The sequence below is a fragment of the Peromyscus leucopus genome, chromosome 7 (genome assembly GCF_004664715.2).
Source record: "Peromyscus leucopus breed LL Stock chromosome 7, UCI_PerLeu_2.1, whole genome shotgun sequence".
Taxonomy (NCBI): domain Eukaryota; kingdom Metazoa; phylum Chordata; class Mammalia; order Rodentia; family Cricetidae; genus Peromyscus; species Peromyscus leucopus.
In genome coordinates, this window is record NC_051069.1 from 2625577 (window position 1) to 2769755 (window position 144179).

At 43.3% G+C, this 144179-nt stretch overlaps 3 protein-coding genes, 2 non-coding genes and 1 pseudogene across 11 annotated transcripts; 2 read left to right on the forward strand and 4 right to left on the reverse strand.

Annotated features, from left to right (window-relative positions):
• Positions 1–9057: 9057 nt before the first annotated feature.
• Positions 9058–9129, forward strand: Trnaq-cug. Its single transcript has one exon. It is a non-coding gene; the product is annotated as a tRNA-Gln (tRNA).
• An 8659-nt stretch (positions 9130–17788) lies between these two features.
• On the forward strand, positions 17789–21804 carry Gcnt3 (glucosaminyl (N-acetyl) transferase 3, mucin type). The gene is made up of 2 exons (XM_028865866.2): positions 17789–18710; positions 20010–21804. Exon 2 carries the CDS (start codon positions 20064–20066, stop codon positions 21375–21377), a length of 1314 nt encoding a protein of 437 aa, XP_028721699.1. The 5' UTR covers positions 17789–18710; positions 20010–20063; the 3' UTR covers positions 21378–21804.
• Positions 21805–32677: 10873 nt separating this feature from the next.
• On the reverse strand, positions 32678–45404 carry Gtf2a2 (general transcription factor IIA subunit 2). 4 transcript variants are annotated; one of them, XM_028865882.2, is made up of 5 exons: positions 45284–45401; positions 41173–41291; positions 40210–40314; positions 36167–36293; positions 32678–32977 (listed from the first exon to the last, which is right to left on the reverse strand). In XM_028865882.2, the coding sequence occupies exons 2-5, from the start codon at positions 41242–41244 to the stop codon at positions 32952–32954; spliced, it is 330 nt and encodes a 109-aa protein (XP_028721715.1). In that variant the 5' UTR covers positions 41245–41291; positions 45284–45401; the 3' UTR covers positions 32678–32951. The 4 variants fall into 4 exon arrangements, with proteins under 4 accessions (XP_028721715.1, XP_028721722.1, XP_028721731.1 ...); XM_028865889.2 differs by having other exon boundaries at positions 41173–41317; XM_028865898.2 differs by lacking the exon at positions 45284–45401 and adding an exon at positions 44822–44912.
• Positions 45405–46151: 747 nt separating this feature from the next.
• Positions 46152–68296, reverse strand: Bnip2 (BCL2 interacting protein 2). Of its 4 annotated transcripts, none has more exons than XM_028865936.2 (10): positions 68116–68296; positions 63358–63464; positions 62722–62789; positions 61591–61767; positions 59596–59772; positions 57294–57396; positions 56198–56329; positions 54829–54915; positions 54635–54733; positions 46152–51178 (listed from the first exon to the last, which is right to left on the reverse strand). In XM_028865936.2, exons 2-10 carry the CDS (start codon positions 63405–63407, stop codon positions 51127–51129), a joined length of 945 nt encoding a protein of 314 aa, XP_028721769.1. In that variant the 5' UTR covers positions 63408–63464; positions 68116–68296; the 3' UTR covers positions 46152–51126. The 4 variants fall into 4 exon arrangements, with proteins under 4 accessions (XP_028721769.1, XP_028721755.1, XP_028721748.1 ...); XM_028865922.2 differs by lacking the exon at positions 68116–68296 and adding an exon at positions 53939–53972 and having other exon boundaries at positions 63358–64283; XM_028865915.2 differs by lacking the exon at positions 68116–68296 and having other exon boundaries at positions 63358–64282.
• A 33427-nt stretch (positions 68297–101723) lies between these two features.
• Positions 101724–101904, reverse strand: LOC114692033 (annotated as a pseudogene).
• An 8729-nt stretch (positions 101905–110633) lies between these two features.
• Positions 110634–110758, reverse strand: LOC114692173. Its single transcript, XR_003734360.1, has one exon. It is a non-coding gene; the product is annotated as a U6atac minor spliceosomal RNA (small nuclear RNA).
• Positions 110759–144179: the final 33421 nt, after the last annotated feature.

Below are 144179 nucleotides of genomic sequence, written 5' to 3' on the forward strand. Positions count from 1 at the left end.
ACTCCCTGTTGTAGGAATTTAGCAGGATCACTGTATGGGGTAGATAGTAGAACGGACAGCTGCTTTTTAGAAGTACTTTGACCTTGAAGAATCCTTGTGGAAAACAGTGATTATTTTGTTGAAGGGACATTGCAGCCATCCCATCACCTTTGTCACAAGACGCCTCAGGCACACCTGAAGCTCTTGTCTTATTGTGTGTTGCACACATACATAATAAAGGACTGGAGTCATGGAGGCATGTGATGCTCTTCTTCAGTAAGACATGTAAATTAGATTAGGGACCCTGGTATGAAGAGATATTCTGTGTAACAATTAATAAATACCCCTTTGTACTGGCTGCTCAGGGTTCAGTCCATCAGAAGAGGCTGGACCTTCCTGCTGCTACATAGGCCTTACAATCTCATCTTGGGAGTGCCTTGTATTTGAACTGACCCGCGACCCCGACAACTCCCATCCTTAATCCTGTTTGCTGTTGTTAGGTGTTCCTGCTTCCCTTCAGCCTCTGACCTGCTGGTCCCACTCTGTCTTTCTTTGCTAACAGTTCTGTCTTTCTTCTTCTTCTTCTTCTTCTTCTTCTTCTTCTTCTTCTTCTTCTTCTTCTTCTTCTTCTTCTTCTTCTTCTTCTTCCTCTTCTTCCTTCTCCTCCTCCTTCTCTTCCCTCCTCCTCTTCCCCCTTCCTTTATTATTCTCTCCCAGAGAACAAGCAAGTTAATCCTTAATTAAAATATTCCATCCGGCTTGTGTCATAACAGCTCAGTGCTTGCTTTGCACCATTCATTTCTTGAGCTATTGCGAAGTTCACAATAAGTTTTGTGTCAGCCTCACTGAAAGCAGGAACTTATTTAGAGCCCAAAGAGTATCTTGCTTAAATAACACACAAGGTGCTGTTTAGTTTGGTCAAGATAAACTAGTTCCTAATGGAGGAAATACAATCTTTTATGGCAATTAAGATTGATTTGTTTGCTTTCTTTGCTATGGGCAGGATTATACTCCCGCCCCAAGATCACTGGTGGCGTGTGTTTTTTCTCTCCTTCCACCAGGTTGGTCCTGGGTATTAAACTCAGGTCATCCACTTTGGGGTCAAGCTCCCTTACTCACCTAGCCATCTTGCCAGTCCTTGTTCATTCTCATTTGAGATAGGGTCTCAAACTATAGTCCTATTGTACCCAGAGTCCCCCAAAGACCACCAAGAGACCAAAACTGATGCAAAAGCAAAGACTTTTTATTTACAAGTTAACCCAGGTCTCTCCTTCTATCTGATGCAGCAGCTGAGCAGGAAAGACCCCGAGTAGCAATCAAGCAGGGTTTTTATGATGGTTAGGGTAGGGGATCTGGGGGAATTCCAACTCTATATAGTCACAAGCTCAGGATTGGTGCTTACTTCAGGCTAGAGGCGCTTGGTTTGAACTGACTGGAGAGTTGCAGCTGCAAGGCAATGGCCACCTCCTCTAGCAGTTTATGTCATCACATCTATATCATCAGCAGACCCATCTTCTCTGATAGTAAGACGTCCCATTTCTCATCTGCAGGAAACTTGCTCCCTCTGACACTATGGTATATAATCCATCATGTCCTTTAGGTTATGGCAGGAAGTGTCTGGAACTGTTTCTTATGTGGCTCTTAATTGTCTGGGCCTAGGGGCAGCACATCCTCTGGTGGGTTTCCCAGGGCCTGCTGCCCCCAGTTTGACCTCTCTCTAGGATGGCTGCAACCCTGTCATCCTCTCAGTCCAGATGCACCTGGAACTTGCTGTCTAGCCCAGGCTGGCCTCAAAATCACAGCAATCCTTCTGATTCAGCCTCCCAAGACTGAAATACATTTCCATCTTCATCTTTCTTCCTACAGAACCAAGCAGGGCACATTCTTCCAACCACTTAGACATCTCACCCAAGGCAATGGGGGAGTGGGGAGCTAATGAGACTACCTCCAAGCTGATCTGTAGGCTTGGGGTGGAGTTTAGGGACAGAGCACTTGGAGGCCCTGGATTGCCTGAGGTGAACCCACCACACGGAGCTCTGTCGTCTTAGACAAGTCACTTTCTTACCTTCCCTTCCACAATTCACCTTGGTAGATAGAGTCAGGAGCCCCGGAAAGAGACTGTCTACAGCCTAGGTGCCAAGGGAAGGGCCACCAGAGGAAGTACAACCTACCCTGAGGCTCAGAGGAGGCAGATGGAGAGAGAATAGCCCAAAGTGAGGTTCAGCATTGGGAAAGAGCCTGGTCATTTCTAGAAACTGTCAAAAGGCAATAGTACCTATGGAGGCAAAGAAAACGAAAATGTGGCTTTGAAGGTGAGGGAGTGTGGCTAGGCCGGCAGTCTGGCAGTCCTCCCCCACCCCCAGCTCCACCATTTGCCTGGCTGCCATCTGCTTCCCCATCAGGGATGGACCTCAGTGCTACTTCTGCCTAGATGCCTTCCAGGATCTCTAGTCTCCCATGGAGGTCACCTGGTCCTTTTGGTACTTGCCACACTATTCTGGCTAAGCACAGCCATCCATAGAAACCCCTTTCTTCCAATAAGGCAGACAAGATCTAGCATGCACACACACACACACACACACACACACACACACACACACACACACACACTGCCCCGGAGAGATAATAAACACTTGTTAGGTTTGCGCAGTTAAGGGAAATACTCTTTTGGTTTATATTTCCTAAGGTGAGTTCAAAATGACTTTTAGAAATTGGTGGATAATCAGGACTACACACAGAGAAACCCTGTATTGAAAAAAAATAGAAAGGAAGGAAGAGAGGGAGGGAGGGAGGGAGGCAGGGAGAGAGGAAAAGAGGGAGGGAGGAAGGAAGGAAGAAGTCCATGCATAAAACCATACGAAGAAGCAGAAAAGCCGCCGCCGCCGAGCTCACCACAGCGTTGTGGTGATGTTTAGGCACCACCACACTCACACACTGCCTCCCCAACACATGTTTGTATAGAAGAGACAAAGGTGGACCCATGCTGGGGCTAGAGGAGGTGGTGGCAGAGCGAAGGGAGGGCCTGCCTCTGGCCTGGACTTTCACTCGGAACTAGGTTCTTGTGAGTTTGAAGGTCCCTTCATTAGAAAATGACTCTGTATGAACTAGGAATTTGTGAATGTACCTGAAAAGTAATGGTGGGGACCACTTCCCCCTCACACAAATGAAGCCCAGAGGTCTGCAGCCCAGGACTTGAGACATTTGTGACAATGCCTCCACTGTGTTACTGTCTTTGATGTTCTGTGTCCCCACTGTTGCCTTTATTTGATTGATTGATTGATTGATTGTGTGTGTGTGTGTGTGTGTGTGTGTGTGTATACACACGCTTCTGCCACGGTGCCTGTGTGGAGGGCAGAGGACAGCTCTCAGGGGTCAGTTCTCTGCTTCTGCCATGGGTGTCCCAGGGGTCAAGTTCGGGTTGTCAGGCAAGCGTCTTTACCACTGAGCCATCTTGTCAACCCTGCACTTACATTTTCATAGTACCTCTGGGCTTCCATTGTATCCCGTGCATATCTCTTTATACTTACACAGGGAGTGGTAATGATCTGTTCTCAAGTGTTCTTACTGTACAAGAAAGACTTGAGCTCTTTTTGAACAAGGACTGTCTTCATCAGTCTTTCAGCTCTACAACAACTCAGCAGCTTCTTCCCTAAGCAGCACCGCAGGCCATGGGAGTGGAGGAAAAGGATGGATCAGGTCTCCATATCCCACATCACCTGCTGTTGGCTCTATTCAGAAGGTTGCTTCCCAAGAAGAGTCAGCTTAATGTCAGTATTAACACAGCTTCAAACCCCATCTTAGGAGACTTCCAAGAACATTGGTAAAGAACCAGCACTCAGAAGTAAAGCAGGAGGATGGAACACTCTAGGGTAGCCTAGGCTACAAAGTGAGAGAGACCCTGTCTTTTAAAACAGTCTGTTAAATTGAAAGGTGGAGAGTGATGGTGGCGCATGCCTTTAATCCCAGCACTCAGGAGGCAGAGGTAGATGGATCTCAGTGAGTTCGAGGCTATCCTGGGCTACAGAGTGACTTCCAGGACAGCCAGGATTACACAGAGAAACCCTGTCTTGAAAAACAAAACAAAACAAAAGTCTGTTAAGCAAAGCAGATGCCTTTAATGTCAAGTTAGTTACCATTAGTTTAGCTCAAAGGTTTTGAGGTATGGCTGGCTTCAGGGAGCCTCTGTCTATGAATTCCTAGAGTTACCAATAAGCCACAGTTCTAGGACTTCAAAGGTTGCTCATTCTCTCAGCGTACTGAGGTAGCTGCTCCAACAGTCAAGGCAAATCCACCACCACCAAGTTCATGGTCTCTTGTGGGGAAGGTAGACCAGGGCTGCACAGTCACTGCCCTTGGGAAGCTCCTGACAGTTCAGGGAGCGGGAAGAGCTGGCATGAGAGGACAGGAAAACTGTGGTGGTATTGTGTTCCCCAAAATATCGGGTACCGTAATAAACTTATCTGGGGTCAGAAACAGAACAGCCACTAGTTAGGCAGTGATAGCACACGCCTTTAATCCTAGCATTCCAGAGACAGAAATCCCTCTGGATCTCTGTGAGTTCAAGGCCACATTGGAAACAGCCAAGCATGGTGACACACGCCTTTAATCCCAGAAAGCCAGCCTTTAATCCCAGAGAGTGGTGGTAGAAAGCAGAAAGATATATAAGGCGTGAGGACCAGAAACTAGCAGCATTTGGCTGGTTAAGCTTTCAGGCTTTGGAGCAACACAGTTCAGCTGAGATTCATTCTGGATGAGGACTCAGAAGCTTCCAGTCTGAGGAAACAGGACCAGCTGAGGAACTGGCGAGGTGAGATAGCTGTGGCTTGTTCTGTCTCTCTGATCTTCCAGGGTTCACCCCAATAACTGGCCTCAGGTTTGATTTTATTATTAAGGACTTTTAAGAGTCCTGCTACAGAAAACAGCATGATCACAGCTGCCATCGGGGTACGGGGTATGGAGGCAACAAGGACACTGAGAAGTGTGCAGTCCAGCCTTGGCGGGAAGCTGGAGAGAGAAGAAACAAGTGACCTGGCCAAGTGCATGGCAAGAAGGAGTTGAGTGGATCGTGCCACCCCAAATCACTCTCTTGTAGCAGTAACGCCCGCGCTACACCCCCATTCACATGTCCAAGTGAGGGGCTGTGGATCAAAAAAACAGAGACAAAGACAGCGGGTCACTCGTCTCAGCAGAATGCCGAATGCGGTTTATTGAAAGAGGGAGGAAACCTTAAATACAGTCTTACAGCACAATGGGAGAACCCCAGAGGGCAGAAGTTCGCTACTGATGTTTACAATCTTGCATCTAAGCTGTTAACGCCCAATATGCAGGATACACAGACAAGGAACTTCCCTTAAGCATTCAGGAGGGTAGAAACTGGCAGGAATTAGCATAGGAAGGACATCTAGTCAAGGTTGACAAGCAGGTAACAGCTTACTTAAAATGGGAAGGCCAGGACCTTACAGGTCCCCCCTTTTTACTAAAAAATGAGCTTCTGACTTAGGTTGCCTGGGACGTCAGCAGGTCACCTTACCTGTCATGGAGATGCCTGCCCAGGCCACACAACTGCTCTGTCTTAGGTTGGTGAGCGCCCCCCAAGCATTACCCGTCTCTGAATACTCATTATCATACAGGCTCAACCACATGAGCTATAGAGTTAACTGTTGCCAAAGATCTCAAAGTGGCGCTGGGCTTGCAATCTGTGCGACACAGAAAAGACCAACAGAAGTCCTAACCCACCCATAGCCAGGAGGCTGAAGGCAACTGAGCCATTCCTTTCCTTCGAGCCTTATGCAAATTGGAGTCCTTGAAAGATGGTATCCCAAAAGCAAATGAAACTTGAGTTTTATAAATTTCAAAGCCAATCGAAATGTAAAATTTATCATGCCCGATAGAATGAAAGAGTAACTGCGGTAGCTACTTTTGCTTCCAGGGTCTCCACTGTGCTAGCTGTAGTAACCAATTAAGAAATGGCAATCCCAGAAACAGTAGCAGCAGTGGCCACCACGGCTATAACAGCAACAAGGCAGCAGCATGTCAGATTGTCTTCTGGAGCATGTGAGCATCATCTGTGTCTAACTGCCACTGGCATGGACACAGCTCCAGGAACACGAACCGCCAAGGCCCATTTTTCTTGACCCCAGCATGACTTAAGCTGGCAGCTCTGCAAAAGAACAACTAAGAATCATAAAGAAAAAAACAGACAGCAAACAAGGAGCAGAACTAATGGTCTCAATAATGGCTACATTCAGGCTCACAAATTTTAAGGTATCTTCAAAAAGGCTAGATGAATTTCAGGAGGCCAATAAATGTTGCACAGAGCCACTCCTGAAAAGTAGGTACTACACCAACTTGAAGAGGGTTGCAAAATGTGAAAAGGCTTAGCTGGCATGCTACTGTTAACAAATAGAGGTCAGTGAACTTCATGGTTATCCTTAAACTCCAAGGTGTCTGGGTGACACGTTCTCAAATATACTTGAAAGAGCAGTTACCATACATTACCTTCTGAAGAATCCAACCGCATGGCTACAGTTCCTAGACTTACATTAATGTTTGCCAAGGCTAGCGGTATTGGGCTCTCAATCCCCATTGGCATCAGAAGGGGAGAGTTCTTCACGAAGGTCCAATAGGTCTCTGCCATGTTGGTATTCAGCAGCAGCCACAGGGCACACACAGCACTCAGGAACCCAAAGAGGAACCTCATTGTCCTGTGGAAAGACACAAACAGAACCCCAGGCCCACACCAACACCGGATCGGGCCCCCTTCAAGTGCCAGTAGAAAGATCCTTCCATTGCACCAGAGGATGATTTGCAACAGGAGCCCTCCAGTGCTTATCTGCAGCAGATACTCCCGCAGAATCCACCGATAAAAAATTTTAAATATGTAAAACAAGGGAAAGAATAGAATGTGGAAAGGAGAGATGAGCCCCTAGCTCCCCCCTTTTTACTTTAGCAAAATATGTTTATAAGGTATGGTGGCAGTGTTCTACTATGGCCTGTCCTTGAGGATTATAAGGAATACCAGTCTTATTAATGATAAAAAAAAAATCTCGGCGGAATTTTGAAAATCCCATACTGCTGTAGGCAGGACCATTATCAGTTTTTATGCATTTTGGCACTCCCATGTAAGCAAAAGCATGAAGACAATGATTCTTTACATCTTTAACCTTTTTACCTGAATGGGCAGAAGCAAAAATTAGAGAGGAATATGTATCAATAGACACATGGACATACTGTAATTTTGTAAATGAAGGCACGTGTGTGATGTCCATTTGCCACACATGATTAGGTAAAAGTCCTCAGGTAATAACTCCCAACTGAGGAACAGGTAAAAATTCAGCACAAATAGGACATGATTTAACTATCTGGATGGCTTGTTCCCAGGTTATGCCCGTATGATGATGAAGAGATCCAGCATTAAGATGATAATATTGATGCAACTGAGTAGCCTTTTCAAAGGCAGAACAAACTAATGTGACAGCCATATGAGTAATGTGTCAACCCTCTGATTACCTTTGCTTAGAGGTCCAGGCAATTGAGTATGAGCTCTAATATGGCCCACATAAAGGTTATGTGAGCAGAACCATATAAGTCCTTGCACTTGCAATAAATATTCATGAAAGGGAGAAATGGATGGTATGTAGGCTGCTGTCTTCAAAGGCATAACTGCATGTGCCACATATTGGCTATCAGTATAAATGTTTAGAAGCTCATCAGAAAACATATGTAAAGCAAGCAACAGCGCCTGTACCTCTGCCATCTGGGCAGAAGTGCCTTGGACTTCCATTCTCTTCACTATGTTACCAGAACTACTACAGCAAAACCACGTGAAGTGCTATCAGTAAATACCACATGGGCCTGAGGAATAGGAGTCATCTGTACTATCTTGGGAAATATAACAGGATGCAATTTAAAAAATTGACACCCATCATTGGAGGGCTAGTGAGTATCAAATCGACTCTGCATGGAGCATGTCAATATGGCCCAGTCATTATCATTAGCTTGCAACCATGCTGTTTGAGATTGGGTGTATGGGGTCACCACAATATCTGGCTCCTTACCAAAAGTTTGAACACTGATCTTGATTCCCTTAAATATAATCTGAGCAACAGCCTGAGGATAAAGAGTAATGGTTTTTGCTGGAGAAGCTGGGGAATGTACCCATAGAATGGGACCTGTTTGCCAAAACACTCCAGTAGGTAAATGAGAAAAACAAAATATCAAATACAATAAGGAAGAAGAGAATGCCTGTACGTAACAATTCATGATCTAAAGAATGATAGGTCAAGGATACCTGTACCTTTTCTAGGGCTATTTGTAAATTAGCCAGGCTAAGAGCCTCTTGTAATTTAGAAAAGGCATCAAAAACAAGTTTTTTATCTTTAGTAGCCAATAAAATGTCATCCATAAGTCAATCACAATTAAATGCCAGTGTTTAGGAATTGCCACAGGGGCAGGCACACCAGGCTGTGTTGCTCCCATGAGAAGCATGATTTTATTTACAGCTCTAAGATCCTGTAATAACCACCATTTTCCTGACTTCTTGTAGAGGCTAGTTGGGATCTCAGGATTCTTATGAAATTATAGATATGTCCAGCACCGGAATCCAGTAATCTTTCAATCTCAATCCCATATAATTTTATTTTTAATTTAGGCTGTTTATCATTGATAACTGTTTGTCAAAACACCTTTTCTCCTGTACTTCCAAAGCCTCCAGTTCTATATATAGGTGCCATTTTGCATTTAAAATATGAAAGCAATAATAATTGAGCAATTCTATCACCAGCATCTATTTCCATGGTCCTTTTTACATATGCCAATTATAAAAGAATTAAATACAATCTATATAAGATTTGAAGAGGTAATTTTTGGCAATACTCTGGAAATTTTTATAAAATCTTAAAAAGAGGATCCTTTATTATAGATTTCAAATAACACGTTAATGCAAATAGCCAATTATTAACAATGTGGACCAAACAATTTACCTGTATTTTATTTACTGGAAAAATAATTTTGTAACCTCTTTATCAGCAAGAGATTATTTTTTATGGGTTTATCTTAGCAACAACATCAGTAAGAGATGGTTCCATGGTGTAATGGTTAGCACTCTGGACTCTGAGTCCAGCGATCCGAGTTCAAATCTCGGTGGGACCTCCATTTGTAGCGATAACACCTGCTCCCACCACCTGTTCACCATGAGTGGATCATGCCACCCAAAATCACTCTCTTGTAGCAATAACACCCGCGCATTATTGCTACTTAAAATGCGAAGGCCAGGACCTTACACTTCCTTCCTTGGCTCCTCTGCTTGCAAACAAATACTCTTTGAGAGGAGTACTCTCTTCCTGATTCACTCTAGGCCATGTGGAGTGTGTCTAGGAGTGGAGAGATCTGAGTTTATATAGAGGGTGGAGGGCAGAGGAGGAGACAGGTGCCCTTAATGCTGGGTAAAGGGCAACTGAGCATGCTCTTTCTAAAATTTTTTCCTTTATTTTTAAAAAAATTTTATGTGTATGGGTATTTTGCCTGAATATGTCTGTGCACCACTTGTGTGCGGTGCCCACAGAGGCCAGAAGAGGGCGTCGGACTCCCACAACTGGAGTCATGTGGTTGCTGGGATTCAAACCTAGGTCCCCTGAAAGATCTCAACCACTGAGCTACCATACCATTCCAGCCCAAGCTTGCACTTTTATATCTTATTACTCTGCCAAAACCAGGTAGATCTCACTGGGTCTGTTACCTACTTCTCTGGCTAGGGACTCTGTCCTGAGATATTATGATCAGAGTTGAAAACATCCTCCCCACCATCTTCTGCCTCATCCCTTCCCTCTTGAAAACTCCAGCTTTGGTGTGATCAGCAACACACAAACTTGGTTTCTCTGCTTATCTGGCTTTGAGATACTGCCTCTCTGAGTCACAGTCTCCTCTGTAAAGACAACTGGGACTGCCCATGCTACCCATAACCCTTGACACCCATGACCCTTGGCACCCATGACCCACCCTGCAAACAACTGTTTTGCTCTGAAAAGCCTCAGAATTCCATTGCCTATGACTAAATTCTGAGAGGGAGCAGAAACAAAGACCATGACCATAAAACTTACATCTGGCCCAGGTAAATGCTGCCATAGCAAAATAAATATAAAATGATTGCCGATCTATAAATCCAGGGCCAACTGGTTAGGTTCTGATGCCTGGGCCCTTCTTGGCTGCTGTTCTTATGGGTCTGCAGTATCTCTTGAATTCCCACGGAGCTTAACACTAAACCTCACTGTCTGTCTGGATGCCCCAGGATGATCCTGGCTCATTGCCTCTGCTTCTTACATCTGGAACTCCAACTCTCCTAGAAACACACTGATTTTTAATTCGAAGCCATTTCCCTGACACACAGACTGAATTTAGGATGGAGAGGTAAGCGTTTGGATCTGACTAGGAAGAGTCTCAAACACAGCACCAGGCCGGCCGATGGTGGCACACGCCTTTAATCCCAGCACTTGGGAGGCAGAAGCTGGCAGATCTCTGTGAGTTCAAGGCCAGCCTGACCTACAAAGTGAGTTCCAAGATAGCCAGGGCTACACAGAAAAATCCTGTCTCAAAAAACCAAACCAAACCAACCGAACAACAACAACCACCAGCCCCAGAGTGGTCATCTTGGAGAACCCCTGCTCTCATACTTAGCGTGTGTAGCTTTTATTTCAGACACTCTAGGGTGGTGAACACCATGATGTTTTTTAAAAAGTTTCTAAGTACCTTCATGTCATCCTGGACCCTGGAAGGCTCCCTCCAGGCTCATTTAGCTTTACTGTCAGTCCTCAGGGAGGTAAAGGAGGCCAGTGACAGGTCCGTCTTTAAGGTCTGGTTTTGCCCTGAGATGTGCCTGGGATTCCAGCTGGGGACTGGCCCTTCTGCCTTCCTGCCAGAGTCACGTGTATCTCCGCATCAGAGCCAACATGAATTCAAAAGTGGGTCTCACTGAGCAGCTTTCCTCCTGTCGTCCAATCCCCGCAGCTGTCCGGGCTCTCATCTGTCCCTCTGCACACATTCTGTCCCCTGTGCACACATTCTGTCTCCTCTGCACACATTCTGTCCCCTGTGCACACATTCTGTCCCTGTGCACACATTCTGTCCCTGTGCACACATTCTGTCCCTGTGCACACATTCTGTCCCTGTGCACACATTCTGTCCCTGTATACACATTGTCCCCTGTGCACACATTCTGTCCCCTCTGCACACATTCTGTCCCTGTGCACACATTCTGTCCCTGTGCACACATTCTGTCCCTGTGCACACATTCTGTCCCTATGCACACATTCTGTCCCTGTGCACACATTCTGTCCCTCTGCACACATTCTGTCCTGTCCCTGTGCACACATTCTGTCCCTGTGCACACATTCTGTCCCTATGCACACATTCTGTCCCTGTGCACACATTCTGTCCCCTCTGCACACATTCTGTTCCCTGTGCACACATTCTGTCCCTGTGCACACATTCTGTCCCTGTGCACACATTCTGTCCCTGTGCACACATTCTGTCTGCTCTGCACACATTCTGTCCCTGTGCACACATTCTGTCCCCTCTGCACACATTCTGTCCCTGTGCACACATTCTGTCCCTGTGCACACATTCTGTCCCTGTATACACATTGTCCCCTGTGCACACATTCTGTCCCCTCTGCACACATTCTGTCCCTGTGCACACATTCTATCCCTGTGCACACATTCTGTCCCTGTGCACACATTCTGTCCTTGTGCACACATTCTGTCCCCTGTGCACACATTCTGTCCCTGTGCACACATTCTGTCCCTGTGCACACATTCTGTCCCTGTGCACACATTCTGTCCCTGTGCACACATTCTGTCCCTGTGCACACATTCTGTCCCCTGTGCACACATTCTGTCCCCTGTGCACACATTCTCTCCCTGTGCACACATTCTGTCCCTGTGCACACATTCTGTCCCTGTGCACACATTCTGTCCCCTCTGCACACATTCTGTCCCTCTCCTCACCTGCCACAGTCAGATGCAGCTAGTCCTTGATTGCATTCTCTCTGGGGGTGGGAAATCTTACACCTGGCAGCTTACACCGGGTTCCTTTCCAGTGTATCGTGGGTGAATTCTGGGTCTTTTCCGTCACCACATCACATCTCCCAATACTATAGCTTGGTCTATAGCAGGGGTTCTCAACCTTCCTAACCCTGCAACCCTTTCATACAGTTCCTCGTGCTGTGGTGAACCCCAGCCATAAAACTTCTTTCATTGCCACATCATAACTGTAATTTTGCTACTGTTATGAATCATAATGTAAATATCTGATATGCAGGTTATCTGACATTCAACCCCTGTGAAAGGGTTGGTTAAACCTCAGAGGGGTTTTGTCCCATAGTTTGAGAACCACTGGTCTTGACTCACAAATGCTATTTGTACCCTTCTTGAGTTAGTCTGTGAGTAAATTTGGTCTTTGTGGGCTGACACTGATAATTTACTGATTATCTTCATTGAGGGATTGCCAGTGTCAGGCTGCATCTGCCCAGCTCTTCATGTGTTATTGTTACAACAGGGGCTGGAGCAACAGCTCAGTGATGAAGAGCATATCCTTATAGAGGACCCAAGTTCAGTCCCAGCACCCATGTCAGGTACCTTGGACCCACCTGTAACTCCAACTCCAGAGGAGTTACTCTAACACCCTCTTCTGGCTTCTAAGGGCACTTGCACGCACGCACGCGCACACACACACATACACACACACACACAGACTCGAACACACACACTAAATTAAAAACATCTTCAGGGGCTGCAGAGATGGCTCAGCAGTTAAAAGCCGACACTGCTCTGGCAGAGGCTCTGAGTTCAGCTCCCAACGCCCATGCAGGGAAGCTCACAGCTGCCTGTAACTCAGCTCCAGGGCAGGACTGTGACACCTCCTTTCTGCTTTTCTGAGTACTTACAACTATACATCGTGTGTGTGTGTGTGTGTGTGTGTGTGTGTAAGAAAATCCTTAAAAAAAAAAAAAAAGAGGTCATTACAAAAAGCCTCTAATTCAGGTTTCAGTACCTACTGTACGGGAGACATCACCAGGGTACAGACTGCTGGAAGCATTTGCTCCAGGCAGAAGCCAGTATAACGAAGATTCAGACCCGGCCTCTTCAGCCAAGTCCCACACTTGTTTTTAACTGCTCTGCATGCAGTGTCATTAACATGCAGATTATTTCAACAAAAGAGTTCCATAGCTGGCTAACGTAATTCTTACATACATTTTTCAAGCACCTTTTTGGGTCATCTTAAGAATAAAATATGTTCTCTTTATTGACTCTATAATGTAGGTTTTTATGGGAGGAAGGGACTAGAGGACGCTATCAGAGAAAAACCATCTAAAAGGATATTGGAGAGAGTTTTTCTAGACTTGGATATTATGCTTTAATATTTTTGCCTCAGAGATTTCTACAGGCCAACAATGGAACGTCATAGGAATAAAGAGCCCGGATACTGACAGAAGACAGAATCCAGAGAGCCGGGCCAATGAAAGTAGGGGCGCAGGGCACCCTACGCATCTCTATTGCTTTCTATCTCTGTTCAGAAAGTGCAAGGAGGACAAGAAAAAGCAAACATACAAGCCGAGCGGTGGTGGCGCACGCCTTTAATCCCAGCATTCGGGAAGCAGAGGCAGGCGGATCGCTGTGAGTTCGAGGTCGGCCTAGTCTACAGAGCGAGATCCAGGAAAGGCACAAAGCTACACAGAAAAACCCTGTCTCGAAAAACAAAGAAAAAAAGCAAACATACAAACAAACAACAAACAAAGAAGACATATTCCCTACTTCTAAAGTAGTGAAAATGTACATTTACTGTCTCAGACGAGACCCGTCTCTCCACACCTTACTTTGCAATGTTGGCAACAGGTCTGAGACCAGTCTGGTTTGCCAGCAGTGCCTTGCTAGGCTCTGCCAGTAGGGGGCGCTGGTAAACTAGCCGGACTGGAGGAGGGACTTCCGGTTCTCTTCCTATTTCCTGTTTCTGTGAGCATCACCATGTCAACGCCTACTGACCTCTTAGAGGCCGTTCATTTTATTTTTGTAGCTGCGCTGTGGCCAGTTTACAGGAAGGAGCCCTGCTGCCTTTGAGAGGTCTGGACCTCAGCCTAGGGCCCCTGAGCTTAGAGACCTCGCTCTAGTTGAGCAGTGACCCCTTCCTCAGAGGTCGGAGGTTAAGCTGCTAGGGGCTCTCTATCCAAATTTCAATTTTGACAATTCTCCATGTCTTGATTTCTCCAGCCAAAGAGTGGTAGAGTAGTAGCTTCTTCCAATGGCTTCTACCTGAATGTCCCCCCCATATCAGTTATTACTTCATACCTTGATCCTTTGGGTTTGGGGGTGCTGGTGATCGAACCCAGAACTTCACATATGCCACACAAGCACTCTACCGCAGATCTGCACTCCCAACCTCCTAGATAAGTCCCCTATATTGTTTTCTTCAGAATTTTGCCAGGGAATGGTGCCCTTTGTTAGAGGTAGCTGGGGCGGGAACAGACACCAGCAGCTTTGAAAAAGACACCTCCCACATTTCATTGCAAAGACCACATCTGATGTGTTCAGTGAAGCCCGCCATCCCAAAGTGTAATTCATTCTCCAGACTGTCAGCAACACTCCTGTCAGATCTCACAGTGAGTTAGTTCTACCCTGGATGGCTGTGGGTAGTTCTGTGACCTACAGGTTACTATAGCCACCACAGACAGACATAAGGGACTCCTGATGTCTTATTTTGAACAAATAAGTTTTTCAAATTAGTGAGCATTGTGCAAGGTAAAGAGTTTTATTATGATAGCTCATGTACACAATGTGCTTTGATCATATTCGTCTTCCCCCCACATTCTCTTTTCCCTTCCCTATCCTTAATGGCCCCTTGTTACTTTCATAAACGCCCGTGTCAGGTCCCCTCCCCATGCCAGGGTCCACAGGAGAGTAAACGTGCTGTACCCGATTTTCTGAACCTGCTTTTTCTGTTCATCTATTGACATGTATCTAGGTGGATTTCTTAACTTGGCTGTTGTAAATTGTGATATAATAAACATGAGTCTGCAAGCATCTCCATGGTAAGCTGACTTTGGTACCTTAAGGTAGATACTGAGAAATGGTATAGCTGGGTCACAGAGAGGTTCCATTTTCGTTTTTTCTTTTGATAAATCTGAATACTGATTTCCATAGTGGCTGGACTAATTTACATTCCCACTATAAATGTACAAGGGTTCACTAACCCTATCAACATTTGCTTTTTTTTAAAAAATAGCTATGCTGACTGCAGTAAGATTGAATCTCAATGATTTGCATCTCCCTGATATGAATGGGTACATTTTCTCATGTACTTATTGGTTATTTGTGTTTCTTGATTGGAAAATTGTTAAGTTCATTTTCCCATTTGTTGGCTGGATTATTTATTGTTGAATTTATTTTTAAAGATTTTTAAAGAGGCCGGGCGGTGGTGGCACACGCCTTTAATCCCAGCACTTGGGAGGCAGAGCCAGGCGGATCTCTGTGAGTTCGAGGCTAGCCTGGGGTACCAAGTGAGTTCCAGGAAAGGCACAAAGCTACACAAAGAAACCCTGTCTCGAGAAAAAAAAAAATTTTTTTTTTTAAAGATCTATGTTATTTATTATGTATAGTGTTCTGCCTGCACACCAGAAGAGGGCACCAGATTTCATTATAAATGGTTGTGAACTGTGATGTGGTGGCTAGGAGTTGAACTCAGGACCTCTGGGAGAGCAGCCAATGCTCTTAACCTCTTAAAGATTTATTTTTATCATGTGTATATGTGTGTGTTTGTGTGAGTGTAAGCCATGTATGTGCAGGTACCTGCAGAGGCCAGAAGAGGGCACTGGATCCTCTGGAGCTGGAGTTACGGGCAGCCCTGGGTTCTGGGAACCAAACGAACTGTGGTCCTCTTGAAGAGTAGGAAGTGGTCTTAACCACTGAGCCATCTTTGCAGCCACTATGCAGAAGCTTTTTAATGTAATCCTGTTTGTCAATTCTTGGTCTTATTTCCAAAACCTTGAAGCTTTGTCCTTTTGTTTTCCTCTACCAGTTTCAAAGTTTCAGGTCTTACATGAAGGTTTCTGACCTGTTTTGATTGTTTTTTGTACGGGGGTAGTTTTTGCATAGCATCATTTGAGAAAGAGGTTGTCTGTTCTTCAGTGCATTTTTTTTTTTTTTTTGGCCCTTTTATCAAGAACTAGATGTCAGTTTCTTGTTTTGTTTTGTTTTGTTTTGAGACAGGGTCTCTCTATCTAGCCCTGGCTGTACTGGGACTTACTATGTAGATCAAGCTGGTCCACTTGCCTCTTCCTCCCATGTGCTGGGATTAAAGGCATGTCCACCACACCCAGCTCAATGTAGACTTATTTTGAAGTCTTTTGTTTTCTCATTCCATGTGTCTGTTTTTATGCTAGGAGCATGCTATTTTTTTTCACAATGGCTCTGTAATATTCTTTGAAGTCAAGCACTTGATATGTCTAGTACTGCTTTTTATTCCTCACTTTGGGATTGCTTTGGCTATTTGGAGTCTTTGGTATTTCCATATAAATTTTAGAGCCCCTCCTGTTTCTCTTTAGAATTGCATTCAGATGTAGATGAAGACTGCAAAGAATTTGTAGATCACTTTTCTAAATGGCCATTTTCTCAATATTCTGCCAAACATGTGAAGTATTTCTATTTTCAAGTGTCTCTCTTTAGAGTTAGGTCTCAGGCAGTCCATATTTAGGGGTCAGGCTGTCCATGTGTCTAGAAAGGAGCTCAAGCTGGACTACAGGAGAATTTCTGGTGGTTAGGTAAAAGCCAGCAGTACTCAGGAACTCGTGAAGGTGGTTTGGATCTGCCAAATAAGTAATTTCCCTGATTTCTGGCAGAAGGGGCATATGGGTCCATACCTTGGTTGCATATCAAAGACCATGCTGGCATCCAGGCTCTAAGTCCCTTTTTACAGTTCTACTCACTCCCATATTCTACTTGTTATATATTTCAAACTAGCACCCTAGCTCTCCTCAGGTTTCCCTCCTCTGTAAGGGACAAGGTTTTTTCCTCTGCCCTGCTATTCACCTTTTTCTACATATAGTCCTAGTCATGTCCAGTCTGTTCCTTTCTCTTTGCTTTGAATTCTTCCAAATGCATCTGGATATTTTCTCTTTCATGGCCATGTCCGGTCTGCTTTCTTTTCTCTCTGCTCTGGACTCTGAATATTTCTCTCTCTCTCTCTCTCTCTCTCTCTCTCTCTCTCTCTCTCTCTCTCTCTCTCTCTCATGCTAATAAAAAATTTCCCCTTAACTATACCATGGGGCTGTCATGTCAGCAGTTTCTTTCTTTCCTCCTTTTTTTAAAAGTAATTCTAGTTTAAAAAACTATTCATTTATTTCTATTTGTATGTGCATTGGTGTTTTGCCTGCATGTATGTCTGTGTAAGGGTGTTGGACCCTGGAGTTACAGTTGAGAGCTGCCCTGTGGGTGCTGGGAACTGAGCCTGGTCGCTGGAAGAGCACTCAGTGCCATCTCCAGCCCATTAGCACTTTCTTACTGTGCCCCCTGGCATTCATCTGGTGTTGAAACCCTAGTATACATTTAGTGCTTCATAATTTCTTTCTCTTTCTCTTCCTTCCCTTCCCTCCCCCTCCCTTCTTTCTTTCCTTCCTTCCTTTCTTTCTTTTTCTTTTTCTTTTTCTTTTTTTTTTTTTGAGACAAGGTCTCACTATATACCCTTGGCTACCTGGAACTCACTATGTAGCCCATGCTGGCCTTGAACTCATAGAGATCCACCAGCCTCTGCCTCCTGAAGCATCACCATGCCCAGCAGATTCATCACTTTCCTTGTCCAGATTTTACCGTCTTTGGCTAAGCTTTAGTCCTAATTGGTTTTGTTTGTTTTTGAGGCTATTATGATTGGTACTGGCTTCCTGACTTTTTTCACAGTGAGCTGCTGGTACATAGAAAAGCCACTGACTTGCTGTTGATTTGTATCTTCCTCCTCTGCAAGCTTCAGGTCTTGAATGCGTCGGGTCCTATCACTTGAAAACAGGCAATTCGCTTTCTTTTTTAATTTGCATCTTTTTATTCCTTCCTCTTGACTCAGCAGTAGTTGCTTTCAAGGATGAACTTGAACTGGTTTTCGTGTGTGTGTGTGTGTGTGTGTGTGTGTGTGTGTGTACAAAATCCTTGGGTATTTTTAGTGTCTCTGCCTCCTGAGATGTTCCAGGAACACAAGGAGTGACATTTTTACTTCCACACAAAAGGAGACTGGGTATACCTGTGTATTGGGTGGGAGAGGAAAGGCTGGTAAGTTCTTGCGTGAGCACTGGTGAACGGTGTCAGGGCGGGAGATCACAGCAGAAACTGGGCTCTTCTGGTTGAAATACTTTCTTGCTTTCTCAGATGCAGCCAGCTTTTTCCTGCCTTCTTCACCTCCCGGGATGACTGGTGCTTGAGAACACAGTCCTGAATGGTTTACCTAAGTGCACTCCCTTTTCTGAGAACAGGAAGTCAAAAGGTGAGTGCCAGAGCCACCTGCTGCTTCTCCTTTGCATAGGTTCAAGAAGAGCCTGGACGTGCTCTTTGGCCGCCTTGTGAACATCCGCAAATACACTCTGGAAGGTAAGAAGGCAAGGACTGTGGTGTTAATTTTTATCTACATAGAACCAAACCAGCCTTCAGTCCACAGACTCGTAAGGTTGGAGAAATCTCCCCCAAGCAGCCAAGAAGTTAGGAAAGGTGAGTTTCCTTTTTTTTTTCTTAAATCTTACTCCAAAAGTTAATACTGAAAAGGATACAACCTTATGTTTACAAAGAGATGAACCGAGGAAAAGAACCTGCCTGAAGGATGCGTTATACTTTTAATTTTTTTTTTTTTTTGAGATTTTCTTCCCTTGTAAGTCTGTTTTTCTTTGTGGTATTCAATACCTTATGTTGGATTTAAAAGGCAGGCACGGTTTGTGTAATGAGCATTAGACCCACAGATATAAAGGCAGTGGTATTTGCTAGTTCACTCAGTTTCTGTTTTTCTGTCGTAAAACGAGTTTAGTGCTAACTAGTTGGTTATAAAGATTAAATGGGAGAGTAAAGGAATAGTCTTCATTCACAACAATAGTAAATGTTCTGTGCACATGAGCATGCTCACTCCTGTGTAGAGATACATTTTAAACTAGATGTAGTATTTGACTGACTGCTGTTAATTTTTGGAGAATATTGAGTTGCTTTATATTTATTTATTTAGTTAGCTATTTACTTATTTTTCTTTTTTCTCTTTCTTTCTTTCTTTCTTTCTTTCTTTCTTTCTTTCTTTCTTTCTTTCTTTCTTTCTTTTCTTTCTTTCTTTTTTTAGATAGAGTCTCTCTATGTAGCCCAGGCTGACCTGAAACTCACTATGTCGATAGGTTGGCCTCAAACTCAGAAATCTGCCTGCCTCCACCTCCTGGGTTCTAGGATTAAAGATGTGTGCTACCATGTCCAGCTAATTACTATTTCTTTATGGGCATTTTAAAATGAAAGGTTAGCCAGATACAAGATCTGAGTGTTGAGTGACATGGGCTGAGAAGAGTCTTACTATGGAGGTTAACCAAGAGAAGCAAGGGTCTCCTTTTGAAGGGACTTGGTTCTAGAACTGATTGATGCTAGAGCCAATTGTATGAATTTTGTTTCCAGACCTAGAAATTCTAAACCCCAGATCAAATTTCTGTCTAGGGCTCCCAGGGGTGGGAAGAAGGGAACGGGATGAAGGGCGGGGACTTCCTCCAGCTAATTGCACCTTTAACTCAGAGAGCCCAGCTCTATGCTTCTCTCTCCGCAGAGGTAAGGGTGGAAGCTGGTCCCGGTGGCAGTCTGGCCAACTGCTTTGGTAGGGCTGTTTTAAGTCTCCCTCGGCAAACCTGGTGGATGGGCGCCTTGCCTGATCTTTCCTAAGCTATTTCTCCAGAGAAGAAATCTCTTCTGCCTCCAGTTTGGAGTTGAACTTTGACATTCCCGGGAACATGCTGAGTTAGTTTTTAACCAGAAGTTCTTTGTTCTGTTCAGCGAGCCCACCCACCTCCTCTGCTGGGCAAGGCTGGATGGTCCCCACCTGTGAAGATGATTTCATGGAGGAAGCTCTGTTGGCGTTATCATGTGTGGACCCTGGGCTGCTACATGCTGCTGGCTGTCATTGCCCTGAAACTGTCCCTCAGACTGAGATGTGACTTCGATGTCATGGATCTAGACTCGAAGGAATTTCGAAGCCGGTACTGCAGGGATTTCCTGTACAAGACCCTGAGGCTGCCAGCAAACAGGTCCGTCAACTGTTCCGGGGTCACTCGAGGGGAACATAAAGCAGTGATCCAGGCGCTGCTGAATAACCTGGAGAGTAAGAAGAATCGACAACCCCTCACAGAGGCCGACTACCTTAGTATGACAGCAGACTGTGAACAATTCAAGACTAAAAGGAAATTCATACAGTTCCCGCTGAGCAAAGAAGAGGTCGACTTCCCCATTGCGTATTCCATGGTGGTTCATGAGAAGATTGAGAACTTTGAAAGGCTGCTTCGAGCTGTGTACACCCCTCAGAACGTATACTGTGTCCATGTGGATCAGAAGTCCCCAGATACTTTCAAGCAGGCAGTCAGGGCCATTGCATCATGCTTCCCAAATGTCTTCATAGCTAGTAAGCTGGTGTCAGTGGTCTACGCTTCCTGGTCCAGGGTGCAGGCTGACCTGAACTGCATGGAAGACTTGCTCCAGAGCTCCGTGCCATGGAAATACCTCCTGAACACCTGTGGGACAGACTTTCCCATCAAGACCAATGCTGAGATGGTCCAGGCCCTCAAGCTATTGAATGGGCAGAACAGCATGGAGTCAGAGGTACCTCCTGCACACAAAACGTCCCGCTGGAGATATCATTATGAGGTGAGAGACACATTGCACATAACCAGCAAGAAGAAGACCCCTCCACCTAATAACATAACCATGTTCACGGGGAATGCCTACATGGTGGCCTCTCGAAACTTCATTGAACATGTATTAAACAACTCCAAAGCCCAACAACTAATCGAATGGGTAAAAGACACCTATAGTCCTGATGAGCACCTTTGGGCCACCCTCCAGCGTGCCTCATGGATGCCTGGATCGGCTCCCTTGCACCCCAAATTTGACCTCTCAGACATGAGATCTATTGCAAGGCTAACCAAGTGGCAGGGCCATGAGGGAGACATTGAGCGTGGGGCGCCTTACACCCCTTGCTCAGGAATCCACCAGCGGGCTGTCTGTATCTATGGGTCTGGGGACCTGCACTGGATCCTTCAGAACCATCACCTCTTGGCCAACAAGTTTGACCCAAAGGTGGATGATAATGTTCTTCAGTGTTTAGAAGAATATTTACGTCACAAAGCCATCTACGGGACTGAACTGTGAGACACACTGCAAGACAATTGCTACTTGCATGGCAGGAAAATGCCAGGACTTACTGGGGCCATGTGGGGTGGGCCTGGGGCTCTGGACTCCATGTGTCCCTAAGATGAGGGGGCTGCTACTGGAGCATGGGTAAGTAGATCTCTGCTCCCCGTGAGCTACTGCTGGTGAATGTGGCTATTCCCCAGTTCTCTCCCCAAGAGCCCCTCTTTGGCTTCCTCATAGAGCCAGAGCAAGAACTGTTACTTAGGAGAATAAGGTAAAAACACGTGACCAGGGACTCTAGAGTTTGGCTGAAGGTTTTCTTACGGGTTCTCTACAGAGACTCTGTTTTAAATATTCCTGGGGTTGATCACAGGAGGGGAACTTGAGTGGAAAGAACCCTCCCCTTTTGTACTGTTAATTTAAAATAAATAGCTTCCAAACCAAAGTCCTATCCCTACAGTGTTGTCTATGAACCCAGAGATAATCTAAACAGATAAAATGTGTGAGACTTTTCTCATATGCTGAGGACAGTCTCTAGTGGCTGGCAGGAAAGTCTTCTACATCCTGTGTAGATGGCAAACTGAATCACAGAGCCAATTCTCTCATTACAGAAAGCCTTCCTAATTTTGTTTACACTGGCAGATTCTGACTTTTCCATAAGGGGAAGGACAGAGTGATTTAACTAGCTTGAACACTATGTGTTCAGGAGGAGTGCATGGAAGCTTCCTGGCCAAAGCTTGCCATCCTGTAGCAGCAGCCATTTCACTGGAGCTCATTTACTTAGGGGGAGAGGTTGCGCTGTTAATAATTAGGCTGGAAAGGGAAAGTAACTCTGTCTTGCTAAACCAAGATGCCTAAGTATTCTGTGTTTAAACCTCTTGAATCAAAGCTGCTCTGTTTCATCACGTGAGTATCAGGCACACCATTTGCCATTCTGTAGATCATGCATTTCCTTGTGGGGACACAGTAATGTGTGAACATACATATGTATACATGCTAAAATATGGACATTTACAGGTATACATTCCCCTGTGAAATCTCTTCTCTCTGAAGACCCAGAGCTAATTGTTGGCCAGTATGCATTCTATTCTGTAATGAACAAGGGACACTAAAAACTATAGGCAGAACCTTTGAATATGGTATAGCCGACTTCCTGTGTATGTGTCCCAGAAGAGGGATTTATGTACAAATTAACTTGTGTAATTTGAATGGAGTTCCCATCAATATGTTCTGTTAACATGTCTCTTCATCTCAAATCTTGACCCAGTTAAGGCTTTCTCTCTATAGCCAACTTTTACTGTGCCTGTGTCCCCTAATGGCGTGTGATTGGAATTTTTTTTCTTTCGGTTTTGAGACAGGGTTTCTTCATATAGCCCTGGCTGTCCTGGAACTTGCTCTGTAGACCAGGTGGGCCTTGAGCTCAGAGATCCACTTGCCTCTGCCTCCCCAGTGCTGGATTAAATGGGTGCATCACCATGCCTGGTGGAATTTTCTATTTCTTTTATTTCTTTTTCTTTTTCTTTTTCTTTTTCTTTTTTTTTTTTTTTTTTTTTTTTTTTTTTTTTTTGGTTTTTCGAGACAGGGTTTCTCTGTGTAGCTTTGGAGCCTGTCCTGGAACTCACTTTGTAGACCAGTCTGGCCTTGAACTCACAGAGATTTGCCTGGCTCTGCCTCCTGAGTGCTGGGATTAAAGATGTGCGCCACCACTGCCCAGCAGAATATTCTATTTCAAAGTCAGCAATTCCGTTTTTTTAAATATTGGCCACCCTGGGTAATGGGCATTATCACTACAGACTTACCCAACACTGTAACATTGAGTTCTTTGCTCCTAGCCTTACCTCAGAGGTGACTAGTGGGCAGTGACAGGCTTGGTGACAGTGTCGTGAAATCTGTTGCCAGCAGCAGTGACTATTCCTGGCCCTTCCCGGAGGAGGAAGGAGGAGGGGATGTTGCCCTGTGGGATGTGTGTAGGGAGACCTCCCAGAAGTTACGTCTTCACGGCTTCATGGTCAAGGTCCCCTGAAAGCGTTGTTCATATGACTGAGCTGTAGCTTTTCATATAAATACATTCAAGCTATTGGTCTGTGGACTTGTCATTTTCTAGGAAACAAGTTTCTGGAATTTTCCAAGATTAAAAGTTTCTTTTGAAAACGAGGCAGGTGGATGAAAGTCGGGTTTTTGTTTGTTTGAACAGCATGAGCTCGTCTAATCAGAAGGAGCAAACTTCACCTTGTTGGGTGTACTTTCAAGGTCACATGGGGAAGCCAGCACATCTGTTGAGTTTTCCTTCCCGGGTCTTACCTGTTTCTGTAACCTTTCTCTGGGAAGGAAAAGCCTCATAACTGAATCGAGCTATTATACTTGTATCACACTCCAAGGCTTCATTTCCTCCTCTCTGAGGTCTGGCCATCACTGGGCTGTACTTTAATAACTGTGTCTTTGTCGCACGTGCTGCTCATTATATTTGTTCTTGGTTTGGTGGCAGTCGTCTCTTGAGAGAAGAAAAGCAGCTGCTAACTTTGGGACATATAGTTTAGTTGGAGAGGTCAGGTAAGCTGTTTAAAAATGGAGATTAATATCTTCTCTTGCCTATTTAAAGTGCCTTCACTGACCAAACCAAAGATCTATGTATTCCACTTAGTCATTATTTATTGCAAAGGTGAATAAGTTATAATTCTCACTTTTATAAATCTTGATGTACTGACAACCAATAAAATCATTCCTTCCACACATATGAACTGAGTTCTTGTTATTTATCACACATTGTTATTGAATTCTTTGTTACATTTATGTATGGGGGTGGGTAACAGGACACACACATGCCATGGCGTGGGTGAGGTGGTCAGGAAACAGTTTTGGGGAATAAGGTTCTCTCCTTCCACCATGGGGTCCCAGGACTGAACTCAGCTTACTAGGCTTTGTGGCAAGACCTGCTTAGCCACCTTGCTGGCCTCACATACTGTTATTGACACTGGGAATAGGTCAGTAAAATGTCAGCAAAATATGAAAATTCCCACACTCACATTATTCATTATCAAAAGTGCCAAGTGCCAGAGAAAAACCAAGGGAAGTGATGGAGACCTTGGGATAGTAGGGTGCAGAGGTGTGAGGCTGTTTTACATTTTTAAGGTAGTCAAGGAGGCCCCCCAGTGAAAACAGCACTTTCTAGAAGAGGTATAAAGGAGGCAGGGGAATGATTCATGGGGATCAATGAAAGAAGAACATTCTAGGCCAAGAGACCTGCAAGGCCTTGCAGCAGGAACACACATGCCAAGTTTCAGAACATCAAGGAAGCTAATTCGCATGGACTGGAGAGGAAGACCAGTTGGATACCTTATAAAGAAAAGGGGTTGGGCCGGGCGGTGGTGGCACACGCCTTCAATCCCAGCACTCGGGAGGCAGAGGCAGGCGGATCTTTGTGAGTTTGAGGCCAGCCTGGTCTACAGAGGGAGTTCCAGGAAAGGCATAAAGCTACAAAGAGAAACCCTGTTTTGAAAAACCAAGAGAAAAAGAAAAAAAGAAAAGAAAAGAAAAGGGGGTCATTCATTTAGTGATTGGGCAGTCCCATCAATTTGGTCTCTGGTGAGGGTCTTCCTGGCTGCATCAGATCATGGTGGACAGCATCATGGTGGGAATACAGGGGGAAAGAGCAGATGATGAGACAGGAAGCCAAAGCAAGGGGCATGGGCCAATCTTGTTCCTTTCTAAGAAGCCTTTTGCCAGGCTTAACAGAGGCCTCATAAAATGATATCACTTTCTCCTAACGGCAGCCACTGTGCCCTCTCACAAGGCTCCACCTCTCACAGCATCTACCACCCTTTTTATCCCCACATGGGGGACCAGTTTTGCAACACATGAACAAATGAGTGACACACTCAAACCATGGCAAGACCACAAAGGAGAAAACACAGAAGTGACCCCCAGAGACATTTTGCTAGGCTGGCTGGCCAGCAGTCCCCAGGGATCCTCTTGTCTCCGCTTCCTCAGTGCCAGGATTATAGGTGCATGCCACAGTAGCTGGCTTTATTTTTTTTTTAATGTGTATTGGGGAGCAACTCAGGTTTTCATGCTTGCCAGGTAGGCACTTACTGACCTGAACCCTCTCCTAGCCTCCCTCTCATTAACATATTTTGAGGTATACGTGTAGAAAAGTACAAAATGTCCATAGAAGACGTCTTACAAAGTAAACACACCTGTATAAGTAGAACCCGGATCACAGAACATAACATGACCAGCATTCCAGGGTGCCTCTGTGCCCTTTCTGTAGTGACATTACCACACACTGTTCTACTTTCCCATCAACAGGGACCAGGGGTACTAATTGTTTCACCAACATGTCCAATATTCTGCCTGCCAGTGCTCAAAGAGATCAGAAGAGCGTATGAGATACCTTGAATCGGGTAAAGGTGGTTGTGCGTCACCTGGTATGGTGCTGGGAACCAAATTCAGGTCTCCGTAGGAGCAGGACATTCTCTTAACCACTGAGCAACCTCTTCAGCTCAAAAGCACAGTTTTAAAGGCAATTTCTCCTGGACTTGAATTTCAGGAGCTTCACAGACTTAAGAGTTGGAGAATAGTCGGTAGAGAGTGCACAGTGATCCAGAGAGCTAAGGCCACCTGATTCTTTCAACATGTTGCAATCTCTTGAACCTTTTTTTTTTTTTTTTTTTTTAAAAAAAAAAAAACACCTTGCTTACTCTTAATCCCAGGCAGATTTCATTCACGTATGTACTCAGAAAAATAAACCATTTTATTACATTGTGCAAAAAAAAAAAAAAAAAAAAATTAGACATAGGAGTTTTTAACCAAAGTAGAGGGCATTTTTAGAATGGATTAACAAAATCAATGTATCCTGGAGCCCCCTGGAATATAACAGCAGATAGCTGGGCTGGAGAGATGGCTCAGCCGTTAAAGGCTAGTAGGCTCACAACCAAAAAATAACAGCAGATAGCAAGCAGTTATGTAGAGTAGCTTTATACACGTTGTGATATTATTATAACATGGTCAGGGAATAAGCAAGCCCTAAGCATTTTAGGCTAAATGCTGTAGATTGCACTTACTGGTTTTTTAAGTCTTTTGAGACCCTCTGAAACAGAGCCGGGCATATAGCTCAGTGAGTAGAGCACTCCCTCAGCATGCATGAAACCTTGTGCTGGATCCCCAGGATCACATAAACCAGGTGTAGCGGTGCACACGTGTCACTTGGGAGGCGAAGGAAGGAGGATCAGTTCAAGGTCATTTTCTGTTACATGTCTGGTTTGAGGCCAGCCTGAGCTGCAAGAGAGTCTGTCAAAAAAAAAAAAAAGTGCTGAAAGAGCTCAATGAGTATTGTGAATTCCATTTACTTACTACTCTTTCAACAACTATCAACTATGGTCAGTTTTAATATCCACTCCTCACCCTTCATGCTTTTCGAAATGGTAGACACCACGTCTTAAAAATTTTTTTTTAGTAGTAAGAGCCTGTTAATCCAGTGGATTCTCACTTCATTCTATATAATATGTCCCATAGCAGCAGGGTTTTAAAATGCTTCCATAATTAGCAAGGTCACAAAGGACAGCTGGGATATTTTCATGCATTCATTTTTAGCTATTGAAGTTTCACGGCCAGTTTCCCCCCAATTGAATTTTTGATAGAAGTAGACTTCTATTAGAGTTTCACTGTTTTCAGGCACTTGAATGAGGAGTTTGGATCCACCTTTGAGTGCCATCAGCTTCTAATATTGCTGATCTGTGGACCTCATCCGTGACCATGAGCTGACATCTTGGCCAGTAGGTCTTGATTAATTAATGGTGGCATGTTTGTTAACAATCTGAACTTCTGGCTCTGTTGATTTTTCATGGAAGATTCCCTGATCTGGGATTCTTTCATTCCTATAATTAATCTCCTAAACTTAATGTAAGATCTTGTCTGAAGGCTTAAAAATTTTTCTTTCATATTTCCAATCTGTTCTTTGTAATTCTTAGCCACAAAGACCATTATTAAATGGCTCCATGATGAATTGGGTGTGCAAGGGCTAAGGAGATGGGGCTCAGAGGACCAGGTTTTGGATGGAGACACACAGATCTGGGGAATCTGGGCAAAACGGAGGCTTAAGGTTCATTGAGAGACTCTATCTCAAGGGAACAAAGTGGAGAGTGCTAGGGTAGGCCATCTGAACTCCTCTGGCCTCTTTATGAACATGCACTGGGGTACATACACAGCACACACACACACACACACACACACACACACACACACACACACACACACACAAAACAAACACCTCTGTATGAACATGCACTGGGATATGTATACACACGTGCATGCGGACCAAATGTGTGATGATGCACAACTGTAAATCCCAACACTTATGTGGCAGAGGCAGGAGGACTTCTGTGAGTTCAAGGCCAGCCTGGTCTACATAGCAAGTTTCAGGGCAGCCAGAGATTTAGGGAAAGTAAAGGAAAGGAAAGGAAAGAGGAAAGGAAAGAGGAAAGGAAAGGAAAGGAAAGGAAAGAAAAGAGGAAAGGAAAGGAAAGAGGAAAGGAAAGGAAAGAGGAAAGGAAAGGAAGGAAGGAAGGAAGAAGAAAGAAAGAAAGAAAGAAGGAAAGAAAGAAAAGAAAGGAAAGAGGAAAGGAAAGGAAAGAGGAAAGAAAAGAGGAAAGGAAAGAGGAAAGGAGAAAGGAAAGGAAAGAGGAAAGGAATGAAAGAGGAAAGGAAAGAGGAAAGGAAAGGAAAGAGGAAAGGAAAGGAAAGAGGAAAGGAAAGGAAAGGAAAGAGGAGAGGAAAGGAAAGGAAAGAGGAAAGGAAAGGAAAGGAAAAAGGAAAGGAAAGGAAAAAGGAAAGGAAAGGAAAAAGGAAAGGAAAGGAAAAGAAAGGAAAGGAAAGGAAAGGAAAAAGGAAAGGAAAGGAAAAAGGAAAGGAAAGGAAAGGAAGGAAGGAAGAAAGAAAGGAAGAAGGAAGGAAGGAAGGAAAGAAAGAAAGGAAGGAAGGAAGGAAGAAAGGAAGAAGGAAGGAAGGAAGGAAAGAAAGAAAGAAAGGAAGGAAGGAAGGAAGGAAGAAAGAAAGAAAGAATGAAAGAAAGAAAGAAAGAAAGAAAGAAAGAAAGAAAGAAAGAAAGAAAGAAAGAAAGAAAGAAAGAGAAAGAAAGAAAGGAGCCAGTGAAGTGCTTAAGAATTTCCATGCCCAGATATAAAGGCCTCCTGTAACCTACCCTGATTCTTCTGGGCATACAAAAATGAAGTGCTTTCTATTCCCCTTTGCCATGTATTCTGATCTCACCAAATCCACACTTCTTCACTACGCTGCAAATGTTTCACTTAGTTGAGATACATATTTGTTTAGGCACACACACGTGTATGTATATGTCTGTGTACATTTAGTTTCTCATATACCTATTCATTTATGATTTCAGAATTTTAGTGTTAATGACAAACTGTGAACTGTGATTAAGGACTATTAAGAGATGAACTATTTACTGTGGTGGTTTGAGAGAGAATGGCCCCCATAGGCTCATATGCTTAGTCCCCTTAGTGGAACTGTTTGGGAAAAATTAGGAGGTGTGGCCTTGTTGAAGGAGGTGTGCCACTGGGGGCGGGCTTTGAGGTTTCAAAGGCTCACAGCCAGGTCCATTCTCTCCTCTCTGCCTGCAGGTTAGGAGGTAAAGGTCTCAGCTATTGCTCCGTGTCACGCCTATTTGTTCCCTGCCATGGTGGTCATGGACTCACCTTCTAAGACTGTCAGCAAGCCCCCAAGAGTTGCCTTGGCCATGATGTTTCCTCACAGCAACTGAATAGCAACTGAGACGCCTCAAACTGACTCACGGTAGATGACCACAAATATCAGCCAATCGCTCATCTATTATTAAATCTACGGAAGAGACAATTCTTTGTCTATTGTTTGGATCTCAAAACACAGCTTTATCTTTAGTTTGTTTCTAAACTAGATGAGCTAGTTTTTCCTCTTGTGCACTGATGGATAACTGAACTTCAATCCTGGAGCCTGGTCTTGTGGGGTAAGTTCTTGTGTGACCCTTTCCTCCCATTTCAGGAGAGCCCCTGTTAAAACCTATGGGAAGATTCAACACCACAGGGATGGTAAGATGGCTCAGCAGCTAAAAGCACTTGCTGCCAAGACCAACAGCATGTGTTTGATCCCTTGAACCTACATTGTGGAAGAGAGAACAGCTTTCCACAAATTGTCCTCTGACCTCCACACCAAATAAATAGAAGTGTAATAACAAAAGACACACTACAGAGCAAGTGTTGGTCATATGATGTATAGTGTATGGAAACAATTGTAACTAATTATAACATGCGCCTGGCAAAAGCAGGTGTGCATTGTGGCTAAGAAGAATTCCATCAACTGATGGAATGTAGAACTTAGGTTAGACATCGTATTCCAGTTAGCTGCCCACTTACTCTAGGGACCTGAAATAAAAACGTATTCCAACAAAGGCCACTCATTCAGCTTCTGAGCAAACCCTAAGTACAGATCATGTCATAGTACAAAGTTGGATTTGGAAGAGAAATGGGTTGAATCACACAATTTTTCACCCTTTTCTCCCCCGCAGCCTGAGTGCTGCCTTACAAGAAGCTACTAAACAATTAGTAGGGCTCAGTTGGTAAAGTGCTGGTTGCCTAAGTATGAGGACCTGTCTGACCCCAAAACCTACTTAAAAAGCCAGATGTGGGGAAGTACACCTGTAATCTCAGCACAGGAGGAGTAGGGACAGGAGGATCCTCCAGACTTGCTGGCCACCCATTCTACCCTACATGGTAAATCTCAGCTCCCAGTGAGAGCCTTGTTAATTAATTTATTTTTTCCAATGTGGGTGTTGTGGATGGAACTCAGGTCCTCAGGGAAGGATATTTTAATACATTTATGAAAAGCTATTTTGCTGAACATTTTTACCAACTTATTATCTCCTAGCAGAGGGAAAATACTGACCCCCTTTGCTATGGAGGCATTCTCTCAAAGAAAGGAATTCAATTCAGACTAAGTTTTTTTTCTTTTCTTTGTGTGCAATGTGTGGGTGTGTGCATCCATGTGGAGGCCAAAGGCTGACATCAAGATGTCTTCCTCAGTTCTTTGAGATGAGCCTGGATCTCGACACTCTGGCTAGTCTGGCTGGTCAGCAAGTCCCAGGAATCTGTCTCTGCCTCCCCAGGGCTGGGATTCCAGGTGCTCACTGAGGGGCTTTTGTGGGGGTTCTGAGGATTCAAACTCTTGGTCTTCATGGTTGAGCAGAATCAATTTGACTTAATGAGCCATCTCCCCAGTTTGAGTTGCACAAGTTTAAACTGAAGTTTAACTCCCCACCCCGATCCCCTAGGAGACAGGGTTTCTTGGTTTAACAGTCCTGGCTGTCTTGGAACTTGCTTTTTAGACAGTCTATCCTCCAACTCAGAGTTCCGCCTGCCTCTGCCTCCCAAGTGCTGGGATTAAAGGTTTGTGCCACCACTGCAGGCTAAACTGAGGTTTATTGAATAAAGCAAGCACTCCAAAAAATTGGGGTGGGCTGTCCAAAGGGGAACAGCAGGTTCGGCATTATGGATTTTAAAGTTGTATGAAATACTTAAGTGAGAGGCATATTCACGAATATGCCCAAATCATGGTGGGCCACATTTCCCTTTTAGGGTGTATTTTCCCATGATCCTCCAGAAAAACCCACAAAAGGGATGTGTCAAAACCATGACATAGGGGGCAGGCAAGATGGCTCAGACACAAGCCTAACCACCCAAATTCAATCTCCAGAACCCACGTGAAGACGGACGAAGAAAACAGACATCCTAAGTTTGTCCTCTGGCTCCTGAATGCATGCTATGGCACACATCTGCCCTTGACTCCCAATTATACACACAATTAAAGTCTTTAGAAAAATGCACAATGTAAATTACAGTGAAGGTTTTTCAGGATAAGATTTCTTTGTTAGGTCACATGTGATACCTTAGTTTTGGTGAAGCAGGAATCACCTATCTGTGGCCTTAAGAATGCTTAACAAGACAGTGTCAGGAATTTAGCTACCAGAGACACAGTTGCAGCTCTCTTGGTGACTTATCTGCTTTCTGAGACCATGTCTGATCTCTGGACAAGCTGTCAGTCTTGGCTATTGTCTCAGTCAAAACAATAGTATTTAAAAACAACAACAACAACAACAAACAGATGCCTTATGAAAGTTGGGGCCAGGGTTTTACATTAGCTTGTTAGGCTGTACAAACAGGACCAGGCTTAGGCTGTCTTCTAGGTCTCTTTCCCCAGCTCTGATTCTAATTATCATCCTAATGTGTTAGCCCAAGTGCTGAAATAGATGAAATGGAGTTGGCCACAACATGGGGATGCCAGATGTTTACTTCTACTAAGTGATAAGAAAGGGCCAAGTCTTGGGGTGGTGGTGGTGCATGCCCTTAATCCCAGCACTCAGAGGCAGAGGCAGGCAGATCTCTGAGTTCCAGGCCAGCCTGGTCTACAGAGCAAGTTCCAGGACAGCCAAGGCTACACAGGGAAACCGCATCAAGAAAAACCAAAAGGGCCAAGTCTATAGAAGGTCTGGATAAGTCAGCACTAAATCCACACCTCAACTACCTAGTATCTGATCTCTCAACAGTGTCTATAAATAGCTATGTTCTTCATAGTATTTCTCTAGTCTGACAACAGACACCTTTCCTTCAAGTACAGAGATGTAGAAACAGATGTAATATACTTGTGGTAAGACTTCAAAGATTTATCTTGTTTTGCCTTCATGTATGTATGTTAACCACATGTATGCCTAGAGTGCTCAGAAGCCAAAAGAATGTTGGATCCCTGGAATTGGAGTTAGAGAAACTGTGAGCTACCATGTGGGTGCTGGGAGGCAATCTCAGGCCCCTGTAAGAACAAATGCTCTTAACTGCTGAGCCATCTCTCCAGCCCCAGGATTTTGGATAAAAATTAGAATTCCAGTAATTGGTAAGATATAGCTCATTTAAAAGTATATGAACACTAGTAAGGGCCAGGTCAAAAAGAACTGGCATGCCACACAGGAATGCTGTTTGGAGCAGGGCCTTGGTTCTGCTATAGCAGCTATCTAAAGTTCACCTCACGGCCCCAGCTCAGCTTGCTCACATTGATAATAATCTTTGAGTTTGTCTTTTGGTAAAAAAGGGGTGTGTGTGAGATTTTCTTAGTAAAATTCGATCCACATTTGGGTCTGCCCCTGGTGTTTTCAACGGATAAAATTACAATTGACAAAGTGAACATGATTTCATCGGAAGGACACCTTTTCCAAGTCTCTCTTAAGTTTACCTGGTATTCTGACAACTCCTTGCTAACGAGCTATATCAATTATTACTCACAACAAGTTTTAAAACAAGTTTATTGAAGAATATTCTTAGGAAGGCAACCACTTTTGATTTGTCATAAAAAAAAGTTACATTTCTTTCTGTTGTGTACTAAAGGTCATGAAAGAGAACAGAGTCACATGCTTTTCCTCTGTGGAACCCTTGGGTAGTATAGCACAGTGTTGTCATTTCTGCACCGTGAGAATAAATTAAAAAAAAGTCTCTTCTATGTTTTTCTTCAACAATCGATGAAAATAACAGAAGGTGGCATAAACAAGCTGCATTTCTCTACTCATTCCGTAGTATTGGAGCCAGTATCTAGAAACAGGAAAGAGATCAATTCAAGGAGCAAGTCCTAAGTATCAGTATTTAGGAACATCTAGGAAAAGGACACAGCGGTGTGTGGGAGGAGGAGGAGGAAGCAGGTAGAGAGGGGCACTCTGGAAAGGCCCTGCCAAGGTCAAGGTAGAGGTAAGATCCAGCCTAAGACTCCAGGTGTCTGCTCTGGGCTAGTGTAAACAGCTTTTTCAGGCCACATCCTGCTGGGAACTACAGCAGTCTTCTGGTTCTGGCTATTGCTGTCTTTTCTTCTGCTACTCTATTGAGAACACAGTTTAATTTTAGGATGCTAATTTTAGAAGAATGAAATTTTACAGCAGCACCTGATTTATTCAAAATCACCGAAGAATGGAATTTTCCTCATTAACTGAACTTAATCTTTAAATGCTAAACTATATTTTAACCATGTCTAAGATTTCAACTTTTCCGATGGAAACAGAAAAAAACAGAATCCACCACAACCATTTCTTTCTTTCTTTTTTTTTCCTTTTGCTTTTTGAGACAGGGTTTCTTTGTGTAGCCCTGGCTGTCCTGGAACTCATTTTGTAGACCAGGCTGGCCTCGGACTCAAGAGATCTGCCTGCCTCTGCCTCCCATTTCTTAAGTTTTCAAATCTTTGCTGAAGATCAATTATTATGGTTTGTTTTATATGAGGGCAACTCTGCAGTGACCACCTAACTGAAGCAGATAAGGGTAATTTGCTACTTTTTATTGTCTGTGGTTGGGAAAACAATCTGTATTTTTCAAAAAGAACAGCACCAAGGATCACCAGGCAGAAGCTCCTGGAAATAAAAACGCCTACTCCACAGGGGGGTCTCTGCTATTAAGGTTGCTCCGAGACTTTTGGTTCAAATGACTGAAACTGATCCTCTACTAATCACATCTATCCTGCTCAATACAGTAGTTGACTGGTTAGCAACATGCAGCTGTTTAAAATTTAAATTAATCCAAGTTATCTAATGAAATAAGATGAAAAAGTTTGTAGTTGCCCTAGTCACATTGTAAGTGCTCTAGGGCCAAGCATGACTACTATGGACTGCAGACTCTACAGCACATTTTCATCATACACAAACTCTTCTCAACAGAACTGGTGCTCATCACTCTGCTCCTCCACCAGGGCTAAGGATTGAACCTAAGGTCTCATACAAGCTGAGCCTTCTATCAATGTGCTCCATCTCCAGCCCCCTTTTTACTTTTTTAGGCAGGGTTTAAGTTGCTCAGCCTGGCCTTGAGCTCATTCCATCATGGAGGCAGGCTTTGAAGTTATCTCTCTTCTAGCTTCCCAAGTATCAAAGATTACAGGTCTGTATCAACTGGCCCATTTATATCAATTAATTTACAAATATCTAGGAACTATAAAATAATGCACAAATTTTATGGTCCAACAAACACTTAAAAACCTAAGAGTTATAAGGATGCTATTAGCTTAAATTACATGGGGAAAAAAACCCATGAAAGTATAACTTATTTTGAATATAGAAATTTATCTTATGGTACAGCAAATAGTACCACCTTTGTAGAAATGGAAATTAAAACAAAAAGGCTCAAATGTCCATTATCCCTAGCAAAAAATAAAAGATTTTAAGTATCTGCTGGTCATACTAAAAAGTCTCTAGAACTACTTTGGAGGAGTTAGCTCTGATGATAAGTCAATGTAATGGCGTTAATTTCCTAGACGTTTTGACATATGGAAGACTTGCTAGCCTTTAATCCCAGCACTCCGGAGGCAGAGACAGGTGGATGTTTGAGTTCGGCCAGCCTGGTCTACATAGCGAGTTCTAGAACAGACAGGACTCCACAGAGAAACCCTGTCTTGAAAAATCAAAATCAAAATCAATAAAGGGCTGAAAATTTTATGTAGCCACCAGAAATCAGATTAAAAAGAATAATGTATATGAAAAAATAATTTATGTGTAAACATGTCTCTGTGCACAGATATGTTACTATAAAAATACAACCTTAAGACTTGAAAGTCTTTACTTTCGAAGGTGAAGAATTATCTGTACAGGTTTACATATGGAGCTTTTCTGTATTCTGTACATTTCTTTAGTGATCAGATATTCTTTGAAAATCCAAACTGTAGCCAGGCATGGTGGCACATGCCTTTAATCCCAGCATTTAGGAAGCAGAGGTACACTCTGAAACTGAGGACAGCCTGGCTTACATAGTGAATACCAGGCCAGTCAAGGCTACAGAGACCCTGTCTCAAAAAACAAAAACAAAACAAACTTGATAGTAACACAAGAAATGGAGATATTACTTTCTCTATTTCTCTTTCTCTTGCTTCTTAGAACCTCCCCTTCTTACAATGGCAATCATTAAAGCACCGGGGATTGGTGCTTTAAACACAAGCTGTTCAGATTATCAATTAAAGTAAATACACAACAAAACACAGGGCTAGGACATGACTCAGTATCGGAGTGCAAATCCAGCAAGTACAAGGCCTTGGGTTCTTTTTAAAAATAAACAAAGCCGGGCGGTGGTGGCGCACGCCTTTAATCCCAGCACTCGGGAGGCAGAGCCAGGCGGATCTCTGTGAGTTGGAGGCCAGCCTGGTCTCCAAAACGAGTTCCAGGAAAGGTGCAAAGCTACACAGAGAAGCCCTGTCTCGAAAAACAAAACAAAACAAAAATAAAAATAAACAAAAGGAAACAAGCAGTCACGGAGCAGGAGGCAGATGTGCCACCTTTAAAATGTCTAAGGACTTTTAGGTCTGCTGTGGAAAATTCCCTTGCACAAATGTAACAAATCAGAGGACTGGGTATCTCCTATTATAACTGCAAGGTTTATGATTAGTTTAAATCAGGGTTAAAGTAATTCTCTTATATATAAAGTATAGGGTATCCAGCAACACAGAAGTTTTAAGAGAAACGCTTGAAGTTACACGTTACTTTCTTACAGAGAAAGGTGGCATCGAGAAACCTGGTGACTGCTTCAAATAAGCATCTCTATGGAAGGAAATTTAGCCGTTAGCTTATTTTATTTGGATCTAAATTTAATCTGTATTACGTGTCATGTGAGTGTGCAGATGTAAGGTCAGTAAGAAGACAGATGGAGAATCCAGAAGCTAGGTTTTTATCTGAGGTTTTCAGATAGATCAAGATAATTAAAGAGGAGAAAAAGTATTTCAACAAGTTTTGCTTTCACAGTAATTAGGCGAGCACTTACTTTTACCATCACAGGCTACAATTTTCACTTTATCCACTTTAATAAGTTCTGTCACCTCTCTGAATTCAACATCATTCAATACAAAAGTCCAAACATTATCGCAGAATCTGTATGTATTTAGAGAGCCCTTTAAAACAAAACATTAAGAAATGCCATGAGAAGCCATTGTTTCCCCTCATACTTTATTCCAAAGTAATCCAAGAGAATTTAGCTACCAAGTATATACCTGCTAAAACAGTATGCTTAATGCTTAGCTTAATTTATTTAATTTTATCTACTTAGAAATAAGTAAGAGAAAACCTGGATAAGTCAGCTTAGGGAAAAGTTTAAAAACATTTTTTCTAACTATTTTAGCAATCTAAAACAATCTGCAAATTACTTACCTGAAATGAAAAGCTACATGAAAGCTTAAATTTGTATGTCTACTGCCCTCTGGTGGATAAATTGCTAAAGTTCATTTGATCTCTCTTTTGAGAAAGGGTCTCTACACAGCCCTGGGTGTCCTGGAACTCACTATGTAGAGCAGGCTGTCTTGGAACTGTCTGCCTCTGCCTCCCAAATGCTGAGATTAAAGGTGTGTACCACTACATCCTGTCCATTTGATTAAAAAAATGTTTATTTTTATATATGCATGCATATAATCTGGTGCATGCTTGCCTGAGTTTATATGTACTACATGTATGCAGATGACTGTGAAGGGCAGGAGAGGGAGTCTGATCCCCTGAACTGGAGTCACAGGTAGTTGTGAGTCACCTCATATGGGTGCTGGAAACCAAACTCATATTTCCTCTAAGAGCAATAAGCGTTTTTAGCCACTAAACTCTCTCCAGCCTAGTTGAGACTGGCTTCCAACTCCAAGAGATCTGCCTAAGTGCTGGGATTAAACACATGCACCTAGCTCCATTTGAATTTTTTACAAATATTTAAAGCTCCATATTTCACTGGGTGTTCATTCTCTAAATTTGTACAAAAGCAGAGATTCCTAAGAAACATTAAGACAATTTAAATCCCATAACTGGCTCAGATGCATCATCTACTGAGACTACTTCCAATCAGCTTTTTCTGTGACTCTACTGTCACTCAGGCCAGAAACTTGAAATTACCAGTCTCCCTCTCCTTTCTACCATGTCCATAGTTGAATTCTATGTTCAACTATGTCATAGTTGTCAAGTCCTGTCAGATGTGCCTTTTAGAATCTTTCCATTTCTAGCCATCCCTTGTTAGAACTGTTAAGTGAAGCTACTTTGAGCCTTCTGATTCAGCTGGCTAAGAGGCATGTCTTTTGTCTCTAGCCTCATTCCCTGTAACCCATTCTTCATGTGAGCACCAAAAAGGCAAATACAATTGTGTGGCTCCTGTGACTAACAGTCCTTCATTGACCTCCTAGTAACATTAGTACAGGGTGTGGACTTGCTGGGGAGTCCTATGGAGTCCTTGAGGTTCCCATCACATTAGAACCTACTGAAGAGTTGTTTCTGGAACTTCCCACCATATTCCAAATGCTATCTTCCTTTCCACGGTAGCACCACTCCTTTAGCTGACTGCCAATCTTGTCTTCCATACTTGTACTCCCACTGAACCAAGTAACATATCCTAACACTGTTAACATATTTGTTTTAATGGTCTGCTCGCTGAACTACGCTGGTAGCAGAGACCAGTACTTCTGTTGTATTTTCAGAGCCTAGCAGAATCTAGCACACAGTAATTACTCATGTCTACTAAATTCATTAACTCATTCATTCACAGCCAGCAGTTTTTAAAACATCCTTATATTTAGATTCAAAGAGTTTTCACCAACATGGATGATACTGCAGGAATCATTTAAAGACTTTTCTGTTTAAATATCTTGTGCTGAATTTCACATGTGACTGTATGCATGTGCACATAATGCATATTAGGCTTGATTCCCTTCTGCTGGTGTTTAAGCTAAATAGAATGTCTCTGAATGCATAGTTTGCTGTAATACAGGGCAGGTTATGGAATCCTGGGCTGCAGCAGTAGCAATGGGGGGCGGGGAAGTAAACTGAAAAATTAAGACTTGGTTAGGGCTAACTCTTAGAAAACTGACAGATTTAGAAAACATTGGCCGGGCGGTGGTGGCGCACGCCTTTAATCCCAGCACTCGGGAGGCAGAGGCAGGTGGATCTTCATGAGTTTGAGGCCAACCCAGGCTACAGAATGAGTTCCAGGAAAGGTGCAAAGCTACACAGAAAAACCCTGTCTCGAAAAAAAAAACAACAAAACAAAACAAAAAAACAAACAAAAAAGAAAGAAAACACTATGTATGAGAAATACAAGTGTCCAATTAATTTTTGCAAAAGAAACCCATGCTAGACACTTTTAACAGAGCAATTAGAAGACTACCAAGGTCTCGTATCATCAATTTTCTAAACAGCCCAAACTTATGTGGTTTAACATAGATCAATTTAAAATAAAAGTTGAAATTTTAAGCTGGGCAGATTCCTACCTATAAAGAACAACTTTATCAGAATCCCTACTATTAAAATCCAAGAAAAACAAGCCAGGTGTTGGTGGCACACGCCTTTAATCCCAACACTTGGGAGGCAGAGCCAGGCGGATCTCTGTGAGTTCGAGGCCAGCCTGGGCTACCAAGTGAGCTCCAGGAAAGGCGCAAAGCTACACAGAGAAACCCTGTCTCGAAAAACCAAAAAAAAAAAAAATCCAAGAAAAACTTGTCAAGTTTTATACTCTTAAGAGACTTTTTTTGAGACATGGTTTCTCTGTGAAGCCCTCCCTGACTGTCCAGGAACTCAAGTCTGTAGATCAGGCTGGTGGCAGAGGCAGAGATCTGCCTGTCTCTGCCTCTTCCATACTAGGATTAAAGGTATGTGCCATCATGCCTAGCTGGTAATTTTCTATTTGACTATTTATGCCAGTAATTTTTAAGCATGTAAAACTGATACACATTTATATATAACATAAACGCATACTTTATCTCTTTAGTAAAATGTAAGCCAATAGGACCTCATCTATTTTGTTCACCTTTGCATTTCTGATACCTAGAACAATGTCTATTACCTAATGGGCACTTAAATGCTTAAGCATAATACAATACATTCTTTTGTATTACCTCAACACCTAGGTTTTTTTTTCCTTCCTTCCTTCCTTCTTCTTTTTTTTTTTTTTAAAAGATTTTTATTTATTATGTATACAGTGTTCTGTCTGCGTGTATGCCTGCAGGCCAGAAGAAGGCACCAGATCTCATTACAGATGGTTGTGAGCCACCATGTGGTTTCTGGGAATTGAACTCAGGACCTCTGGAAGAGCAGTCAGAAGCTCTTAAGCGCTGAGCCATCTCTCCAGCTCCCAACACCTAGGTTTTCTTCAATGTAACTCACAGATTCTTTTCCTATACTGGTCTTCATATGCTTTAAATTTATTTCTATAGTAGGGTTGTAGTTTGTAACATAGCTTAAGATACTAGAGAACTATAACAGGGTAACAGCAAACACCATTATTCACAATGTGTTTCCCCAACATCACATGGTAAACTCTTCTGCCACATTTTGCAATGAGTTCTTAACCCCAAATTACCACAAAATTGACAGCAGTATTTTGTTCAAAGCAGGGATGATTCAAAAGACAGCCCACTACCAGAATAGACTTTAAAAGCCTAGCTATCTGAGAGGAGATGGCGGCAACATAAAGATTCTACAGAAAATGACCTTTCCTGGAAGGTCGGGGGTTGCAAACCATAACTGAACTTAAGAATTACTCCGTCACTTACCTTCCGTCTTGCAGACAGTACTTTCAGGCATTTGAAACCTCAGTAATTCTCCAGGGAGGAAAAAGCCAAACATATACAGGATGATTTGTGAAGCAATGAACTTAAAATCTAAAAGCAATTCTGTATCACATGGAATGGATGAACTTAGTACAGCTGATTTAAAATAGCGTATCATTCAATTATAAGACAACAAGTTCCCGACCAGACTAACCCAATCCTCCTGTTATGCTGAGTAAGTCCATGTAGGCTCTCAGAGTACCTGGTCCAGACTTCCAGATACAGGAAATGTCCTTACCCTGAAATTGACTCTGTTCCTGACTCTCTGAGCCAATGCTGAATTTATAGCTTTATCAAACTGAAGCAGAACTTGAAGGGCAAGCTGGGGGGTGATCTGTTGAGACTGAGAAAAAAAATGTACATATAAATTCACTAAGGGAAGAACATTAAAGACAAAGTATATTAATTAGAGTCTAAAAGTTAACATAAGTTAACCAGAACTTCTCAAGCAGAAGTCCTTATTCTCCTGTGCTCTAAGTGAGGATGAAAAAAAGCCTGAGAATAACTTCTACACTATCTTGACAAAAAAGGAAACTTGCAGTGAGTTTGCAAAGCCAGGAAAAACTCTTGCTATTCCTTCAGTGGCTGGACAAAGTGTTCAACAGATGGGATCCAAGTTTTCTCTTAGTAAAAGACATGAGACCTATACTAAAGAACAGACAAAGACAAACCTTCCCAAAGTCTATATAATAATAATGCCCAAACAGACGAGTCAGGCCTGGTGCTGCACAACTGTAATCCCAGCAGGTGGGGAGCAAGGGCAGGAAGACCAGGAGCTCCAGACCATTCTTAACCACAGAGCACTTTCAATGATGGCCTGGACCCTGTCTCAAAAAAAACAAAAACAAAAACAAAAACAAAAACAACCTTGCTCCCACACCTCTCTCCAGACCCCAACAGAACATAAATTGAAATATTTAATACTTTCTTAGTTGTGTGATTTGAGTAAAATGAATTCTTCTAAAACTGAAATAAAAATTAAAATTTCTAACTCAAATCTCAAAAAAAACTTCATTATATTGGACAGAATTACTTTTAAAGTGATAGAACATCCCTTTCTTCTAAATTTGAGATGAGAAGATTATACTTTCAGAGATCATTTCTATAGTTCATCACTAATAAGTGAAAACCATTAATTTTTAAATTTTTTTAACAAAAAAGTTTGAAGACTTATAGAGCATGTTTAATGTTTGGCCCCCACCTGTATGAGCTCATCAAGGCTCTCTTGAAGACTGTTTCCCAAAGTCGTATTTCTGTATAACTGATATGCCATGGCTTAAAATGGAGCAATTACTTTTTCTTCAGGCTTGCATTGATGTCCTACAAATTTAATATAAAAGACCAACCTGTAACAATGTAAATTATAAATAATAGTCTATTATTTCATGTATTCTAACATGGAACTATTAGAACTCAATTACAAATTACTATATTAATTATTTTGTAATTTCAAAGAATTGTTCAAAGTTGATTTTTCTGATTTTAACACCAGTATGGTATTTATCTTTTGAATTCAGTATGTTGACATACTCATTAAAATGTGCATTTTTATTTTCCCCACAGGTTTCCCTTAGTTTATAATTTTCTACATAGCATTCATTCTACCTACTGTCACAGAGGGACGTGATATCTGCATTTGGGCCCTTTATTTTTATGTTTTCTTAAAATTCCATTAGAGTTCCCACCAAAAGGATGGCACTGTGACAGGCAATAGAGACAGGGAGATGAATAAAGATGAACTCCTGGTCCTAAAAGTCTGACTCTACAAAGGGTAACAGACACTTTATAAAAAGGATAAATTTGGTGTGAACAGGAGTGACACATTCTATCATGTAGGCTGCTTGTGGACAGAGCTGGCTTAGAAAGCTTCCCGTTCTTCAAGCAAAGAAAGCCATTCTAGGATGGCAGGAGGGCAAGAGAAGCCACAGAAGTGTGAAAGCGTAAGGTTTGTGGAAATCATAAGTGTGAATAGACAGTAGCAGTAGGTAACGCTGAAGCAGAGGGCAGGTTGAGTTTGCTCCACAACAGAATGGCAGGCAACAAAAAGACCTTGAAACAACATTTCAGGCAAGAAAGGCAGAAAACCCTGCTTACGGGAGGGACCTGAAAATGATTACAGGAGTACAGATTTGACAAATATTTACTTAGAGTCCAGAGATGGACAGAAGGAAACATTCAAATAGTCATTATCAGATAAGATTTGGCCAAAATAATGACCAGCAACTTCACATTACAGCTGGCTATCATCTGATCCAACAGATCATTCTGTGATCTTGAGACAGTCCTTTAGCTTTTGGGGTACCACTCTCAGTTCTTACCTCCCAGCTCATGGAACTACTATATTTTCTGTTTTCTTTGGCAATTCTTCCTCAGCTCCCTGACTTCCATCTCCTGAATTACCTAAAGGCTTCTTCTTCTTCTTCTTTTTTTTTTTTTTTTCCGAGACAGGGTTTCTCTGTGTAGCTTTGCGCCTTTCCTGGAACTCGCTTTGGAGACCAGGCTGGCCTTGAACTCACAGAGATCCACCTGCCTCTGCCTCCCGAGTGCTGGGATTAAAGGCGTGTGCCACCACCGGCCCGGCTCCCTAAAGGCTTCTTAAGTCTTCTCTTCACTGGCTTCCCCCCTTAGTTATTCCGTCTAAGCTCATGGTGCTAAACCCCATCTATGTATTGATCATTCTGAAACTTTTATCCCTGTCCTCACTTCTTTGTACCCACATGTAAAAATGTTTATTTTACACTGAAAAAAAAAAAAAAAAGATCAAATAGCCGAGACATCTCTCCTGCAGTTAAGAGCGGTTGCAGAGGACCTCTTGAAGAGGACCTGGGTTCAGTTCTGAGGCACTCACATTGGATAGATCACAACCAGCTGTAACTTCAGTTCCAGGGAATCCCATGTCCTCTTCTGGCCTCCATGAGCACCCACATACATGTGTGCTAGCACATACTCCCCCCGCCCCCCCAGACCACACAGGCAGGCAGGCAGACAGACACAGAGTTTCACTCCTTCCAATAACTAAGGTACCCTTTGTCTACCAGAATAGATGATACATGAAGACAGAGAAATCTAGTTCAGCTATGTATTTACCACTTAGGACAATGTATGTAGCATTAAAAAAAATATATTTGTTGAGTAAAAAAACTTGTTGGCATGTCAAAGTACCAACAAAAAGCATTAGAAATATAGAAATATATTTACGTGGGGGCACCTTTCTACTTTACTGATGAAACCAAATGAATGGAAACTAGAATCTCCCAACCACATCCATCTACTAACCCCACTGCCTATACCCAGATACTCTGCCTTTCGGTCATTGTAGTCAGCATGCTTTTATCTACATGCAATGTATCCACCTTTGTATCAGGCCTTCTTTCTCTAGCATACTTGATGATATTGTCTAACAAGTTCCTTCTTTCTTTCATCATCAAATTTCCCCTTTCTTCCATCATTTCTGTCAGCAAACAAACTGGCAGCTACTTTTCCCACCGTTGGGAGAGCAACAACCACCACTACTCAAATCCACTTTCCCCACCTCCATTCTATTCCTGTTTGGCAAAGGTTAAGCGTCACTTGACTCTGTTTCCCATTCTCCCTTTCCCCCATCACAGCAAGCGTTCAGCTCTGACTGTAATGACACCCACGCTGCAGGCCATCGAGGGCACCGCTAAGGCTGATCTTCAGCAGACTAGCCATCTGCCACAGCTCACTCCTTGTGGTTCCAGGGTCTCTGCTCGGTACTTCACTTTGACGGTTGTTGTTTTAGATTCAATGGTTTATCCTGCTCACTGACCCTCTTCTCCTTGTAGCCCTGGCTGGCCTCGAACTCACAGAGTTCTGCCTGCCTCTGCTTCCTAGGTGCTGGGGTTAAAAGTGCATGCCACCAGGCCTGGTCCTTCCCCACTCTTTACAATCACAAGACAGTCTTTGTTTACAATTTTCTTTCTACATACATTTATGAAGTGTTAACATTCATTCTTATGGCTTTCAACACCAGCTGGTGATCCCCAAATTCGTATATCCTCCAATCAATTCTCAATTCTGGAACTAACTTCCTATTCAAAATTTCTACGTGGCCTTTGTGTCTCAGTTGAAGTCACACCATACTTCCATGGGCTTAGACAATACCTTTGAAGACGCTCGCAAAGTCATGTAAACCACAAAGATGTCCAATTCCTAGCAAGTCATGTGAACACAACCTTCAGATCCAGTATCCAACCATTTCTCAACACCTCTACTATTACTTCCTTGTTCTAAGCCACTATTACAAGTCATTTGGATCATCGAAATGGTGTCCCCATTTCCTTTATTCTATACGTTCCTCACATTCTTCTTAATTTACAGTGGGGTTATTGTTTGAAAACATGGCCTAGAAAATGTCTCTTTCTCCCACAGCTTTCTTCAATACTGACATCTGGCTACCTTTCATGTCCAGTCTTATCTGCTCTCCTCCTCCTCCTCCTCCTCCTCCTCCTCCTCCTCCTCCTCTTCCCCCCAACACATCCTAACTTCCCTGAGCACGACAGGCATGTTTCTGCCTTTCTGATGGCTGTTCTGCCTGAATCGTTCTTGCTCAGATACGAACTTGACTAACACAGAGAACTCACGTTTGCCCAAATAGCTCCCACCCAATAACACCCAAACGGACCACACACCATGAAACTATCACACCCACTATGGAACTTCTCCGTACCCTTTATCTCGCTCAAATTTTTTTTTTTTTTTTGCTGGCACCATATGCCAAGTTACATAACGGTCTTCTATTTCTTCTCTGCATAAATGTAGGGCCCACGAGGGCATGGATCTTTGTTGTGTTTTGTTCACTGAGACAACCTGCGGGCCGGGAACAGTACCTGACCCACGGCGGGAGTCAAACGAGACACTGAGTCCGCTGAAGGTAATCGCCAGTCAGCACCCGCGTGTGGACCGGGGCCGGGGGAGGTCAGGGAGACGGACACTTGAAAACGGGCCGGCGGAGAGCCGAGTCACCCTCCCGCCTGACACCTGGGCATTCTTTCGGGGACCTCAGCTAGGAGCGACCTCAACGCCTGCCGGAGCGCGCTGCCCCGCCACCTCCACTCCCCGAAGGCGGCCCCGGCTGCAGAACTGCGGGGTGCCCTCCTCACGGCGGCGGAAGCGCTCGTGTCCGCTCTCCGAGGCAGACGCGCGTCCACCCAGCGCGGCCTGAGAGCGGGAAGGAGGCGGCTCCCGCGCCGCCGCGTCGGCCTGGGGGGCGGCTTCCGGCGGGCACAGCGCTCGGTCCCGCCCGCCCGCCCCGCCGCGGCTCCCCCGCTCCCGGCCCCACCGCCGCCTACCTGAGGGAAGGCGCTTCCGCCGCGGCGCTAGCAGAGCCGGGCAGAGCGCCCGCCGCGACCACCTCCTCAGCCACGGAAACCACAGCGCTGGGCCACTGACCCGGATGTGTTTGCGCGACCCGGAGGTGACGCCACGGGAGGCACCGGTGGCCCCACCTCAGTTTCCGAGAAGGGGCGTGGCTCCTCCCATCTGGGCGCCCCTCCTGCCAGCCGGTGTATGGGGCTGCACTTTACGGCAGCGAGCTGTTTGTGATTCGTGAATCCTTTTCTTTCGGAAGACCTGCTGTATAAACTTCGTGCCTAACAGTGAAGCAAACACGTAGCTATTCTCAATTTCAGAATCTCAGACTCCTTTTGGTATCAGCCGGGGTGCTTGGGTTTCTGCTTTGGAAACAGCAGTTGTGTGCGCAGCAGATGGCCACTGAGCACCTGAATTGTCACTTTGGGGTCTGGGAATGGAACAGGCACTCCTTTGTGCCATGCTGAGTTTCCCTTTTAGCCTTTTTGTTTGGTTGGTTTTTTGAGACAGGGTTTCTCTGTGTAACAGCTCTGGCTATCCTGGAACTCACTTTGTAGACCAGGCTGGCCTCAAACTCACAGAGATCCCCCTGCCTCTGCTTCCCAAGTGCTTTTAGCCTTTTAAAATCATACCCCTGCATCCCAGAATAAAATAATTCTAAACTATGAAATACAAGTCTGATTAAACTTCAAATAACGTTAAGATTTTAAACAGGCTGAACTTGTTATGGGTCAAAATAATCAGAAGCGCCCGCACTGCAGGGCTGTAAAGGCCGGCTATTTTAAAGGCTTACCAGACAATTTGGTGTAAAAAGTTAGCGCAATTAAAGATGAAAACAAGGCACCAATGTATATTCCAACTAGTTTATTAAAATGCATTAATGTTGTAGTAATACGTGCAACAAATTAGGACACACCACTCTATTCATAACAAGTCAAAAGAAGAGAAAACAGCACATTTTGCTGATCAGGGGCTGCTCACTGACTAGAACTACAACCTGTATCCTGCAGACAATCAAACTGAATTCTCACTGAAATGACAGTACTAGTCTAGTTAAATACAATCTAAGAACAGCAAAAAAGGTCACAGCGAGTTAACTTTGTCTAAATGACAGCATGTGAGCTTGTTATAAAAATACTTTTGAAGTATAAATCAAAGTGCAATAGTGTCTGATGAACTCTGAATTTTTTTTTTTTTTTGTGTGTGTGTGTGTGTGTGTGTGTGTGTGTGTGTGTGTGAACAGCACCCCAAGGCTGTGAAAGCCAGCAGCCCTGAACGTCAATATTTACTAGTTAGGTTTCTGTAAGGAAATATGAAGCAGTTCTCAGGAGGACATTAACCTTTTGCAATTCTGTATACAAAGGTCCAATGGAATAGCTGACAGTTATCAAGTTCTTGTCAAACTGGATATACAAATACATAAAAACTTCAAATCCCAAAGTTTTAAACTACTGTAGGAGTCTTTTAGACAGCTATCTGAAGCAAATACCTTAGTATCAGTTTTTACTAATTTGAACACACTAAATGTTACTCCACCCCACCCCATCCTATCCCCAGGGCAGGTCTCACTGTGTACACCCACCAGGTTGTCCTGGAACTTGCTAAGTAATCCAGGCTGGCCCCAAACTCCCAATCCTCCCTGCTTAGCCTCCAGAGTACCGGCCTCATAGGCACATGCCATCAAGCTTGGCCTGAAAACTCATCTAGTACTTGATTTCAAGTGCTGCATGTGAGCTTTTCATAGCATTTTAAATTTGGTTCCACAAGCATTACATATTATTTATAATTGCAATAAAATGTCCTATTCAAATGGTAGTCATCCCTTACTATTCCATACTGTTTTGTTTCTGTTACTGTTCAGGACTTTAAAGCTCCATTATTTGGCTTCTGCCGACCTGATTCTGAATTCACTGAGAATCTCAGAAGGGGAGCTGAAAGTGAAGGGCTCCTCCGACCGGTCATTTAGTACTAGCTTAGAACACTGGGCAGACAGTGCCCTGCTGCTGCTGCTGCCCCAGTTCTTCGTGGTCTCAGCAACCCCACTACACAATCCCCATCCCCTAGGACAAGATAAACTCACTAGCACGAGTATCAGCCTGGAAGTGTTCAGACTCCTCCTATTTCAGCCCTCTGAGATTTGATAGATCCATTTCTGAAATATCTAAATAAAACGGGGGCCAGGGGGCGAGTGGAGGGAGACACAGAGGACAAAACTAAAGCAGATGGGGTGGCCACCTCCGCAGTCAACGGTCTCTGCAAATCTCATTTAACACTGGTAACAATTTTCTACCCCCAACTGCCCCCCTTTTTGGTCTTTTTGAGACAGGGTTTTTCTGTGTAGCCCTGGAACTTGCTCCGAGGACCAGGCTGGTCTTGAACTCAGAGATCTGCCTGCCTCTGCCTCCTCTGCTGGCATTTAAGGCCTGCACCACCACCACCACCACCACCACCACCACCACTTGGCAACAATTTTCTACTTATAACACAGGAAAAGGAAGGCCAATGCTTCCTCTCATACAGATCTACCAATTCTATCAGGAAACTGGCCTGCTCTACTAAAGTATCCTAGTGCGAATTCTCAACTGAATAGTTCACTGCAAAGAACGAACACTTCTACGTGAGATTGCCTCTTCAAATTCCCTGAGCACTCACATGAATGGCTGCAGTGATGTGACGTAAGTCCTCTGGAAGAATACTGTCAAGGAGCTGGTGACACTAAATTGTGACACTTGGCACAGAAGCCAACATTAATGTTTACCAACTGTGGAAGGCAGTAAGCGTCTCAACTTGGACCCTGTAGCTACTCTGCCACCGTTCAGACCCACTTCTATCTGAAGAAAGAACAAGATTGTCATCACAAGTGCCATCAGCAGTTTCCTTTTCAAGCCACACCTTCTGTGACCTCTACTTTTCCTTGTGGGTACAGGAAATGGAACCACCCGCTGCCATACAGAGTACTTCCCTTAAGAGGGACACTTTCGGTGGCATGTAGCTAATAACCAAGTCTTTGTTTATAATGGCCCTTTTCTCATTTTATCTTCTAACTCTGCTCAGCACACCTCTTGCCTCCTCGAGTTAAAGGCTTCAATATGCAGGGACATCACAGCTTCCCTTGGTGCTTTTTCAGGCACACAATCAAGCTGAACACAGAATTACATTATCTTCTAAGAAAAACTTTGGATAAAAAAGGAGCAATCGGAGCCAAAGTGCAACAAAGATGGTAATAAAAACATAAATTAAACCTGTTAAGTTTATCCATGACCCCAGCACAAAGTCAAAGAATTACTCTATGCACTTGCACCTCAATTAGTAATGGAGATTAGAATACAATGAAGCAGGAAGATGTTCTATTGTTACCAATTAAAAATCAACTGACTATGGCTCTTCCTCTAGCAGACTAGTTAGCAACCCAGTCTCACAGGCATTTACATTTAGGGTGGGCGCATCCCTGCACCCCATGCCATTCGAGTGCAGGTTAAAGCAGTTTTCCCCATAATTCAAGTGTTAGCACTGTTCCCTTTTATTCCTTGAGTTGAGGGCTTGCTATGTAGCCTAGATGGACCTCAAACTTAGACTCTCCTGTCTCAGACTCTAGTGCTGGGATTCAAGGCATGTGCCATGATACTTGGCTGTCCCTTCTGAATTTTATTCATTTTAAAAAGATTGAGTTTTGTGTACGTGTGTGTGTGTGTGTGTGTGTGTGTGTGTGTGTGTGTGTGTGTGTGTGTGACCATGGTATGCAGGTGCCGAGTGAGTGCATCGAATCCCACCAGCTGGAGTTACAGGTAGGCATGAACTGCCTGCTATGGGTGTTGGGAACTAAACCTGGAAGTGTTCTTTCCATCACTGAGCCAGCTCTCCAGTCCCTCTTGAACTTAAATGTTCTAACTGAATATGGGCTACTTCTTTTTAAAAATTTACAAAAAAAAAAAAAAAAAAAAATCACTTCTGAAAAAAGGAAACACAACAAAAAGCTGTAGCCACTGTCTGTATTTTGAAACTGAAGATCCAAGCACTTAATGTGGCAAAGCAAAGACAAAGCTCAGTCTACTCTGAGTTGAGACAGATGAGACCTTCTACAAGCTCCTCGTGATTCTTGGGCTAAGTTCAGAAGGATCTACAGAGCTCTATAGCCCAGGCTGGCTTTAAACTCTGAGCTCTGTCGACCTCTGCTTCCTAAGGGCTGGGATTAACGAGGGATGCCACCACGCCTGGCTCTACACAGTACCCCTAAAGTTTCCTTCACCGACACAAATAAAATGGGTTTGGCTCAATTTACTGCAATGACACTAATACAGGATCTGCGTGGAGAGCTGGATCCAAGCTGGGAGGTTGTGAGGATGTTCTACCCAGTCCTCCAGCTTGACCGTAACTGGTTTTAACTTAGCAGGTCAAATTTATGCCTGCAAAGGACAAAGAAATAAAGAAAAGTTCCCTTTTGCAATAGAAGTGTAACACTAAAACCTGACACTAGTGAAGGTCAGGTGTTCAGTATGGGAGGGAATAATCTTCTAAGTTTAGATCACACCTGATTCAATTCTGCTTTGCTAGGTCACTCTTGTAAACAGCTTACAGGAAGGGCTGCATGGTATGAAGCTGATACATAAACTAAGTATGTATATGCCAGGCAAGTTCATGACACAAGACTAGAAGTTGTTTAGAATGATTTTGTAGGTAATTAAACCCTGTATGGAGGCACAAATAAATTTTATTTCAATGTTCAGTCAAAGCACTTAACCACATGACATATGTACAATAAATGTCATCCTGAGCGCAGACCAGCGGTGCTCCAACACTTACAGAATCACCCATGTATAGCAAGCACTGTCATGCCATCCAACAGCTATGTGGACACCTATCTGCTTAGGTCAAACAGCACTGTGACAATAACTGAGGAGGAAGTACTCTGGTAAAGTGCCCCGCGGGAGCATTTCACTACCAGCCCATCTGCTCTCCAGATGCAGCTGACTGAACACTCACCACAGCTCTGAAACACCTCACTGCTTCACACACACACACGGACACAGCTCACTTCACATTAGTGAACACATCTTAAGAGCTTCCTTCCTTCCTTTCTCTCTCTCTTTTTTTAACAGTTCTGACTTTGGGTAAAATAAAATGTCCCTTATATACATATATACAAACCCTAACTACCAGCTTCTCAAAATCTCTGGTTCTGGTTCTAACACGTCTTTAGAGAGGAAAGCGAGCCATTCACTTGCAGGCTCTTCCACCACATTAAGAAGCAGTGTGCTTTCCAGTGAGAAGCTTGGGCTGCTACTACTGACTAGATCATGTGCACGACCCTGGGTACTCCGTGTCAGCTTAACTGTCCTTGCTTGAGGACAACTCAGCCTAAGTTACCCAGGAAATGTGTCCAACCATTTACAAAAACAAGTCTTACATGCACTTTACATTTAAAAGTGTGTGTATATTCTTCCATGAGATAGGTACACACTAAAAAATATTGCCCCCAACATAAAAAATATATATTATTTCTTTCCTTTGTCATTTATGTATATAAATATTTTACTGAAGATGCATCATTCAAATAAACAAATGCAAAAATTGCTTTATATAAAGTGTAGTTCTCTGCTATTTAGCAATATAAAATGATTACAATATAATTAGTCATTAAAGAGCTAAATTCAAGAATTGCCAACCATTACAGCAGTGAACAGTCCCTTGTACAAGAGTCCACTTGGAAAGGAGTCAAGTAAATTTTGTAACAGATTATGTAAAAACTCGAGCCATGAATGCACACTGAGCACAAGAGCCCCGCCACCTCCCTGGCGCTCTTTGTCTCATCCGGCAGGACGCTGACCTACTGCTCACTGTTTGGTGGTTCCTGTTTGCCATTAAGCTCTTGATCAATTCTGTTCAATGAGAAACACAGATAATTAGAAATAACCAAGACACTCGCAAATGGACGGCTTCTTTCTGAAAAATGACAACTTTTAGCAGATTATTCTGTTAAATAAACAAAGCTTGGCAAACAAAGCAGATACAGTAGAAAGAAAAACAAACACATATTATTTCCCCAAAGAAACAGAATTTTTCTAAGCAACAGTACACTGGCAAGGATACAAATGTCACTGTTTATGGCTATAGATACTTTATGTTCATAGCCATAAACATCCTGAGAGCCCATGACTTGTAATTCCACTACAGCAGGAAGCTTAGTGGGTAACTGTCGAGAGGAATAAACTCTCTCAAAATTAACTGTTAACTGAAATTTAAATATATCACTAAAGTCACCAACTGACCAATTTAACATTTTAAAATCTAGAAACCAAACTGTGTTTTACAGAATGGTAACTATTTTCTGGAATTCACTGGTACACTGTGTATGAATGCCTTCCATTTATTTTGATAGTAACCTACAGAAACTCAACATTCAGAGATATCTACATGAGTCACAAAATCTCACTGGATTAATGTTGGTCAGAGGTCCTACCAAAATTGAGGCACATGGAGATGAAAAGATAACATGATAACAGTTCTAATTCTCTGTTAATAGTCTCAATAGCTGGTTTGGGATGTTTAAGTCATGCTGGGACAAAGCAGGAAGGTACTTCTCACACCTGTTTCCATCCTATGATCACTGATTATCTTTCAATCAAAAGTAAAAAGCCCTGGTCTGTTGTAAAACTACAGTATGTTGGCATCAAAGATTAGATACCTACTCCTGTTATGGCCTACACTCTATGGCTCATATTGTCAATATGAACTATTATTAAGAAGTAATTGTAGGCATTGCTGAAACATGATACCTGCCTGGCCACAGACACCAAGTTGCAGAAACAGGTGAAAAATTTCAAAGGACTATACTTCAACCCTTAGTTCCTACCAAACACTGGGAAACCCCCATCTCCAGAATTCCACCGCTAACATGCTTGCCATACCCACAACTCCAAGTTTTGTTTTAAATATATTCCTATATTTAAAGCTAATTGATTGAAAAAGTGTCTCAAACTGACCTTTCAATGCTAACGAAAGTTTTATGAGAATTAGAATGTGTATGTGTAATGACCCTACTGAGGACTGAGCACAAGCAAGCAGGGAGGGCAACTAAGATTTTATACATGTGTGTATCTATTAGCAGAGCGAACACAGATAAGGAAAGATGAGGGAGTGGAAGGAACCCCAAGGGAGGAACACTCAAGATGAAGTAACTGTGACAGGTTTCAAACAAGGAAAATTAAATGTCTGAGCTTCACTTTTTATGTGATGCCTGAATTATTTTTGACAGTTGATCAAATAATAAAACCTTTAAAAAAAAGGGAAGTACCAGCACACTTCCTCAATAGAAGCAATTCTTTTTTTTGACACGGGGTTTCTGTTTCTGTCATCCTGGCTGTCCTGGAACTCACTCTGTAGACCAGGCTGGCTTTGATTCACAGAGATCTACCTGCCTCTGCTTCCTGAGTGCTGGGATTAAAGGCATGCGCCAGCCTCCAACTCCCAGCCAATCATTTTAAAGTCCAGAAGGTAGAAGGTGGCTTCCAGCTACTCCACAATTATGGACGCTATTTTGAGTCTCAGCCACTCCTCTGGCACATACATAGCACTGCCTAGAGAGGAAAGCGGAGCCCGCTACCCAGGCCACTGCTCACATCACTTAGTGAGTCTTGGTGCACCTGTAGAGTGGCGTACAGAAATGTCAAGTTATGACTCTTACATGGTAAGCTGAGTTCTCATCCAAAGAATCAAAGTGCTCAAAATGAAGACTATACCAGCCAAGGTTCTAAATGGTTCCACAGATGGGTAAAGTAATACACGTAAGTCTCTCATCTTAATTCCTAAGATCATAGTAAATGATATTTTACTAACATTGTTGTTAAATTAAAAAAAATAAAATTGGTTAACAATGGGTGTGGCGGTAGAGAGCCCTAACCTCTTATTCAGAGACTGAGGCAGGAGACAGAGAGAGGTCAGCTAGAGTAAGACCATCGCCAAACCAAACCAAACCAAAAGCCTAAAACGACTACATTAGACCCAAGGTCTCCACTTTTCTAAACGACTATGTAAAATGGTAAACTATTTTATACTCCACCTTTCACCTTTATGCTAAAACACTAACAAATGAGAGGTTGTTACACTCAAAGCAAAAGTGTTCAAAATTCAAGTGGAAATCAGAGTGTTTAACTGTTAAATGGTACATGGGATTTTAGGGATTTCATCACATGTAGAGTTTGACTGGTTAGCAGGCTATTTCATTTAAGCATATAAAGAAAATCAATGTTGGTTAGCCAAAGAGTATACGCATTGTAAATATAACCATCGGCCCCGAGGGAATAAGGTGTTGCTGAAAATGTGTAACTATTTCAAAAGCAAAATGAGAACCAGTCTTCAAAGGCCTGGGATTTGAAAGAGGGCTCCCAGCCATTTCCTTGGGTTCAGCATCGTATTCCGACCAGCACAAGGAGAAGAAGAGCTTTGGTTGCTAACAGGCATTAAGCATGCTCATGTTTGGCAGAAGGAGCTTGAGGTTCGCTCTGTACTGGGCTCCGGGCAACATTTATATTTACAAGTGCTATTCTCTCTGTTTGCGAGCTAACCAACCAGCAGCAGGGTTAGTCTGTGCGATGCAAATGGACTAGTCTAGATGCAACCCAGTCAAGGTGTGCATGTACCTTTTTTGTCTCTTTAAACTTTTCTTCTTCATACCTTGGTAGGGAAGAGTTATTTCAGTAAATGCACATTATGAGATTGAAGAAAAAAAAAGTCTGAAAGTGTAAGTCTGCAGGCACAACTCCAAAGTGCTAAGATTTGCACATGATGTAGAAAATAAAAACTGACTCAGTAAACTCTGGTTTGGACACACTTAGGCCTAAACCCTGAGACCAGCAGAGACAACACCTTCCCACACCACAGCACTGTGACGTCAAGTGTTTACGTTGACAGTCTTACTGATCCCTTCGAAGGCAGGTGGAAGTGAACTGTGAAACAGAAAAGTCTAGTCTCTGGAAATATTAAGACCAAGTTGTTTTAAGCAACAATTCATTTCTTTAGCAATATGAGTCACTTCAGTAACATGATAAACTCATTCCATCTGGGAGAGGAATATGTTAAGTTGAGAAGTGACTCTTCAGGACTGGTCCTTCAGGAAACTGTCTCTTAGACTGTTAAGAGCATTTAACATAGAAAGGACTCATGACCAGCCGTGACTTCTGCTAAGGTAAAAATGCTGATGTATGGGGAAGGGGTGGGCAAAGTCTCTCCTCTCCTGACTTGTTACAAAGCCCCGCTCTGTTCTAGAATCCCGAGTGGAGGGAAAGCGCTCGTCTGCACAGAAGCAGGGGCAGAAGGAGAGCAGGGCGGAGACGTACTGTTTGATGCACTCCGGTATGCCAACATACTCCATGGGGACGAGCTCCGCCAGTTCCGCCAAATTAAAGACGTATCTAATTTTCTGACTGAATTTTGAACTAGAGAAGAAAACACAAACAATTACCTCAATATTTCTGACACATAAAACTGACATTTCAATGACTTTTTTTTTAAAGGGTCCTCAGAAAATTACCTGATAAACGGTCTTGTCACAGCCAGAAGTGTTCGGATAAACCAAGAAGGGTGGACAATGATTAGAGACTTCAGGTTTTTCCGTAATCTGGAGATAAAAGAAAAAAAAAAAGTTATAGAAATTTCTATAAATTATAACACAAAAAGTTAGGCATAAGCAAGTATGTGCAAGTTTGTACAAAATTACTGAAAAAGAAATCACCCAAATTTTTCATTTAGGTACAATACTTCTAATGACAAGAAAATGCATTTGTGAATTCTAAACATCACTCCTATGCTATGAAACAAACTATTTCATCTGGGCAAATTCATGTCTTAGCTTGCCTGTTTTCAATGGCTTCTATCACATACAGTGGTATCCACAGCTGCCCAGCAGGAAAAGAGCTCAGAAAAGTAAAATCCTAAAACTATACCATTTTTTTCTGCGAGTCTGGGAGAAATGGGTGCTTGTTTCTAACACCATGAAAAGCACTGACTTGTAAAGACAGCACAGAGAAGACAAAGGAGAGAGCAAAGGAATCGGACCCAAGCGCATTCTAGAGGTTTAAAAATCTTCACTAAAAAGTAAAACCTCTTTCTTAGGCATTTGTATATGATTTTAAAAAAAATCACAAAGGATAACTAACATGTTTGCATATGAAACCTATTAACAGGAAACCTATTAACAGATTTGAGTAAGCCATTTGAATCAGCTAAGGCAAAATCAAACCATTAGCAAGAGTAAAGGTGCCCACTGGCGTGGACAAATGAGTCAAGAGAACACACTTGTAATGTCTGTTCTGGAAACTATAGCTGGGTTAGTCTTCTTAAGAGACCTGTGAGCTAGGGAGATAGCCTCGTAGGTAAAGTGCCTGCTGTGTAAGCCTGGGGACCTGGGTCTCATTCCCCTGAACCCAGATACAAAAAGAAAAGCATGCTGTGGCAGACATGTAATCTCAGTGCTGGGACTCTCTAGGTACCTAGCTTAGCCTAGTCAATGAGATCCAGGGCTGAATCAGAACTTTCTGAAAAATAAAGTGGACAGTGACTGTAATAACCTTAGGTTGACCCCTGGCTTCCACACAGAACTTGTGCAAAGCAGTATAGGAACATTCTCCATCCTTTCCAAGATGAGTAAGAATGAGTTCCAAATGACATAAGAAAGAATGGAGAACAATCACGTGTGTTTTGAAGAATTAAAGTCACTCTTACTTAACAAAGCACAGACTCAAGTTATTCTCCATGACACTGTACAATGCCATCTTTAGAAAATAAAAACATTAAGAAATTGATAAGTACAACTGAAGAGATTGACATGCTATCTTTAAACAGCAACAGAAAGTATACTTCAATAGAACTACTGTAAAATCTCTCAGCCAAGTCTACATCACCGTCTGTCAATCTGCTGGTAGCATCTCCTCAGCCATCCCAGACTGGGCATTTTCCTTCGAGTTGTCGCACCGTTTAAGTAAATGATCATGTAGTTCTCTGCTACCAACAGCTCTAAAGTGCCAATGACATATCTATAAAAACAATTAAGTACATGTCTTAAATGTCACCATTCAGGACTGAACTAGGCTCCCAAAATAACACAGTTCCCTTCTTTCCCCCATGACGAGAGCGAACACCTGTAGTAGCTGACAATATGACTGTTTAAAACAAAGTCCCACCAAACCCATACAGACTGAATGGCACTGTGTGCAGTTAGGGGACAGGTGGGACCAGGGTATGACACACACTGCTTTTCTGTGTATGCTTCAGAGCTTTGCAGTAAAAAATGGAAAACTAGACTAAGCCAAGAAAAATAGTGACTGTGGAAATTAAAGAAAACCCCTGGACTACCAAGTGAGTTCCAGAAACGGCACAAAGCTACACAGAGAAACTCTGTCTCGAAAAACCAAAAAAAAAAAAAAAAAAAAAAAAAAAGAAAAAAAAAAGAAAACCTTGTCAGCTCATCCATCATGCTGAGTCCCCAGGGAGAGATGTAATTTAGTCATACAATTTTGAGATGGTCAGTTACCTTTTCAAGCAACGTGTTTCCAAATAACAGTTGGAACAGATAATCTATACTAATTTTAAGAAGTATGTTTTTTCTATTGAGTTGGAAAATGCAGTTTCATAATGCCCAAGGATAAAGACTTGGGGACTCAGAAACAGGGTAACTTCTGTATTTTGTTACTACTGTTGTCTGACTGGGTATACACATGCCAGGCCAGAGCTGTCACTGAGCTGTCACCCTAGTCCTTTTTGACATTTTATTTTGAGACAAGGTCTCATTAAGTTGCCCAAGTTGGCACTAACCTTGATCTGTATGCAGTTCAGTTGGGCCATCAACTTGTGATCCTTTCCCCTCAACCTCCCAAATAGCCAGGATTATTGTCCTACACCATCAAGCTGGCTTCTTTCTCATTTTTACAAGACTTAGTTCACTAGCATAAACTCATTAGCTCAGAATTCTGTTCAAATATCTTGTTAAGACATACTTACTTAAAGAGATTGTCCATCAGATATCTATAGTTAGGCTGGCCACTTTCAGGCATAAAACAGACAGCAAACACAACAATGGCATTTAAACCATCCCCGTAATAGCCTGAGAAGAAAAAAAAAAGAAGGGTAAAATCTTTGGCACAATTTTACTCTGAAGGATTATCATTTTTAATTGTGTGTGTGTGTGTGCGCATGCACAGAGCTTCCAGATGAATGAAGACCATAGACGACCAAAGGATGCATCTGGCCAAGTAAATTAAGTGGGAATAATTTCCTATGAGAAAGAAAAGCCCATCTGGCCAGTGCTGGGACTTGGGGTATACGACATGTTTATTCAGAGCGCACTGCATTCTGGTAATGGAGATGCGGACACTATTTGCACAGCATCTGGGAGAATTCCTATACGGTACAGTCGGACCAACAGAGTGACAACTGCAGTTCCCTAGCCCTCTGACTCACTTGCAAATCTTCTAGGGGAACGAACTACCTTGTGTAGCCTATAATCAAGCCAAGTGGGTGCCCCCCTCAACATGTGGAATCAACAGTGCACACTCCACTAGCTAGAAGTAAAGGAGAGGCTGCAGTCAAAGCTCAAGAGGCAGCTTGTGCCAACACTGCAGCACGCTAGCCGCATACAAACTGTAAACTTACACCTAGTGCTGCAACGGATGCACAGATGCAGTTTTCATGGACAACGAAATATTCAGTGATAGCAAATAAACCAGACACACATAGATGAAGCTCAAAAGCATGCTGAATGACAAGCAGTGCAAGAACTGCACACCATGTGAGACTAGTCCCATGCTTCGGAGGCAAGGCTGACTACGGGGTACATTATGAGTAGTGGCTTTTAGAGAGGATGGGCTTACTGCAAAGGGGTGTAGAGCTTCCTAGAGAAAGTGAAATGTTCTTCATGAGCATGGATCATACCTATGTGTGCATGTACATACATGTTTATATATACTGAGAGACATACAAGCTTTTGTTGAAACTTATCTATGTATTAAGATAAAGTGTAAATGCTTACAAAGGGTTTAAGAACCTAAGCCCTTTTGAGAAGTGAACATATAGGGTGAAACTACTATACTTCTTAAACTTACAGTAAACATATAAAAATAATTTTAAAAAGTTATTTGTATGATACCTGCAGAGGCCATAAGAAGATATTGGGTCCCATGAGACTGGAGTTGTCAATGGCTGTGAACTACCATGTGGGTGCTAGAAATTGAACTTGGGTGCACTGAAAGAGCAGCCAGTATTCTTACTGCTGACCCATCTCTCCAGCTCCTACATAAATAATTCTTAATTGTCCTTCTATTGTTTTACTTCAAGCCTTTTATATTCCTGGGGCTGGAGAGACAGCTCAGCAGTTAAGAACATGGCTGCTCCTCCAGAGGATTCAGGCTTGATTCCCAGTACTCACACAGCAGCTCTAAAACATTTCTAACTCCAGTTCCAGGGAATCTGATGCCCTCTTCTGGCCTCTATGGAGACAAGACACACACAAATAGTGGTGTCCAGACATATATAGATAAAATATCTGCTGTGGAATGTTGTTCTGTATGCTATGAATATGTGTTGCTCTGACTGGTTGATAAATAAAACGCTGATTGGCCAGTAGCCAGGCAGGAAGTATAGGCAGGGCAAGCAGACGAGGAGAATTCTGGGAAGAGGAAGGGCTGCCTTAGGAGTCACCAGCCAGACATAGAAGAAGCAAGATGTCAAGGCAGAATTGAAAAAAAGTAACAAGCCACACAGCTAAACATAGTTAAGAATTATGGGTTAAATCAAGTGTAAGAGCTAGTCAGTAATAAGCCTGAGCTAATGGCCAAGCAATTATAATTAATATAAGCTTTTGAGTGATTATTTTATAAGTGAGTCATGAGACTGTGGGGGTCTGGCAGAACAGGAGAAACCTTCCTACTACAAATATCCATCCACATAAAAAAAAGTTGAAACAAGGTCAGATGGTAGTGGTGCATGCCTTTAGTCCTAGCACTTAGGAGGTAGAGGCAGGTGGATTTTTGTGAGTTCAGGGCCAACCTGGCCTGCAAAGTGAGTTCCAGGTCAGCCAAGGCTACACAGAGAAACCCTGTCTTGAAAAAAACCAAAAAACAAACAACCGCCCTAAACACAACAAAAAACAAACAAACAGACAAAAACCCTTTTGTATTCTTAAAATGAGTTGAGAAATTTTCATTATTCTTTCAAAATAAGCTACTATCTCTAGGCACATTTTCTGACAGCATTTAGATTTGGGACACTGCGTCTAAAGATTCAGAGGATCCTCCCGAAGCCTTACCTCCATGGCTAATAACCTTTTTGTAGGGTTCGATTGCCTTCATATCCACCCTGTGGTCCTGTTCTCCAATTCTGAACATGCGCCAGCGGCGTCCATCTTCTTTTTCTTCTGTGGCTGTGTATTCAGTAATTGAGCCTTTCCTAATGACTTCAGTAGTTTTGGGTTTGGGAAGATCATCTGTTAAAATAAAAGGCTTTTGAATCACAAACTGTTATTTACACAATAAAAATCAAAACTGTATGTTAACCACTTTACTATCTAGATTATTCCAAGTGTTTCTGTTTTCTTTTTGGTGTCCTGCTGTGCTCCCCAGGCTAGCCTCACACTCACAGGCTCAGGTGATTCTGCCTCAGTCTCCCAGTATCTGGGAGAATAGGTGCACACCACCACATCCAACTATTTACAAAGAATTTTTAATACACTAGCTGAAATGATCACCTACGTTACAAGAAGAGGCTTGTTCTTACTTAAGGCCAATTTATGTCTTTAAAATCAGTTTACCAGAACTTTCTATTGCCCAGTTCAACAAAGCACCAAGTTATAGTGCATCATACACCAGGCTTAGCAAAGATACAGCCACTGAAATCTTGCTACACTGGTCTTGCATGCCTTTCCAGATTTCATTCCGGACAACGGTGTCCATTAGAATTACTAGCACAGCTTACTTCAAGTAAGCATCCGAGAGCCAATTGTGTTCTAGCACATACATTAATTATAAAACACTGTAATACAAGATAGAAAGTGGTTAACTACTCAGTGATCATTTTCCATTTGATCAATTTTATAAAGCTGACACATACTTTTCTGAAGAATACATGCAAAAATTTACATAAATTAACACTAGCCAAAGCACCAATGATTACATACAATTTATGTGTGCAGATTGCAGTTTAGTTGATTGAAATGAAGCTATGATTTTCAAAACTTTAGTATGATAGTCCTTACCAAAAGATGGGGGAGGGGAAACCTACTGCATGTTAGTTGTTTCCAAGACAAAGCTGTTAACGGAAAATATCCTTCCAGGCAATGACTACAGCAGCATTAAGGAGAGAAGAGACAAAACACACAGGCAGAAAACTATTTCAGTGTCTGTATAAAAGACTGCTTCTTACTGGGCTGCTTATTGAACCAGTAAAACAGGGAAGAAAAAAAAAAAAGAACAAAAGCTACAGAGTATCACTCTTCATTACCCAAAAGTGTCTACTGCTTTTAAGTGCAGTTTTGATGCATAATTCACTTTAAAGATGAAACAAAAAGGTTAACATTTGTCTAAATAGTATAATCAACCACTGCCTAATTCTAGAAAGCACACAAAGCAAAACACACACCAATGCCTCCGAACACAAAGTGATTACAATGGCACTGTCAGATTGGGGCCAACACTCCCGACTTCAAGGCGGCGGCGGCAGCTGTACAGGTGCGGCAGTCCTCGGCACCTCTCCTGCCAATCCTTAGGTATTTAGCAGTATTATTACTAGAGACAGGATCTGTGTAGTCGCTCTGGAGATCAGGCTAGCCTGGAACTCAGATCCTTCTGCTTCTGCTCTGGAGTGCTGGGATTAAAGGGATGTGCCACTGTGCCCAGCCCCTAGGTGTTCTTTAGTATATTCCTCATATGTCTCTTTAAAAGACTTTTCCTTACTAGATTGACTAACAAGAATATACTAGAATATTAAGCAATACTTATGAAGCAACTATGGAAAAACAAATTACAATACTGGTCAAGTAAGGAAAAACAAAACAAAACTAAACTAAATGAAAGCTACCTGCATTATCTATAGTCTTGAAAACTTCAAGTATTTTCAGAATCTTCTACTTTAGTAACAAACTTAGGAACTGCAGAAAAAATAACATATTTCAAACAAAATCCTTCAATGGATTTTAGCAGGTTTCATGTTTAAGATTTGGCCACATCCTACTTTTCCTAAAGAGAATCCCATGATAAACACTATGTAAACATCCATTCACAAAGCTCATATAAAAACAGTGAATTACCTTCCCACTCAAATTCATCACTGTTCTCTGATGGGGTGTCTAAGCCTTCCAGATCAACTTCCCCGCCTTCGTCCAAATCATCCGACCACACAGAGCCTTCACTAGGATCCAGGGTCAGGCTGATGTCTGGGGCCATTAGTTTCTTACGTACTTTATTTCCATTAACTTCTAATGAGCCTGAAATTGGAAAACAAGGAAGAAGACTGGACTGCTCAGATGCCCCAGATGAAGGGGGAAACATTTCAGTCACTTCATTCTTAAGGAAAACATTTAAAAGAAAATCCCAAAGCATTAATTCATAAAACTGGGTTATGATCACTGCTTTTTAAAAAAGATAGATTTTTATTCTACTTATTTTATGTGTATGGGTGTTTTGCCTGCATGTATGTCTATATACCACATGTGTGTAGTGCCTGAGGAGGCCAGGCCAGAAGAGTTCATCAGGTCCCCTGAAACTGGAGTTATGGATGGCTGTGAGCTGCAATGCAGATGCTGGGAATCGAACCCAGGCTCTGTGCAGGGGCAGCAAGTGTTCTTAACTGCTAGGCCATCTCCTCAGATCCAATTTATTTATATTTTTAAATATGTGCATATGTGTGTGTCTATGTATGAGTATGTGCATACAAGTGCAGTGCCTGCAGAGTCCAAGAGATGATACTAGACCCAGAGAACTAGTTATAAGCATTGTGAGATACCTGAGGTGGACTGTGAGAACAGCACTCTCTCCTCTGTAAGTTACCTGAGGTGGACTCACTCTGAGAACAGCACTCTCTCCTCTGTGAGATACCTGAGGTGGACTCACTCTGAGAACAGCACTCATTCCTCTTAAAAGACTTATTTACTACCTGCTTCTTTGTCACGAGATCAAGAATGTATCAATGTCCTTTTAAACAACAGAGGCAGACTTCTTAGTCAGTTCTTATTAATATGGTCTCTTTCACTCCTTACAAAAATTTCCAAAACCAAAGGCATATTTTTTATGAAGTTAAATTTCTCAAGGATTTGCCAAAACCAAAAACTCTGGTTCCCTCTATGAGACTAAAAGCTTGATGTGTTTTGTTTTGTTTTCCTCTCTACAAAGAGATATGTTCAAAAGTAACACAAACTTCACGGAAAGTCAGTAGTTCTTACCAGGTTGGCTGTCTGGACCAGTTACATCCAGTATGTCTGCTTCAATACTGTCATCTTCTGGTAAAGGTCTGAAGGACGAAAACATACTCTTTAACCCAGAAATTCAAAACAATTCTTTCGATGTTCAAAGGTCCATTAAAAATATTGCTCACAGTTATAAGGACTAAAGCCGTGTTTCTTAAGCTCTACAAATCAGTTTGTATGCATGTGTGAGGAGGTCAGAAGCTAGTCCCAAGATGTTCCTCAGGTGCTGGCCACTGTTTGAGACAGCATCTCTCACTAGCCTGGGACTGACCAAATAGCCCAGGCTGGCCGGCCAGTGTGCCCTGGGGGTCTGGTCTCCATTTCCCCAGTGCTGGGGTTACGGAGGACACCACTATGCCTGACACTCCATTCACTCTTGCACACAACTGATATCCCATTCCTCTAAAAGCCGTCAGCGTAAAGCACAGCTTGCTAAAAATCTGAAGTTGAAGTGATTAAAACAAATATTAAAGACAACCAGTCACATATTTAGTTGGAAAATAATGTTCACTTGTAACTTTTTAAAGGAAGCCCAACATACATGAGCTGAACACTCAATAAAGTAATTCTGATGCTTTGTTCCAAATCCGTGTAAGAAACAGTGCTGCTCACATTGGAAAATCTTCATCCTGCCATTCTTCCTTCAGCTCCACACCTTCCATCCTCAGCCTGGATTCAATGTCAACTTCCAGCTCCTGGCAATCCAGGCAGCCGAGGTCCTGGGAGGGAAGGATGGACAACAGCTCGATTTCCACTCTACTCTTCATCTGCTGCAAAGGTGCAACAAGCCCACCCAAGTTCACATCTCCACTCCAGCAGCCACAGAGGCTTTAGCTCAGTGATCTGGTTAGGACATCTATTCACCAGGTTGAAACTTGACTCTATCTCAGATAATTAAATGTCTTTTCTGTCACAGAATCCTAACTAAGCCTTGTGTTCTGGATGAGGTGATTCTAGAAAGTGCACTAGTAACTTACAGGCACCAGAGCACAGTGTTATGCAGTGTGTACAGCTCCCCCTCTCCACTGAGTCACTTAGAGTCTACCCAGGAGCTTGGCCAGCAAATGAACTGTACGAATCTCTGATGTGCTTCCATTTGTACCCCGCCTCTCTCATTGAGCTCAGCGCTCAAGTTCGTGATGCTTTCTTATATGCAACTATACATTTTAACTTAAGCCCCGGAGTTTAACTTTAGTTTTGTAAGAAACTGTAAGAATTTTCACTTTATAAGGAGGAGCATTGACTCACCTTCTGTCTGACCGAATAAGACATTTGAAGTACAGTCTAAGAAGTCATGAAGAAGAGCTGGAGAGATGGCTCAGTGGTCAGTTTCCAGTACCCACATGATGGCCCACAACTACCTGAGACCCCAGTTTCATCACACTACCTCTTCTGACCTTTGATGGTACTACACGCACACGGCGTTCAGACATGTAGGCAAAATACTCACACATAAAGTAAAAAACAAATCTTAAAAAAAAAGTCACGATGATCAGTTGGTAAAAAGTACAACAGAAACAGCAAGAGGTATCACTGAGCTTCACCTCGCTTACATTAGAGCAATCTACAGAGTAAGTTACTACAGAGAGCACTAAACCACATCTCTGTCTCTGTCTCTGAACCATGTTCTTGCCCTTTAGGCTGTCTTCAAACTATATAAATGGATTCCTGTTATGAGTTTTCCTTAAAAAGTGTGAGAACATAAATACACACAATATAAATTACTGTTGGTAAAATTATTCCTTATTTGCTGGAGGAAATATTTCTCTTGTGAAATGCCTCTTAACTGCTTTGTCACTTGGAAACTAACTCCTTCAAAAGTTTGTCACGGGGCTCAGGTGTGCAATCCCAGTGCTCTGGGGCCTACAACAGGAGGATTACTGCTGAGTTCGAGACTAGCCTGGGCTACACAGCAAGATCCTGTCTTAAAACAACAAAAGGAACTCTTTACACACACACAGGCCTGTAACCCCAGCTCTCTCAGAGGCTGAGGCAGGAAGACTGTATGTTCAAGGCCAACCTGAGCCTCTCAGTTAGACAGTCTCAAACTCGAGCAGGAAGGCAGGGCTGGGCTGTAGCTCAGAGACTGCCTGCTCAGCACATGAGGCCCTGAATTCAATTCTCAGCACTACAGGCAAACACAAAAAAGCCCAAGTCCTTGTGCTCTCACAGCCCACTTCCTCAAGTTTATGCTAACGTCCTCAGTCACGTGATGTCCAGACGCCTCTGTACATTGCCGTGGGATTTTAGTTATGGGGACGGTTATCTAGGCTAGTTAAACAAAGAGAGGACAGAGAGAAACCGAGACTAACTCCACCATTTCATCAAGAACTTTGGGGGTGGCCCACTAGGTAGATAAAAACAAAAGGCAACAATCGAGCTCTGTTCTTGGAAGCACTTTATCACCAAGCAGCTGTGCGAACAGGAAAGAACAGGAAAACAGCAAGAAAGGAGTTGAAACCCGCACAACTGCTCGGGAGGGAATCCGGATGCCTCTGACTCACAGTTGGTTGGTTATTTCCCAGGTTTGCTTTTAGTGCTTTAAAATAGGGAAATAACGTACTTCCACAGGGGGAAAAATCTGTCTCGAAAGCTTGGTGGCACATCTTTATACCAGCTTTTTTTGGGACTTATAAGGAAGTCAACAGTCCTTGACCCCAGTCAGGTTAAAAATCAAAGATGATGGATTCCTCCATACACAACTTGAGAGGAGAGGTGTGAATCCAACCGAGATGGAGAGGGAGAAAGCCACAAGCAGTTTAGGAAGATTAGCCAAATTAAGTATGAGGACCCTATTCTGACCCACCTAGGCTGTGACTGACAGTTCTCCAAGGTAACTTCACTGTCATGTAGTCTGGGCACTGCTGCTAGAGACAGGCGATGCTGAAACCAAACACAGGTGGCAGGAGGCCAGCACGGACAGAAGGCTCTGCTTTATTATTTCCATTCATTAGGAACAACAGCCTATATGCCCATGAAGACCAACGAAAAATCCCCGGAAACGTCCTCCATACTTGCTTGTCACTATTCTAAAATCCTATCTTTTTTAAACAGGCACGCTCGCTCGCACGCACGCACGCACGCACGCACGCACTGGTGCACACAGCTGGGATGGGTGGGTTAGAGGCGTATGCTTTGGCAGCAGAGTGGAGGAAGGACGACAGTTTTCAGGTGTGGTCCTCTCTGTCCACTTGGTTTTGAGACAGGGTCTCTCTTCTATTTCCTTTGATTATTCCATGCTCCCAGCTAGCTGGCCATGAGCTTCAAGGTGATTCTCCTGTCTCCTCCTCCCATCTTGCCACAGTACTGCCGGGATTATAGCTGGCCTTTTATGTGGGTTCTAGAGGTCAAACTCAGGGGGGCTCAGGCTTTCCAGGCAAGTGCCTTTACTGGCCAATCCATCGCCCCTATGACCATCATGTAGGTTTTTCAAGAATGAAATGAAATGCTTCCACAAAAATGTTCTCTCAAGAAACTAGAATGGTGCTAACTGCTTTCAAAATTGTGAAAACATAGCAGAGGATACACACACACACACACACACACACACACACACACATACACACACACACATCTCTAAGAACACGTTTACTAAATTGTCAGTATGCAGAAGGTATTGGAGATGCGTTGACACCTTTAAGTAGATTACACCCTCACACCTGATCTCCAACAGTCTGCTAGTGTTCTAAGCTGGTTGTAATGTAAAGTTAGGACTAGCAGTACTACTACTGTCTTGCTTCGTAGGATGTGAGCCTAACCAAAGACCTGACTACTGTCAGCTAAGGCCACTCTTGGGTCTGGAGAGACATACTTGTTTTCATCACTCCAGTCAGAACAAACAGAACCACTGGCCAAAAGAGTATTTCACCTCTACTAACCATTTTTTTTTTTTACACCCATTAGTAACCAATGACTCAACTGACCAGCAAATGTGTGAGATAGACTATGATGTTATTACCCCTTTATCTTAGACACCAGGCAAAAGACCACATCCCGATTCTCAGATCTATAGCAGAACTGTTCACAATATAGCATACTGTCTCCAGTTCACTACCAACTCCATGCACAGGTCTGTAAAACCAGATTTGGTTATACTTAGTGTGAAAGGTACTGTAATGCCTAAAGATGGAACTATGCTGATTTATGGTAATTAGTTCCTACTCTATGCACACATGTATCACACTTCCTAGTCTAACAACACAAAGCTACAGATAGAAAAGACTTAAAGACTAAGAACAGCATTAAGAAAAAACCCAAAAATACAAAAATGAAAAGAACCAAGCAAAAAATGTGCACAGTAATGAAGCATTGGTAACTTCATGTATGGGTAACTTAACTAGATAACTTCAATTCTAACTTTGAAGAAACATCCATTCATAAATTACAGTTTCTTTCTACAAGTGAAGGCTAGAAGGCTGGCTCAGTGTTTAAGAATTCTGGCTGCTCTTCAGAGGACCCTATTTCAGTTCCCACCACCCACACCTGTCGGTTCCCAACAGCCTATAACACCAGTTCCAGGGAGTTCTGATACCCTCTGCAGTTGCCCACACCACGCGACACAAGAACATTTACAAAAACAATCTTTGGGGGGGGGGAATTCTACAATTGCAGAAGGATTCTTATAAGTCGTAAGGCAAAGTGCGTTTCATTCAAGGTGGGAATTCAAGAATAAGAGAAAAGATCCTAAAAGTGAGGCTAAAGAATACAATCGCAGATGGATGGTACTATAACTACCTTGATAAACAATGCAAAAGCTGTGTCCTCAAAGAGTTCCCTGGACAAAGGACGTTTCAAAGCAATATAACAGAGACCCAAATAAGTTTCTGCTTGAACGTCAACTGACCTAGGGAGAAGGCCACTTCCGTAGCATCGGGTGCATATAGAAATCCAAAGCATATGGGCCAGTATTTAAATGAAGAGGTTAAGTGTCCTAAAAGAAGCAGGGACCGGACATTGACGCACACACCCCATCCTGGGATAGCACTCTCAGGACAGTGCAAGAGAGCCTGATGACTTATAGGATGCTGTTTGTGTATGCTGTCTGCGTCCATCCCTCGAGGCTATGGGGTGCATTACACGCCCAAGTTTCTTTGTTCGGCTCCGGACTGACGCCGGATAGGAACACGGAACAAACGTGGCTAGGGGAAGCCAGGAACCGGGAGGTTCCGCCCCAGGCACTCGGCCACAGACGGAAAAGGAAGGGGGCGCGAGACTGGCACCAGCGCCCGGGGCGGGGCGGGGCTGGGCCCGGCAGCGCCAGGACCCGGAACGCGACCACGCCAGTCCACGGCCCCCGCCCCCGCCTGGCCTTGACGGTCCTCCCGCAGCTTGCTGCGCCCCAGCCCGGCCCGCTCCCCCGGCCGCGCTCACCCCGGAGGAAGCCGCGGCCCCCTCGTCCTCTTTGCCCCTCCAGGCCGGCGACGTGGGGCTGACGGCCAGGTCGCAGAAAGCGGCGGCGGGCAGAGCCCGCTGCCCTTGGTCGGCGGTGGAGACGGGGCCCAGCGCTTCCCGGCCGGTGGCAGCTGCAGTCCCGGCGGCAGCAGCTGACCCGGATTCAGTGCGCACGCCCCGGCGGAAGTGACCACCTCCGGACCGGCGCCGGGCGCGGCTGAGGGAGGAAGCCGGGACGGAGCGTCATCACCAAATCCCCAGCGGCCCTCCTCTCTGCGCACGCGCGGTTCTCGTCCGGGTTTGCTGTCTTCAGCCTGCCGAGTCGCTTCCAAGGCTCGCGCTCTTCCCATTTCTGTAGCGACATCACCATGCTGTCTGGGAGGGCCAGTACTTTCTTTCTGTTTGCTTTTACTTAACATGACGTTAGCTGTATTATAAAATGAATGCAAACGGTGTGGAAGATAGCCGATGTCTTATGTGGGATAGTCAGGTCCTAGAAGAATCCTACTTTGATAGAATTCTCCAATGTGAAGAGCTTTGCTTTCTAGCAGTGCTTCTGGGAGTAATTCCCCCCCCCAACCTCCTACCTCCACCCCTACCCCCACCCTCCACCCCCCAGGATCTTATGTGTCGGGGTTGGCCTTGAACTCCTCCCTGTGTTGTTGTAATAACCTTGACCTAATCCTCCTGCCCCAGCCTCCAGAGTACTGGGATTACCAACATGATTGTTAGCACACCATTTAAGTGGTAGCAGAAACTGAACCTAGGGCTTCCTGCCTGCTTGGTAAGCGTTCTTCTGAGATCTCATTCCCTCACCTTTTGAACATACTTTTCCCAATTATTTGCGGGTCATAGCTTGATAAAAATAGATATATGAAGGGAAGAAAAAAAAACCCGAAGTCTTACATAAAAACAGTTTATTTACACAGTCAACAACCCTAAAATTGGCTGTTGTAAAAATGCCTCAAAGGAGCTCAATTTCCATACTTTTCTGTGTGGACCAGGAATGATTTTCAGAAGGGCTCCAGTCTATGAAGCATACTTTTTAAAAAATTCAAGGGACTATTATTTTGGAGGACATAGCATCCCTCTTAGAAGTTGTACTTGCTCAACCTGTAAAAGGTCTAGCAGTTAACTGTTTGGGCAATTCTATTAGGTGGTCCTCCTAAAGGAAATGGTAAAGTCAAAAATTTTTTCAAATTGACCCCAAACACAGAACTTTGCAGTCACAGTCCAGATTTGTTCTCTGTTGGTAGAGTTAGGTGTTCTGTGACTTACCTATAAAATAGGAGGAAAAAGAATACCTACCTGACAGGGCTTTTTTGAGGTAAAACAGTACATATTTATGAGATGAGTGCTTGGAACATTGCGATCCCGGGTGTTAGGCGTCATTATTTCCCCTAGTAATTTCCTAGTAATTTGCTGGAGGGAGAACAGATGCCAGACTGATAAAGTTTTAGTTAAACCACTTGGGTCATGAAAAGCATTTCCTCTTCAGTTACAGGTTCATAGTTCCCATTTTAATTTCAGTTCTGCAGTGTGCAGAGTTCCCCACAGGGTGGCAGAAGATCGTTTGCATTCATGGAAGGAATGAGGTTTTTGTGGTCTTTAGTTCTTCATTATCGTTAAGTTAGTCATGAAATAAACTTGATCTATATTTGGTTCTGAGTAAACCACACCAATACATTTTCCTTTTATCCCCACTTCATGAACTAGTTATTCTTATTTTATAAACATTAGAGACAATGGATAAACCAAAAAGATAAGCATTATGAAGTTACATTTATTTATATACTTGAGATTGGATATACATATATTAATTGCATATCATTCTAAAAATCAGATAATGTAGTTAAGTTTACAATGTATTTTATTTAAATCTTTCTAAATGTATTTTTTAGTTTTCTTAGAAAAATTATTTTATGGTGCTTGGAAATGAATCCAGAACCTTGGATGCCAGCACTCCACCACTGAGCTACAGTTCTAGCGCTCCTTTCCCCTTGGTTTTTTAAGTATATCATGAATTCCTTTTCACATTTATAAGTACATTTCATCACATTTATTTATTCGTTCATTTATTTCACAGTTTTAAAAGTCAAGATCTGGTGTAGCCCAGGCTAGCCTCAAACTTGCTATGCAGCCAAGTCTGGCTTTGAACTCCTGATCTTCCTGCCTTCATTTCCCAAGTGCAGGGATTACAGGAGTGCACCTCCTGCTTAGTTTTCGTCATTATATTACCAGTCTTTTATTCAACATTTAAGTAGCTCAATTTTTTAATAGTTAAAAACACTTCAAAAAATGTCCAAAAAGTGAGGAATGAGGGACTATTAACATATTTTCAAATAATACATTAGTTACATTTTTAGATAATACATTCTTTAACTTACATAGAATATCTTTAAACCAATGTATCCAAACCTAAAATAGTATTGAATACTGTTTCAGTCCTGTGTTAACAGACTTTGGAGGTAATATTTAATGTGTTTTTTAAAAGATTATTTTGTGTGTATGTGATTTTGCCTACATGTATGTTTGGGTACTGTGTGCCTGGTTCCTGCAGAGGCCAGAAAAGGGCATCAGATACCGTGGGACAGAGTTATAGATGGTTGTGAGCTGCTGTGTGGGTGCTTGGAACCGAATCTAGGTCCTCTGCAAGAGCAGCCAGTGCTCTTAGCTGCTGAGCCGTCTCTCCGGTCCTTCTCTGGTGCCTTCGATGTTAGAATGATAACAGTGTCTCAGTGTAGGTGGCAGAGCACTGTCTCGCCGGGAAGCTCTGTCTGCTGTTAGACACGTGGTTTCCACAAGAAAGGATCATCGATAGCCTGGGAATTACTAATTACTCGCTTTCTTTGCCCCTCATTTAAATGTTGTTGTTATGTGTTGATAACTTTTCCATGTGCAAACCAAGACGTTTCTAAAAAGATTTATTCTATTCTATATGTATGTATGTGTACCATGTGTGTGCCTGGTGCTTTCAGGGGCCAGCAGAGAGTGTCAGTTCTGGAACTGGACTTACAGGTGGCTGCACCACCCTGTGGGTGCTGGGACTTGAACCTGGGCCCTCTGCAAGAACAGCAAGTTTTCTTAACTGCCAGTTGTCTGTCCAGCCACATGATCTTGGTGTATATATTTTCTGTCTGTTTCCCCTCTCTATGTGGTCTCTTTCAGGAAAGCCTGAGGGGGTTGTCCTGGGGCACTCAGCTTCTTGGATTGCTTTGTTCTGCTTTGTGATTTTCTGTTCCCACAGTCAGTCCTCCCTTTGGGATGTGGTATTATTCTGTTTTAAAGGGAATGCTGTACTCCTTTAAATGACTTTTGTAAATGGCGAAAAGGGCTGAAAAGGTGGCTCAGTGGATAAGCATTCATGCTGTTTTTGCAGAGAACCCAGGCTTGTTTTGATCCCAGCACCCAAGTCAAGGGCTCACAACCACCTGTAACTCCAGCTTCAGGGGTTAACACAACCCTCTTCTAGCCTCTGTGGGTCACCTGCACTCACATGCACATACCTGCACACATATACAGAATTACAAACATGTAGTCTTTGCACATTGCCGTCTTGACGTGCCTGAAAGCCCTGGTTGATGCTGTCAAGCGTCAGCAAGGCTGCAAAGAGAGGCAAACACCAGGCCACTCTCCAAAGTCACCCTCTGGTCCCTGACTTCAGTAATGAAGCGTGACTACACTGACAAATTTGAAGACATTGATGGTCATAGAGCTAAGAAAGTCAGTGTGAGCCTCACAGGCAGGTTAAACAAGTGTAGAGGGATCAGCCCCAGATTTGATGTGCAGCTCGAGGACCTAGGAAAATGGCAGGATAGTCTGTTCCCACCCCATAGATTTGGTTTTATTGTCCTGACAACCTCAGCTGGCATCACTGGCCACGAAGAAGCAAGATGAAAATGCACAGGAGGGAAAATCCTGGGGCTCTTTCTCTAAGGTGGTAAAATGTGCATAAAGTGCAGCAAGAGAATAAATCTTCTTTTAAAAAAATATAGTCTCACAGCTTTCCCTGATCTCTCTGTACATCCTGCCTTGTATATAGCAAAATCAGGGTTATCTATTAGAGTAAGAAAGTTTCTCAGAGACAGTTGTCTACAGAGTAGCCCTGGGAATTCCTTCTGATTAGGTGAAGTTCCTTGGGCCAAGGGTAGTAAGAAGCACATGTGTGAGTGTGTGTGTTCATGTCTGGCGTGAGTGTGTCTGTATATATCTCTCTGTGTGCATGTATGTGCATGCCTATGTGTATGTGTCCATGTGAGAAAGTGTGTCTGCATGTGTGTATATGTCTGTGCCTCTGAGAGTTTGTGTGTGAATGTGTGTGTGTGTGTGTGTGTGTGTGTGTGTGTGTTTGTGACCAGCCTGAGGTATACTTCAGAAAGTATCTACCTCATTTTTTCTAGATTTATTTATGTGTATGGGTATTTTACCTGCATGTATGTCTTGTGTGCTGTAGAGGTCAGAAGACGGGTTTGGATCCCCTGGAACTGAAGTTAAAGATGATTGTGAGCCACTATGTCTATGCTGGGAACCAAACCCAGGGTCTCTGCATGAGCAACAAGCACTGTTAACCACTGACCTATCGCTTCAGCCCCTGTTACTTATTTTTGAGACAAGGTCTCTCACCGGGACCTGGAACTCATGAATTCAGCTAGTCTGATTGTCCAGTGAGATCCAATTATCCTCCCATCTCTGCTTCCCCAGTGCTGGGGTTATCAGTGTGTGCACCACACCTTCTAGGGATTGAGCGCAGGTCCTCATGTGCACACAGCAGGTTCTTTAGCAAGAGAACCATCATCTCTCAGAAATGAGTACTGTTGCTTGTTTTTCTAATTCTCACACAGGTACTTTCCTTCTTTTCTTTTTCAAATTTTCAAAAGCCGCTCTTTTCTCCAGGGCAGACAGAGCCTTGCTCTAGAGCATGTACCCCAGTAGATGGAGTGAGTGCTGCCTTTCCAAGTGCTATATGGACTGGCCCTCATTCCCCACCAAGATCTTAGATTTGAATACAATCCCTTTATTTCTAATAGAAGCACTGCCTTATTCTGCCAACAAGGCACCTCTGAGGGACTGGTCCTAACATGAAAACTGTCTAGATACATTCATAGATGCTATTCAGTATCACTCCTAGACCTGCTCTTCAAACCTGGGTCCAGAAAAGCTAAGAGATGATGAAGAGTAAGAGGAGAAAAAGCCGAGGAGAAAAGTGGATTCAATTATATATTCATTTAATTATTAATAACACCAGCATGAAATGCATGTATATATACATATATATTAAACTTACCACTTTATAAAATTCTAAACCTAGCAGCAGTTTTTCTTGGGCATGATGAATGTTTCCATTTTTCTATGAGCTTGTCAAAGAAATTGTTCCAGAGAGAATTTGTGTGTTCCTGTTTCAGAAAGTCAAATTGTAGCATGTCGCCCTTGTGTACCATTTCTCTATCCCAGAGAGTACTGGAGGGAACCAGTAACACATTTTGAAGAGACATCCCCATGTTTAGAGCTGGACTGTAGCTGTTCCTGGGGAGTGCTAGACTTATTTGTTAGAGTATTCTAGTACACTGAATTTTTAAGAATTCAACTCACTCCAGAATAGGTAGGTTGTGACTTGAGGTTATACAAGTACAAGAGAATTCAGATTTGGATATGGCCATGTTTGCTGGGGATAGGAGAGGTATGGTCTTCATCATTCAGTGAGGCGAGGCTAACACTAGGTTAGATTACCTATCACAACCAATAACGAGGCTAATCAGAGGCTATGTTTACATTTTGAGTAAGATGTTTCCTTGAGTCTAAAAGAATAGGGCCAGGAGGATGCTCCCAAGTAAAATTGCCAGGTGTAGTGGTATATGCCTGTTACCTCAGAGCTGGAGGACAGACAGGCGGATCCTGGGGGCTTGCTGGCTCCCCAAATGGTAAGCTTCATGTTCAGTGAGAGATCAGCCTCATAAATAAAATGGAGAGCAATTGAAAACATCCCAATGTCTCCTCTGACCCCCACGTGTGCTCACCTGTGTGAATGCATGGAGGTGGTGCACATGCTGGTACACACACAAACACACCTACACACATGGGGGTGCTAAAGTGCAGAAATGACACATGCAAGTTTAAAACTATCTTCATTTTATAATACAAAATCCTAAAATGGGCATGGTGGTGCAGGTCTTTAATCCCAGCACTCAGGAAGCAGAGGCAGGTGGATCTCTGTGAGTTCGAGGCCAGCCTGGTCTACAGAGAGAGCTACACAGACAGACCCTGTCTCAAAACAAACAAACAAATCCCAAGGTTTGGCAAAATCACAGCAGCCTGTTATCATAGCTGCCATGTGGGCAGAGATCTGTGTACAGGGAATTCATCTACACTGACCCTTCACTTCGAAACAGTACCCAAGACCCCCTGTCCTATACAGGAACCACTGCAAAAAGGGGGGAAAAATCACCCCACCTAATAAGAAACACTCTTGCAAAAGTATGAAGACACCAGCTCCTGATTAAAATAAGGACCAGTCCTGAAGAGGGAGGTAGACTGCACTCTTCTTAACGGCATGAAGTGTTGGCAGCACCATGACCATTCAAAAAAAAAAAGAACAAACGAGAAAAACAAGAAAAGATGTGGAGGCTTGACTGCTGCTGGGACAGTGATGGTTTTAGCTGCAGGAGAGCTTTCACAGTGTTGGCTCTGCTAAGCATGAGGGTTAACTGCAGTTGATAGTTTAGGACTTGCTTATAGAACCCTCATCCGCATCGGCACAAACCTGCACCGCCGTCATCCACCAGAGGGTTAGTCAGTTCTTCATCTTCTTTAGAGTGTAGTCTACCTCTGTTTTGGGAAAGGAAGTCCATTGCAAGATACACAAGCAACTGCTGCAGTAATTGGAGTTTTTTTTTTTTTTAATCATATTTAGCCAAACAAAGCATTAACAGGACTGTAATTTAAAGGCTAATGGGGACATTCTCAGCCAAACCGCCACACATCCTGAGAGTAGTTTACTCAACTGAGAGAACCTAAGGGATTATTTGTCTCGTGAAGCACAGAAAGCCAGGCATGTTGGTGAAGGCCTATAATTTCAATGCTTGGGAGCTCTAGACAAGAGGATGATAAATTCAAAGCTACTATGAGCTGTATAGTGAGTTTCAGGCCAGCCTAGTTCTATAGTTAAGACTCTCAAAGAAAAAGAAAGTCAAAACAAATGAAAAACAAGAAAATGGGATCTTACTAACAATTCTCTGTGTGCACACGCAGGCACATGTGTGTACGTGCATGTGGAGGCCTGGGGATGGCCGTGGGTGTCATTCCTCAGGATCTGCCTACGTTATCATTGTCATTGTTGTGATTTTGAGGCAGGGTCTCTCACTGACCTGAAAGTGAAAGCAGGCTAGACTGACTAGTCAATGAGCCCTCCGGATCTACTTGTTTGTACCTGCTCAGTGCTGGGATTGAGAGTGTCACCATTCCCAGCTTTTTAAAAAACAAAACAAACAAATGAAAAAACTCCCATGGATTCTGGGGTTTGAACTCAGGTCCTCAAGCTTTCAACACAAACACCTTACAAGCTGAAGTATCTCCCCAGTTCGTAACAACTCTTTTTAATAACTTTCAACTATTTTTAATAACTTTCATTACAGCTCAGGAGGAATTATGAATATTACCACATCCTTCATTTATATAGTTTTCTTATGATGAAGATAAACACTTTTTTTTCCAGTACAGTTTCTAAAGAACCACATTCTACTTGGTTTGGAAAAAGGAAGAAAGATTTTCTAGTTCAGACAGACAGACAGAGACACATGTACAATGTACATACACACATTGGAATAGGAAGAGATGAAATGACAAATTTCACATGAACGTTTAAAACATCCTTGATTTCTAAAATTCTAGACTTATATTGAAGGGGGTCCTGGCCCTTTAGGAGGTCATTCATTCATATATGGGACTATATGTATCCTTTATATTTGTATGTGGCTTGTGTGTAGTTTGGGGTATGAGAGAGTAAGAAGGGAGGGTTAAACCAGTAGAATGACTAATGCCTGAAATTACTTTGTTAGTCTTTCCTTAATTAGATTCTGACACTGATCCATGTTAAAATAGAAGAATTTTGTGCATAAGCTTCTGCTGAAGTGGAAGGCATTGAGGTGAGAAGAGGCACTTTAGACCTTATTTTGCTATCCCCCCGTGACACTGGGCAAGTTATGTAATTTCATTTCCTCATATGTATTTATGAGGTCCTAAAGAGTTTTTTTTTAAATCTAGTTTGGCATTTTGTGGAAGGTAGGATAAGAATATATTATTTTTTTAGGAATTCACAAAATGCTATATAGGTGTTCAAGTATAAATATCTGAAAAAAATCACATCTTACTTGTCTATTTTTCAATCTTTAAAAAACATGGCATAAGCAACCAAACAATCCAATTTAATATATAATCCTGTGTCCCATAAAGAGAAAGGTGCCTTAGTCTGAATATTTATAAGTCATATTTGAGGTTTGAAAGTTTGCACGATGTACTTGACAAAGCCATGGACGTAGAATCAGCAAACACCCTTTAGAATTCCAGTCTGATCATGGAAGTCGTAGATTTCCCCCCATCCTTTTCCCTGCATCCATCCCTTTAGACCAGAGAGCAAGTGGCAGCCAATGAAGAACCAAACATCATTCTCAGGGAGACCCAAGGGGTCTTAGTCCTTGAGCTAGTCATTTATGTTTAAGGACTGTTTGGGAAATGGGGAGTCCCTTTGAAGTTTGGTTTTGTAAGACCATTTCTTGTGGTTTCACCTCAGTGCTGAAATGACTTGAAATACACTTTTTCACTTTAATAATTTTTGCTTAGTTTGATTATTAAAACCATCCTGTAGTAAATGTACTTATATGAGCTGTGTTGTATATTTTTAAAGTACTAATTAAAATGTTTATGTTTTTTAGGTTCTTCTACCAAGCTGTAATTCCAAAGGTATCCCAGGGGTCTCCCAAATAAGGGATCTTTTGGTTAAATTAATAAATCAGTCTAAAATTACACTTCTTATTTCAATTTATTTTAGAAAACAAAACAGCACAGACTGTGATCCTGATTGCCCATCTTCTCCCACACACTCATAAATTGGTTTGGTGTTTAATTTTTGAGCTAGGAAAGAATAATTCATTTTTATCTTCATTTAATTTTAATAGTCAAGGAGTAGCCTATAGAGATGGAATAAATTTAATCCTTCTGCAATTAGTGTCAAATTAATTCACTCTGGACTCGAATAACTGAAGATGTACAGACCCTCCCACAGGCTGACAGACACCTTTATCAGGTTTAATGTTTTATGTAAATGACCCCACTTGAAAAGCTTGTCCTGGTTCTTCCCTCCTCCTTTTCAGTCCCTGTTAATTGTTTTTCAATAAACTTTCAGGATTCTCTCAGGGCTAACTGTTCAATGGATCCATTGTGGGATCCCACACAGACAATGCTTCTGCTGTTGGCGGGGCTTCTCTGGATTGAGAAATTCAATTTCCTCATTCTAATAAAAGTTCCCAAGCACATAACTTTGGTGGGATGCTCCAGTGAAGATGATGTGGTCAGACCTCCTGAGGATTGAATCGGTCGGGCTGTGCCTGGTGTGCAGTGAGCAGATCGGATTAGTTTAAGTAGTCATTTATCTCACACAACCCGGTCCATCTGGATCAGCCCTGATCCGTTACCCAGAGAAGACTTTTCTGAACAGGAATATTTTTCCCTCCTAGAGAGAGGCCTCGGTACAAAAGACTACCAAGAAGGCCAGCATCCAAGATGTTTCAAACCCCCTTCTTCCTCCCCTCTAAAATCAACAATTGGGGTCATTCGGCTAATATCCATATTTGTTTTATAATTAGCCAATTTGATACATGAAGAATATAACAGTCAAGTATGGCTCCCCTAATTTCTATCAGCTGTATGTAAATGCATGCTGGTGATCACTAAAAATGGCTCGAGATTTTTAAAAGGATAACTTAGTTATCTCTTGTCAGGTCACTACTTAATGTTGCTTTCTGTATTTGCTGTGATAAGCATTAAAATCTGTATATTGGTTGATAAATCATTGTTTAGGAGTGCCTAAAGGGTTCAGTAAATGGTATGAAATTGCCACAGTGTAATAAATGGTTATTTGATAATGAATGAAATTGTTTGAAAAAACTGTTAAAATGTCAAGTTTAAACATATATATCATTACTCAAAAGGAAGGCAAACATGGAAACCACAGTGACATCATAAATATACTGCAATAAATGCATTTATTTATACCAGGCCAGTTATAGGTACTTTGTATAAATGTGTACAAATTGATATATGAAGTTAATTTCAATCTGTAAAAGTAATTGCATTGGTTTAACTTATTTAACTCTCCTTACAATAATATTTATTGCAGCAAAAGAGGTAAAGAAATAAATGATGATAAATAGATAAAATACATAGGCAATGGGAATTGTTTTACAATTTAATTATACTGTCACATAAAATTATCACATGAATACACTAACCCGACAGCAAAGATACATTAAAACTCCATTATCCAATGCACTGAACAGTTTCTGTTGTTGTTGGTCTTCATTTCATTTGCACATTTAAAATTTTTTTATTTTGTTTCTACTACAAGCCTAAATTGTCTAAACCATGTCAGAAAATGAAAGCCTAAATTAGGAAGAAAAGATGTTTTGTAAAATAAAATACTAGCCATCGGTGCTAAGTTGAGAAGATGGATGCTCTGTCTAGGAAATGGTCAGCAGCTCTCATTTCCCCCATAGATGAAACACCAGATAGAGGTAAACTCAGAAATTCACAAGAGAAAAGTTAATTGAGTTGCTGTATTTGGGCGGCACTTATAAAAACACACATATCAACAGATGTCTGTCTGAAATGACATCATCTTTCATTTGGAAATAGACATAATTACAAAGATCTGTGGATCTTACAAAATCAACCCAAATGTTTATTTCCTAACATTTATCTCCTGATGAGGTGCTGTGGACGTTATGTGGACTCTCTTGAACTGCTTGCTGATCCTCTAACCGGGAGGTGAGACTGTCCATGAGAGAAGTCTCTGTGTCCTGCTTGGTTACTTTGTTAATTGTTCATCAGTATACAGGGTTATTTTGGTCTAAGTTTCCATTAGCTAGGACCTGATGCCACCATATCTGGTAAACCTTTGAAAACCTGAAATCAGTGTCTGTAACTGGTATCTACTTATTTTTTTTTAAAATGTTGTAACATTTTAGATTTATCTATACTATATATCATTTATGTAGTATATTTATATATTATTGTATTAACATTTAATAGTATCTATACTAGTTACGTGTGGGTTATTAGAACAAGGTAATTTTGTTCATTCTATGCCAGGTATGGTGGTACATGCTTGTAATCCCAGTGTTTAGGAATTGGAGACAGGAGGACCAGAAGTCAGAAATGCAAGGTCATCTTTCACTCTCTAGAGAGCTTGAAGCCAGCCTGGAATACAGGAGCCTCTGTCTCAAAAATATTTTATTCATTCTATAGTAGGAATTATAAAGTTTATATTTGGAAAAGTGAGCAAGAAAATTAAAACAAACTAGTAGAAGAAAAATTTATTGAAGGAATAGGTGAGAATGGAAAATAGTAAGTATGTTCCTGGAACATTATAACTGATAGCATAACATGATTCAGTAATATATACACTTTCTTCATCAGGGTCAAACTTTTAGCCATGCACAGTAAGCTAACTTCTTAGATGACTTTCAGTGTTAATAAAACAAAGCCCTGTTGCTTTAGTTTTCTCAGCCATTCAAATAGAAGGCTAAACTATGGGATTTTCACAGTGTGGACTGAAGGAAGATGTGAACACACTGGCCGCACCCTTACACACTGGGGCATTCTTCGTAGTTGTTACAAAATGTCTACTAGGGAAACCTTGGCAATGCATGAAAAGTTGGAATGACATTTCCATGATTATAACTGACCAGGTGAAGGACGACCTGAAATGCAGTATGTCTTCCTCTACTCTATTTCTGATAACTCTAGAGCTCTGCTGTCTGAAACATCTTTACCTTCAGACTGTCATGAGTCATTTACAGCACTGTCTGCTGTTTATATGTCTGTTTATATGTCCACATATACATTCTTAGATAGATTTATTTATATATAGGTTCAATCTTTCACCATTTTTTTTTTTCAGTAAAAAAGTGTGGCAAAGGAAACGTAGTTATGACAGTACTTATTAATAAAGAGTTCAAAAACTGAAAAGCAATCAAATTTTAGTTTGCATTTCTATTTTTATTTCTGTTAGAAGGTTATTTTCATAAGTCTGATTTAATGATGAGATAAGTGTAAACAAAATTCTTATCAGAGAGGGCCATATCTGATTTTCCAGTAGGATAGATGACGACTTAAAGTGTGTTTTAAATCTGAAGGGTCTCTAGGCTCATTTTGATTTTCACTGAGTGAATTCATTTTCAGGAGGAAAGAAGTAGACATTGAAATAGGTAAAATACAATAATCTAGGTAATTCAGACATGTCAATGGAAACGAGATGCTCGAAAAGAAATTAAAAGTAGCAGATATTGATGAGCATTGACTCATAAAATGTTATCCTCAGAATGACTTTCACATTCCTATAAATTAAAGAAATAGACTCTGTGCATTAGGGTCTTCAGAATGAGAAGTGTGTGATGAAAATATGATCTTTTTATTGGCTATTGCCACAGAAAGGGTTGTAAGTAATGCTAGCCATTCTTAGAACTTAGAATCCGTCATTTATTATGCTCCAGAATGGCCTGTTGTATATAATCATTATTTAAGAAAATATTGAACATGGGGATGCAGTTATTGAAAACACTGTTAAATTAGAGTTCAAATTCCTCTATCCTCAAAGGGATTAGTATTTAATCATTGAGGAAAAAAACAAACCACATTGTACCTCCTAGCTTGAATAGAAAAGGAAACCAAAGGACCAAGCCAGGTCAATGGAGATTGCTAAGAACTGTCATGCTGCAATTGAATTCTTTTGGTTTTCGTTTCTAACATCCTGTGAGTGTTAATACATTGACCAGTTCCTTACTACTATTACTGCTCCTTCCTGCTCCACCCTGACACCAGCTGGTCCCACTTTGTTCAGCTGTGCCATTTAGATCCCAGGGGAGCTCTGTGTGCTTGTGTGGAATCACAAGAAGGAAATGGATAGCCCCTCTTCCATGAGATTAGAGATGGAGGGATCTTACAGTCATCTACTTCTGTTTGTACAGAAACTACATTTAGATCAGGCCACACTTAAACAGGAAATGGCCAGCCATTCCTGCATTTCCTGTCCATGGGAGGACAACCCTGAGAAGGTTCCACAGACCTTCCTAAGGTACCTGTCACAGGTACCCGAGTCTATCTGTTGGCAGAGACCACTCTGGGGGTATGTAACACAGGAATAAAAATGCCCAAAGTCCTGTGTTTGAGTGACCTCATACTTTTTTCAGTGTGAGGGCTAGAGAGGTGGCTCAGTGGTTAAGAGTACTTGCTGTTCTTTTAGAAGACCCAGGTTCAGTTCTTAGCACCCACCTGTGTCTGTCTGATAACTATCTGTATCTCCAACTCTAAAAGCTTCAGCATCCTGTCTGGCCTCTGAGGGCACCAGGCACGTCCGTGATACACATACGTACTGCAGGCAAAACACTCATACACATTAACACACCAACACACACACACACATACACACACACACACACACACACACACACACACACACACGATTTAAATATGAAGGGCCAAAGAACGCACACATGTGGAGACCCAAGGTTAATGTAATGTCTGGACTCATCCTTGGTCTCCCACTTTATACACTGAGTCAGGGTCTCTCAATCAAACCAGAGCTTTCAGCTGTGGCTAGTCTTGCTAGCCAGCTTGCTCTGGGAAGCCCCTATTTGCTTTCTGAGGCTGGAATGCCCACCAAGCATTTCCATAGGTTCTGGGGATCCAAACTTTGTTCCTCATGTGAGTAGGGCAAGTGGTTTAATCACTGAGCTATCTCCGCAGTCTCCCCATTTCCCTCACATTTAAGGCGAAGGGTCTATTAGACCAGAGGTTCAGAGCTCTCTAGAAGAGTGGATTCCTTGAAAATTGGAATGTGCACTCTGGGCTGAAGGTGGTAAGGAAGCCCCTCAGTACTGACAATGGGTAGTGTACTGTAACTTAAGTCTCTTTTTCTGTGCTCAGGATCTCCTGCTTATCTGAACCAGCTTGTGCTCAGTCCTACCGGGATGGGGCTCTCTCCATCCTGTGTGATACCTCTGTGGCCTTGGCATTTAGTCTTGGCATCCAGCTTTTATATCCATATGTCTACAAGAAAAGCAAGAATAATTCAGATTTATAACCAGAGTGACATTTAGGGCATATATCCATGTAAAAAGTAAAATCAAATATTGAGGCAATTATGATAATTATCCAAGCAAGGATATTTCTTTCTCCCTTATATGGATATTTTATGAAAAATTTGGAGGGTGCTTGTCATTAACCAGCTCATTACTTTAATTAACCACTTCATTATGTAAGTGTAGTCACAGCTTTAAAATTATTTATACTGTTTCTTTCTGTGTGTAAATGCAAAGTAAAAATATTAATTTATGAATGCGATCATGTAGGTGATCACTCTGCATTAACTCAGAACCAGCAATTAGTGCATGCAAATCAGCTAGGACAAAGTCTCTTCTATCCTTGTCTGAATACAAGAAGAGTTAATTTGCACAAATGCTCACTCCTGGCCCACGTGACTCTCAAAAGTCACGTACTTCCTGATGAAAGTCAGAAACCCATCCTATTTGTTGTGAGCCTTGCAATCGCTCCGAATGCCCTGCAAACACAGGAAATACAATGCTAACAAACCATCATCCAGGACCTAATTATATTTATCCAGACAGATAAAATTAGGGTATGGGGAGAGTGGGTTGCGGTTTTTTTTTTTCAAAGTTGTCCCCTCATTTGGCAAACAGAGATGACATCTATAGCTTAATTAGCCCTCACCATGGCATAAAGGGTCATTTCAAGTCATTATATCTGGGACCTGTATTTTTTTTCTAAGAGGTGTAAATGTATAGATTCCCACTTAAATCAGCACCCCTCCATGGGGGTAGTACTGATGGGATATGAGTGCTCATTTAATCTCATATATTGTAGAAGGGAGGGAGAAACAATGACCCTGGGACCCACAGTCAGAAGAAATTCTGATACAGATAGAATTTTGAGGTGGAGTGTTCCTTCAGCACCCCGAATGTCTGTGAATAGTGAGGGTGCAACCTCCTTGAGCTGTAGAAGCAACTCAAACAGTTGGTCTTCGGTAGACTTCGTGCTGAGGGTGAGCTAGTGCAGCCGAGCTGCCCTGGTCGTTTGACAGTCTCGGGACATTTATCTGTAAACTGTTTCCTTGCTTTTTTCAATGAATTCTTAGTAATTTTTTCATGTAGTAAACATTGATCATATTTTCCCTCACGCTCGATACCTCCTCGACTATCCCCATCTCCCTACTCACTCAACTTCATGGTTTTTTCCTCTTGGAAACAAAAAAAACCAAAGCAAACAACAACAAAATCAAAACAAACAAAAAACTAATCAGACCAAAAAAAATGCCCAAACAAACTCCCTCTCAAAAACAAACAAGCAAGCAAACAAAACAAAACAAACCACCATGGCGTTTGTTTCTTGTTTGTCAACTACAGTTGGGCATGGGGATCTGCCCTGGATTGTGGTTGATGTACTCAGTGACACTCCGTTGGAGAAAACTGATTTTCCTTGCCAAGCAAGTATCAATTGGATGGGCCTTTGTGTCTGCTTCTCCTTCTCATAACCTGTTTCAGAACATCCTTCCCTGACATTTTGTGAGGTGCACCCACAGATCTCTGCATACCAAGGATCACTGCCTGGATCCTTCACTCTTGGTGTGCTCTGAGGAAGTTACGGACGGGCTAGTCTCACTAAGGTAATGGCTACTTTGAAAAGGCAGGCTTCGTTGGTTATGGAAGAGGCAGGTTGGTAGTGAGTTCACTTCTCATGTACAGCTGCATTCCATTTGTGTTCCTCCATTTAGCTCAACACTTTGGCTCTCCCATTAGCAGGAGAGAGTGATACTGGATGAAAAATAATCAGCCTTCATTTACTTACTAACACAGTGATGGATACCTTATCACGCAATGGCTAATCTCTGGGTCCCAACCATATTTTACAACATTAGTTTGTTTTATTGTTAGTCTCTTAAGTGTTAATTACATTGCTTGTGACTGAAAAAAATCTATTTGTGCCCAGGGCCTTTAATCTAGGCAGATCTCTGTGAGTTCCAGGGCAGCTTCAACTACATAGTTAGTTGCATATCAGCCACACCTAAAAAAAAAAAAATTATTCTCAAGTTTCAAGATTCTCAGAGTACAAAAAGTATACAGAGCAAACTCCCTTGGGCTCTTGGTTATCTGTCCTGCAAGCACCTGATGCCACCAGTTTTCTACAAAATTCCATTCCGCAGACCATTTCATCAGTTTCTTTAGAGCCAGTTTGTACAGACACCCTTAAAGGCTTCCATAACCCCCAGTTCTTTTAAAGGCACTATGATTTGTTACGGACATGTGAGCAGCCACATCCATCTTTTGGTATGAATTCTGGGGATTTGAACTCAGGTTCAAATAAGTGCTCTTATCTGCTGAGCCATCTCCTCAGCATGATAAAGTTGGATGATTGAATAAAATGCAATAATATTAAATTAATTGAAATTGCATGCTGGGGTGGCTGGTAAACAATTGTTTAAGAGAGAAAATCAAAAAATAAAAAGAATCAGACCAGTGAGATAGAGATGTATTGGGTACTCATTGTACTCATAAGTACAAGGAAGATGATATGAAATCATTAAATGCTAGTTATCTGCAATCATGAAGCTGAAAGAGTGTTGGAACCTCTGGAGCTGGAATTATAGGCAGCTGTGAGCCCTCCAATGTGGGTGCTGGGAACAGAACTCAGGTTCTTTGCAACAATAGCAAAAGATCTCTTAACCTCTGAGCCATCTCCCCAGTTCCACATGTTGTCTTTCAAATGACCAGAATCTGGGGCGAGAGAGAGAGAGAGAGAGAGAGAGAGAGAGAGAGAGAGAGAGAGAGAGAGAGAGGGGGGGGGGGGGCGGGCGCTCGGGGTGAAGGGCACTTACTGCCCTTGTAGAAGAAGGCTTGGGTTCAGTTCCCTACACTGTATCCGGTGGCTTACAAGCAACTGTAACTCCAGTTCCAGGGAACTGCATGTCCTCTGGCCTCCTCAGGCACCTACACACGCGGTACACATTAATTCACACAGACTGGTGTGTACCCATAAGCAACAGCAACAACAATAGCAACAAATCTACAAAAAGTGACTGTGACCAGCTCCTTTCCATTCTCACTGCCTTCCATAAGCTGGGTTCTTGCCATGTCTTCCTCTAACCCTGGTCTCCTAGCTGAGCCTCCTAGTCTCTTCTCTCCTCCCTCCCAGACAGGCTCCCACACAGCTGCTGTCTGTGAGGACACTGTCAAGCACAGCATAGCATCTTTCTCTTTGTTTCCAGGCTTACTGCGGCCTTAGAACACAAACAGGGACTTTCTTTTGTACACTGTCCAGTCGTTAGTATCCAGTCTTGGCAGTGGCGGGTGCTTAGTTACACATGCCCGTGTTTACAGAATAGCCAGTCCCTCTTCCATCATTCTCTGAAATCTAACTCGGCCCATCAAGACAGAGCTAAACCGTTTGTAGTTCTTTTCACTCTCTCAGCGGTTTTATTCCTATCGTGGAACCCATCAAGTTCTGCTTTGCATTATTTCCAAACAAATTGGATACCCTACTGGACGATAACAATGTTATAGCGCAGCCTCTGTGTTTCCCGTGCCTGTTTCCTAAACAACGTCAAACACCTTCAACAGTGGAGCTATCAGTGAGCATCAAGCTAGCGAATAGTTTTTCAGCCCGAAGCTCTGCCCATCCTTCGGTCAGTCCCAGTGACCTAACTCATTTAAAGTGATCTCGTAATTTGAACCTCGGTGGGACACAAAAGGAATCTAAGACACACTGCTGGTCCTTAAGGCACTAACAGTTTAATCCAAACTAGAAGGTGATTCCACTGACCCACACCATCAGAATGACTTGGGTACTCATCCAGATTTTCCCAAGGCTTCCTGCATCAAAATTTCTAGGGGGATGGGTGGCTGAGCATCTGTAGTTAGTCACTCTTGGGATTACTATTATTCTCAGGAAACTGAATTAATGAATGATTCAGCTTCATGCCTTCTTTTATCTCATGGTGCTAGGGTTGATCCTTCATTTTATATGCAGTTGGCTTCTAGTTTCTAGGGAAGAAAGTAGTGTGTGTGTGTGTGTGTGTGTGTGTGTGTGTGTGTGTGTGATGGGGATGTATGTGTGTGTGCTGAAGCCAGAGGACAACTTCATCTGTCATTTGGTCCTCAGGTACCCCTCCACCTTCTTTTATTTATTTGTTTATTTTTGAGACAGCCTCTCCCTGTGTGAGCACCCCAATCAGAGGAAACTGGCACCTTAGGGAGCCCTAGGGATCCCCAGTCTCTGTCTTCCCAGCACCAGGTTTGCAAGTGTGGCCCACCATGGCTTGATTGCTTTACATGGGATCTGGGGCTTGTTTTTGTTTTGATACTCTATGTAACCCAGGCTGACCTTCAATTCACTATGTAGCCCAGACTGGCTTTGAACTCCTGATCCTCCTGCCTCCCCTGTGCTGAGATTCCAAGCTTGTGCTATCAGGCCTGGCTCAATAACTTCAGAGTCACAAAACAAGTTCAACCTGTTTTCTTACTTCAGGGGAATAGTATTGATTGTGTGCAGATTAGAAAAGCTAGAGTGTGCTGTGAGACTGGTACAGGAATGATGTATCAACAGAGAGCAACTAGAAGAGACAGTTCTGTTTCCAACTTCGTTAAACGTTCTACCTTATGGTATGACATTCTGATACAATGCAGTTAGAGCTATGTTCCTCAAATGCAAAGACAGGATTAAAGAATTCCCTCTTCACGCAAAGCATGTTGGGAGGTCCTGTTTTAGTTAGTGGGAGTTGTGTTTTCATCCAGTTTTGAGTAGATTACAAATGCCATATGCTTATTTTCTCTTCAGCTAAACTGGCTCAAAGAATGTCTTCAAGGTTTTCATGTTAAAAAAAAGGTTAACTTTATATATATGTATATATACGCAATTATGGTAATTATATACCTAATATATGAAATGCTACATTACTATATACATATATTTATATTTTAATGTAGTGTTTCATATATTAGGTGTCCAATAATCATAATTGCAAATTTACTTTATAAAATCCAACAAAGAATCTCTTTTAAAAAATATTTATTTTAGCTGGGCATAGTGATTCACACCTTTAATCCTAGCACTCAGGAGGCAGAAGCAGGCAGATCTCCAAGTCCGAGGCCAGCTTGGTCTACAGTGCAAGTTCCAGGACAGCCAGGGCTACACAAAGAAACCTTGTATTGAAAAAAACAAACAAAAAAACTGATTTTGTATGTATGGGTGCTTTGCTGCATATCTGTGTACCAGGTATGTGCAGTGCCCGTGGAGGTCAGAAGAGGGCGTCAGATCACTCAATGACTGAGCTGCCATGTGGTTGCTGGCAAGCAAAGCCAGGTCCTGTGCAAGAGTAACAAGCGCTCTTAACCGCCAAGCCATCTCCAGTCATCTTTCCAGCCTCCGAAAATCTCACTTTTAAGGTCTGATTCATGAACATCATTTTGAAGATCCTTGTTATAATGCACAGGCCAAAAAAATGCTTTGTGTTTATAAGTGATAAGGTCTGTTGAACACTTTCATTTTAAACAGTACACTTTAACAAGTCTTGAGTTCTCTTTTCTTTTGCGTGTACATGTTCACATGCACACTAGTGTAAAGGCCAGAAGTTGATGTCTTGGTGTCTTCCTCACCCATTCTCCACTTTAGTTTTTGAGACAGGGTTTTTGGCTGTGTAGCAACGCCCGCATTACTACCCGTTCACCACGTTCGAGTGAGGGGCTGAGGATTAAAAAGAGAGACAAGACAGCGGGTCATTCGTCTCAGTAGAATGCCCTTTATTGAAGGAGGGAGGAGGCCTTAAATACAGCCTTACAGCACAGTGGAAGAACCTGGGAGGGCAAAAGTAACCTACAGCTGTTTTACATTTTAGCATTACACCAATATGCAGGATACGCAAACAAGGAACCTTCGGTAAGCTGTTTAGGAGGGATGAAACCAGCAGGGAATTAGCATAGGGAGGACATCTGATCAAGATCAGCAAGCAAAGCAACAGCTCCCCAAGGAATGGGGGACAGGGGCCCAACATGGCTGAACCTGGAGCTCACTGATTTGGTGAGACTGGCTGGCCAATGAGACCAAGGGCTCCCCTTGTCTTTGCCTCCCCAGTGCTGGGACTACAGGCCTGCTGTAGTGCTGGACTTTCCCACGGGTGCTGGGGAAGGGATCTAAACTCTAGTCCTTGTGCTTGCAAAGCAAAAACTTTACCGCGTGAGCTATCTCCCCAATCCACGCAAATTCTTTTATTTAAAAATTGAAAATTACTTGTGTTTATTTAGTGTAGGGGGTAGGAAGGAGAGTGTATGCATGCCACAGCACGTGTGTGGAGGTTAGGGACATATTGCAGGAATTGGTTCTCTCATACTGTCTAGGTCTGGGAACTGAACTCAGGTCATCAGGCTTGTGCACTACACACCTTTACCCATGTAGCCAAATCTCTAGGTCCTCGAGTCTTTTAGCAAAACTTTTTTATACAAGAAATATTGCGTATCTTGGCAAATTTACTAGTCATTTCTGTATCAATAGCATTTCTAACTATTGTTTAACGTGATTCTGAGCAGACTAAAGAGGGCGATAAAAAGCCATAGAGACCCACAGTAGCAAAGGCATTGGCTTTAGCATCTTTTACATCCAGATAAATAGTAATTAGAGAAGTTGCTTTATTGTAGAGGCTCTGCTGTGAAATGCAAAGGAATTGATTTAATTCCAGTAGAGTTTTTTTTTTTTCAAACAGGAAAATGATCAATGAGCCATAGGTAACAGAGATGATAAATAATATCCCCAAATATGACCCCTTTTCCTTATTTTATATGAGGAGAACATCTTACAGTGACATGGAAGTACATTATATATTGTGGAGGTTAATTGAATTATAGATGAAACAATTATGTTTTATAATATAATCTCATAATTTCAAGGCTGGAAGTTACTAATGTACATGGACATATACCAAAAAGCAAAACTAATTTTATGCACTGAAACTGTAATACAGGTCCATTTTTAACATTTACAAGATACATATAAGGGAAAGCTATGTAAAAACAATGTAGAAAAACACAAAAATATTTATTACTCAGAAATAGTCATATTTTGATGTGTTTTCTTTGATTTTATGTATCACGCATATTATTATATCTAATGTCTAAAAGGCGAGATTTTAGTTGCATATCATTTAATATCATCTTAAAAATTTGAAATTATTTCAAACATATGTAAGTACAGTTCGCCCTAGTCTCATACAAAGACCTGTCATACAAAGACCCTTCACCCATGGTTTTATCTATCTCTATGAAGCCCAGTCCCCTGGTCCTGCTAGGCCACTTTGGACCTGATTTTAAAAACACTGGAGCCCAGATGTAGCTCAGCTGGTTAAGTGCTTGTCCAGCATCAAGTCTTGAGTTCCATCTCTAGCACCACATAAAACTAGATGTGGTGGTGCATGCCTGTAATCCCAGCACTTGGGAGGTGGAGGCAGGAGGATCAGGAGTTCAAGGCTACATAGCGAGTTCAAGGCCAACTGGGATATATAAGACCCCGTCTCCAAAAAATTAGAACTAAGAACATTAAAAAAATTAAGTCAGAAGTGATCTCACCTGTTGCGTCCGTCTCGACCAGCAAGGAAGACGCAACACCAGGCTCTTCTCCAAGCAGTTTATTCAGGAACCTTGAAACAATCTTCTGACTTCTGACCCCGGGGAAAGCCAACCCACAACCTAAATAGTTTCTGGGCAGCCAACCCCAATCTGCCACGTGGGTACTGGTGTGCGGAAGCAAGCCAAATCCTCAGCCTTAGCCAAATAAGGAGTTGTTTATCACAGAGAGCACTCACCGTTGGGAGGGTGGAAGGCGGAAGCCAGCGCCATCTTTGAGGCGTGGCTGCACACAGCTCTCTACACTCACCCTCCCCAGTTCTGGAGATAAAACCTAAAGGTCTTACACATGTAATGAAGTATATTGCCCCATAGTTACACCCTGTGCCCACCTAAATATTATTAATGTATTGTTATCATCTCAAGCCATTAAATGATTGCTGGCAAGGCCATTTTAAAAGTTATATATTGAATATATTCATGGACATTAGTTGCTTCCATGTAATGGATCTCTTCTACTGAGTCTTGGTAGAGTCCTTCACCAGTTATTACTCCTGAGAGTGAGACTGTCAAGTTGGCATGCATAGTTCTAAAGCTTTCAATTTAGAGTGCCACACTTCAAACTCAACCCAAATATAGGAATCTGAACTCCATTTACATGTAGTTTGTACATCCCTCTTCAGTATGCAGACTAAGCTGAACTCTGTGTTGACTACAAACATATAAAAAGAAAAGAACTGAAGAGATGTTCACTCAGGAGAGCCTGATGTGGTCCAGCCCTCCACACACGCTTCTTTTCACCCAGGAAAGCCAGTGACTGTCCAACCTTCACAGCACACTAACCCACACAGACGGTCGGTTAGAAGCTTCGCCCTGTTTTGGTTGCCGTGTGGATCACAAAGCCTGTGTAGTTTACATGAGATTTTCTTAGATGTCAGTTCCTACAAATAAATGATTAGGTTATCAAATTAAACTCTACTAATTCATTCTTCAAAGAAATTAATTCATTGATCAAAGAAAAGACTGTCTAAAGTCTTTGTTAGGCAGGACTTCATTAAGGATTAGTATGTGTCTTTATAAAGATTTAGATAGCAAATTTTTCAATCTGTAGTCAAGACTTACACTAACTCACAACATCTTCCCCTCTATAGCCCTCTGTTTGAGTTAGCTTTCTATTACTGTGATAAATACTAAGACAATACTAAATACTAAGCAATGTGGGGAGGAAAGGGTTTATTTTAGTAACTGAAGGCAGGAGCCTGGAGACAGGAACTGAAGCAAAGACCATACCTCGAGGAGTGCTGCTTATTGGCTTGCTCCTCATTGCTTGCTCAGCTGGCTTTCTTAAAACAGCCTGCTTAGGAGGTGCCCCCCCCCACAGTGGGTTGGGCCATCCCACACCAATCTTCAGTCAAAAAGAGGGCCTCACAGACTTGCCTACAGACCAGTTTGATGGAATCATTTTCTCAATGGAGGTTCCCTCTTCCTAGATGACCCTGGTTTGTGTGAAGTTGACAAAAAACTAAACAGCACACCCCCAGTACATGTTTACCAGAAAACTACACTGCACATGTATATATATATATATATATATATATATATATATATATATATATATATATATATATATATATATATATATATATCTGTACTTACAGGAATAGCTCTGAATCAAGGCATTTTAAAATGGTTTCCAAATTTTGGGACAATATCGTAGTCACTTTTTCTTTAAAAAAAAAAAAAAAAAAAAGGAATATAAAACCTGGGGATGTAGCTCAGTTGCCCTGGGACTCATCCTCAGGTCTTCATAAACTGGATGTGGTGACACATGTAATACTAGCTTTTGGGAGGTAGAGGCAGATAGATCAAAAGTTCACGTCATCGTCAGCCACACAATGAGTTGGAGGCAAGCCTGGGCTACATGAGATCCTGTCTAAAATAAAATAAAATAAAATAAAATACAAATAGAACTCAGAATCAATTATAATAAATAATGCTTTGTTTTTGATGCCAAAATTGGCCCACTTAGGATGCTTAATGCTTGGACAACAGCCTGCTGCGTGGCTTCTTCATGAAGGATGCTGGTAAATGTTTGCTCTGGTGCTTTGCTGGCTTGAATGTCCCTGATCTTGAGGTGTCATCTACACTCTGAAGACACCGAGGTGTATGACTCTGCACTCAGAGAAAGAATGCAAGCATGTGAACATGCTAGTAAAGCATAGACTACTACTTGAGAAAGGGAGATGTTCATCTATTTTCTTCCCATTCCTGATCAAGCTGGAAGTCAAAATGTCTTAGAATTCTGTTTTTTTTCTTCTTCCAGTCTTATAAAGCAGCAGGCAGGGAGGTGAAGTGTGCTCATTTTTGTTGTTGTTTTTCATTTTTATTTTTTTTTTTTCGAGACAGGGTTTCTTTGTGTATCTCTGGCTGTCCTGAATCTCGCTCTATAGACCAGGGTGGCCTCAAACTCAGAGATCCACCTGCCTCTGCCTCCCGAGTGTTGGGATTAAAGGTATGCGCCACCACTGCCCAGCCAGGTGAGCTCATTTTTGTGTATGTATGTATGTATGCAGGTGCACATGTGTGCATGGGTGTGGAAGCCAGAAGACAACTTCAGGGGTCATCCTCAGGAACGCTGTCCATCTCCTTTGACACAGGGTCTCTCATTGGCTTGGCATTCTCAGGCTGGACTGGCTGGCTGAGCCCAAGGGATCCACCTGTCTCTGCCTCCAGCATTGGGTTACAAGTGCACACTGCCATACCTTCTGGGGGCCTGAAGTTCTGGTCCTCATGCTTGTAAAGAGGCGCTTGAGCGGACGGAGCCCTCTCCCCAGCCTTCTCTCATGCCCCAAGCACATTCTTCTTTGTTTGCTTTTGGAGACAAGGTCTTCCTATGTAGCCTTGGCTGGCCCAGAAACTCACTATGTAGACCAGGCTGGCCTTAAATTCAGCAGAGATCCTGTCTCTCAAGTGCTGGGATGAAATTCATGTGCCACCACAACTGGCTACCAAGCGCTTTCTTAAAGAATCTGAATTCGTTGCTGAATGGATTGGTTTCTGTTCATGTATCCACTATACACAGCATAAGTTCAGTTCAAGGCTACTTTTATTTTCTTAAAGATTTATTTGTGTGCATGCTTGCCTGTGTGTGTGTGTGTGTGTGTGTGTGTGTGTGTGTGTGTGTGTGTGTAGAGGTATATCTCATACCTTCAGGTGCCCACAGAAGCCAGTGGAAGGCATCAGATCCCCTGGAACTGGACTTAGGCAGTTATGAGTCATCTGACACGGGTATTGAGAGCCAAACTCAGCCCCTCTGTAAGAGCAAACACTCCGAACTCCTGAGCCATTTCTCATGTCATATTGAGATTAGTTCTTACTCTATATAGGCCAGGCTGGCTCAGGACTCACTGTGTAGTCTAGGCTGGTCTTGGACCTGAGGTTGTGCTCCTCCTTCAGCTTTCTGGGCACCAGGATTACCTGCTCCCACCATTGCCCCTTTTCTTTCTCCCTCCTTGAGCTTTCTGGGGCCCTTCAAGAATGGGCTCTGAGCAGATACAGAGATCCATGGCTGGGGGCCAGGCCGAGCTCCAGGAGTCCAATATATGAGAGAGAGGAGGGATTCTATAAGCAAGGGACATCGAGATCATGATGGGAAAACCTACAGAGACGGCCAGCCAAACTAGTGGAAACTCATGAACTGTGGACCAATAGCTGTGGAGCCCCCATGGGACTGGACTAGGCTGGCTAGATATTCGAGATGGTTCTTTAGCTTGAACTGCAGTGGGACTGGGACCTGTCCCTGGTGCATGAGCAGGCTTTTTTGGAGCCCAGTGCCTAAGGTGTGACACTTTGCACAGCCTTGGTGCAAGGGGAGGGGCTTGGACCTGCCTCAGCTGAATGTACCAGGCTCTGCTGACTCCCCAGGGGAGACCTTGCCTTGGAGGAGGTGGGAATGGGGGGGGGGTTGGGGGAAGGGTGGGGGGTGGGAAGAGAGAGGAGGGAGGGATCTGTGATTGGTATTTAAAATGAATAGAACATTTTTTAATAATAAAAATTTTAAAAAAAGAATGGGCTCTGAGAGCTGGTCAGCATACAGATTGATTCAGGAGTTGAGCTAATCCTTGGCCTGGGGACAAGAACAGAGTCCTTTGGAAAAGTCTTCTCATTTCTCCAATGAATACCACACCTTCCAATTCCTGCTGAGTCTCCTTTCTCATTCCCAGGAACAACTTCTTGTGACAGTCAGATTGTCTTTGGGGACACTATCAGATACTCAGATTTTCACAGGCTCTGTCACAGAAGACATCTTCCAATTGTTCTCCTGGAAACTTCAGAGCTCTGGCTTTGGTGTCTAGATCTTAAGGGCTTCCTGAGATAGTGATGAACTGGTTTTCCTCTGAGTGTGTATATCACCGGACTGAGGCCTGTGTTTCATCTGGCTCAGTAACAGAAGAGAGTTATGCTCATTCACTTGGCTTACAATTCTAGGTTACAGTCCATTATTGTGAGGAAGCCTGTTGTGGAATATTACTTCAATTCTGTAAAGGCGTGTTGCTTTTGTTTATACTGCATTTGTTGAATTATGTAAAGATGTGTTGCTGTTTCACCTTGCCTGACTAAGGCACTTGATTGGACTAATAAAGAGCTGAACAGCCAATAGCCAGGCAGTAGAGGGGTAGGCGGGGTTGGCAGGCACAGAGACTAAGTAGGAGGAGGAATTTAGGGGAGAGCTGGGGGTGGGGGGCAGACACCTGGGGCCAGCCTGCTAGGCAGCCACCAGCCAGCCAGACATGGTATAGGACAGACAGAATGAAAGAAAGGTAAAAAAAATCTGAGGCAACATCTTAAACTAAGTTATAAGAGTGGGACAAGGATAAGGTAACGCCAAGTAGCCAAAACTAATATTAAGCCTCCGAGTCTTTTTTTTTTTTTTTCCCCAAGACAGGGTTTCTCTGTGTAGCTTTGGTGCCTTTCCTGGAACTCACTCTGTAGCCCAGGCTGGCTCACAGAGATCCGCATGGCTCTGCCTCCTGAGTGCTGGGATTAAAGGTGTGTGCCACCGCTGCCCGGCTGCCTCCGTGTCTTTATTTGGGAGCTGGTTGGTGGCCCCAAAGAAAGTCTGCTACAGAAACCAAGACAGGAACTTAAAGCATCATATACACAGGCCAGAGCAGAGCAGAGCAGTGTGTATGTGTGTGTGTGTGTGTGTGTGTGTGTGTGTGTGTGTGTGTGTGTGTGTGATTTTTCCTGTCCTATATAGTTCATGACCCCCTGCCTAGGGAACAGTACCACCCACAATGAACTGATTCTTTCCACATCAATTAACAATTAAGACAATCCTCCACAGACATTCCCATCGATCAGCCCGATCTACATAATTCTCAACTGATGCTGTCTTCCCCGGTGATTCTACTTTGTGGTAAGTTGACATTTAAAACTACCCATCCATCACAGCCTCCAATGCTGCTTTCTGGACCCAGCATCAGAGACAAACAACTCACTATACCAGCCCTTCCTTCCTTCCTCCCTTCCTTCCTTTCTTCCTTCCTTCCTTCCTTCCCTCCCTCCCTCCCTCCCTCCCTCCCTGCCTCCTTCCTTCCTTCCTTCCTCCCTCCCCCCCTTCCTTCCACTTCCCATTTCTATGTCTCCTGGCCGGATTACCCCTGTTCCTTTGGAAGAACTGTTCAACCCCAGTGACCCCAAGGTTGCACTGCTGTTCCTTTTCTCCCTTTGGACCTCATACAGAGCAGAAGGGGGTCAGAGAGCAGAGGATATTTCCTTCCCTGTGGCCTGCACACGACATTAGCAGAGGGAAAGTGTCCCAGCACTGTGAGCAGAATGAATATTCTATCAGAACAGCTCTCTCCTTCTCTAGGCTTGAGATGAACTTTACCAGCTGATTGTGACAAAATTTATTTCAGTGGCCTCTGGTTACCATCCATCAGCACCCTACCCCTATCTATATAAAACAATAAGTGTGATCTTAAGGCGCTCTTAGGGGCTGTCGAGGAGATGTATATTTGCTGACATACGACCTGACTGAAGCCAAACACCATTACCCTTCTGACGGATTGGAGGGTGGCCCTAACTGAACAGTTTTATTTCCCTCTAGCAGCTGAGCTCGGTGACCATGCGGGCTGAGCTGACACGGCATTTCAAGTCTTGTTACCAGTTCAATGGTTCTCTTGTAAAAAAAAAAAAAAAAGAAGAAGAAGAAGAAGAGGCACCTCTTTATCTGGCCTCTCCATCTTGATCATCGCTGATGGGTCATCAATAATTTCAACTTGGTTGAGCAGATGGCTGAAGGTTAAATAAATTCCGCTGGCTGTTTGCAGGGTTGTACCCAAGCGGAAGGATTTCAATTTGGATCCAGTTTTCTTGTAAGTGTTCTTAGGGAATGTTTCTAGAGTCAAGGAAGTCGAGAAATCCAGGTTTGGAGGCTCAAGTACATTTGGAATGGAAACACAGGCAGAGAGCATGGCAACCTTCCCATTGTCAACTAAATTCATAAAAAAAAAAAAAAAAATTCAGATTTTCTTGAGAGTGATTTATCATTAACAGAACCCATTAGTAACCAACAGAGGAATTTTCAATGCACTAAAGTACTATTTTGGATATTGGCATTTATTTATCTAACATTTTAATTACATATAGTAGTGTGTATGGAAGTCAGAGAACTGCCTTTAAAAGTCAGTTCTCTCCTTCCACTATGTGGGTCCCTGGGACCCAATGCAGGCCACCAGGCTTGATGGGAAGCCGCTTTACCTGCTGAGCCATTCCCCTGCCCCTGCCCCTGCCCATGCTATTTATTTATTTTTTTTTAAATGAGCAAATTTAGCCAGTGGCTCAAGGTGTGTCAAGTTCGGTCATAAACTGCTGTTCTAGCAAGTGAACGTTTCAGTTGTGAAATGATATACTTTTAAGTATGATATTCACCTTCAGGAGATGTAAAATTCCCTTCTTGTCTCCCCATATTTCAGGAGTAGTACACCTGAATGTAGCTATGGCAGTGTGGTTAGAAAGAAAGAAAATGAAAATGCTCCCATGGAATTGTTGAGAACATTGTACCGGGGGAGCAGAGGACAGATGCTTGATCTTGAACCTCTCCACCTCCAGAACAGTGAGAAATTCATGAAAACATTTATTGTTATTTTTTAAAACTCTCGCTGTGTGTGCCCATGCAATCCAGAAGAGGGCGTGTCGTCCCCCCCCCCCCCCCCCCCCCCCCGGCTTGGCAGCTCTGAACTCACAATGCACACGCCTACACACAGGCACATAACTTAAAGTAATAAAAAAAAAAAAACTTTACAAAAGCCCACAGCAAAGCACCTTTTATGAATGTTTAAAATATAGTAACTTGAAATCACAAAATGCAAAAATATAAATTGAATCTCCTGATGCAGGCAATTAGAAGTAATGTAAATGTGAAAAAGTGCTGAAGAGACTGAATTTTAGGCCACCTCCCTCATTCAGTGAATGGGAAATGGCTCCTCACTCGCCACTTGATGTTACCACTTCAGCCAGAAAACAAAAAAACCAGCTACCAATATCAACTCTGCGGGAAAATCATCCTGAGATTACCTTCCACTGTTGGGAAAAACTTAAATTGCTGAATGCTGCCTGGCAGGGGTGACACAAGCCTTTAATCCCAGCACTCGGGAGGCAGAGCCAGGCGGATCTCTGTGAGTTTGAGGCCAGCCTGGTCTACAGAGCGAGATCTAGGACAGGCACCAAAACTACACAGAGAAACTCTGTCTTGAAAAACAAACAAACAAACAAAAAAAACCCAACCAAACAACAACAAAACCAAAAACCTGCTGAATGCCATAGATTTGGCAATCTGTAACTGACCAGTCTGTTACATGGAGTCATCACCTTAATTTTGAAGTTTACTTTAGATCTTGACCATTGAGCTACCTCTCCAGCCCCTAAATTGGTACTTTGTACTTCTGTCTCCATAGCAACCACAGGGGGGTAATATTGTAACATCCTTTCCATGGGGACGTGGGCTGGTTAGTTTTTTGTTAACTTGAGACAAGGCAGGGTCATCTATGAAGAAGAAACCTCCATCAGATTAGCCTGTGGGCATGTCTGGGGGGGGGGCATTTCCTTGATTGATGATTAATGTCTGAGGGCTGGAGCCCACTGTGGGTGGTGACAGCCATGGGCAGGTGGTCCAATGGTGTATAAGAAATCAGGCTGAGCAAGCCATGGGTAACAAACCGGAAAGCAGCACTCCTCTGTGTTCTCAGCTTCCGTTTCTGCCTCCAGCTTCCTGCCCTGTCTTCCCTTCACAATGGCTGTGACCTGTAAGTCAAATAAACCTTTTCCTCCTTAGGTTGGTACCGTCAGTGTTTCCTCATAACATGAATCAATCTAAACCAGGACAGTAGATAATCTTTCCGTCCTAAGGCTCATAACATTTATTGTAGTGACAGCCTATCTTAATCTAGAATGTTCCATATGCATTTTATTTAAAAAAAAAATTAAAGAGACTCCCCAAATAAGTTTTCTCAGATCTGTGTGTATGAAGTGTGCAAATGTGTGTGTGTATGTATATGGGTGTATGTGTGTAAATGTCTGAGTATCATTTAAGATATGAGAATATACTGTGGATTGTTAAAACAGCGTGGGATATTACTTGGAAACCTTATCCCTGATTGAATGCTGTTCTACTTGAACACATTAACTTTCCGTGACATTTTATTTACTTATTTTGTGAGAACATGTGTGGGTATACATGTGACATGGCACACATGGAGAGGTCAGAAGACAGGCCTCGTGAGTTGGTTCTTTCCTTCTAACACGTGGGTACCAGAGACTGAATTCGGGTCACCAGGCTCAGTTGCAGGCCCGTTTAGCCACTGAGCCATCTTGCCAGCCCCTACTTGGAAACTTCTTGCCCACAAAGCCAACGGTCTTGCTTGTTGGAGCATGAGATTAACCAAAGAGACTCACGTGAAGTGCATTTTCATCGTGGAAGGAAATATGGTCTTTCCTTGCTGGGGATCAAGACAAAACAGGGGTCATAATTTACTGAACTAATAGTAATCTTACTCTACATCCAAGGCAAAAGTGAATTCCTCCTAAGAAAACAAGTTATCTTATATCATTTTAAAACTGTCAGTTTATGCATAGGCCAGTCATTAATATATGTGCCAATATACTAGAAATATACGCCTAATAAAGCCGGAGGTTATAGTGAGTCATTAATTAAGACCGGCTGCTTTGGCAAACTGTCTCAATCAATTTTACAGACTCATGTCAAAGTATTCCATAATAGGTTGAAGGGCTTCTTCTACAGGGTAGCTCACAGACTTAAAACAAATTTATTGACAAAAAAAACTACATATAAAGGGAAAGCATGCATCTTTAAATGGCGTTCCTAAGGCCTGCGGCTCTGCTGGTACTGCGTCACACCCTGTGACACAGGAGGGTGCCCACGGAAGGCAACAGTGGAATAGGAGACTCCTGGTTCTTCTGGGATTTTATCCTGTCTCATCATTTATTTGCAGTGTGACTTCAAATCAGTCCCTTGACCTCTCCATGCCTCGATTTCCTCATCTGTAAAATGGAGAGTATATGTTAATCATTTGAGAAGTTCTGAGGCTCCTAATGGTGAATTCGTGTGTGTGTGTGTGTGTGTGTGTGTGTGTGTGTGTGTGTGTGAAGTATTTAGAGAAATATTTATTTATTTAGGCAGGGTCTCATTATCTCTGGCTGACCTCCAACTTCCTATGTAGTTGAGGATGACCTACTTGGAACTTCTGATCCCCCTGCCTCCACCTTTCAAGTGCTAGGATTAGATTTGTGTGCCACCACACCCAGTTATTTGGTGTTGGGGATGCAATCCAGGCCTTGCACATTCTAGGAGAGCACTCTACCAACTGAGCTACACCACCAGCCCCTATATGGTATGTTTATGAAAATACAAAGTGGGCTTGCTGAAGTTGGCGCTGGCCTCTGGCTCTACACAGTGAAGTTATCTTTTAAAACTGCAAGCAAGCTCTTGTCAGCCTGCTGCCTGCTGGTCTCACCCAATCTCTTCGGACAAAGGCAACCCCTTCCTCTACTTTCCCAGTTCCCTAACTTTAGCATTAATGGTGTCTACATTCCCAATGTACCAAGCTTTCTGCGTTTCCCAGATCTGGCAGCTTCTGTGACTCCAAACTTTATTTTTGATCCAGCTTTATGAGTGCCCTTCCCTTTCATGTAGCTGGAGCTCCATCAGGGCCTGGCTCAAATGCTACGCTCCCTAAGAAATTATTCCAAGTGTTACCCCACCAAAGATGAGTTCATCACTGGCACACCCATCCTCCCTTTGAAACTGTTCCATGTTGTTGCTTGTCTATAAAGGTCTAGAGATGATCTGCTCCCCACAACATCTGGGAAATAAGTATTCATGGAAGGCTGTTCATTGATAACTCCTTAGTACACAGAATTGTCATTCAACACAATCCAAACCTCGGTCTTTCTTTCTACCCCGAGACTGATGCTCTTGGATAGTTCTGGGTTTTCTAATTAAATCTCTGTCTAGAATTTCCCCCAAGCACTCAAGGTCAGAGACAACCCAAACAATTGATAGGAGAAGATGGGCTGAGCTTGACTCTGGGCTAGTTTCCAGTCCTGTTCTTCTGGACTGGATACCATGACCATGTATGTAAAATTCTCCATATCTTGCAAGCACCTCCCCTATGAAGAGACTGTTTACCTGCCATAGACTTTATTTCCATGGATGCAGAAAATATACATAAACCACTCTATTTTGGCCTTGGATATTATATTTAATAAATTTACTTGAATGTAGAACATGAGAACAGTCTTTTACATCTTTGTTAACTGTGACCTCCTGTAGTTTTCTTTTTATCTTAGGGAACAGGAAACTTCACAGGCGAGTAAGGACTGGGGAAGTTATTTCACTGGATTCTCTTTTAAGGTTAACAGTTCAAGGCATTCCAGACAAGGGGGCTCCTCTCATAGTGACCACTGCATTCCTACTGTTTTACACTGCATGTGTGTGGTATGTGTTTGGCTTTCAATATCCATATTTGTTCAAATTTTCAAGATTTTTCTTGGCAAGATTTCTCTTTTTTCAAAAAAGTTTTTTGTTTTTTTTTGTTTTCCCCAAGACAGGGTTTCTCTGTGTAGCTTTGCACCTTTCCTGGATCTTGCTCTGTAGATCAGGCTGGCCTTGAACTCACAAAGATCCGCCTGGCTCTGCCTCCCGAGTGCTGGGATTAAAGGCATGCACCACCACTGCCCGGCTTATTTTCGTTTTTTTATTCATGTATATGCTCACGTGTGGATATGTGCATGTGTGAATTCAAGTGCCTGCAGGGCTCTGAAGAGGGCATCAGATCCCATGGAGCTAAACATGATAAGCTGTTTGAGTGGTTGCGAAAGATAAGTATGGCCTACACACCTAAAATATTTATAACTTATCCCTTTACAGAGAGTATTTGCTAGTCCTGGAGTGTTGGCTCAGTGATTAAGGGGGTTTGCTGCGCTTGCAGAGGACCTGGCTTTAGTTGCCAGGGCCCACATCCGTGGCTCACAACTGCCTGCAGCTCCAGCTCCAGAGCGTGGCTCTCTCCTGGCCTCCATGGGCACCTGCACTCATGTGCACCTACCCGCTCAGACATGGGCACCGACATAAAACCAAATCCTTTTCAGAAAAGGAGCACTTGCTGATTCATGTTGCTCTTGCCTATGCTTTCTGAGTAGTATACATGGAACCAAGACACGGGGAGGCTTTTTCCCTCTGAAGTTGCTTCCCCGCCCCCCAATTTCACTATTAGTACATATTCTTACTAGAAGTTTCTGAGCATTAGAAGGGAATATACTACACTTGATCTTAGCCAAAAGGCCCAGAAGAGATTAGAAGGGAATAGACAAGAAGATAATGGTCACAAACAATCCTATTTGGAGATTAATTGTCCTTCAAAGCCTTTTTTTCCCCATATGTGACTTTATACATGTGATTTTTAGTTTTTCAAAAATGAATTAAACTGTACCCATGGCTGGGTATTTGGCTTCTCACTTCACAGATTCTGGACATTTTCCCACATCATTTTAAGGGCTACATAGTTTTCGGTTTTATTTGGTTTCACTGCAATGTAATTTTAAAGATTTATTCATGTGTTCATATACCTACATGTATGTGTGCTACATGCCCATGGAACTGGAGTTACAGATTGTGTGAGCCACCATGTAGGTGCTGGGAATTGAACTTGGGACCTCTGGAAGAGCAGCCAGTGCTCTTAACCACTAAGCCATCTCTCCAGCCCCTCCACTGTAATGTATTTAGTTGCTGAGATTTTATTTATTTGCTGAAAAGAGAAATTGAATGAATTACTCACTGCCAGAGTAAGTTCTGACATCAGGTCCAGTTTGTGTTGCTCAACTACTTTTGGGAATGCGGCCTGCCCTAGGTAAGATCTATCAGGGGCCACACCCTAGTAAAGAAGACTGCCTCTCCCTTTCCCAGCAACTACCAAATGCCAATAGCTCTTCAGAGAGGTGGCCCTTCCCCTCCCCTCCATGCTGGGACTTTGTCTGGCGGGAAGCCTTATGCATGCTTTCACAACCAGTGTGGGTGCCTAAGTATCTCTGCCGCAGCTTCTCTGAAGATCCCCAAGTGTTTGTGTGTGTGTGTGTGGGGGCGGGGATGTGATCTATACATCCCACTGAGGGCCGAGCACTCTACAGCCTCTTAGTCCCTGCACACTGACCGAGTGTGGGTTTCTGTATCAATTGCCAAAAGGAAGCTTCTCTAACTAAGGGTGAGAGGTACATGGATCTAAAGTTGGAATCTACAGATTAAAAAAAAAAAAAGTTAAAAAAAAACCACACTTTAAATCCCCCCCCCCCCCCGTGTGTGTGTGTGTGTGTGTGTGTGTGTGTGTGTGTGTGTGTACGTGCCATGAGGTAAGTGTGGTCAGAAGACAATTTGCTGAAGTCATTTCTCTCCTTCCACCACGAGTGTCCCAGGAATCAAACTCCTATCATCAGCCTTGCTGGCAGGTGCATTCACCTGGTGAGCCTTCCTCCGGGCTCAAGTTTTCTTTTCTTTTCTCCCCCACCCCCTCTCTTATTTTTTAAAGGCAGGGTTTCTCTGTGTAACAGCCCTGGCTGTCCTGGAACTCACTTTGTAGGCCAGGCTGGCCTCAAACTCACAACAGAGTGCTGAGATTAAAGGTGTGTGCCACCACTGCTGGGCAAGATTTAATTATGAAAGTGAAAGTATAGGTTTATTTGCAACTAGAACTCATTTGCATGCAGACTATTCTTGAGAAATGTATGACATCAAACCCTGCACTCTGGGAACAGGCAGGGCTGTGTGGATACTTCCCAGAGACCCATGTGAAAGTGAGCACTTTGTGTGAGGCCAGTGCGGTTGACACACTGCAGGTTCTGTGCCTGGATACTCTCTTCCCCTGTCCCATGAGCTGAGATGCCGGCATGCTGTTTGATGAGTGCATAATTATATTGTGACATGGAGTGATAGCTTCATTTACACTCCTGTTTTGGCCTGGAGTTAACAGAATAGAGATTGCTAGGTCCCTCAACTACAGACTCCTCATTTTCTAAGCCAGGAAATGGGACTCAGTAACTTCTAGCACAGTACTTGTGCACTATTAATCTTTTGAAGTTTTAGAAACACAATTCTCTCTTCTCTCCCCAACCCGCCCAGTCTCACTGTGTATCCCAGGCTGTCCAGGAAGTCATGATTCTCTGTCTCAGCTTCTTGAGTGATAGGATGGCAGGTGTATGCCCACACACCCAGTTTCCGATCTCCTTTTCAAGTGAGCGAACCTTTTATATGGATAAAGAGAGAGAGCTGCTTCCACAAAAGCATGGTGAGCGGCTGCAGACACCTGCTTGCCCTTCTCTGCTTGTCTGCGGGTGGGGCCATCTGGCTTGGAGACCCTCTGTGCTGTGTACTGCTGTGTGTGCACGTGACCCTTGAATAGGGTTGGTTTCTCCTGTCTTCTTTTTTTTTTTTTTTTTTTTTTGGTTTTTCGAGACAGGGTTTCTCTGTGTAGCTTTGCGCCTTTCCTGGAGCTCACTTGGTAGCCCAGGCTGGCCTCGAACTCACAGAGATCCGCCTGGCTCTGCCTCCCGAGTACTGGGATTAAAGGCGTGCGCCACCAACGCCCGGCTCTCCTGTCTTCTTTTTGCTGCCCTGCCTCAGCTTGTTATTTTAAGAAGCATGGTCTATCTGGAAGGATTTGGCTGGCAGCTCACTGGCCAGGAAGGGAGGAATGACTTTTGGGGTTAAATGCATTCAAACCCCTGTGTTGTCTCCATTGTCTCATGCAGACCTGGGGTTAGAGGTCAGTAAAGGGATAGTTACTGTTAACACTGTCCCAGCTTTGGGAATGCCTCCAGACAATGAATATTGAATTATTGATGGTTGAATGTATTTGATAAAAGTTCATTTTTGGTATTCAACGGTACTCTGTCATAGAGCCAACAGATCACAGATTTACTATAATTTTAGGGACATTTTTATTCGAACTTTTTATGAAAGGCAAACTACTCTATTAGCTAATCCAGTGGCATAAATAAGAATTATTAAAACCCATCTAGTTTATTACTTTATTGACGTTCCTCACCTGCACATCCTGTGATATACAGTGTTTACCTTGGAAGGACGATGCCTCACAGCACAAAAAGGAAAATTGAAAACCAGATCCTTGCAGTGGGAGAAGCAGGATCATTATGTAAACAGTCCCCAGGTCTCCTGCAGAGCCCACCACATAAATATCACACCACCAAACAAGAAACGTAAATTATTGTACCTACAATGTAATTGAAAATTGGATTATACATTAGTGAAGTCACCCATTTATCTAATCACAATCAGTTCCCATAAAATCTCATTTAGGAAAGCTGAGTGCAGTTCAGAGGAGGTGGTGGTGCAATTTTTAATCACGGAAATCTAAGTTTAGATTGAGATCTTTGTAAGATATACAGGTTAGTTTCTGTTGCTCCCTAGGGCACACCATTCATATCTCTGGAGCCATCTCTATGTGTACTGAACAGCCAGGCTTCCCATCAGGGAAAAGAGAGTTCAGCCCACATCCAAGACTTTGTTTCTAAATTCTAGTGTCAAATTCATGGTGCCAGGGTTGGAGAGATGGCTCAGCAATCAAGACTGTGAACTGCTCTTACAGAGGACCCAAGTTTGGTTCCCAGAACCCATGTCAGGCAGATCACAACTTCCTGTGACTCCAGCTCCAGGGGATCTGACACCCTCTTCTGACCTCTATGGACACCTGCACTCATGTGATACCCACACCCAGACACATAATTAAAATAAATTTTAAAAAATGCATGGGCATACCAAATTAGTTGTCTAGTGCCAAATGGTCACCCTTGAAAATATACATGCAAGTATGAGCTAAATAGGTTATATTTAGGGATATATGGGTATATACATATATACATGTGATAACAATTAGTTTTAAAAAAAGAGGCCATGAATTTAAAGGAGAGCAGGGAGTGGTTTATGGGAAGGCTTGAAGGGAGGAAAAGAAAGGGAGAAATGTTGTAGTTGAATTATAATATCAAAAAAAGGGGGAAAACATCCATGGGTCCAGCTGAGTGAGTTCTGGTTACTCTCACTCTTCTCTGACTACAGTATGGTCCTTTACAGGCATTCACTGGCTCAATCATTGTTGGGTTTAATGAGTATTTCCTCAGTGTGTATATAGTCTCTGGGGCATGAGATGAGGATGCACAGGTTGCTGAGACTCCCCTCTGTCACATGGTGCTGTCTGTCGAGTGAGGACATGCATGTGACTCCAAACTGTGTTGGATGAAGAAGATAAATAAAGGGCTCCATGAAAGGGCAGGGCAAGGGGGCCTGGGGACAGGCTCTGCCAGTAAAGGGCTTGCTTTGCAAGGACCCCAATTTGGTTCCCAGAACCCACATAAAAGCTGAGCATGTACCTGTAATCCTGTGACTGGGGAAACAGAGACAGGCAGATCCCTGGAGCTCATTGCCAGCGAGTCTAACCTCATTAGCAAGCTCCAGGCCAATGAGAGACCCTATCTCAAAACAAAACAAAATAAAATGAAAAGCAGTGGGTGGTACCTGAGGAGTGGTATCCATGATTGTCCTCTGCCCCCAACTGTTATACATGCATACACACATGCACCCTTCCACACAGGAACACAGACAGACACATAGACAGACAGACAGACAGACAGACAGACAGACACACACACACACACAAAATAGATCTACTTTGTACTTTGTGGAGGGCATACCTCAAGAATGGCTGGGCAAAGCAGAGATGCCAAGCAGAAGTGGCATTCTACATGCAGGATTAAGGGCGAGACTTGGAGCATAAGAAACACTGAGGCTGAGACATGGGCAAGGGAGCTGCAAGTGAGGCTGGGAAGCCAACGAGGAGGGGAGGAGTTACAGTGTTGGGTGGTGGATAGGCCATGCTAAGGGACTGTATTGCGAATGCAACTGGAAATCACTACAAAAATTTGGAGTGGGGCTAGGGAGATGAGCCCAGAGAATCACACAGTCTGGTCCCTGTAACGACAGATGGAAGTGAGGCCAAGACAGACCGCTCAGAGGTTGTTGTCAAGCAAGGGAAATGTTTACAGTTTAGGTCGGGTTGATAGTTTGGAAATGGAGAGAAATAAATGCATTTTAAGAGATGTTAATGGTGATGGGAGGGGCCTGGGTGCTGGGGAGGGATGCACTGGAGAAAAGTATTAGGGAAATCTCCTGGGTCTGCAGCTTGGACATCTGAGTATTTGGTGTTATGAGTCCCTGACAGGACAAGGGACATGACGGGGACAACAGCCATTCCGTGTCACCGCATGTACCTCCTTTGTTGTGTTTATTGTCATAAACAAATGATAAGTTGGGGGCTTGGGCTCATCCCCATAATGATGACAAATGAGGGGGTCAAGGCCGCTTTCTAGCAGTCTCTGGGAGAACACTGAATTTTCTTTCTGAATTTATCAATATAAAATGTGCTAATGGATATTAATATTCGATCAGTTGGGTTTGCATTTCTCACCAACCGCCAGGAAAGCATCGTGACCCTCTTAGATTTTCAATGGATAAAACATGAATTACTTTAACAAATTTCCCCTTGCAATGTCTTGATTCTGTATTTCTATGAAAGAGGGTGTATTTGTGAGCCATCATGAACAATAATAATCACAATATATTTCAATTTATGGACATGCACGCCTGAAGGCTTCCGGGCATTTTCACAGACAACAGCTAAGAGAGTAACTTATAATCAAACAAGCCAATATACCCAAGTAAATAGATGCTAGGGCTGTTCTGTAAATAATCTTCTATTCTCAGAAAGCAACATCAAAGAATTGCTACATAGAAACTGGAAAAAAAAATTTAAAGGTCTCAATTATTCTTTTTATCTTGAAAGATCCTGTAGTTACACAAGCTACAGATTGGAAGGGGCGTGAGCCTCCGCCGTTTTCCCAGGTAGTTAACACCTGCCATACCTAATGCTACCTGGCCATTTTTGCTAACCGCTTCAAGAAAGGCATCAAAGAGTCCAGGAGGGGAACAGACAGGCAGATCCTTGAATCTTGGGGGCCAGCAAGTCTAGCCAACCAATAAGTACAGGGTTCAGCAAGTGGCCCTGTCTCAATATTTTTATATATAAAATATACTTATATATTATTTATTATATATTAATATATTAATTTATTAGTGGAGGAGGAGTGAGCAAGATACCTGATGTCAACCTCTGGCCTCCATATACATGAGTATCTGCACACATGGCTACACACACACACACACACACACACACACACACACACACGCACCACACATGCATGGATGCATACAAACAATTTTTTTAGAGGAACAATATGCCAATTCCCAGCCTGCCTTGCAGCAGGGATCCAGGCCTGAGAATTGAGCCTTACTCCTAAGATATACCAACAGGAAACTTCAACTTAGCTCACCCCTACTTTCAGAAGTGACTAGGTATAGGTTTTAATTTTTGCTGGTATGGGTGAGTGGAGTCAGGTACAGCAGAGATAACAGGGGGGCTTACTCTATGAGTTTGAAGGGTAAATTTTTGGTGCTGGGCGCTGAGGAGAGACTGAGCCTCTAGTGGTCAGGGTAGCAGCTGTGTGTCATGATTTTGGCCTTGCATTTGAAAGTCTGGCCTCACAACATCCATTTAACCAATTTCGTAAGTCACTGGGTCTCTTCTCTGTGAAGAACACTTCAGCTCTCTACAGCTAGCTTCCACAGTCGCCAGCCTCATGCTGTATGTACTTCTCTGTGTACGTATGCTCTTTATTTTATTCTGTACCTTTTGAAAGTTGCATGTTTGAGCACTGTTGACCCCTCAACACTTTATTCCTAAATGATTCAGCATGTCCCTCCAAAGAATAATCTCCACAAACTGTGATACTACAATCAAGCCCAAGACAGCATAGTAACATGGTAAGTGCAGTCCATGTTATATTCAGTCAAAGAAAACCTTTCTAAAATTTGTGTGTGTGCGTGCGTGTGTGTGCGCGCGCACAGTTGTGCCTGCCTGTGTGTAGAACCTAAAGCTCACGAGTCATCCTCAGAACACCATCCATCCCATTTCAGGCTGGACTAGAGCTCATCCACTAGGCTAGGCTGTCTGTCCATCAGGCTCCAGGGATCCACCCATCTTTGTCTCCCAGGTGCTTGGGATCACAGGTGCACAACATTACAGCCAGGGTTTTTTGTTTGTTTGTTTGTCTTTTGGTGTGGATTCTAGGATCAAACTCAGGTCATTATGATTGTGAAGCAAGAACTTTATCAACAGAGCTATCTCCCCAGTCCCCAAAATATCACACACACACACACACACACACACACACACACACACACACACACACACACACATATTTCTGAGCATTTCTGAGACGAGATCTAATTTGTGTTTGTTTTCAGTTCAATCTCTTTGCGTCTAGAACATGTTTAGGTAATTTTTGGGTGTGTGTGTGCTGTTGTTTTGAGACAGGGTTTTTCTGTTAGCCTCGACTGTCCTGGAACTTTCTCTGTAGACCAGGCTAGATTCAAAGTCATAGAGATCTGCCTTGCCTCTGCCTCTCGAGTGCTGGGATTAAAGGCATGTGCCACCACTACTCGGTTTTAGTTTTTATTTTTAAAGACTTATGTAGCAGGAATCTTAAAAGTTCTTATTAATAAAATCAAACCCGGAGCCAGGTATTGGGGTAAACTGGAAGATCAGAGAACAAGCCACAGCTATCTCACCTGGTCAACTTCTCAGCTGGTCCTATTTTCTCAGACTGGAAGCTTCTGTGTCCTCATCCCAATGGCTCTCAGCTGAACTGCTGCTCAAAAGCCTGAAGCTTAACCAGCCAAAGGCTGCTAGTTTCTGGTCCTCACATCTTATATATCTTTCTGCTTTCTACCACCACTCTCTGGGATTAAAGGCGTGTGTCACCATGTTTGGCTTTTTCCAATGTGGCCTTGAACTCACAGAGATCCAGAGGGATTTCTATCTCTGGAATGCTAGGATTAAAGGTGTGTGCTATCACTGCCTAACTAGTGACTTTTCTGTTCTCTGACCCCAGATAAGTTTATTAAGGTGCACGATATTTTGAGGAACACAATATCACCACAGACTTATTTATTTTTAGCTTTTGCCTGCATACGTCTGTACATCATGTATGTGAAGTGCCTGTGGAGGCCAGAAGAGGGTGTCAGATACCCAGGAACTGGAATTACAAATAGTGAGCATCTATGTGAATGCTGGAAATCAAACCCTAGTCCTCTGATGAACAGCCTGTGTTCTTAGTATCTCGGTCATTTCTCTAGCCCCTACTTTTCTAGCTTTTAAACATTTATTCATAACATTGATTATTTGAAGGTAAAACATTATATACTCTTCCAATTAGAATTCCCTCTTGGTGCTTTGAATTTTATTCTCTTTGTATTCTCTATGAATCTAAAATTAGGGGTAGAAGCATGAAACTCAAGTTAGCATATTTTGGGCAAACATATTTCATAATGTGGTTACACACATTATTACTGAGGTATGTGTGTCTGTGTTTAATGGTCTCCATCTGTTGCAGAGACATTTCTTGAGGGGATGAGAGAGGGGTGAGACCTACCCTTATCTGTGGGTATAACTGTAATATCTTTTTTTTTTATTTTTTTATTTTACAACACCATTCAGTTCAACATAATAGCCTCAGATTCCCCTGTTCTCCCGCTCTCGCCCCCCCAGCCCACCCCCCCATTCCCACCTCCTCCAGATCAAGGTCTCCCCCGAGGACCGGGGTCGACCTGGTAGACTCAGTCCAGGCAGGTCCATTCCCCCCCTCCCAGACCGAGCCAAGTGTCCCTGCATAAGTCCCAGGATTCAAACAGCCAACTCATGCAATGAGCCCAGGACCCGGCACCAATGCACAGCTGCCTCCCAAACAGATCAAGCCAAATGACTGTCTCACGCATTCAGGGGGCCTGATCCAGTTGGGGGCCCCTCAGCCTTTGGTTCATAGATCCTGTGCCTCCACTCATTTGGTTATTTGTCCCGGTGCTTTATCCAACCTTGGCTTCAACAATTCTCACTCATATAAACCCTCTAAAAACAGTGGTTAGATGCCACGAAGTAGGTGGCAATGCCTTAACCGTATGTGTGTTGTTAGGCCCAAGGGCCTCTTCCATCCTTGTCAAGGGAAGTGCTAACCTTCCTCCTTTCATACAACACTGTAATATCTTTTTAAATAGGTTCATTCTCTTCTCTGTCAGCCCAAACTAGTATCTGTTGCTCTTGACTAGGTCATCTAATCTAGCAAATTTTTTTTCTCCTCCTCCTCCTCTTTGTTTTGGTTTTTTGAAACAGGGTTTCTCTGTGTAGCCCTGGCTGTCCTGGAATTTACTCTGTAGACCAGACTGGCCTAGAACTCACAGAGATCCTCCTGCCTCTGCCTCCTGAGTGCTGGGATTAAAGGTGTGCGCCACCACCGCCTGGCTGTAAGTCATCTCCTATCAGTCAGAAGCAGCAAAGGACTAGCAGTCTGAAGAACAAGTTTGGACTCATTAACTGTCTGGGTGACCCTCAGTTGAACTTGATCTTTGGTGGACTGTAATGCAAATAGTTTGGTCAGATGCTTCCACATGGTCTTTCACTTTTCTCTTCAGTTTTTCAATGTGGTGTCTAGAAAGAAATGAAGCAGTTCACTGAAAGTCTGCTAGTAGGTGATAGGTAAATGACACCTCATACATAAACATAAACATCTGTACATTTCTACATTTCCTGACGCTTTCATACACTCTATCTCTATCATCTATGCATGTATGTGTGTATGTATGTGTGTGTGTATATATCTCTATCTATCTATCTTTTGTCTATCATCTGTGTATCTATCCATCTTTCTATGAATCATCTATCATCAATCATCTATCCATCTATGTGTTATCTATCATCTTTGTATTATCTATCATCAGTCTATGTATGTATCATCTGTCATTTATGTATTATCTACCTATCTATATATCTATCATCAATCATTTGTATATGAATGTATCTATCATCTGTCTAGCATCTATCTCAACCTATCATCTATTTATATTATCTATATGTCATCTAACACCAATTATCTATGTATATATCTATATATCATGTATCTATCTATCATCTATCTATCTATCTATCTATCTATCTATCTATTTATCTATCATCTATCTATCGATCACCTATCTAATTTCCTAAGATGGTCATTTCTTGAAATGTGAAGGCCTATCTGTGTAGCAGATGAAGAAATTGAAACACCAAGTGGCCAACTTAGTTGACCAAATGTCTAGTTCATTCATGGCAGAAATAGAGGGAAGTTTCCCACTTCAGGCTCATTTCTCTTTACCATAATTAAGCTGTGTGAAGAATAGTTGTCTAGAGCTGACATAAAGCAAATGCTATGTCCAGTTTAATATGTCTTAGGATCTTTTTTCTGACCAGTGCTGGTACGGAGCACTTCTTCCTCTGCAGTTACCAGCTTTCCTCTGAGCAGCAGCCCACAGTTGGACCAGCAAATAGCTGAGTGTCCAGGGCTCAGCAGTCTGTGGAGGTGACACCTTGGGGACTGTGCCTGATTACCACTTCCCGTAGATCCTTCAGTTATTAGTGTAATTGATGTGTCACGGTCTCCAGCCTGTGATTTGTTGTGGGCTCGTTGATTAACAAGGGGTTGGCAGAGCCCAGTGTTTTTCTGCTGGTCTCTTGGCCAGGAATGTTTGTTCAGCAAATAAGAAGGAACAGCAGGGACTGTGGCTCAGTTAGTGGAGTTCTGCCTAGCCAGAGGCCCTGGGTTTGATCCCCAGTACTGCATCAGCTGACTAGGGTGGTGCACACGGGGAATCCCAGCACTAGAGAAGTGGAGGAAGGAGAAGCAGAGGTTCGAGGTTATCTCTGGCTGTAATAAGTTTGAGGTCAGCTTGGGCTATGTGTGACCGAATGTGAAAAGGCAGGGGAGGGGAGTAGGGATCAAGGCAGAGACTCTGTCTTCTCTTGTGTTTCTTTCCCTTCGAGCATCATTGAACCAGCCAGGGCTGGATGTGCCTGGCTGGTACTTGGTAATTCAGGCTCCATTTAGTCTCTCAGGGGAATTGTAGTGGCCTCTTTTGTTTTTGTTTTTTTGAGACAGGGTTTCTCTGTGCAGTTTTGGAGCCGGTCCTGGAACTCGCTCTGTTGACCAAGCTGGCCTCGAACTCAGAGATCCGCCTGCCTCTGCCTCCCAAGTGCTGGGATTAAAGGCATGTGCCACTACCACCTGGCTTAATTTAAAAAAATGTTATGCTTCTGCTGCTGCTGCTTTGTGTGTGTGTGTGTGTGTGTGTGTGTGTGTGTGTGTGTGTGTGTTGTAAACACGTACAGGAATGTCATTTTTAAACACTCCTTTATAAAAATTATTTTGTACCTATGGGTGTTTTGCCTGCATGTATAGCTGAGCACAACATGCATGCCTGGTGCCTGCTTAGGCCAGAAGAGTACTGGATCCCCTGGACCTGGAGTTACAGATAGTTGTGAGCTGTTGCATGTGTGCAAAGAATCAAATTGTGGTCTTCTGGAAGAGCAGCCATCCGCTCTCAATCACTGAGCCATGTTCCATCATGAGAATGTCTTATATGTTTGTACTTCATGCTATTGAGCTTTACTTTCTATCTGTGGGAATACTTAACATATTTATGGTGTACCAGTGTGAGATTTTGATTTGTGTATACCTTGTGAATTAATCAAATCAGTGTAAGCTGTACATATAGCACTTCAAACATTTATCATGTCCACAAAGGCAAGGAAAACATTCAAACTTCTCTCTTCCAGCTGGTTTTAAATATACTCCGTTCCTGTGGATCATTACAGGTATCTGGGGTATAGACATCGGGACCCCTTCCTTCAGGCTGGGAACCTGAACCTACTGACCAAAGCCCCTTCCCATTATGCCTCCCAGCCTCTGCTCCCCAGTGTTCTGCTCTCCACTGGAACAAGGTCAACCATTTTAGATCTTACACATGATGGACACCACGGGCTCATCCTTGTCTTTCTGATCCTGGCTTATTCCACAGAATGAACAGAATGGAATGTTATCCTATTAATTAATTAATTAATTAATTAATTACTATTTTTGGTTCTAGGGACTGAACACGGGGCCTTTCCCCTGGTAGGTAAGCGCTGTGCTATGGAGCCAAATCCCAGTCCCCTCTCCTGTCTCTGTTGCTGTAAGTGACAGCAATCATCATTTTGTGTGTGTGTGTGTGTGTGTGTGTGTGTGTGTGTGTGTGTGTGTGTGTGGCTGAACAGTATTCTGCTGTGTTCCTGTATCATTTTTCCTTCACTGTTTCCTCCATCGTCCGTTACTCATGTTGATTCCACCAGTGGCTATTGTGAGCAGGGCCACAGTAAACATGGGAGTGCAGATGACTTTTATGGACTGATTCCAGCAAATGCTGCCTCAGTGGGTCTGGGAGGTTACACTTGTATTTGCATGAGTGTGTGTGTGTGTGTGTGTGTGTGTGTGTGTGTGTGTGTGTGTGAGTGTGTGTGTAAGTTTGAGAAATGCACTATGGCTGGCATTTCTCTCTCTGCGTCATAATCTCATATGCAGCCTGTTGTAATTGCAAGGAACCCTGAGGTCAGGGCGTCCTCTGGCTGTTCTGATTTCACTCTCTTCACTCACTGAGAGAGGCCATCACTGAGCATGGCTGGAGGATCCTACCTTCCTCCTGTCTGCTCCCTAGTTACCTGGCTTCTTTTCCTCCTAGTCTGTAGTGGGTTGAATGAGAAAAGTGTTCCATATGCTCATGTATTTGAAGACACGGTCCCCAGTTGGTGGCACCATTTGGAGAGATGGTGCAACCTTGTTGGAGGAAGTATGTCCCAAGGGGCAGGCTTTGGGAGTGCATAGCCCTACCCCACTTCCAGTTGACTGTTCCTGTTTCTGTGTATGGATGGAGATTCAATCTTTCGGCTTTCGGCCCAGCCATCTGCTGCCATGCCTCCCCACCTCTATGGATTCTCTGTTGGAACTATACACCAGAATATTTATTCTATAAGTTGCTCTTAGTCATGATGTTTTATCATAGTGACAGAAAAGTCACTAAGACACCGCCCTTATCCTCTGAAGCAGCTTATTTATCTGACACCGACTGCCCATCCTAGAATGCAAACCCAGGATGAGATGTTGTGATCTTGGTTGTCCTGTCTCCCACGGAATCCCCACAAAGGCATGGCGACGGTACTTAAGGCCCTGTGTGACGAGTGTGCTACAGGATGAATGTCACCAAACACAGGCTGGGAGATCATAGAACACACACTGTAAAATGACCCTCGGCTGTGGCCAAACCAAGAAGTTACGGTCCAGCAGGCCAAGCTGCATCACCCCAAGCAGCAAACAGAGTCACGGTCAAAATCAAGACCGAGTGGCCACTAGGCAAACCAGGAGGGCAGCTCGAGTTGCTGAGCTACCAGTGCCCACTCCAAGGGACGTCCTCATATGTGGACATAACCATTCCGGGGCTTGAACCTTCTGAAGTCAGACTAGAAAAGATTTCTCAGCTGGGGTCAGGTTTAGTGTTATGGGAGCTGATGATGTTCGGGGACATTTTTAGCCATCACAGCTGGAGGGAGGGTCTGAGATTTAGTGAAAATAAACAAGGATGCTATTGCTCATCTCACAGGAAGAGATATCTAGCCCGGATCCCAGTCTTCCCAGGTTGAGAAAGTTTAGACAGGAAGAGGCAGACCCTATGTGAAGTGGGAAGCACCTAGAATCTCTACACACACAGGCCAGCGGCGTGGCTCAGAAGGTAAAGACGCCTGTAGGCAAGCCTAAGGATCTGAGTGTGAGCTCTGGGACCATGTGGTTGAAAGAGAAAACTCACTCTTCCAGGTTGTTCTCGGACCTCTGCATGTTCACCATGACTTGCATGCACCCACCATCCCCACCTCAGACATAAGTTAATATAAAAGAAAAAGAAACATTGCAAATACATCTTGTACCCTTACCCGTTGAAACCAAAGATAACACATTATCTAAAAAAAAAAAAAAAAAAAAAAAAAAAAAAAAGATTTTTCTACCCATTCTTTGCCCCACAAACCAAGGCCTATCAGTGTCTAAACTGATCTCATGATAGTTAGTATATTGGAAATGAAACTCAAACTAAACCAGAGTCTTCCCGGACGAGCCCCAACTTCTGACAGCCCAGAATGATAATCTGCTCTTCTTGGGCCCCAGGCCAATTTCTTTAATGAATCTCTCTAATTTAATTCATATTTTCCCACCTCTCTATTAAATGGCACCCAGGCTCATCAAGTCTAATATTTGAATCAAACACATTTAATGACTGTTCCTTCATTAAATATCACAAGCTGCAAGAGGCCTTGGCAGACAGATGTCTCCCTTCCCCCTCCAGATAACCTAGAGACCCAGCAAAGTCAATAGTCAGTGTCCAGTTAATCCCTCTGCCTTCTTCTTTCCTTCCTTGAAGCTGGGGCTGGAGCCTCGTGGGCTGGAGACAGGTTTTTATCATTGGAGAAGCATAGATTTTTCCAGGCCAATGGAGTCTGTGCTCTGGCTATATCTCATTCTTTGACACTAGATGTCAGTGAAGGGTAATTGTTGTCTCAATTTAGAGGCCAGCTCAGGTAGTGGCTGGCACCTTTGGTTCATGTTTTATAGCAAAGGTGAAGTATGGCTCCGTTCCTACCACACACATATATTACAATAAAAGAGGATACCAGCGCCTAGTGTTTTTAAAAGCTAGTCATAAAAGATGAATAACGAGGCAGTTTAAAGCTAAAAGACAGCTGCCAAGCTCAATGGCCATGATGGATGCCAAACACCCAGCGTGCAGAAAACCTGTTCCTCCGAGACCACCATCCAAAAAATTAATTACTACCATTCAGCATCTTTAAATGTGCCACTTAATATACTGCTACCATAATTAAATTTCCAGCCCTGTGACCTTGAGACCATTTCCTGAGATAATAAATGAGATCAAGGTTTAATCGATGCAGAGGCAAGTAGAAACTGCCCAAGGATGCAAAGAGCCACCATGCTGTGAGTCATGACTGGGGGTGGGGCTGGGTTGGACAAGGTGGAGGGGAGCTCTGTCATTGTGGTGAGCTCATCCTTTGACAGGGGTAACTTCTGAAATGTAGGGGTTGATCAACCAGGACAGAAAAGTGAGGTGGAAATAGGCCTTCTCACTGAACTAATTCATGTTTATTGACTCTGCTCCGTGTGACATGCATCATGCATTGAACACCTCTTCTACTCTGCTTTGGCAGCACAAGACTCACCTCTTAGACCAGCCTCAGCTGTAGTGCCCAGCTCCCTGCCAACTTTGATAGCTTCATGCGTATTCACCTGATGGGGCTTCACTGAGGCCTGCGTCATGGCCCGGTCTTGGCTTCCTGTCTAGGGCTCCTTTGCAGCTATGTTGAGGGGATTCCACTTGGCACTCTTATCTATGTAACCCAGAAGGGTAGGGTACACTAGAAGCTCTATCAGACGTCCCTGATGAGTGTGCATTAAAGACTCATACACCTGCAATCTTGAGAACATTAGAGTAGTTTGCAAGCTGTGGGGTCCATGTTTCCATTCCAGGAGAGGAGGCAGGTAAAGGGAGCCTGGGAGCTTGAGGAGAATTAGAAGGGTTGTAGACAAATAAGACATTCTTGATTCACTCTGAGCGAATGTCACCCCACAGAGTGCTAGGCAGGCTATGTCAGTTGGCACACATGGGCATAGGAGGGCATAGACATGGTGATCAACCAGCACACAAGATGCAAGGGATAGGGCACTCAGGCCTACAGGCAGACACATCCATGCATGCTGGTGAAGGCAAAGGCCCAGGCCTCTGATTTCAAGGCCATATTTATACAGTTATGCATATTCATCACACAAAAGTGGCACTCTGCTCAAAATAGTTAGATAATGGATTATATAGTTTATAATAGATAATGGATTATAATAGTTTGCTTTTTGGGGTCTCCAGACACCTGGTGTCAGCCTGTTGATGCTGACTTATAGCCCCCCAGATGTTGGGTATCAGCCATATTTTCAAAGACTCATACCGGATACCTGTATCAACACCATGTTGTCTAAACACAAACTGGTACATAATGGCACATGCCTACCAACAATGTGAGAAAATCCTGTTTTGATATTAAGTGACTATTAATGTTTAGAATTAATGCATAATTTTAATGTTTGTGTGTATACTTATGTGTTCATTGTGTGTTTAGTTGCACGCATGTATGTGGGTGGATGGAGTCCAGATGTGAAGGCCAGATATCGACCTCAACTGTCAACTTTAGGTACTGTCCACCCTTTACTTTTGAGACAAGCTCTCTCACTGGCTAGGAGCAGGCCATGTAGGCTTGGCTGGCTGGCCAGCAAACCCCAAGTGTCCATCTCCTCGACACCAAGATCGTAGTGTGTGTCCTCACACACTGTTTTGTTTAGTTTTCAGTATGGGTTCTGAGGATTTGCACCCCAGCCCTCCCGGCAGGGCAAGCACTTTACCTCCTGCTCTTTTTCTCTCTCTCTTAGGTCAGTGCCTTTAGTAAAGTAAGCAAGGGACTGACATCCACACTGATTTGTGGCGAAGCTTAGGTTTTCAGGAAAGAAATTGGAAAGCAAAAGTCTATAGAGAACGTCTTCTGATTTGAACTTTAAGGTTAAATTTCCCAGAGTTCGGAAGAGATTGCTCGGTGGTTAGAAGCACCTGCTCTTGACAAGACACAGGTTCCATTTCTAATACCTCCTAGGTGACTCATAACTGCCTGCAGCTTTGGCTCTGGGGGCTCTGACGCCATCACCAGGACTCCATGGGCACTTCACATGTGTGAGCGTAAGCACAGATGCACACACCTGACACGTGCTGAGCACAGTAGTACATGCTTTCATTACTCTCTTCTGACTGTAGACATGATGTCCTGTGCTGCTTCAGGCCTTTGCCGTCTTGGTTTTCTCACCGTGAGGAATGTTGAACCATGAGTTAAAATAAAACCTCTCTCCCGTAAGCTGATTTTCTCAGGGTGTTTTTAGCACAGGAAAAGGAAGTAAGACAGAGTGCAAAACACCTTTACCAGAATCCATAGAAGGAGAAAACCAACTCCACAGAGTCTCCTCTGACCTCCGAGTGTGCCCTGTGGTATGCCTCTCACTCCACTAATAATCAACAAAAATTTAAAAACTTGTTGGATTTGGTGGAGATGGTTATAGAAGTAATTATAAGAAAAGTCATGATGTAAAGTGTTTACATTTTACAAATCTTTTCCTCGTGCTATATTATATCTCTGATACAATGTAATGTATTATCTATACAATTGTATTGGAAGGAATATTATTTTATTTTAAGCAGTTAAGGAAGAAAATATGCAAAGATTAATGTCAGGGGCCAAGCGAGGGGACCAACAGGAATCATTGGAATTCATGGAACACTACTGGGTGGTTGGCAAAGCCATGCCTGAGTGAGCCTTGGAGAGGCAGAGCCCCGAGGACTAGCTGTCCTGAGGACTTCATGCTGTTGTTGAGCACAGCTCTGTTACCCTTGTGGCCATCACAACCCTCAAAATCTATGGGTTGTATGAAAACTCTCAGGGGTTTCTAGCCCATCACTGGGCAGTGTTACTGGAACTTACAATAATAGTGATCGACTTTTTCCAAAACATTGCTGCTGGAGCAGATCAATGATTCGACCACTGCCCTTAGAAAGAATTTAGACATATAGACTTGTTAGCAAGGTTAGGTTAAGATGTTTTTGTTAGCCGTGTGGTGGTGGCACACGCCTTTAATCCCAGCACTCGGGAGGCAGAGGCAGGTGGATCTCTATGAGTTCGAGGCCAGCCTGGACTACCAAGTGAGTTCCAGGAAAGGCGCAAAGCTACACAGAGAAACCCTGTCTCAACCCCCCCCCCCCAAAAAAAAAGATGTTTTTGTTAATGGCTTTGAGGTAGAAAACCTTGGGGAACAATTTAAAGTTTACAAAGACACACTTTTAATAATTGAACAAGGGATTCATTGAGGTCAAGGAACAAGACAATGGCAGCCTAGCTATTGCTGGATTCCCATACCTATCTTGCTAGAATGGGTTGGTGATTGAAGGTGATGACTAATTCCTCATACCCATTTCTGCCTTCAGCTTCCTGATATAAAAAACTGGTGATGAGTGGGTAAGCACACTGAGGATTTAAAGTAGAGTCGACTGACTGTTTTCCATATATAAAAGCTTAGATTTGTGGTTCTTTGAAGATTTCTTATAAGATTACATTTTGAGATAAATAATAAGATAATTGGTCCTTTCTTTGTAACCACAAAATGCAGCCTGCCAGCAAAAGAACTGGCTGAGAAAAACACCTTGCTTGCTCACACTCTGTTAATCTATAACAAGTTGCTCAGGTATGAATGCATGTGGGTTCTTGGGCGAACTTGTTTTTTACCTGTAATATGTAAAATATTTAATCATGTAAGGGATATGAAAAACACGCTGTTTTTTTTTTTTACTTGTATTCATTGTACTCATTCACTTTAAAAGTAGAATGTACCCACATTATAATTTTTATACTGCTTGAAAGATTTTGCTGGGGTATATAAGCTGTAAGGGGAAAAATAAAGTTAGCTAGAAGGAAGGCATCAAGAAAGACAGAAGGGAAACATCAGGGTTGAAGAGAAGAACAGAAAAGAAGGAGTAGAGCAAGCAACAGAAAGAAGAAAATGAAGAACTAAGCTTTGGCCTCAGAATGTCCTTGTGTGTCTGTTTGTCCAGTAGTTTGCCTAATCTGCATCTCCTCCTCAGTGTCTCTGACCTGCTGAAGCCTTGCCATGCATTAGCACCCTGGGTGAGGTCCTGACATGGTGGAGGGGTGTGTGTGTGTGTGTGTGTGTGTGTGTGTGTGTGTGTGTGTGTGTGTGTGTGTGTGTTTCCCTTTCTCGCCAGCCCCAGAGAATTAAGCTTTACTCCCTCAGGTAGAATAGTCAAGTTGAGTGATTAGTTCGCCAACTCCGTGGATCCCCCTCAATCCCTGAACTGCTGAAGGCTGGTCCTCATGGCAGCAATAAATTAAAATTCTAAATTATTGGCTACAAAATTCCCTGCAACTTTGGCTGAATTTCCACTTGTCTTTAGGAAATGTGGGTAAACGCTACAATATGCATGAAAAAATCGTAACTATAATTTATGGCCTTTACTATCATAAGCAAAGTTACCGGGGGACAGCTAAACAAGGGAAAGGATTATAAAGCTGCTGTTGTATCAGGGAATAAAGCTCGCTCCCACCAAAGAGTCCTGTCACTGTCTACTCACACCTGCTGGTCTTGGGAGTTGGTTCTATGAGCCATTGACCCCATACCTCCCCAAATCCAGCAAAACCCCAAGCGGTTCTGTTTCATCGGAACTATGCCGAAAAGATGGGTGAGAAATCAGAACATGACTAGATAGGACTCCCCTTAAGCAGACACAAACTGACTTCATCCAACTGGAAGCTCAATATAAGTGAAGGCCAGCCCCAAGTCTGTTTGTCAGCCTTCAAATGGTTTAATGGTAGGATGATGGTTAAAGTGGGTGGTGGGGTGAAAGCCTTGGAGGGTCTCCTGTTGCTGTGGTTACACCAAGCATCCCCTGGGGAACTCTTCCCTTTCTCATCTGCTGCTCAGGTAGACTGTGTTGTCAGCAGAAGCCCCAAGATGGCATTCTTGCCTTATTTTTCTAAATGATTCCTTTGGCTCAAAAACCTCCACAAAGCCTGTAATCCTCACAAGGTTGGGTGATTCGATTTAAGGGACAGAGGGACCAAGAGGCATTTTAATCTTATGGAATTATTATTACTTTCTCAGCAGGTGGATAAGGCAGTTGCCCAGGGGTTGTGATCTTAGGTACACTGGATTAAAAGGTTCTTGTTTAGAATAATCTCTTGCTGCTGGTCAGCCATGCTACCCACGAAGGATGCTGAGACCGTGTCTCTATGTATCATCATTGAAGTCACAGGAGGTCCCTTTTCGACAGCTAGAAACTACAGCTCAGTAAGCCATGATCGGTCGCGGAAAAGCTCATTTGCTGAGTTACCTATCTAGCAAGGGGCAAAAGGAAGAGGGTGCGGGATGCCAACCTAAAGGTGGAGAAGGAAAAACCAGTTGTCTCACATTTAATTTCACCGTGGAGTCTAAAGCCAGTGTTCACCTCTTGTCTTCCGGGAACCTCCCTAACAATCCTGAGTCATAGAGGAACATTGACACTCTTTCGCTGTCTTGTGCAGGTCCCACGCAGGTAACCACAGCCACTGTGAGTTCAAGGGCACAACAGCCACGCCATGCCGGGAAGACTGTCCTGCGGCACGCCAGCTCTTGGACTCTTCGCTCCTTCTTCTCCTGTGTTCCCTGAACCTTGGAGGGGTCCTGCTGTTCCCTATTGTATAAGATGCAATTCAGAGAGCTGCTCTGTTCAGCACAGTGCAAGGTGATTAGGCTCCTGGGATGATGCTCAGAGAACTGGCACGAGGTTCATCTCACCCACCTTGCGTATGTGGCGTCACCCTGCCGAGCACTCTCCTCGATCCTTGAGCATGCTTGCCTCTCTGCCACTGCTTACCTTATTCTTAAACCCAGGGTCTATGCAACCATCTCTGTTCTCTGCATCTCTCAGCAGAAACAGATGATACTGATCTTCCTATCCTTGAAACTCTTTCCTAGGTTACCTCCCACCTTTCCATCCCGTCTACTTGAGTCTACAGAAGTCTACACATGCTTCTTTGCCTTTTTTTAAAAAAAAATCTGTCTATGAATTCCCCACTATAGCTAACTAAGGATCCCCAAATTTGAAGCCCCTGCTCAGAATGTCCTCTGAGCTGCTGGCCTACACAGGGACCTGCCTTACACCTCCACTTGGTTGTTTCAAGGGCACCACAAATTCAGAATGTCCAAGACAAGACCCAGATGCAGACATGATCTCATGTCATCTACCCAACTCAGTAGTCCCAGCATCCAAAATGTCAGCCATCTAGAGACTTTAGGCTCATTCTCAAGCCTACCTCCCTCTCTCACCTTCTAGAGCCAACGTTCCTTCCAATCCACCACTTTTATGTAATTGTCTCTCAAACTTGTGCACATTTCTCCTCTGCTACTGTGGCACCAAATCCAAGCCCATCACCTCTTGTCTTAATGTCTCATTCCCCCCCCCCCCCCCGATTCTTTTAAGTCCATCTTCTGCAATGGAAGGAGAGCCATTTTACAGGAACACAAATTGGGTAGTGTACTCCATTGTTTAAGATGCATTTAATTGTATGCTCTCTGTTGCTGTCATGGTGAAGAACAAGGCATTAGCACCTATCCTGCAGCATCTGGATCCTCTCCAGCTGCACGTGATTGGAGTTTAGCTCCTCCCCCTTGCCTCACTTGTTCTAAATGTTTCAGCTCCCCACCTGTTCTTACTTGTTCCCAGACTCTTGTCTGTACCTCATCATCTGTCAGATTTCGGATTAATGCTCATCCTTTTAGGCAAGGCTGCCCTGACATCCTCCTCTCTCTGCTCTAAGTCAGGTTGTTTTGGTGTTGTTCACTTTCCAAGGGTGTCTGTGGCTCTTCCTAGTGCTTGCCTCATTCGGATGCCCTGTGTTCCTGGGTGTGATGGTTTGACACTGTATCACTTCCCCTTTATCTCCTAGGCTTGTTTTTCACTCTTCATTTTATGCTAACCACAAACACAGGACCTGGCACATAGTTTGATGCTCAGTCAGTATTTGCGGAGAGACTGGATTTGTGGTCAGAATGGATAAGCAGGGTTACTTTCCATCCATTCCAATTTTCCTTAGTTTTTTAAACTGTGCTCTAGCTTTGCAGGGAGAGCGGATATTAACTATTCCATACTTCAGGAGTCATTCATAAATTCCAATTTGATTCCTCATTCATGGGTTAAACAAGATCAAACAAGTTCCATAGTGGGTCTCACTCAGTCCAGGCTGATCTGGAAATTTCTATGTAGCAGAGGGTGACCTTGAACTTTTGATCCTCCTGCCGATACCTCCTGGGGCTGGGATAAGATGTGTGCACCACCACTCTGGGTTCACCTGGTCCTGGGAATTGAACCTGGGGATTTATGCATGCTAGGTAAACACTGCCTCATCTGAGTTACATCCGTCATCCCCACAGTTGTTTTTTAGATGGAAAAATGGGATGATAGAACAGGAATAAGAAGCTCCTGCAACAGGAGCTCATGCTTCTCACAAGACCATGTATATTGTGCAAGTACAGTTTTCTTCCACAGGAAGAGGACAAGGTTCCATGGAAAGAAGCCCTTGCTGGAGATTTTCCTGTCCTGCCGCCAGCATGGGGGAGCTGATTCAAATGTCAGCTGTGAGCAGATTCATGAGAATTTCTCTATTAAAATCTGAGGGCCGGAGAGCAGTCAGGAGATGAAAGTGCACAGCAGGAGAAGAGCAGCCACATTAGACTGGGCTAAAACATCTTGCTCATCTGAGAGACAGCATGATAATCAAAATATCACAATTTGACAATGCCATATATACAAACCAAGGCCGTCCATAGAGCAGGCTCCTGGAACTGCTTCCACCCACAACTCCCTTCTCTCCCAAGATATTTTTACATGACCCTGGTATTTAGGTGTATGTAATAAGTATATAACCAAATATTTACTGATGCTGAATCATAAAGGAATTTATTTTAAAGATTTGTTTTTATTTACGTGTGTGGCATACGCCACATCTGTGCAGGTGCATGCAGAGGCCAGAAGAGGGTGTGGGCTCCCTTGGAGTTGGAGTTACAGGCAGCTGTGAGCCACCCGACACAAATGCTGTCAAGCCCAGGTCCTCCGCAAAGAGCAGCAATGCTCTTAACTACTGAGTCATCTCTCCGCCCCAGTTCTTCTTGAGCACGTATACAATGTTACCGCTGACTGTAGACACAAACAGATTTGCACACTAACAGTCTGGAAGTGTTTATTTTTACATAAAGAATTGTTTATTTATACATAAAGAATTAAATTTTGGCTGGATATTTGATACTGCAGTATACAGGACATCTTCATCATTTTTCAGAGTTGGTCAATATTTTGATTAGTGATTATCAGTGTGGAGAACACTGTTTCATGTGAATGTATAGTATACAAAACGGCAGTGGGTTTAGGGCCGTTACAGAAAACATTGGGAAATTTGTCCTAATCTGATGCCAAAATCCATTTAATGATTTTTCAAAATAAAATTCAAGCCAGCAACTCAAACAATTTTTTTTTTCTTTTTCAGTACTGGGGATTGAACCTAGGGTCTGGCACTCTACACCACTGAACAATATTCTAAATTAAAACACAATTAAAATTCCCTTTTTTTTTTTAACGTTTACTTTGTGTGGCGGGAGGAGCAGCATGCCCCAGTCCAGGTGCAGAGTCCGAGGACAACTTTGTGGCGTCAGCTCTCTCCTTCCACCATGTGGGTGCCAGGGGTTAAACTCAGGCCATCAGACTTGGCAGCATGTGCCTTTACTCACTCACACAGGACATTTAAAAACCAAACATTCTAACACAATACATTCCAGAGGTCATATAAGTTTGATACTTACATACTGAGGAGTAATGGTGGGTAAATGTGAAAAGGCCCTGTCTTCTGTGATGAAACCATTGCTTCTTTAAGGGCAGAGAACTTCGTGTGTACAATAAAAAATGCTGCCGCCATTCATAACACGTACTACTTTCAAAACTGAGCTGAGGTTTTCAGGGAGTGTTTGATGGCATTATAGGACCCGGCTGTATTCACAGTGTAAAGTGTATATGTGCATTCAGAATGAAGTCCCATGATGCAACACAGGTAAAGGCTGCCAGGAACATCCTGGGTTTATCACGAATTTGATTTTAAATTCATTTTTGATTGTTGGGCATTCAGAAAGCCTTCTTCTTCCCCTTTCTTTTCTTCTTTTTCAATTACAACATTCTCCTACATGACACATAGTTTAAGAAACAGGGGGCGGTGGTGGCACACGCTTTTAATACCAGCACTCTGGAGGCAGAGGCAGGTGAATCTCTGTGAGTTCGAGGCCAGCCTGGTCTACAGAGCAAGATCCAGGAAAGGTGCAAAGCTACACAGGTTTTTGTCTTGAAAAACCAAAAAAAAAAAAAATTAGAAATAGGGTTACAGATCTTCCTTACGGCCAATTCAATTAAGAAACTTTCATAGTGAATGAAATAAAATTAGTAAGTGCAGTCTTTGTGCTGAGTCTAATGATGGATAGATACATTTGTACTTGAGAGGCTGGAGAGATGGCTCATCTTTAAGATCACTTTCTGGTTTCATAGAGGACCTGGGCTTGGTTCGCAGCACCAACACGGTGGTTCAGAACCATCTGTCACTCCAATTCCAGGGCAATAGGATGCCTTCTGGCCTCCAAGGGCTCCCATGTGTGGAACACAGACATACAGGCTGGCATACACACATACACATAAAATAAATGTTTAAACAGACACTTGCACCTAAAAATTATCTGAATCTGAAAATGTGTTTGTGCTTAAGAAAATAATGCCATTTTAGTAAACTACAGTTTTTATTATTCTAAGTGTATTATATTGTTTTTCTTCCAAAGCTCCTTGTGGTCATACCTAGTTGTCCTGGCTTGCAGGAAACACATCATTAATTTGTTCAAGCTACTTGCAAGTAGCTAGACATTTTCAAAGAATTTATCATTTTGCCTGAATTCAACAGCAAATCTCTCTCTCTCTCTCTCTCTCTCTCTCTCTCTCTCTCTCTCTCTCTCTCTCTCTCTCTCTTTCTCTCTCTGACCTTACACATGCTAAATAAGCACTTTATCACTGAGCAATACATTCTCCAGCCCTGGTGAGTTTTTCTAAACCACTTTTTGGGGACTAGAAATTCAACTCATATCTGTTTAAACCAGTAAGTATACAAGAAAATTATTGCCCAGTTGTAAACATGAGCAGTTATGACAGATCACTTTTGCCTTTATTTTCCCTGTTCAACCATCAAAATCCACTCACAGCTAAGAAAATGGAGTTTTGCTTATCTTTCATAAGCCTTAACTAGCTCTAACTTTTGAATAATTTGCAAGACAAGCTGAGGATCAAGGCCGAATCGCAGATGCCTTTTTAAGGTAGTTGTTTTTTCCCCCACTCTCCTTCAGTCTAATTTAGGATCTCTGGGATAAACAAGGTATTTTACATATGCTGCTAGGAATAATTGATAGTTCAGGCCTCTGTGTGTTATACTTGTTAAAATATTTGCATTCACAAGCGAAGTCAGAATTAGAGCTTTAGGCTAGCTGCATATCCTATCTAAGGAATGGAAGACACAAATAGCATGTTTGAATGGTAATTGTTTTGAAATCATATGTTTAAAGATACAGACTTACATTTTATAAAAAGGAAACACTGTCTTCCTCACTTACCCTTCCCCAACCCCGAGTGTGGGTGTGCCACACATGGTGTTGGGCATAAAGATGCATTGGAGCATCTGACCAAAGAAACTCGGTTGTTGTGTGACTTCTCTTAAAGAGACATGAGCACACATCTCATCCCAGATAGGGGCACTTACAATGTCAAAGAAATGGTTCCACCCAAGTGTAGCCTACTAGACTAGTGAGTTTATTGGGGTTACATTTAGAAGCATGGGTGAAGGCTTACTTTAGGAGCATAAGTATCTCAAAGGCAGCTGAATCACCACAAAGCCCCACCCAACCTGGGTGATGACTCGTGAAAGCTGCATCTTCCCGGAGATTCTTGCAGAACCTGGAGACAGCTCTACTGATCAGGGAGTCTCCTCTCCCCCAGCAACTGTAACTGCTTATACAACCATGATGAGGAGCCCTGTGAATCTTGTGGGTTTCATAAGACTTGTGAGTTGCATTTAATAATACAAAGGAATCTTCTGAGTTTCCTTTACTCCTCCAGAGGTAATGGTTCGATTCCTAAGATGTAGCTACACAAATTGTGGGATGCTGCTGATGAGTAGCCAGTTCATTGTGGTGTGATGCTACCCATCCTGAAGCTTCGATGAGAAAACAGGGAGCTGTGTATGGCTATAGGGATTTCTCACTTGAGATCTTGTAAGCTCTCTTCTGCCTGTGTCAAGATCTAATGAAACGTGAGTGGGAGACAATGCACGTCACCTACTGATAATAATAGTACGTCCTCATCTTTTTTTCCTTCAGAGGCAGGAGGCTCTACTGTGACCCTGAGTGAGGGTGAAATGGAGCCCAGCTCCAGCTAAGAAGTACACAATGTGTGATAGGTACATCTCCATGCCTTGAAGACACCGATTGGAGATGTTTGTCTTTTCACATATCCTGACTGCTACAAGCTGAGGCTTGAAGGATGGATGGGAGTTGTCTAGGCAAAGAGTAGAAGGCAGGGATGTTTCAGAGCAACACCCCCCCCCACCAGGTGAGGCTTGTGGCATGGTAAGAATTCAGCCTGTCTGGGCAAGAGGCTTGTTTTTGTCTTTCACCTCCATTGTAGGGGAATCCCTGGAGAGTTATCATCATTAGTACATGTCAGGTTAAGTTGCTAAACAACTTCTACCTGGCTTCTTTGAGTTCTGGGATGTAGGAAAAGAAACAACCTAACTGTGGACCAAAATAAAATGGTCTCAGGTTTGGAGTGACGGTTCAGTCATTGAGAATGTGTTCTGCTCTTGCAGACACATTGGGTTTGGTGCCCAGCATCCACATGGCAGCTCACAAGCACGTGTAGCTACAGCTTCTGGGGATCTGAGACCCTCTTCTGGCCTCCAAGGGTTCCCAAGTGCATATAAATTCACACGGGCCAACATGCATGTGCATAAAGTAGATAAGCAAGCAAGTAAATAAACCTTTCAAAATACAGTGGTCTCTCAGAATTCACCACCCTCCGCTTTCAAGAAGAGGTGTCTGTATTATTTGTTCATGAGGCTGATGCGCTGCCTGCTGCACTAAGGACTCGTGTGTTCTATATTCGTGGAATGGCAGACTCAGTTTATCTCTGTACGTCGGGTTGAATGGACTTTCCATCTTGTACAAGTAGCAACGTCTGTGTTTTTTGCGCGTGTGTAAGCTCCTCGAGGGCTCATGTCGTTTTCAGTTCTGTAGATTGTAGGGTCTCAACAGATTGCTATTTAGTATCTGTTATTCTTTTAGGAATCTAAAGCAATTTGGGGCCTTGGCTAGCTTCAAAATGGAGATAAGGATTTCCAGGCAGGGTTGGGGATGCGCCCATTAGAAATGCTGCAGAAACACACAGAGGTCTTTGGGTAGCTGTGAAGATGGTGGGCTCAGGGTACCTGATGCCTCGAACATCGGTTTGGGGGCCAGCAACTTTGTGGTTCTGAGTTCTTGAGTTTCACTTTCACAACTTAGAATGCAAACAAGTGTCCATCATAGGATGCTATCATCGGATCTCTGACTACCCTAGGACACTGAGAGGCCCAAGTATCAGCTCTGTAAAATGCTGCCCCGAACCATGAGAACACGTGCAGATCTCTGCTACTTACAGCATTCTTCATGTGCCCTAAGAGCAGTATCGTCAGCTACACTTGGGGTTCACTTCTTTCTCTTTGATGTAACAGTTGCAGACTTGTGGGCAAATAACAAATGCCAGTGTGTTAATAAGCTCCCACCAACTCAAAACTCATATTTCTAAAGACTCTCATCTTTGTCACAAATATTTATAGAGAAGAAACAGTGGTGTGCTAGCAGGCCACTGAGCAAACTTGAGCAAGTCTGGCTACTTCCTAAAACCCCAGTTTGCAAATCAACATCCCAGAATAGTAAGACCCATTTTTTTTTTTTTCAAATTTAAAGAGACTACTTAAAATGGAAAGTGCTGATTTACTAAGATGTTGACACATTTATGTTACCAGGGCAACCTCCCTCTCTAAAAATGCTGAATTGACTCCTTGTGGAAGAGCCTTAGCAACACACCACCACTTACTTACGAAAGGGCCCCTTTCCTGGTCACCACACCGATGACAAAAGAAATCCAAACTTGATTTTCGGGTCAGTTTGTACACCTGCAGACCAGACCACACTCCTGCTCACCTGGAGGAATCCAAGGCAGTTCGTGAAACTGTGTTGTCTTTTACATGGAGTAACAGTGCCTTGTCTTTTCCAGGGCTGAACAAGGAATTTTAGGAGGAAAAGAAGATGTGGTTCACATTCTAATGAGGCTCATAGCATTACTTGAACAAGATACATCTTAATTGTCCCTTTACTGTCACTTCTCTTCCCTTCCTTGTCCCCTCTCTGTCCCTCCTTCTCTTCCTTCTTTCCTGTATATCTTTCTCTCTCCTCTCTCCCTCCTTTCTCCTTCCTTCCTTCCTTCCTTCCTTCCTTCCTTCCTTCCTTCCTTCCTTCCTTCCTTCCTTCCTTCCTCCTCCCTCCCTCCCTCCCTCCCTCCCTCCCTTCCTTCCCCTTGCTGAATCCAGGCCTTTGTGTGATGGTCACTGAGCGAACGCTCCGTCATGGAGCTACACCCTCGTCCTTTGGCTCTTTCCTTAACCACACAACCCAAGCATAGCGAAACAGCTCCCGTGGTTATTGTGTCCACCTAGTTGGTAACTGGATCAGCTGCACGCTTGAGTACGTAGATAGTCACAAGCCAAGACTGGAGAACACTGCGCATTCTGCTGACCCCCTCCCCACACACCTCGATGGTTTGTTCTTGACAAAGCACAGCGGTGACCCACATGCTGGCCCCTGGTGTTCACGTTCAGTGTGGTCTGTGTACCATCAATGCTGGCATCTGCCTGGAGCTTATTAGAAATGCAGTCTCTTGGGTCTTAAGGAGTTACATCTGCATTTTAAACACTTTCAATCCCTGGAGGATTCATGTTTCAGTTTGCAGAGCACTGGGCTACAAAGTCTCAGCAATGTTACATGTGGGGTGCCAAGGGCAGTTGTTTTTCAGGACTTACTGGGGTGAGGGGGTCCCAAACATTTTAATCAAATTCTGTGGCTAGACGAGAGCAGCATTGAAAGCCGCGCTCTCTGCACTACGGGTCCTTCTCGTCCCTTCCCGTCCCTTCCGGTCCCTTTTCACAAAGGAAGAGCTGCGAGAGCTGGGGGCACTCACAGAGCTAGGCTCTTGCTAAAAAAGAAAATAACCTTCCTTTTCTGTAACTATTGGTTTTGGCTGATAGAAGCCAGGCATACAGTCATATTTCAGGGAAATTACCATGCCTTAATGAGAACTTTAGGTTGACAGGAGACATTTCAGTCAAATGATAGTGAAATTGATATGATCAAAATGAAATATGTGGCATATTTATCTAATCAGCTAAAGCTGCAGTCTCTAACCGTGGTCATTTACAGCTCAATCAACTCATCTGGTCATTATCAGCTAATGATACAATGAGTGATGGCCCCCATGTGGAGATAATAAGTGAGTCCATGAGAATCAGCACTTCTGTTACAAAGTGTGACAGGTGGGACTGAAATAGAGGTCTCTGAATACAGTTAATGTCTGGCTTACATGACAAGAACTTAATAGGAAAAAATAGAGCCGCATGGTTAGAAGATGTTGAAAGCAAATTAGCAATTTCTACCAAGCATCATTAGAATGTTCACACATTTGTGCCAAGTGGATTTTCTTTTCCAAAACAATATAAAACTTTCCAAACTGTAAACAGACTCGAAAGACTTTTTTTCCTATATTATTTCAATGTAAATGCTGGTATGCTGCTCTCATATATTTTCTGCAAATGAATAAATGCATGTTCCCGCGGACCCGCAATACAACTATCAAACTGAGAATTTAATACATGACTGCTATCTTGCCCTCCCTCCAGAGACCGGAAACATTTCTCTCCACACTAGAAGAGCTAAAGGAATTTTTGGATCATAGACATGTTAACACAGAGAGTGTTGTGTGTATCTTCACTTAAAAATTTTGATTTTGATTTTTAATTAGGTGTCCACGTGTGTGTCTGTATATGTGCTGTGTGCGTATTGCCCTCAAAGTCCAGAAGAGGGCATCAGATCCCCTGGGGCTGGAATTACAGCCTGTGTGAGCCTCCTCGTGTGGATGCTGGAACTGACCCTGGGTCCTCCCCAGGAGCAGTACGTGCTCTTAACTGCCGAGCCAGCTCTCCAGCCCCTGTAGCTTCACTCTACAAGTTTATTCACAGGCTAGGAATAGAAATAGCAGGGCTGTACCTGTAACTAAGTGGTTGAATGCACAAGGCCTAACGCCATAAACGAGCACATTAGCAAAGATAATGGAGTCAGACAGATGAGAACTCACAAGTTCAGAGACAAGAGAGCAGTTATTCTGCTGAAGAGCCTTAGCTGATTCGAGCTCAAAAAAGTCTAAGAACTGAATTTTTCATCTTTCATTCAGAGGAAAGTAGACCGTGATGTTTCATGAATTAATTTACTTTATTGCCAAATAGACATGAAATCAAACTCTAGTGATTGTGGTTGTCACCATAACTTAGCCACAGTTGGAAAACTAGTAGAGAAGGAGGAAGGGATGGGAGAGTGGAGTATCTCGGGAAAACGAGACAGGGATTACAGCCTTATCACCACTTGACAATCAATTACCCTGGAAGCTAAGAAAAGATGTCCCTAGTCTTAAATGACTCCTGGCCCGACTTTGCTCTTTGGATGAATGAAATTCTCAGGCAACAGAGTTTCCTGCTTGGTCAGAGCCTCTTGGTGCATGACATCAAAACCCCGAGAGGATAATTAAAAAGAAGTACCTTCAAGGGCTGGAGAGATGGCTCTGTAGTTAAGATCACATACTGTTCTTTTTTTTTTTTCTTCACATACTGTTCTTACAGAGGACTGGGGTTCAGTTCCCAGCACCTGCATGGGGTGGCTCACAACCACCTGTGACTCCCAATCTGGGGGATATGACATCTTCTGGATGCCATGGGCACTGCATTCGCATGTGCACATACCCGCCCCCCAGATATGCACATATACAGATAATTTAAAAATTAAATAAAATTTTAAAAAGAAACCACATGATGGCTCTTATACAAACATAAAATAAGCATGCTTCTAAGAGTCTCTTGATGTTACTAATGAGGGAGCTAATAAGATACTGTGAGTTAGTGCTACAGTGCTTTTAGGAAAGGGAAGTATAGAGGAAGAAAAAAGGAAGTCCTCATCATAACACTCTAAGATGCAGATTGCATGACAATTCTAAAAGTGTTACATATATTTAATAGGTGAAAAGAAAGAGAAGCTCACTTGCCCATCAATAAGGAGATAATTAAATAATGGTAAATACATTTATCCTTAGGCTACAAGTGTTGGTTAAGCATCTTCTAGAGAGAGGGTGTCTGCCCCAATGATTCTCAGGGTGACACAGGCTGTGTGCGAGGATGTTCTGTGGTTCCAGTGGCCACATGCTCTAGGTCACCTGGCATATTTCTGGTTTATCTTTGATTTTCTTGCAGTTATTATTTCCCCCCCTTTTGCTTTCAAAACTGTTCCGGTTTAGACGATGGATGATACAGCCACTATTGTTCATTGGCTGGGAGGCGAAGGATCAACTCTCAGTCTTACATATTTCCCTTGGAAGCGCCCCAGAGGAGGAGATGGCAAGTATCAGGAGGCTTTCTGAGCTGTTTGTATCTAATTTACACTTAGATAGGTCAGAAGAGCGCTGGATGTTAGGAGCATTCAGAAATGTTAGTGGCTATTATTGCTATCATTACACCTGATTCAAATAGACAGGCAGCGTAAATCCGGGGCAATGGCTGTTCTTTGTGAGGGCACCCTCAGACTTGGGGACAGTGCCTGGAGAACACTGGCCTGAGTGTGGTGACTGAGATGCAGATGGAGCTCGCAAGCACAGTGGAGCTCCCCAATGTTACTGCGTCTGCCACAGGTAATGCATTATTTCCCACTGGCTTCCAGATCTGAGTAAAAAAGAACTTGAATGTTTTCTTTCACCACTTATTTGAGCCCAAAGGTGTCAAGGCAAATTGCTGTGTGGTTTAGATTCATAAGCAGGCAAGCACATATCTTGTGAAAACCTGGAAAGACGGACAATTTCAAGAGAAAGGGACAAATCTTGGCTATCACATCTGGGATAAAACTGTAGATTTTAAATAAAAAATTCTCTCTCACTGTGTGTGTGTGTGTGTGTGTGTGTGTGTGTGTGTGTGTGTGTGTGTGTGTAAAGGCCAGAGTAACTAGGAGTTGCTCTTCAGGAATCCCATTCACCTTATTTTGAGACAGTGTCTCTCACAGGGCTGGAACTTCCCAAGTAGCTAGGCTGGTTGGTCAGTGAACCTCAGGATCTACCTGCCATTGTCTCTCAAGTGATGGGATTAGAAGCACTATATCTGGCCTAAGACAAAAATTATTGTTGTTGTCCTCTGTCTCTGTCTCTGTCTCTGTCTCTCTCTCTCTCTGTGTGTGTGTGTGAAAGAGAGAGACAGACAGACAGACAGACAGACAGAGACAGAGACAGAGAGAGACAGAGAGAGAATGCTACAGCTCGCATGTGGGAGGCAGAGGACAACTCTGTGGCATCAGCTCCTTCCTTGAACCTCTTCATGGTTTCCAGGATTGAACTTGGGCTGTCAGGCCTGAGTGACAAGTGCTTTCCCTGCTCTGTCATCTCCCCAGTGGAAGAGAGAGAGAGAGAGAGAGAGAGAGAGAGAGAGAGAGAGAGAGAGAGAGAGAGATCTTCTTTATGTTCAGTCCTTCCTCCTCTCCAGAGACCAGTCCACTGAGATCTGATGTTGTGTCCATTCTAGTTTTTAAAAATCCATTAAAAATAGAATGCATATATATGTTATAATATTTAAATGGTATCTTATAGAAACCTCCATTTCACTTCACTAAAGATCATTCCTTGACAGAATGGTTGGCTCTAGTCCTTTTCTTCTTTCATTATTTATTTTCCAGAATTTATTTATTTTTATTTTATGTGTAGAAGTGTTTTGTCTGCAGGTGTATGGGGACACTGTGTGTGTTCAGTACCTCCAGAGGTCAGAAGATGGTGCTGGAAATCCTGAAATTGAGTTAAAGGCAGTTGTGAGCCACCATGTGGATGCTGGGAACTGAACCCGGGTCCTCTGGAAGAGCAGCCAGTGCTCTTAACTGCTGAGCCATCTCTCCAGTCTCTTATTGACTTTTTTTTTTTTTTTGATAACATCTCACCATGTAGCCAAGATTGGCTTTGAACTTACAGCAATCCTTCTGTCTCATTCCCCTAAGTACTAGGGTTATAGGCAGGAATCACCATGCCTGGCTTGGTCCATATTCTGTGATGTAGCTATACTGTATGCTGTTGGACCCTTTATTGTTAATGAATCATTAGAATGCTTTTGCTATTTTGAAATACAATTTACAAATATTGCTGCAGTAACAGTCTTGAATTCATCTTACTGTGCATGGACACACGTAGAATGACTCACAGGGCATGTACACCATATGACTGCTTTGGTGCACGCTACCAAATTATATTACAATAGCTACTTTAACAAAAAACCTTGCTAACGTGAAGTACAATGCACCTTTAAACATTCTGTATTTTGCATGCAAAAAAGAGCTAATTCATCTTTGCAAGACCATTCCTTCGTTCTAGTTCTTAGCTATTTACTTGATCAGAGTACTCGATCATAAATAAGGATACAGTAAGACTGTAGCAGTGCAGTAATCTTAGGACTAACTCTACCTGGGGTGCCAGCCAGGGGTCTATCCTGGGGCTGGTTTTCAGAGATACAGGGTTTCCTTCATGTTGTATATCATGTGAGTTGGCTTTGGGACATTGACATAGACCAAAAAAATGATTAAGGCTTTCCTAGTCATCTCCTCTTCCCAGTTCTACAGACCTGGGTGTTTAGGGAAGAAGGCTGCTACCACCTAGTCAGTCCTCAGAAAAGAAAAATGTCTTGGTGGTGAGAAAAAGGTTAACCTTCACACCCACCTCTATTCATACCACCTACGCCAGTTCACACTGCCTACCTCCATTCATACTGCCCACCTCTGTTTATACCAGTACCACAGTTCCTATCTCCGGCTGAAAGGAATTTAAGACTGGATACCACAGCCCCAAATACTTTAGTTTGCATTTTAATCTCAGGTTTGGCTGCTAGGATGTGGCTAGTGCAGGAATTGTTTCACATCAGCTAACTGATGGGGGGATTACCAAGTTGCTATTGGGGGAGTACAGTTTTGCATCTGTAGACAACATTGTGAACTGTGTTATCCCTATATGGATTCCTGGAAGTTGGATGTAGTGTTGACTGTGTGTAGGTCTGAGCATGGATAACCACTGGGGTGGCCCACTTCATTATCTGTTTGAGAAATTTACCACTCAGCTTGAACCAATTGACTCAGGGAGAATCAGAAAGAGGATGGCCGCCGGGCGGTGGTGGCGCACGCCTTTAATCCCAGCACTCGGGAGGCAGAGGTAGGCGGATCTCCGAGAGTTCGAGGCCAGCCTGGGCTACCAAGTGAGTTCCAGGAAAAGGCTCAAAGCTACACAGAGAAACCCTGTCTCGAAAAACCAAAAAAAAAAAAAAAAAAAAAAAAAAAAAAAAAAGAAAGAGGATGGCCAAGGTTTCCTTGACTGAGAAATAAAACCACCTCCTAAGCACTTCTTTTAATCCTGAACACAAGCCTCATTTTAACACCCTCCCAGTGAAAACTGGACAGTGTGAGCTGTACAATGAAATGAACATTTCTAATACAAAACAAACCCCAGCATATCCATCTTAAAATGTAGTGTCTTAATGTGATCCGTGACTTACCACCTTTTTATACTGCTTTCTGTTTGATTATAATTTTATCTATTAATCATGTTAATCCAACAGAATCTGCCTTAATCAAATGTGAATCAATTACCCAGTTCTTCAAATTATATTTTTAATGAAAGACATTTTTTAAAATTGAATGCCAATTAGGCAAAGTCTAACTTGTTCAGGAAAGTTCGGGTTATCACAGAACAGTGTGAGCCCTGGACTCTACCTGTATTTCTGGCACTTTCTGATGAGAGCGTGCTGTGTGCTCTTAGATACAGCCATTAACCTCTCTGTAATTCCCAGTTTTCCACCTGTGAAATGGAGATAATGATCCTTCTGGCTTGGGAAATGATTTTACGGCTCAGTTGAAAAATGTAGCTAGAATACTATTATTTTTGTAAGGCCTTATGTAATTTTGCTCTTAATTTCTTACTGTAGGTGGCTTTGTTTTTCCTGAGCAGCACAGTAGTCTGCTTTTCCACACCATTAAAGAGTCATACAGGAATCCACAGAGGAGGGACTCAGGCTAGGCCAAGTGTGTCTTAAACAGACATTTTTTTTCTTTTTTTCCTTTTTGAGACAGGGTTTCTCTGTGTAGCTTTGTGCCTTTCCTGGAACTCGCTTTGTAGACCAGGCTGGCCTTGAACTCACAGAGATCCACCTGCCCCTGCCTCCAGAGTGCTGGGATTAAAGGCGTGTGCCACCACCGCCCAGCCTAAACAGACATTCTTTATAAAACTATTTTATTATTTTTAAGTGTGTGTGTGTGTGTGTGTGTGTGTGTGTGTGTGTGTGTGTGTCTGAAGTAGCCAGAAGAGAGTATCAGATCCTCTGGAGCTGGAGTTATAGGCAGTGAAAAGCTGCTGTGTGGGTACTGGGAACTTAACTTGGGTCCTCTGCAAAAGCAGACTATGTTCTAAACCATTGAGCCGTTTCTCCAGCCCTTTGAACAGACACGGGGATGCATATGGGGTCAAAGTGCCAAGCACGCTTTAACTGGTGGGTGGCTTCATGAACTTGAGTCTGAGTGGCCTTTAAGAGCTCTGACAGGGAAAGTATGCCAGGTTGCTTTTGAGGTCAGTAGAACAAGGGCTGCCTGGTCTATTAATAAGGCCTGAGGCAGACATGAGACTGGAGCACAGAGGAAGGAGAGCAGAGGGAGTGAGCTGTAGCCAGTTTGGGCTTGAAGGGCTCTGTGCATGGCCCCCTGAAGTCTGGCTCCACTGAGCCTGTGTGTGTGTCCTTGTATTGTTTGGCTTTCATTCACTGAAACCAACAGCTTGTCATGAGCAAAGCTTCATTAGGCTCACAGTTTCTGAGGTTTTAGTTCAAGGTCACTTGGTCCTATTACTCTGGGCCCGTGGCAGGGGAGTATATCATGTGGGGAATGCGTGGTAGCCCGGTAGAGAAAGCTACTCAGCACGTAGACAGTCGGGGAGTCAAGAGAAAGGGAGATGTTGAAGTTTTACTTCTGCTACTGTAATAAAATACCCTGACCAAAAGCAGTTTAGAGGAGAAGAGATTTATTTGGCTTACAATTCCAGGTGACAGGCCATTGCCCAAGGGAAGACAAGGCAAGGTCACACCAGAGTCACAGTTGAAGCAAAGAAAAAATTAACAGATCTTTCTTGCCGGCTTGCTCCCAGCTAGCCTTTTCCTTGCTTATACTGTTCAGAACACCCTGCCTAGGGAATGGCGCCACCCACAATGATCTGGGCATTCCTATATTGATTATTAATAAAGGTAGTCCCCTACAGACATGCCCATAGGCTGGCCTGTTCTAGACAGTTCTTCAGTTGGGACTCTGGCCAGGTGATCCAAGGTTGTGGAAAGTTGACAGTTAAAAACTAACCACCACAGAATGTGACAGGGTCCTGATATCCTCTTCAAGGATGTGTCCCATGCCCCAACTTCCTCTAGTTAGGTCCCGCCTCAAAGCTCTATTTCCCAACAGCGCATGGGCTGAGGATCAAGTCTTTGGGGGAAACTTTCAAGAAACGAACAGTATCAATCATGCTCTCTCTCTCTCTCTCTCTCTCTCTCTCTCTCTCTGTGTGTGTGTGTGTGTGTGTGTGTGTGTGTGTGTTTGTATGCACATTTCTCTTGAAGAGTCTATACTTGGAACTGACTTCTAGTAACTTTCTAAATAGTGTATAAGGACAACTGCTTTAGGCTCAAATTGGCTATGAGGTCGATGACCTAAAGCTTGCTCTGGGGCTGATGCTGTCGGATCATCTCCACCTGTTCAGTGACGGCTGAAAGGCATCTTATCAGCAGACAAGTGTCTGCGTGTGTTCTGCAGAGCTGGCTGCCATTACACCGTGTGAAATTGGGGATCTGGACCTCTTGGGAAGAGGGCTCTTTCAAGTTGTTGAAGTTTAGGGAGGTAATGACAGTTGCCACAGTCTCTTTCTTCTCGGCCACAAGTGCCTACTCCTCTGGTATTTAGCGCTGCAGTGGAGTTGAAATCACACAGTTGAGTCTGTGTATTACAAGCTGATCCAGCTGAGCATCTTCTGTACAGCAATGACAAGTGATCTCCTGGTGGTGAAAAGCTCTCCTGATGGCAGGTGGCAGTGGGATCCATTAGTGGCTGTTGATGGACAGCTAGGGGCCACCTGTCAATGTGCAAGTTCTGTGTCGCAGTGGTTCATGGAAAACCATTTGTATCAATGATCATCCATGAGGTGCTACCTGGGGAGAAACTTCTGTCCCATGAAATGGCCTGGCACCTGATGTGTAAACTGAGCTCTGCGACTGTTCTGATGATAATTTCTTGTTGCCATGTGACGTAGATGGGAGCGCCACACTTTTACTCTGAGCCAGCACTACTTCTGATTTCCAAGTTCTAGAATGGAGGCCTGCATTCCATCCCGTGTGATCACGCTGCTGTGGGAGTGCCCCTCACTCAGCTTGTGGTGTGGAACTAAGCACCACGTGCCCCGTAATCTCTAGTAATCCTGCTGATGGAGAATGTGTGCATCCCTGCACCCCACCCCACTGCCCCAGCTAGTGCAGTAAAACCATCTTGTGGATTAGGAAAAAGGAAAGCCTCATTACACATAAGTTAGATGACTCTTTCTTTTCCAGAAGTTATGAGTCTTCTGGATGGACTTTAGTACAACTATCAGATCAATAAAGTGAATAGCTGGAGCTACTAAAAAAGTGGTTTTGTGTGTGTGTGTGTGTGTGTGTGTGTGTGTGTGTTCAGTTGACTGTGGAGGTCAGAAGGTGGTGTCAGACTCCCTGAAGCTGGAGTTACAGATGGTTGGGAGTTGCCCAAGTGTGGGTGCTGAGGTCCTCTGGAAAAGCAGTAGGTGCTCTTAACCACGGAGTCATCCCTCTGGCCCCATGCCCCCCTTTTATTCAAAATAATAGAAACAGAATATGAGCTGTGATGGGATTAAACTTAAAAAACAAACTCAAATCTATCCAGTTTATTTAGCTACCTGTTTTAAGATGAACACACCCACAAACATACATACATACATACATACAGACAGACAGACAGACACACACACACACACACACACACACACACACACACGGCACAAATATACCCCTCCAATAACTAATCTATGTTCTCTCACTATATATTAATTAAGTGAGTAAGGGAGGAAAAGGGAGGAAGAAGAGATAAGAGACAAGAAGTGGGAGAGGAAAATACCTTCAATTTAAATTAAATTTAGATTTAAAATTATGCCGCTCTATTTGAAGAACTTCTGTCAATAACTCACTATATTCACCTATCTTTTTAATGCTGCAGTGACAGCTTAATTATCAGGAGCAATTAAAACAGTTAGTATTATTTTGAGTTTTTTATGTTATAGTAGATTATTTTACATTAAATGTTAAATACCTATCAGTTTTCATTTCCTGCTAATAAATCCCTGCATTCATCAACCAAAAATACGATCATATGAGACATTCATGTACAGAGAGGGAGGGGAGAAGAGAAAGGAGAAGAGGAAGAAGGGAGAGGGGAGAGAGAGACGACAGGAGGGGGAGAGACAGAGTGAGAGAAATATTGAGAGAGACTGAGAGGGAAAAGAAGAGGGAGGAAGAGAAGAGGACATACGAAAAGGAGAGAGGGGAAGACTGAAAGACAGAGACTGAGAGATAAAGAAATTGAGAGGGGGTAGAGAAAGATTGAGAGAGATTGTGAGGGAGGAGGAGAGGGGGAGGGAGGGAAGGGAAGAGAAAGGGTAGGGAAGAAAGGAGAGAGAGATGAGAGAGAGGCAGAGAGAGAGAGAGCAGTTTTAAGTCTTGCAGGAAAAATTTCAGGCAGCTAGTGTCTCAGTGGCTTGGTTATGATGGATGGCAGGCAACACAGTAAATAATATATTTACTGGTTCCTAACAGCTAAATGATGCCCTCCTATTTCACCTTAACTGAATTGTCAATACTGTATTGATGGAGTGTCACAGGAAGAGAGGTAAACTGACCTTGTGCCACTATTTCTCTTTCCACAGCATTATTGAAGGCTCCAGAATAAAAAAAAACAAAGAAATTTACTTCCCTGATTAATAGATGTTGCCAATTAACTTGGTTGTGTTGTTTTATGTACACTTGATTCTTTGGGAAGGGCAGATGGGTGGAGCTCACTGGGCAGTGGAAGATGTGGATGCTCTTCCTTCTCCTCCTCAAGGCTATGGCCATGGCTGCTTGGCCAACTGTTGGGTACTCATCCCTGTGGGTGACTTGAGGTCCCTTCCGAATGGCAAGGACAGCTCGTGGAGCACAGGGATGTGACCTGCACAGGGCTGAGCCTCTATCTGCCTCCAAAAACACCTCCTGATTTGTCTGGGAACCTCAGATTACACAAAGTAGAAGAAGACAGGAGATAGTTTCTATAATTTTAGAGAAAATAACCACTTATGATCTGTGTTTGGTGGAGCCCTCCCAAACAGCTGCTCCAAACCAGTAATGAGTACGTACCAATCAATCCACACAGATCCACAGACTGCCCCCATGCCACGGCGAGGCGACCTTCTAACCTTCACCTCCACTTTTCTCTTATTCTGGCCCTGCCATCTGTGACACCCCGACTCTAACAGAGTCCTTCTCTGCGTCCGCTCCACACCTGCCTGTGATGGTTAACACGAATCACCAGTTTGACAGGACCTAGAATCACATGCGGGACAAACATCTGGGAGTCCTGGATGAACCAGGGTGGGAAGACCCAGCCTGAATGTGAGGGGCTTCCTCTGGACAAACTCTTGCCTTTTAAAAGTTGTCTTAGTCATTCTTTTCTAAAACACATCATATACTATTGTTTAAATGTGTATGAGATTTGCTCACATGCATGTTCTGTGTACCATACACATGCCTAATACCCATGGAAGTCAGAAGAGGGTGTCAGATCCTCTGGAACTGGAGTTATTGACAGTTGTGAGCTGCCATGTGGGTTCTGGAAATTGAACCTGGGACTTCTGTAAGAACAAGTGCTATTAACTTCAGAGCCATCTCTCCAGCCCCAACCATAAAACTTTTAACATGAAAACTGTGTATAATGAGAGTATATTGAATATTTGGTATCACAAATCATCAGAGAAATACAAACAAACCCACAGTAAGATATCACCTTCATCCAGGAAGAATGGCCACTAACAAATAAATAAACAAATAATGAATGAATTAATGAATGAATGAGCAGGATTGGAGTACCTGTCTTTAAAAAAGCATCAGAACATCAAGGTGGAACACCATATTGTTATACACTGTTAGCGAAGCCTTCTCCATCTCCCCGTGTGACGCGGATGTCTGTGTTACTTATTCTCCAGCCCTGAGTTTCTAAGTCCGTCACAAGCTCTCTCTCTACCATGCCACAGTCTCACATCTCATTTCTCTTATCCCCACAGCCTCACTGCCTCTTAAAATCCACACTCCCCAGACTACTGCTTCCAAAGCCGGGTGCATTTGAGACCCAGCATTTGTGTGTGTGTGTGTGTGTGTGTGTGTGTGTGTGTGTGTGTGTGTGTGTGTATGTATGTATGTATGTATGTATGTATGTGTGTATGTATGTATGTATGTATTTATCATCTATCTACCTAGTCACTTATTATGGCACATGTATATATGTTTGGCATGCACTCATGTGTCTATGCACATTCACATATCTGTGGATGCACTTAGAGTCCAGAGGTTAACATTAAATGTCTTCCTCGAATGCTTCCCTCTTTAGTTACCAAGGCCAGGTGTTTTTTAGGCTCAGAGGTTGCCAATTCACCTGGTCTGGCTAGCTAGTTTGTTCTGAGATTTCTGTCTCTGCCTCCAGAGCACTGGAATTACAGGAGCACTTGGATCACAGGAGCACTGGGGTCACGGGAGCACTGGGGTCACAGGGGCACTGGGGACACGGAGCACTGGCGTCACAGGAGCACTGAAGTCACAGAAGCACTGGAGTCACAGGAGCACTGAGGTCACGGGAGCACTGGGGTCACAGGAGCACTGGGGTCACAGGAGCACTGGGGTCACAGGAGCACTGGGGACACGGAGCACTGGGGTCACGGGAGCACTGGGGTCACAGGAGCACTGGGGGGGGGGGGGGGGGGGGGGGGGGGGGGGGGTCACAGGAGCACTGGGGTCACAGGAGACGGAGCACTGGGACGGGACGGGGTCACAGGAGCACTGGGGTCACAGGAGGGGCGGAGCACTGGGGACACGGAGCACTGGGGTCACAGGAGCACTGAAGTCACAGAAGCACTGGAGTCACAGGAGCACTGGGGTCACGGGAGCACTGGGGTCACAGGAGCACTGGGGTCACAGGAGCACTGGGGTCACAGGAGCACTGGGGTCACAGGAGCACTGGGGCACGGGGCGGAGCTGGAGTCACAGAAGCAGTGGGAGTAAACAGGAGTGAGCCTGGGGTCACAGGGCACTGGAGACACAGGAAGCAGTGGGAGTAAACAGGAGCAGGAATGGGGTCATGAGAGATGGGGTACAGGAGCCTGGGGTCACATGGAGATGGGGTACGGGGAGACTGGGTCACAGGGGCAATGGAGGGTAAACTGGAGGACTGGGTTAGGGAGCAATGGGGTCAGGGAGGACTGGGGTCACAGGGACTGGGGAACGGAGCACTGGGGTCCCAGGAGCACTGGGGGTCAATTGGAGCACTGGGGTCACGGGAGAGGTGGGGTCACAGGGTACCTGGTAATTCAAGAGCACTGAGGGTACGGGAGTCACTGGGGTCCCGGGAGATGGGTCATGAGGACTAGGGTTACGGGAGCACTGAGGGTAAGCGGGAAGCTGGGGTCATGGGATAGAGGTGGGGTACGGGAGCACTGGGGTCACGGGAGCACTGGGGTCACGGGGCACTGGGGTCACAGGAGCACTGGGGTCACAGGGGCACTGGGGTCACGGGGCACTGGGGTCGGGAGGGGGGGGCACTGGGGCACGGGGCACGGGGGGGTCACGGGGCACTGGGGTCACGGGGCACTGGGGTCACGGGGCACTGGGGTCACGGGGCACTGGGGTCACAGGGGCACTGGGGTCACAGGGGCACTGGGGTCACGAGAGCACTGGGGTCACGGGAGCACTGGGGTCACGGGAGCACTGGGGTCACAGGAGCACTGCACAACTGCCAGGCATGGTGCTGGGTTCCAGAACTCCAGTCCCAACTTTGGGAGCAGTGTTTTATCCACTGAGCTGTCCCTGCAGCCTCCCTCACTTTTGACTCTTCTCTGATTATTTTATGTTTTCAACACGTTGACAGCTCAGTTAGACCATAGATGTTTTTGGTATGGGTTTCTATCAAAGATTCAGCTTAGTAAATCTTTGGTTCAGGCTAGTCATTTATTAAGGGTATGAAATTGATAAAGAAATGTAGTTGATATGTACAACAGAGTTTTTCAGCCACAAAGTATGTTTTTTTTGCAGGAAAATGGATGCAACTGAACAAAATCACATTCAGGGAATTAAATCAGTCTCAGAAAAATAT

What these genes read in the sequence shown, in the direction of transcription:
- Gcnt3 (XM_028865866.2), top strand. Translation starts at nt 20,064, where the DNA reads ATGATTTCATGGAGGAAGCTCTGTTGGCGTTATCATGTGTGGACCCTG.
- Gtf2a2 (XM_028865882.2), bottom strand. Translation starts at nt 41,244, where the DNA reads ATGGCATATCAGTTATACAGAAATACGACTTTGGGAAACAGTCTTCAA. An exon ending in GCCTTGATGAGCTCATACAG is followed by an intron (nt 40,315 to 41,172) that starts GTGGGGGCCAAA and finishes TTTTTTTCTCAG; the next exon opens with TCTCAACAGATCACCCCCCA. An exon ending in TGTAGCCTGTGATGGTAAAA is followed by an intron (nt 32,978 to 36,166) that starts GTAAGTGCTCGC and finishes TCCTGTTTCTAG; the next exon opens with ATACTGGCTCCAATACTACG.
- Bnip2 (XM_028865915.2), bottom strand. Translation starts at nt 63,512, where the DNA reads ATGAAGAGTAGAGTGGAAATCGAGCTGTTGTCCATCCTTCCCTCCCAG. An exon ending in CAGGATGAAGATTTTCCAAT is followed by an intron (nt 62,790 to 63,357) that starts GTGAGCAGCACT and finishes TTCGTCCTTCAG; the next exon opens with ACCTTTACCAGAAGATGACA. An exon ending in GTGACAAGACCGTTTATCAG is followed by an intron (nt 54,734 to 54,828) that starts GTAATTTTCTGA and finishes TTTCTTCTCTAG; the next exon opens with TTCAAAATTCAGTCAGAAAA.